This window comes from Sciurus carolinensis, chromosome 17 (genome assembly GCF_902686445.1).
Source record: "Sciurus carolinensis chromosome 17, mSciCar1.2, whole genome shotgun sequence".
NCBI lineage: Eukaryota > Metazoa > Chordata > Mammalia > Rodentia > Sciuridae > Sciurus > Sciurus carolinensis.
Window position 1 is genome coordinate 2269585 of NC_062229.1, and position 132970 is coordinate 2402554.

Here is a 132970-nt window from a genome sequence, read left to right on the forward strand (position 1 = left end):
GTGCTCGCTGCACCTGGGACCAGTGCAGTCCTTCCCTGACTCCAGTGGACCCCGAGGACCTGGTCAACGGGTGGGTTCCGGTTCAGGCTGTGCCCCTCCCGACTGCCAGCCCCGGGGTCACTTGTTCATCTGTGTAGGACACAGCTGCACTTTCTGCTTTTGGGGCAGCTGTGAGGAGCCACCAAGGGCTCAGAGAGAAGGGGAAGGGAGGGTGGCCCATTCCCCAGAGCCCTGCTGCAGGGCCAGCCTGTCCTCGGGGCCAGGCGTCCTTCCCAGACAGAGGCGGCAGGGGACCTTTCTCTGTGGAAGGGTATCACTTAGGAGCCCAAGCACTTGACACCAGGACGCTCAATCTAGGAGCTGCGGGGGACAGGGCCTGAGAGGCAGGGAAGGGGCTGCGACGGGGATTCTGAGTTCATCTTCGTGGAGGAACTCAGACCCCTGTGAGGCGGGGGCCCTGTGCGGCGGGAGAGGCGTGGTGGGCTTGCGCCAGATGCCCTCGCCCTGCAGGTCCCTGGGTCTGCCCAGCCAGCGACAGAGGCCTCCAGCACGCACCTCATTGACAATGTAGTCCAGCAGCTCGAAGATGGCCATGGCCGGCCGGCTGTCCATCCCGTGACCTACGCAGTGGGGGACAGAAACGGGTGAGTCAGGCAGAGAAAGCCCGGGGGGGTGGGGGGGGACACTGAGCGCCATCATGGCGTGCCAGCTTAGGGCAGCGCTCAGGGCCTGGCTCCCTGAAGAGACTGCTCTCTTGAGTCTCCAGCAAATTCAAGCCGAACGAAGCAGCCAGAGGAGTGGCCGGCTCAGGGAGCTGCACATCGGGCAGCGCCTTGGGCTGTGCCAAAGCCACAGCTCCTGGGCTCCAGGCTGGGCGGGGGAGGGGGCGCGCCCTGAGTAAGGACAGCAGAATGACCTTGCTTGGAGCCGCCGATGGTGACAACAACAAGTCCCAGATGCCGCTTGGAACAGGAAGCTGGCAGGGGGTGGCTGACCCCTGTCTGAGACCCAGCTGGCCAGGTCTGGGTTCGGCAGCTGGACTTTCGCCTCCTGCCTGTCCTGAAATGGGCATGTAGGCCAGGGCATGGGCTGGGGGAGGTGCTGGCAGGCAGGTGGCTGCCATCTGGAAGTGGGGCCGAGAGGGGTACAGGCCAGGCCTGAGGACAAAGACCTGTGAACTCTCCCCCGGGATGAGACTAAGACACCCATGTGGTCTGTCTGCAGCAGCAGACAGGTGGGAATGGGGCTTGGGGGTGCCATCAAAATTGTCACCCACTCACACACCCGGCCACAGTGGTGGCTAAACATAACGCAATATTCATTTAGAATGGAATGGAATATTATTGAGCCTTCAAAAGGAGCAAGGATGGACCTGAGGACCTTGTGCTCAGTGAGAACTAGATACACAACGACAGTGTGTGACCAAGTGACAGGAGTGTCCACAGACAGGATGTGCATCTGTGGGCCCAGGGGCTGGGGCGAGGACAGGGGAGCTGTTCCCTTTCAGGTGATGGAATGCTCTGGAACTAAGGAGGGTGATGGCCGCAGGACCTTGTGGGGTGCTAGGACAGAGCTGTGCACCTGCAGGAGTGAAGTGGAAGCGCTTCAACCACGGCGCAGTCCTTGAGGCTCTGACCTAACTCACTTCTAGTCACCTGACTTAAAAAGATCAAACCCCAGGACCCCAGGAGCTGCTCGGGCTCTGCTGCTGGCTGGCCTCCCCTGCACTCTCCCCCAGAGTGGGCGAAGTGTCCTGGTGACGGTTCCCACGCCTGCAGGGCCTGGCGCCTTTGGCTCCCCTCCTGACGTGCTTTCTGCATGCTGCACGTTCCGCGCCAAGTTCTCGAGTTCAGAGCTCCGGGTGGCTTGGCCCGAACAGTCCCGTGTTCATTGCTGAACTAGTGGTGGGTGCCCAGGGGAGCGTTTCTTGCCACTTGTCTGCACATTTGGTCGTTCCCATGATAAAATGCTGGAGAAGCCAGGCGATGGCCTGGCTGGGGAGCTGGGCTCACACCCCTCCAGCTGGCAGCAACAGGTGTGAGACCCGGACACGTCTGGGGCGCTTGCTGTTTCTAGCAATGTCCCCAGAAGCCCCAGCACCACGCAAGAACTGCTGACCCGCTGGCACGATCCAGGGAGACAGGTGGTACCGAGGGGGCCAGAGGGAGGCCACTGCCATCCCGGGAGCAGCAGTGCCTGCATGGTCAACCCCCACCAGAAGTTGCAGGCTCAGGCCATACCACTGATGGGGCGCCCAGGGGGTCGAGGCCGGGGTGAGATGCTGTGGGGCTCTCCTTCTGCACCATCAACCACAGGCCTGCCGAAGATGGCCTCCAACTCCTTGGCATCGGGCGGCGGGATGGGGTACCTTCCGATGGACAGCTCCACCAGGGACAGGCCCATGCTCCAGATGTCCGACTGCACCGAGTAGTGTGTGCCCTGCAACCGCTCTGGCTGCGGAGAGACAGGGCAGGAGGAGGTGTGGGGAGGGCCAGCACCTGCAGGCCAGGTCCTGCTGGGGACCAAGCCTGCTTGCCCAGCTAAGGACCAGCGCAACAAGAAGACATGGGGCCACATCCCTGCGTGCGTGCCATGCTGTGCCCGAGGCCTTGGGCACAGAGGGTGCAGAAGCGGCTCCCAGAAGCCACATCACTTGGAGGTTCTGGCAGAGGGTCACGGCCCTGGAAAGGCACCGCTCCCTCCCTGCAAGCCAAGGCTAGCTCCTCAGGATCCCCAAGCTCCTGGGCATCTCCAATCTCAGTTCAGAAACTACGAAGTGCCCAGGACTGGATGGTCACTACCTCAGGCAGGCACTTCCAGGAAGAGGCCCTGCCCAGGAAGTGAGCAGCACTTCGCTGCAGAGGAAGTCCAGGGTGTGCAGATTTCACGCAGGACGGGTCAGGCAGGGCGGCCAGGGAGCACACACTGTGCAGGGACTTACAGACATGTAGGACCGCGTCCCCACGAAGGAGTTGGCCATGGAGTCAATGAGCTGTCCGCTCACCCCGAAGTCACACAGCTTGATCTCTCCTCTGGAGTTGACCAGGATATTGGAGGGTTTCACATCTGAGGACAAGGTCAGTCAGGCATGAGGGGCCATTGGGCACTGTGGTGGCCCGCCAGGCTCTGGGGAGGGCACAGGCCTCCTTACCTCGGTGCATGATCTGATGCTTTTCTCGAAGGTACGCCAGGCCCCGGAGAACCTGCAGGGGCCACAGGACTGGGTGAGCAGGGCAGGGCCAGCAGGGTGCTTCCCTGGCCTCAGCCAGTGTCTGGCACAGGCCAAGGGAACCCTGTTCTAGGCTGCGTTCAACTTCTCAGGATTAGAGCAAGAGTAGAGGCCAGCAAAGAGGCTGGCTGCTGGTGGTGGGGTGTGTGCAAACTGCTGGTTCCCACACAACCTGTGACAGGCATGTTGGTCCCCCCTACTTGGAAGAGGAGGGGCTGGGCACACAAGAGGCAGAGGTAGCAGCCCACAGTCCCAGAGCCAGGCTCGGCCCCACCAGCCTCATGGCATCCCCCAAGTGTACTCAGGTTGCAGGCTGTGCTAGGGAGTCCCTGCAACTGAACAGGCCAAGGGAGCAGTGGGCTGTTTTGCCAGGTCGCGCCCTGGAAGGCAGGTTCCTCGAGAGGAAGCGGTCAACGATGGTGTCCACAGCAGCTCCATTTCTGGAACGCTGAGCGCCAGGCCGCCGTCCTATCACCCTCCACCTGTGTGGGCAGGTGCACCTCAGGCCATTTCATGGACACAAGATGCAGGCTCCTGGAAGCCACACGCTCTGCTGAGCTCACACAGGAGCGGCAGGACTCCAGACCCTGGGGCTCTGCCACCCGCCGGGCAGGAGCTGGAAAGCATTCTCTGTCCCCTGGCTGCCCAGAGCATTTTTGGACAGTGAGGGGAGAGCAAGGTCCCAGGTTCATGTCCACCCCTGGAACTCCCCTTCAACCAGCTCCTGACCAACACGACCTGAGTCCCCTGGCCAGTGGTGTCTGCCTGCCACAAGATGGAGGGCAGGCAGTGGCCATTCTGCCCAGAGCTGTTCAACTGAGACCTCAGCTGGACCCGAGATGGAGGGGCAGGGACAAGGACGATGACAGAAAATCTTAAGTCACCTTCACCCAGCAGATGGGTGAAAGTCCCACAGCTGGTGGAGACCGAGTTGGCAATTCTCTTCAGGGGCCCATGAGCACCGGCAATGGCTTTGGGCAGTTCCTGGACCCTGGCCACGAGGAAGGGGCTGGCGTGGGAATGAGTGCCTCCGGCCGGGGGCAGATGCACCTGGGTCTGGGGTGAGACTCACCGCAATGCTGACCTTCCCCAGGATCTCCTCAGGAATCCGCTTGGCTTCCTTCAACACCTGGTCCAGGGAGCCACCATCCTGCGTGGAGAAGCAGCGCTGAAGAGCCGGCCGGGAAGGGAGGCCAGGCCAGGGCCAAACAGGACCCTCCGGTCAAGGGCAGGGATTCCTGCTGCTGCAGTCTCCAGGGCCGCAGGGCCACGCCCGCAGCTGGAAGGGGAGGAGGAGTGTCCCAAGACACTGGTGTGTGCCCCACACCCTCGCCTCTTCCCAGAGGCCCACAGGGCCTGCTGCTGAGTTTTCACCAAAACCCCGGCTGGGGACAGAGCTGGCCCTGGGAGCACACAGGTCGTCTGCGCATCCCCGGCAGCGGCTGGGCTTGGAATCCAAGCAGCCACCACACCCACTCATGCAGGCCACAATCCAGCTCCTCTGGTCCCTATTCTGGCCCAGCACGCTGGGTGTGGTGTAATAGGGGCAGGGGCATGTGGGCCGAGGGTGACACTGGAGAGGCAGGAGAAATCAGGGGAGGCTGGCTGGCCAGGGTCCACAGCCCCACCTGGCTTTCCCTACACAAACCCAAGGGCTTCCTTGGCCAACTGACGCCCGAGAGCTCTGCCCCGCAGGAGAGGTGCTCAGGAAGGCCAGCATAGGGCAGGGACATCTAAACTCCCCCATTCGCCACTGTGCCAGGCGTCTGCTGAGGACCTGCAGATAATTCACCCTGGCTAGTCTCCCTTCAGCATTTGGGTGTAGCCTCAAACCCAACGGACAGACAAGGGAACAGACTTTATGGGTCTTTCACAGCTGCCCAGGGACTAAGGGGCTGCCCCAGGTGGCTGGGGAGGGAGAGGAGTCTGGGCCACGCCATTAGGCCAGCACTGGGCACACAGTGGTGACACTGCCAATTCCTACTGTCGGCCAGACCCCCTGACAGGAGTCTACTCCGTGCTGCACACAGAGGGAACTGAAATAGGAAGTCTGGGAGTTGGAATTTTCTCCAACCTGTTTTCTAGGACCCCAAAGATGGCTTAGTCCCCAGGACGTGTGTCCTGTCATTGGGGAACAAGAGGAGAGGTGGCAGCCTCAGGGGTGCTGGGTCCCCCCTTTGCCCCACTGTACTGTAAGATGCCACAAAACCCTATATGCTCTGAAGCTTCTGAGACCCATAAGTGACTCTATGAAGGAGCTCTGGTCACCTGGGTGGAGGGACAGGTGTGGCGCAGGCCTGAGAGCTAGGAGTCCACAGAAGTGCTGCAGAAACGCGCCTGGCCGACCAGCTGAGCGCGTGCAGAGCGCGCGGCTCTTCTTGCCTCATCTTTCCCTTTTAGGTCCTGGGCACTAAACCCAGGCCTCCACCACTGAGCTGCACCCCCAGCCCTTTTTTAAAATCTTATTTTGAGTCAGGGTCTAGCTAAGTTGCTGAGGCTGGCCTCAAACTTGTGACCCTCCTGCATCAGCCTCCGGGAGCAGCTGGGAGTACGGGTGTGGCTGCTGTGCCTTGCTCTTGTTTTTTGTTTCTATCAATAGATGTAAAAAGAACTAAAAGGGCAAAACAAAAACAAATAGTACTTAAGAGGGAAAATAAATTCCTGCTAACAGCTCTTTTCAGTTTTAAAATTCTGAGCCAGGGTCTCACAAGTGGCTGAGACTGACCATGAACTGGTCACCCTCCTGCCTCAGTTCCCAAGCAGTTGGGAGGACAGGCCTGGCAAGTGCCCGACTCTTTGCTTTAACTCTTCAGAGTTGAAACAAGTGTGAGCGGGGTGAAGAAACTGAGCATCTGCTGGAGGAGCTGGGGGTCAGTGGGTTCAGCACCAGGCCAGGAATCTCCCCAGTGTGCATGAAACCCCTCCCTCCACCAGGCAGGGTGGATGGGGGCTGCCAGCACATTCCCCAGAGGACACTGGGGCCCATCAAACTGTAGTTTGCGTCTTGGGCACTGCAGGTGCTGAGCAGCATCCTGGCCTCCACCCACTCCGTGCCAGGAGAGACCCCAGTGGTACAACCAAAATGTCCCCAGGCATGGTTCAGGGTGGGGCTGGAACACGGGGTGCACTGGGCAGGATCAAATCCAGTGAGCCGCCAGCCTGCAGCTGGGGTGTCCACAGCCTTTCAGGGTAAGTTATCTGCCTGAGCCACAGGAAAGGATGGGGTGCTGGAAACACTGCACCCAGACCTCTGTGACCCAAATCTCACTCTACGTGATTAGACACTTTTATTGATTGATTGATTGATTGATGCAGTGCTGGGGGTTGAACCCAGGGTCTTGTGGTTGTAAGGCAAGCACTCTACCAACTGAGCTATATCCCCAGCCCCAGACACTTTTATTTTGTGTGTTTCAAACGTTCCTGAAAATGTATTGCTATTCAACAGTAATACAGGATTTTTTTGTTTTGTTTTTGTGCTGCTGGGGATTAAACCCAGGGCTTGGGCACCCGAGGCAAGCACTCCACCAACTGAGCTACATCCCCAGATGAATATGCTTCACTTATAAAAACATTCAAATGTAATGCTGGCTGGGGTGCTGCATGTCTATAATCCCAGAGATTCGGGAGGCCAAGGCAAGAGGATCACAGGTTCAAGGGCAGCCTTGACAACTTAGTGAGACAGTCTCAAAATAAGATTTCTTAAAAGGGCTGGAATGTAGCTCAGTGGTAGAGCACTGCTGGATTCAATTCCAAGTGTAAAAAATTAAAGGCAGTCAGCAATTGCCCTGAGCCCGGCAGTTCCACCTTCCGCCCCTGAAGTGTGACACTCTTCTGCATCTTTACACGCAGGCACACACACGCCTATACACGATGGGAAAGACAGAGCTTAAAGCAACAGCCTGTCCTATCGCAAGCCTCCCGCTGCCTTACTGCAGCACCGCCAGCTCCCCAGTGCACCCGGGCTTCTCACCGCGACAGAACATGGGCGCGCGTCCTTCAGCAGAGTTGACCAGACCCCAAGGAATGCTGGGAGGTGCTGTGTGGTCAGCACACAGCTGCCGCCCACTCTGGACCCCTGGCCCCACTGCTCGGTGGGTTCTGTTCTGAGTTTTTCAACAGGTTCAGGTTGCAGAGGAGCAGCCAGCACTGCTGATCCCGAGTCGAGTCCCCAACGAGAGCTGGCAGGCGAGGTCTAACTTTCTGCAGCAGAGCTGTGCTGCTCACAACATGCTGTGGTTTGGACCTGGAGTGTCCCCTGAAGGCCCACGTGTCAAGGGTTTGGTCCCCAGCTTGGCACTGTTGGGAGGTGCCGGAGCCTTTAAGAGGCGAGTCTGCTGAGAGGGTTGGCTGCTGGGGTGTGGCCTGCAGGGGACAGTGAGACTGCAGTCCTTCCTCTTTTTCTCTCTTGCTTCTTGGCCATGGGTGGTCTTGCCCTGCCAGATGCTCCCACCATGGTCTGCTATCACCAGAGGCCCGAAGCAACTGATCACGGACAGGAAACTGCAAGATGGTGAGCCAATAAACCTCTGCTCTGCAGTGAGGTTACAGTGAGAGAAAGCCCACACGGTAACAGTCGACACTCCTCCGTTCACTGACGTGCACACCAACACGCCAGTCACCAGTTACATAAGACCATCATGGTCACAATGACACGACCCCATGCCCAGGGCCTCTTCTTACAAGCTGGACTCTGCCAGACCGGCAGCCTCTAGAACACCTGTCAGCTCCATCTCCCCAGCTATGACTGCGTATGTGCAGATACTGGTTGCGCTCTCGGACTTCCCAAATTTTAGAACCCTGACCCAATAAGCCTCTTTCCTGAGTAAACTACCTGTCTGTGACATTCTGTTACAGCAACTGAAAACAGGCTAAGACAGGCACCAACTAGGCAGGCTGCCATACAACTGTAAGCACTGATAATAAAGAGGACGAAGAAACACAGGACGCTGGCCACAGGGCAAGGACGTGCTGTCCTCTGCTCGACGCTCCGGCAGCACTGGGTGCTTCTGAGGATGAGCCTGTTCATGCTTGCCCAGCAGGCACCACCACCTCCCCTGACTGCCCACAGAGAGCTGCCAGCCTGTCCAGAGTCTTGCAGTGAGAGTAGAGTGCACGTCCAAGACCACTGTGCTCGGCCACAGCCTTCCTCCCAGGGACTCGAGGAGACTCACTCCCACTTCAGAATCCACACCCTAGAGCTCAGGAGGCTGAGGCGAGAAGATTGTGAATTCAAAGTCAGCCTCAGCGACTCAGAGAGCACCTCAGCGGCTCAGCGAGACCCTGTCTCAAAATAAAATACAAATAAGGGCTGGGGATGTGGCTCAGTGGTTAAGCGTCCCTGGATTTAATCCCTGGATTCAATCCCTGGTACCAGAAAAAGAAAAAACATCCCCACCCTTTGTCCTGCCTCTTTTTGGTGCCGAGGATCAAACCCAGGGGTGCTCTACCACTGAGCTACACTCAGACCTTTAAAAAAAATTTCTTTTAAGGAAGGGGTCTCCCTAAGTTGCTAACGGTCTTGCAAAATTGCTGAGAATGGCCTTGGACTTGAGATCCTCAGCCTCGAAGTCTCGGATTACAGACATGCACCACCATGCCCAGCTTTTGTTTTTAACATAAGCCCTGCCTGCAGAAGGCATGGGCTGAGGGCCACCCAAGAGTGCCCATGCACACGCTGAACACACCATCTCCCACTCCTGCACGCGTGCCATCACAGCAAAGGACAGGTCCATAGAGCAGAGGAGGGCTGGGAGCTCCCCTCTTGCAGCAGGAGCTGCTTGGTGCCTGGCTGCAGTGCTGGTTACACTGGACCACTGTGCTAAGCACCCATCGTAAAGGGGGGACAGGAGATGAAGCTCCTTCCTTCCCACAGGGTAAGCAGGGGGCCTCAGGAACCACACCCCAGTTAGGGAAGAAGCAGGGAGGAGGGCACCACACACTGGGGTGCTCTCTCATCCCTCTGCCCGCTGGCTTCCCTGTACCAGGGCTTTGCAAGGCGGGCAGGCCGGGTGTGACTCTTCTTCAAGGTGAGGAAGGGCTCCCATGTGCACGGCCTAGCTTGGACCCCACAACTGAGTGGGGCTCTTGCTCAAATCCACTTCCTGCCATTGTAACAAAACTGTCACAGGGGATGGCGTGCTTGCAAGGCACCACCAATGGACGTGAAACAGCCATGAGCCCTGGTTCTGCAAGGGGAGCCCTGCAGCAGGCAGCCTGGCACCTGAAGCCGAGAGGGGGCCGTTTCCTCCCAGGCGCCACAGCTCTGACCACTTCTGCTTTTGTCACACTTGACCCCACCCACTTCTAAGCTTCAAAACTAGAGAATCTGAACTAGGGGCCACATGGGCACCAATTGTGGTGGTTTGGAGAAAAACAGGTGCCTAAGCCCCACCAGGACTGGGAGCCAGCTCTGGGTTGGGTGGTGGCAGCTCAGGTTGCCATGCTCCCTCAGCAGAAGCAGCAAACTGCCACATGGAAATGGCCATCACTTTCTTCCACACACACCCTTGGGCCCAGCGACCACTGCGGAACTCACCCTGCGGTGCTCGCTGACACTGCCCGCCGCTTTACTCTAGATGGGGCAGTGCACAGGAGCAGCCCCGTGTGTCTGCCACAGAACCAGCAACAAGGACCACACAGGTCCACGCACACTGGGAACACCAGGCCCGGGCAGAAAGAGAGGTGGCTCTCACTAGGCTGCCAGGGAGCCACATCCCCACCCTCCAGTGGGAAGCACAACTGAGAAGGGGGTGTCACTGAGAAACAGGAAGAAACGCACGATCACACGAGCAGGCTCCAGCGACACTGAAGGTCCTCTGAAGCTGCTGAGCTGCTACCTCTGAGGACAGGGGCTCGGAGGGCCCAGAGCGGCCTGGGCACTCACCATGTGCTCCATGCAGATGCTGATCTCCCCATCGCTGTAGAAGGCACCATAGAAGCCCACGATGTACGGAGAGTTGCACTCGTGCAGGACCTGGAGCTCACGGATGATCTGGTTCCGGATGGCTGGCTTGATCTCCAGGTGGATTAGCTGCAAGGAGGAGGGCAGGTCACCAAGGGGCACTGGAACTGCAGGGCGGGGAGACTAGGGCCTTGGCCCTGGAGCTCACCAGAGCACTCAGAACCAACTCCTCCCAGGAGTCTGCCCAAGAGAAGTGATCAGCCACACAACTGGGACCAGAAATGTGCACCAGTGTTCCCAGCAGCCAGAGGGGAACTGCCACGTGTCCACTGACACAGCACGCCCCATCCATTCTCGGGAGGGTCTCTCAGCCACGAGCAGGAACGAGATGATACAGCTGCAGCGTGGATGAACCTCAAGGACCTCATGCTCAGTGAGAACCAGACACACAGGGACATAGTGTGTGACTCCACTGACAGGAAGTGTCCAGGACAGAGGAGTCCAGAGGTGAACTCATGGGTGCAGGGAGAGAGTGTGTTGGCTTAATGGTACAGGATTTCTTTGTGGGTTATGAGAATGTTCTAGAATTAAATGCAGTGAAAGCCAAACAACTCTGTGAATATGCTGTGTCTAGTCAACCGAGTACTTTAAATGGGTGAGTTGTGAGGTATGTGAACTGCTTATCAACCAAGCTGTTTTTACAACGAACATCCAGGGGAATGAGAATGGATTACCTGTAGAGACAGTTAACCCTGGGGAGGAGGGTTGACATGAGTTCGGGGCTGGTGAGGGTGACTGCTCTCAGGGACGGGTACCTTTTTAGAGTATAAAGATGTTCTCAAACTGATTGTGGTAATAAATGTGCAACGCTGAATATATTAAAAAAGAAATCACTGAATGATATGTTTAAAAAAAAAAAAAAAAAAAAAAAGGTGCCACTGTGCAGTCTGTGGACTGCCACTCAAGCTGTTACAAAAAGCCCCACAGAACAAAGACTTTCCACCTGGGGAAAACAGGGCTGTTAGGAAGAGCCCCTGCCACAGATCACCCCTGGGCCAGGGGCCAGCCTTCTGGGACTCCCACCCGGAACAAGTACACAGAGGGGGTGGTCACTGTGCCTGTCTCCTCAGAGAGGGGTGGGCACATTCCGAGTCCTCCTTCCTCCTGGCTGGGACACCACACTGAGGCCCAGGGAGCTAGCACTCCCTCCACTGCAGCTCCTATAGACAAGCGGAAACTATCATCAAATTCAAAAACATTTCCAAAGGCAGGAAGTCAGGGGATCTTCCCAAGAGATGCAGAAAAGACGTCAAAGGCCAGGAGCAACCCCAACTACCTACCCACAGGGAGCTCGAGCCCACGGCCAGTCAGTGTCCTGGCTGCTCAGAACCTCAGACCTGGTCAGCTTGGGGACGAGTCAAAGACTGAGTCCCCTCATCTGCCAGAGGCAAGACCAGATTTGCACCTCTGAAAACACTGCTATCAACTTGGCAAACATTTGCAGAGTCACTATGGATGCCAGTAGTCAAAAGAAAAGTCCCTGCTTGAGCCTTGGTCTGGAGGGGAGAGAGAAGCATAACACCAGGGCAGAAATGTCATCAGGAGACCTGGCAGGCAGTTAATGAGTGCTCAGGGAATGGTGGCAAGGTGACACTGGGCTGAGGCTCAAAGGAAATCGCGTTTAGGAGCCACCAAAATGAAGAACTGGGGACAAGTGGCTTCCTGTGGGAGGACACCAAGGCACGAGAAGCACAAGGTGCTGGGTCAAGTCTGACAGTGCCCTGAACCCAAGGAGTGTGTAGAGCATGCTCCCTGTGACCTTGAGGACCAGGGTTATGATCCAGGTTTCCCCCAAAGCTAATGCCCACCCAGCCCCTCTGCTGCTTCTTTTCCACCTGACTTCGCCTGCAGAGTGCAGTTCTGGCCCTGGGTTGCCAGGAGGCAGCTTGCAATGTGGCCACCCCAGGAGGTCAGTAGGTTGCTCCAAAATTCCAGGATGCATTGGGGAGCAGATGACCAGCGTCTGCTCACACTTACAAGGGTGATAAACAAGCATGACTACAGAAACCAAGGGAGGCTTTCCTGGGCTTCCCAGATCAGACTTTGCAGCTTTTCTGGCTGTTGCACTGGTTGGGAAACAAACAGACCAGGGGATGCTAGCTGCAGAGCAGGCTCCCCCAGGCCAGGTCTGCCCTGCGTCCACAGGTGGTCTGCTCTGGGAGGCCTGTCAAGGCGCTGACTCCGTTTCATCTGAGCATTTCAGCTGCGGTGCTGCATGGCAGACATGCAGGTCCTGGTTCACATTTACTACCTGGCATGAGGGACACACAGAAGACCCCTTGACTGGCCTGAGAGCCCTTGCTTTGACAAGCACTGTCCTCAGGGTCCCTACTGCCTTCTGAATCTCACATTAGTGCTATAGGCCAGACAGGCTCGAGATTTCCAGGGCCACTCTGATTCTGAAAAGACTGCCAGTAGACAGGGAACAGAAAAGGAAGTCCTTGGCTGTGGATTGCAAGGGTGCAGGGAGGTGCTCTGGAAGCCACAGCCAGGTGTGGTGGCGTATACCTATAATTCCAGTGACTCAAGAGGCTGAGGCAGGACATTTGCAAGTTCAAGGCCAGCCTCAATAACTTAGTGAGGCCTAAGCAACTTAGTAAGACCCCACCTCAAAATTAAAAAATAAAAAGGGCTGGAGATGTGGCTCTATGGTAAAATGCCCCTGGGTTAAAATCTCAGTACCTAAATAAATAAATGAAAATAAAAATGAGCAAGCTGCACAGCTAAATCCCCAGAGGCCTGGAAAAGCCACTGTATAGGGACCCTGAAGCCCACACCTGGGCAGTGGCAGTGACTGCAGCATGACAGGTCTCCAGAAGAGCGAGCTCTCCACGTGGGACACGTGTTGGAGGAGCAGAAGTCTGTCCACAGGGTCCCTTGTGAGGAGCTTCTATCCCCAAGTGGTCATGCCCTCCTGGGCTCAACTCCAGACACTTCCCAGGGACTCCAGAGAGGCTGCTGTAGCACCAGAGCCCAGGATGAGCGAGCAGGTGGTGCTGTCAGCATCAGGGTGTATGGAATCCCACAAGGGGGGTGACACTCAACTTTATGTGTCCCCTAGCCTGGGAACCCAGATTTTGATCAAATGCCAGTCTTGACATTGCTGGAAAGGTGGGGAGCAGTTAAATTTGTAGGTTCTTAAGTAAGTAGGTGACCCTCTGAGGTGTGGGGGGCCACATTCGATCAGCTGAAGGTCTCAAGAGGAAACGCTGAGGGGCCCCAGGAAGAGGGCAGGAGGCCTCCAGGCAGCCTTCACACTCCAGCTGGAACCTCAAGTGTGCTGCTCTGCCCTGACATTTCAGACTAAAATGCCACAATCATGTTAAACAACTCCTTAGAATATGCCCCCTCGGGCTGGGGCGTGGCTCAGCCGTGGAGTGAAGTGCTTATCTAGCGTGTGCAAGGCCCTGGGTTCCATCCCTCGGATCTCAAAAATAAATTTCTACATGTACACACGCGTGCACGCACAGGTTATCGATTCTGCTTCTCTGGAGACCTCTGACCAGTACACGGACATTCCTGAACACTCTGCTTGACATACTTCTGGACCTGGCTGTGCACAGCCCAGAGGGCTTTTAGGAAACTGTTTTCTGATTTTTCTATGTGCTGGGGATGGGACCCAGGCCCTAGCACGTGCTACACAAGTGCTCTACCACTGAGCCACACCCCAGCCCCAGGACCTGAATTACAACCTCCAGAAGGCAGAGGTCAGCTAACCCAGGAGAGGTGAGCGGCAGCACCTGCGTCCCGAATACAAGTGGGCTCCTCACACTCGGGGTCCCTGGGGAGGCAGCCGGACAGCAAAGGCCCCATCCCAGTACCTGCTCACCTTTCTGGCCATGATGAGGCCGGACGGCCTGTGCTGGACCTTGGTGACCACGCCGCCATTGCCGGCCCCCAGCTCTGAGAGCCTCTGGAAGTCGTCGTCCTTGAGCTCGCCGGCTTTGGCCTTCTGGGTGAGGAAGGCCTCCAACCGCTTCTTCTGCTGCTCGTCCAGCTCCAGCTCCTCCAGCTTTTTCTGCAGGTCCACCAGGTTCGCCCTGTGGGGTCCAACACACGATCAGCAGGGGCAAGTCCAGAGGTGGCAAGATGACGCCCCCAGCTGTAAGAGCAGCCAGGTGACAGGTCAGAGGGAACCAAAGGGACGAGGGCCTGATGCCAGATCCCAGGGGCTCACCCTCCAGCAAGGAGACACAGGGATACACCCCCATCACCAGCACATGGTGACTGGAACTGAAGGCCAGACCCTGGTTTACACATTTCAGGAAACCCTGGGGACGGGCTGCAGCTCAAGGGACCCAGAGGCCTGCAGACCACACCAGAAAATGAAGGAACTGGGAGTCAGGTGTGCAACAGCTCTGGTCAGGACGCCAGTCTCTGCCAGGGGCGGAGGAGCAAGTGTTCTGAGCGGCTTCACAGGAGGGCACCAGAGCCAAGGGGCGGCTGTTCGTTTACTGACTTATTCTGCGTGTCTGGAGCGTGAACCAGGGGCTCCACCACTGAGCTACACCCCAACCCTTTTTAGTTTTTATTTTGAGACAGAGTCTCACTCAGTTGCCCAGGCTGACCTTGAACAGGTGATCTTCAGTCTCCCGATGGATGACAGGTATGAATCACTGAACCCGCCCCATATATTCTTCTAATTTGCAAGAATTAAAGACGAGCACTTGCAGGGGAGGAGGAGGGTGCAGACACTGCCTGGGCATCCGGGCATCAGCACCTGTTCCCTTACTAGAGGCTGCGTGCATTTACATGTGGCTCCTCAACACTCCTTAACCCACCACGGCCGGGCGTGGTAGCCACACCTGCCATTCCAGTGGCTCAGGAGGCTGAGGCAGGAGTATCACTAGTTCAAAGCCAGCCTCAGCAATGGTGAGGTGCTAAGAAACTCAGTGAGAACGCCCCGTCTCTAAATAAAATATAAAATAAGATTGGGGAAGCAGCTCAGTGGCCAAGTGCCCCTGAGTTCAATCCCCCGTACCAAAAAAGAAAAAGAACGGACCATCTCTACTGTCTACTGAGCACAAGGAAGTTTCAAGGGAGAATCTGACAAGCTGTTTTTATGAATGCCTTGACTTTCAACCTGATCGTGGGACAAAAATCAGCTCCCCATAATGGGTAAATTTTAGTTCAATGACCACAAGACCCCAACTCTGTCCAACAGAGGCAGGAGGGAAGCCACGTATGCAATTTAAAATCTCCTCGGGCAGAGTGCTGGCCTAACAGGAGCATGGCTCTGGGTACTGCCCTAGCCCTCAAAACACGAGAATAAAGATTTCGAGGACATGTATTCTAAGTGGGAATCAGGTGGGCCTCCTCCTGACACCACACACAGCCCGGCAGAAGCACCAGTGTCAATGTGTACTTGACACAAGGGCATTACTGAACGTCCACTTTTTGGTATGAAGTCTGAAGTCTAGAATGTACACAACATGCTCACAGCTCTCTGAACCTGGATGCACCACTGTCGGGCTGACTGCAGCCAGGGGTGACTGCGTCAGACGGCACAGCGCCAAGTGAAGGTCTCTACAGGAGACTGGCCATGTCCAGCAGTGCGCAGCCACCAGCTTGAGAAGGTGTTAAGGTGCACAGCCCTTGAGAGGGTTCCAGCAGCAGACAAGGGGAAACTGGATGTTCTATCAGGAACCTGCCTATCCTGACAGTCCAATATTGACCTATAACTTTGTAAAAAATACTTTTGTAGTACTAGATACTGCACTAGGAGTGCTCTACCACTGAGCTACATTCCCAGCCCTTTTTTGATTTTATTTTAGGACAGGATCTTGATAAATTGCTGAGGCTGATCTCAAACTTAAAATCCTCCTGCCTCAGCCTCCTAAGGCACTAGGATTATAAACATGTACCACCGTGCCCAGTTTCTGTCTCTAAGGTATGAGCAAGAACACACAGATCAGAATGCAGGTGACCTGCCACTTGGCAATGATGCCTGAGCTGGGACTACAAAAAGCCTGAAGGAAGGCAGGGGCCAGACACTCTTCCGAGGGCTGTAGATACCGCACTTCGTTCTCATCAAAACCAGGGAGGTAGACTAGGTGCAGTGGCACACACCTATAATCCCAGGGGCTTCAGAAGCTGGGGCAAGAGGATGACCAGCTAGGCCAGCCTGGGCAACTCAAAAGACGCTGTTTTGAAATTAAATGGTAAAAGGGCTGGGGATATAGATTAGGGGTAAACCATCACCTGGTTCAAACCCCAGTACCACTAAAAACCAACAAAGAATCAGGAGGAAGGGCTCATGGAGTCCCAGTGCAGGCAGGAGGAACAGGCTCCAGTGGGTAAGTACATAAGGTCACAACACCACACAAGGAGGCCCCAGAGCCTGGACCAGGTGCCTAAGCATGAACTTACTGTGCACCTGTTAAACAATCACCCGGAAGGCGAAATGGCAAGATAATGATCATAAGCAGAGAGAGGGCAAAGAAGTGAACACCAACCGCTGAGCCTGCTTACTTGCTGTGGGACTGAAAAGGCAGGTCTGGGCCAGACTCCCGAAAGCCTGGAGCCCTGCCCTGTGACATCTGTGATGCGCCCTGGATCCAGTGAGTAGTCCACCTTAAATATAACGGAACTCAACTGGGGTATGTGCACATGTAAGTAAAAATCAAGTCTGGAGGGCCAGGGTTGCGGCTCAGTGGTAGAGCTCTTGCCTAGCATGTGAGAGGCACTGGGTTCAACTCTCAGCACCGCATACAAATAAATAAAAATAAAGGTTCATCGACAAATAAAAAAAATAAAAAATAAAAAAGTCTGGAACTTCAGGTCAGCTTCCCCCACTGGGGAATCCTTCAAAGGATGAACCCCAGAAACCACGTGAAGAGAAGGACAGGGGTGGATTTTTAAATGTCCTCATGTCTGGCTGTGATGGTGTTAACTAACATGTACATGGAATCCCCACCCTTGTCCAGGTTGAGTGGCAAGACCAGGAAACACATCATACACTCATCCCACTCTGTCCTCATGGGGACACACGAGACGTCCTGCCCCTGAGGGAAACAGGAATGAAGAGGTCATCGTGGCATGACCTTCAAAGTGTGCACCCCCAACACACCGAGTTCCATCTCATCCTCACAGGACACGGTTCCGCAGCAGAGCAGGTGGAGTACCCCCATCACCCCTGACTTCTCTGAAGCCCTGGAAACCTGTCACCCTCCAGGCCTTCTTACCGCCTCCCCTAGACTATCCCAATCTGTTTCAGAACCTACTTTCTGGGGTCCCTGCCTCTGAATGCCCCCCAATTCCTGGTTCTAGCCCCTTTACCTCCTGGGGACACCCTCACCCTCACAGCTTCAGGGGTCTCCCCCACTCCAACTAGCAAGATCTTTTATTACGTTCTTGGTCTCAGGAACCCTTCCCCAATCCCTTAGATCCCCCCATCCAGACCTCTCAGGGTTCCCCTTTTATTGCACCACTTGGGACGTCCCACTACCTTTCCCTTTCCCTCATCCATCCTGTCCTCTCAGGACCCGGTCTTGTCACTTAGGCATCCCAACCACCCTGACTGTCCTAGAGAAACCTCTGGGCCCAATTCACTGTCTGGAACCACTCACCCCATTCTGTTCTCTGAAAATGCTCTGATTTTACTATCTAGGGACCACCTATTACCCCAGTTTTGCTACTCGGGGGTCTCTCACCCTGTCTCTTCCCATAAGGGTATAATGTCAATAATTCATCAGAGATCCCCACCACAACCTCTCCTCCCAGGAACCCCCACCTCCTGCTTTCTTCATAGGAATCCCACACAGTGCTCTCCTGGGGGACCCCCTCCCTGATCCCCTCCTCCCGGGGACCCCCTCCCTGAGCTCTCCTCCTGGGAACCCCTCCCTGACCTCTCCTCCCGGGACCCCTTCCCTGACCTCTCCTCCCGGGACCCCCTCCCTGACCTCTCCTCCTGGGGACCCCCTCCCTGACCTCTCCTCCTGGGACCCCCTCCCTGACCTCTCTTCCTGGGGACCCCCTCCCTGACCTCTCCTCCCGGAGCCTCCTCCCTGACCCTTCCTCCCCAGGACCCCCTCCATGACCCCTCCTCCCGGGACCTCCTCCCTGGCCTCCCCTCCTGAGGACCCCCTCCCTGACCTCTCCTCCTGGGGACCCCCTCCCTGACCTCTCCTCCCCAGGACCCCCTCCCTGACCTCTAATCCCGGGACTCCCTCCCTGGTCTTCCCTCCCCGGACCCTCTCCATAACCCCTCCTCCCGGAACCTCCTCCCTGACCCTTCCTCCCCAGGACCCCCTCCCTGACCGCTCCTCCCGGGTACCCCCTCCCTGACCCCTCCTCCCGGGGACCCCACCCCCGCCAGTCCCCGAGTCTCCGGCCGATCCCTGCCACTCACTCGGAGGCGCCCTCGCTGGTGGGGGACGGGCCCTCGGCGATGGCGGGGTTGATGGTGAGCGCCGGCAGCACCGGCTTCCTCCGGGCCAGCATCGGGGCTCCGCGGGCCGGCGGCGGCGGCGCCTCAGCCGGGGCCCATAGGGGGCGGGCCGCGAGCGGGCGGCGCCGACGCGAGTCGGGGGCTGCGGCCGCGGCCTAGGCCGGCGCCGGGCGGCGGGGCAGGCGGAGCGGGGGACCCGGGCAGGGGGCGCCTAGGGTGACGGGGCTGAGGCGAGGGGGCCGCCGCCACCGAGGCCCCAAGCAGGCTGACGCTGCAGCGGGACCCGGGAGGCCGAAAGAGGGGAGGGGAAGGCCACGGGCTCGCGCGCCGGCCTCTCGCGAGAGCGAGCGCCGCGCGGGTCCCGCCCCCAGCCGCGGCGCGTGCGCAGCAGCTCGAGCCCGCCTCCCGCAGGGGAGAGGGGCGGAGACCGACTCCAGGCGGTTTCCGGAGCGTGCGCACTCGCTCGCCTCCTACGGCGCTGGTGCGCATGCTCCTGAGGCGTGGGGCGTGGGGCGTGGGGCGAGGGGCAAAAGGGAAGCCGAGGTGGGGAGTGATGGGCGTGCACAGCTGGGCTGGGGGAGCTGAGGCTGTCCCGGGCAGGGACCAAGTGAGCCAGCAATCCTGAGTCTAGTGGGCCACCTATCCAGATTCGGTTTCCTCTTTATACCAAGTGTGTACACACACACACCACAACATTCTTTCTCGAGATGAAAGTGACTTTAGAACATCTAAAAAGTCTTGTTTTTAGTTGACAAAATTGTACGTAATTGGGCTGGGGTTGTGGCTCAGTGGTAGAGCGCTGGTCTAGCATGTGTGAGGCACTGGGTTCGATCCTCGGTGCTGCATAAAAATAAAGGTTGTGTCCATCTACAACTAAAAAACATTTCAAAATGTATGTAATTATCGTGTGCATGTTGAAATATTTAAATTGCAAAATACACGCAACATGAAATTCTATTTTAACCTTTTTAAAGATGTACACAGTTTAGGGACGTTAAAGGGCATTTTTGGTTTGGTGCAGCAGTCCCCCCATCCATCTCCAGAATGTTCTTATTTTACCAAACTGAAGCTTTGTTCCCATTAAACACTGACCCCCCTCCCTTCCCATCCCCTGGCACCCACTGTCCTACTTCCTGTCTCTGTGGAGCTGAGGACTCTTGGGACACTTGTGAGTGGATCCTGTGGTGCCTGTCCTTTTGTGTCTGGCTTATTGCTAGTAGCCGGATGGCCTCAAGGCCATCCACATGGTAGCAAGTGTCAGGGCTTCTTTGCTTTTGTGGCCGGCACACTTACCTTGGGTGAACACTTGAATTGTTCCCAACTTTGGCTGTCCTACATCATGGCTGCCGTGAACGTGCGCACGTCTCTCTGAATCCCTGCTTGCACTTCATTTGGATGCATACCTAGAAATGGTACTGCCAGATCAGATGGTGACTCTGCGATTGTTGTGTTCTCGTTTGTTTCGTTTCGAGGTGCCGAGGATTCAACCCAGAGCCTTGCACATGCTGGGCCCATCCTCTGCCCTCTTTTGACTTTTCTAAGGAACCTTCTTACCGTTTGCCCTGGAACCTGTACCTTTGTAGGACGAAGTGAACACCAAAAGAGAAAAAGGAAAAAGGACATGACACTTAAAATACCACATTGCTTTCCCCTTTGTCACATCTCTGAGCATCCATGTGCAGGTCACAGCAGGCGCACTTCTGGGAATCGCAGGAGAAGACACAGAAGGAAGGATTCGGAGGAGGCCTTCCTCCCAGGTGCAGCTCAAGCCCCTGTGGCTCCCTGGCTCCACCCTACCCACTCTCAACCCAGGAGCCCAGTAGCTATTCTTTTATCAGTTTGCAGGGCCCTTTATGTGCCCAGGACTGAGCTGGGCAGCAGAGATACAACGTTTAAAAAAATGCACAGCAGGAGACTCTGAAGGCTGAGGCAAAAGATCTCAAGTTGGAGGCCAGCCTCAGCAACCTAGTGAGGCCCTAAGCAACTTAGTGAGATGCTATTTCAAAATGAAAAACAAAAAGGGGCTAGGGATGTAGCCCTTTTAGTAAAAGTACCCCGGGTTCAATCTCCAGTACAACACAAAACAACAACAACAACAACAACAACGAAAACCTAATACAGGTTGAGGATTAGCTTGGTGGTAGTGCACTTGCCTAGCATGCGCCAGGTCCTGGGTTCCATTCCTAGCATGGCCAGAAAAAGAAAAAAGCAAAGAAGAAAAAAATAAAAAGACACATTACACACATACAAATAAACACACAGTATGCACCTGTGCTCTGATAGAGGCAGAGACACAACCACGGTGCTTGGCCTCCAGGTGAGGCTCATCTAGCCTCCACTGAAGTCGGCCCTTCCCCGCTGTACTTCCCGTCTTCCTCCCTTCCTGCCCTCTTATTTTACCTATGGCTCTGTGTGATCCTTTTGATTGAGCTGAAACTTACATCTAGTAAGTACACCATCCTGAATGTTCTCCCCACCAAGGCTTTATGGACGTGTCCTCCCTTGAAACCATTCCTCCTGCTGCAGAAAGCGTCCTCACTGTTTGCCACTAATTCTCCCTTTCTGCCCGCAACCGGAGGCGTGTGCTGGTCAGTGAGCTTTCAAAATAAGAAAGAGAGGGCTGGCGCGTGGCTCAGGGGTAGATCACTTGCTCAGCTAGCAGGAGACCCTGGGATGTGTCCCCGTCAAGGCAAAAATAAAATAAGGGAGATGGAGAAAGAGAGAGAGGGAGAACAGCTGATTTTTTAGCATCCGTCCATTTCCGAGGTGCAAACATTCCCACTGTAGTTGACTTCCAGCAACCATGAAGTTGGGAGAATGGTGCCAGCGGGCCCTCATGAGCTGGAACCCAGTGTGCAACTGTTTGCAGGGATCCCTTCTCTCCCGTCAGCGCGGTCTTCTCCTGTTGGAGGGCGTGTCTACACTTCATACACTGTTTTGCTGTTGTTGCTCTGGCGCTGGGGATTGAACCCAGGGGCTCTACCACTGCCACAACCCCAGCACTGGTCATTTTATTTCATTTTGAGGCAGGTCTCATTGAGTTGCTGAGGCTAGCCTCGGCTTTCAGTCCTCCTGCCCAAGCCTCTGGACCACTGGGGTCACAGGTGTGGCCACAGTGTCTGGCAGTTTGTCTGCCTTTGCATTTGGCTTCTTTGACTCAGCATGGGTTCCAGGGTCCCCTGGGGAGGATGTATCCAGCTGTCACCTGTCCTCTTTCCACGTGACACATGCATTTTGGGGCTTGCCCTTGACATAAATCAGTATGTGAGTGCTTCGGGGGACAAAGAGGTGGAACCCTTCCTAATGCCAGAAGTTCCCGCTGCCCAGTGCCTTGCTGGAGGCTTGGCTCACATGCCACCTTTGTCAACAGGTCTCTCTGGAGCCCCCAGTGGTTGCCAGTCCCTGCTTCCTGGAGCTCAGGACACGCCCCGCTTGGATTGCCACATGGCTACTGTCGAATTCTGACTCATATGGCTGCACTTTTATTATGCCCTGTCCGCCGGTTATTAACTCTTTGAAGACGAGGAAGACATTGGGTTTGTCCCCCCTCAGTCCCGCCTCTGGCAGGTGCTGGAACCTCATGTGCTCCCTGGAGGAGCGAACGGAGTCCTCATCCTCACCGCCTGGCTGGGCACTTGGCCCCAGCCAGGGGTGTTTATTGCTGGGTCACAGGGAGGGCCGCACCCCGCCCTCCCCAGCTTCGCTGCTCAGCACAGTTTGCCCGGCGACCTTCCACAGCCACGTGTCTTTCTATTTGTCACTGGTTCCAATAACTTTCTTCTGAGTACATCTGTTCCCTGTTCTAGGGACTTGGGTGGCTCCTGAATTACTCCTCCCAGGAAATAAATTTCTGATAGCTTCTTGATAGATTTGATCCAAGGTAACACTTATCTTGTTTAGGCACAAAGTAGAATTAATGTCACATGAGTACCTTGTTCCTATCTGGAAACACACCTCACTTTATCTCTCACCTGGGCAATGGATTAACTGAAGGAACAGAAAACTGAACACTGCGCAGAGCAAGTTAGTCCCAGCTCCAAAGCAGTGGGACTCAGGAAGTCGGACCCAGCTGTGTGCGAACAGGAGGTGCTTGTGAAATGTCCTCAGTGCAAACGTCTGGAAACACACCGTGTTCCAGGACAGTCCCGCGCAATCGCCGATCATGCCGCAGAAACCCACACCAGGGGCTGGGAGGCAGCTCAGGGCGGAGTGTTCGCCGAGCACCAGAAAAAGAAAACTCGCAAGTGACAACAACACGAAAGAGATGTCAAAGCATGTGTCACAGAAATCTTACTGTGACACTATTTTTATAAAACGAAGATGGCTCAGCATTGTCATTAGGGAGAAGAACATTTAAATCACCCCCAGGACCAGGGCAGGTGTGGTGCCGAGCAAGGGGGAAATCTCTTGAGTCTGGGGATCCGAGGCATGCCCGCACGGAATAGGGAGGCCCTGCTCAGAATAGAAAACCACCAAAAATGTGGGGGTTCACCCCCCAATAAAATGCTGTAACAGCTAAAATAAAAAATAGTGACTTGGGAGGCTGAGGCAGGAGGATCCCAAGTTCGAAGCCAGCCTCAGCCAAAGTGAGGAGCTAAGCAACTCAGTGAGACCCTGTCTCTAAATAAAATCCAAAATAGGGCTGGGGATGTGGCTCAGTGGCCCAGTACCCCCGAGTTCAATCCCCAGTACCAAAAAAAAGTTCTTAAAAACGCCAAAGCCAACTGAGGATTTGAGCAATGTGAACTCACACAATGCTGGTGAGAATACGAAGTGCCACCGTACTTGGAAATGTGGTTTGGCAGCTGCTTATAAAATTAGACACATGCTATATACCATAGCAGCTCCGTTCCTGGCTATTGACCCAAGAAAACTGAAGTCAGCCTCACCCAAAAATTTGAACACAAGACACAAATATTCCTGGAAACTTTACTTGTACTACGATAAAAACTGGAAACTGGCCTGAATGAACTTCAGTGGGTGGATGGATACATTGTGGATTGAATAGATTTTTTAAAAAATCGAATGGATAAAAAGTGGAATACTACTTAGTGCATAAAAGGGACACATTATTGATAGGCATGACAGGTTAATGACTCGTGAAGACTGTTACTGGCTGAAGGAAGTCTCCAAATGCCATGTGTAGGACCAGGCCATTTATGGGACATTCTGTTAATAGTGACATATGTGGCTGGGGGAGAGGTCGTGAGGGTCAAGGGTCAGGGCTGGGTGAGGTATGCAGTGAGCGGTTTCCTTCATGGAGATGAGGATGTGTCCTGGTGGTTGCGGGAATCTATATATGTCACTGAATCTCAGAGCTACACAGACATCAGAAAACAATCAGGGGGCTGGGGTTGTGGCTCAGTGGTAGAGTACTTGCCTAGCATGTGTGAGGCGTTGGGTTCGATCCTCAGCACCACATAAAAATAAAATAAATGTATTGTGTTCACCTAAAACTAAAAAAAAAAAAAAGTTTAAAAAAAAAATCAGGCCAAAAAAAAAAAAGTGTGTAAAAGCTCACAGGCCAGCATGCCTGTCATATGCATCTTGGAGGCTGAGGCAGGAGGACTGAAAGTTCAAGGCCAGCCTCAGCAACTTAGCAAGACCCTGCCTTTAAAAAAAAAAAAAAGGTTCACTGTGTGAACCCTGGTTTGGATTTGCTTCGTGGTGAATGGGGTGTATCTTCGGGCGGAGCAGGAGGGCACAGGGGCTCTCTACCACTCCTGGTGCAACTTTTATGTGAGCCAAATTTGTTTCAAAATTTAAAAAATAGGGGGGCTGGGGAGATAGCTCAGACGGTAGAGTGCTTGCCTTGTAAGCACAAGGCCCTGGGTTCGATCCCCAGCACCCACAAAAAAAAAAAAAAAACAAACAAAAAACAAAATTTAAAAAATGGAAAAAGACAGTGTGGTGATTTCTCAAAGAATTAAACCCAATCTGCCTTACGATCCAATGATTCCGCTTCCGGGAGTCTGCCTGAAAGAATCAGCTCAGGACTCAAAGGGACGGTTGCACCCCTCATTCACAGCAGCGCTATCTCAACGGCCAAGAGCTGGAAGCAACCAACGGCCACCGATGGGTGGGCAGATCGGGGAAGTGTGGCCCACCCACGCAAGGGAATATTATTCAGACGTGAAAAGGAGGGTCATCCTGACACCTGCTACAGCATGGATGGACCTGAGGGCACCATGCTCTGTGAGGCGAGCTAGACACTAGAGACCCGGGCTGCAGGATCATCTGAGGGGCAGTTGGCAGAGACCTGAGGTGGCAGGTGAGCCGGGGCTGCGAGGGGCTGCGAGCTGGTGCCAATAGGACAGAGCGTTAGCCTTGGGAAATGAGAGTTCTGGGGCTGGACAGGGGAGACCCCTGCAAACTGTGTGGATTGTGTGACTCAATTGTGCACTGACCCGTACTAATTATGGGGCTGGGTGTGGCTCAGTGGCAGAGCACCTGCTTAGCCTGCCAGAGGCACTGGGTTCCACCCCAGTACCACACACGCAAAAAACAGCCGCGATGGTAAGTTTCGTGTGTGTGCGCGAGCGCACGCGCGCGGGGAATCGCACTCAGGGGCACTTAGCCACTGAGCCCCAGCCCCAGCCCTTTTTATATTTTACAGAGAGACGGGGTCTCACTGAGCTGCTCCGGGCCTTGCGAAGTTGCTGAGGCTTGGCTGTGACTTCGGGAACCTCCTGCTTCAGCCTCCCAAGCTGCAGGGATTGCAGCACAATCGGCTTATGCTGGTATTTTAATTGGGCACGATTTTAAAGATTGAAATATTTTTAAGAGGAAAACTAAACCTGATGTTCAGGGGTGTGAAACATGGTGAGAGGGCCTGTTTCCTTCAGCCTGGGCCCCTGGTACGTACTGCCTGCTCAGCTGTGGCCCTGGAGCCGCCGCCTGCCAGCGCTGAAGGGCCAGCCTGTGAGCCCAGCAGGCTGCGCTGCGGACCTCGCGGGAGGGCCGGCGGGTGAAGGCGTGGGGCAGGCACACCTGGGCCCCGCTCATCCTAAATCCCGCCCGGATTAGAGACTTATTCCGGTAGAGCTCAGCAACCTGCCTCAGCCTCTTCCAGGCCTGCCACTGACGAACTCAATGTCCTGGGACACAGTGTTCCAGAAAGCAAACCGGATGCCCCAGCACGTGAGCAGGCCCGGCCGGGGACGCTTCCTCCCGGGCGGGAGTTCATTGTTAAGCCTCAGGAATCCGAGCGCGGCCGGCGCTGCACAGGGGTCCTCCGCGGAGGTGGAACAGGTGGGGACAGGGCAGGCTCCTACCTTGCTGTGGAGTACGAAGCCATGCGGCTGCTGTGCAGAACGGTTGGGAGGCTCCCCAAAAGCTAACCCCCAGCTCCCCGTGCTCAGCCGCTCCACCCCACGCTGGGTGGGAGAGAACTGGAAGCAGGGAGGCACACCAGGGCCGGGCAGGTCTGCGGCACTCTGTTCACAGCTGCAGGGTTGGGGTGCTCAGTGGTTAGGGCGCCAGGCTCCTGCGAAGCCTGGGGTTCCATCCACAGCGCCATCCAGAGTCCTGTTGGAGGAGCTGGTGATCTCTGTGGCCTTAGGTGCAGTGGGCATTATTCTGCCACAGAAAGAAAGGAAACACAGGACATGCTGTAACGGGTGGACCTTGCTGAACGTCCTGGTTGGCGCGAGGAGCTAACCCCAAAGGCCTTTAGTCGTGATGTTCCTGTGACCTGTGCAGAGCGGGTCATCCAGAGGCGGAGGTGGACTCCTGGTTGCCGGGAGCCGGCAAGGTAGACTGGACAACTATTTAATGGGCGCTGGATCTTCTGGGGGAGGTGACAGCGTTTTGAAATCAAATCGAACTGGTAGTCAAAACCTCGTCAGGATACTAAATGAGGTTTTGTGATTCACTTTAAAGTGGTTAATCTTACGTTTTGTGAGTCTCACCTCAGTCGTTATTGTACCTGGGAGTGAAATCTGGGGGTGCTATACCACTGAGCCACATCCCCAACACTTTTTATGTATTTTGAGGCTGGGCCTTGAGCTAAGTTGTTGAGTCTGGCCTCCAACATGTGATCCTCCTGCTTCAGACTCCTGGGTCGCTGAAATGGTAGGCGTGCACCTCCACGGCTGGGCTAAGTACATAAATCTTTTACAATTATGTACGGGACACATGATAGGCTGCAATAGTGTGAGTGCAACTTCATATGCACTCGGAAGCTAAATAGCCCCTGCGATTTGCTTTATTAGCATATTCACTTCCTTGCAGAGTTCTGGAACCTGCAGCAACCTCATGGCACAGGTGGGTAAGCTGCTGGGTACCTTCTCAACTTTGGGTGCCTTGACATCAAGTTCACAACTTGAAATGGGCAAAGACAGGAGCCCTTTCACCCTGGATTGGCAGGTCCTATAAATGGGGGCTCTATTCATGTTTGTGTGTGTGTGTGTGTGTGTGTGTGTGTGTGTGTAGTTGTTTGCTTATTTAATTTTCCAGATCAAGGGTCAGCAGATTTCTCTGGTAAAGCATCAGAGTGTAACTCTGTGTACTCCGTCTACTCTGCGGGCCCTGTAACATCCTCTGCAACTGCTCAACTCAGTAGTCATACTGGGAAAGCAACCACAGAAACCACTAGCCAAATGTGCACGGCCAGGTGCCAATAAAACTTTATTTACATAAATAGAAGGTGGGCCATAGCATGCCAATCCCTGGGCTAGACTCCAGAAAGCAACGGAGGTGCTAACACTGCAGAGTCGCCTTTAAAGTGTGTCCTGTCCATAGTTGTTAGGATACGAAGAGCTCACACACACTAAGAGGAGATGTTTTTCCAGTATTACAAAACCATTATCTGATTCAGCAGGTATTGATGACCCTGGGAAGTCCCGGCATCTTTCATCTCACTTATTCACGCAGATGAAACTATCTCCAGCGTCGGCGGCAGAACTGTTGGTCATCTGCACCCAGGGTCGGGCATGGCTCAGAGAGCCTCATGGACGGCAGTCCAAGTGCCTGTGAGAATTCACAGTAAGAGTCCCCTGTGGTTTCTTCCTACTTGCATGGCCTCTGTCCGCAGCACCCGGCACCCAGCCGCACTGCTTCGCCCCCAGTGACCACACCTGGCCTTTCGCATTCGCCAGCCCCACTGCACCGCGGCCTCCACCCCACGCCCGCTGGGTGCCTGGCCTGCGCTGGGCAGAGACATGCACTGGGGTGGGGACGGGTCACTAACTTCACTCCACAGGAGTACCCTGTGCTCCTGTGTCAGCATGGACCAGAGGGCGCGGCGGGCACACCACTCGCAGGTCTGTCTCCTCCCAGGCCCGGCCTGCAGTTCCCCTGGGACTCTGGGACTGTACTGTGTCCTCAGGGGCGGGCGGGGACGATGCTATCTAGGTGAAAGCTTCGTGGACAAGATATGAACAAGGACTGAGGGGCCACGGAAAGGGGAAAGGGATTGATTGGAGGAAGGGCCGGTAGCAGAGGAAATGTCCCATTTGTCTTGCCACCATTTATTTATTTAATAGGACCCTTATTTGCGGAGGACGGAGATAGCTGGGCGTCGTCCCTTGCTTTCCCTGGACTGAGCCAAGCACACCTGACTTAAAATCCGCCCGTGAGCGTCTTCACTGGGTTGCGCGACTCTCACTCCTACCTAGTCTAGAACATTTCAGCACCAGAGAGCCGCTGGGTCCCCCTGAGCAGGCCGGCGGCCTCCGTGCCTGCCCTGCTGCTGGCCACCCCAGGCCTGCTTCCTGCAGGTGGATGCACGTGGGCTCCTGCCCCTGCCTTCTGAGTTTGCTGGTGAAATATCTCCAGATCAGAGGAAATAAAAAAGGGGTTTGGATGAGATGTTGAAATTATTCTGATCAAAGTTCCAGACTCAAGGTTTCTGGAGATAGCAATGACTTTTTTTTTTAAACAGGGCAGTATCAATTTCCCAGGCTAAGCAAGATCAACTGGGTGTGTGCAGGGCTCCTTCTGAAGGTCAGTATCCGCAGGTGACCCTCGATTTAGGAGGTTCTCATTTGTGTGATTGCTGATGTCCTGTGGGCGTGTGCTAAAAGGCTTGTTGTTTGATACTGATGATCAAACCCAGGCTGCTTTAGCACTGAGCCACATCCCTGACCCCTTTTTATTTTTTTTAATTTTGAGACAGGATCTCGATAAGTTACTGAAGCTAGCCTTGAACTTGTGATCCTCCTGCCTCAGCCTCCCAAGTTGCTGGGATTACAGGCATGCATCACCATGTCCAGCAACGTGGGGTTTTGAGAAACCCATTTCAACCCTCTGAGCTTTGGTCCCCACCACACACACACACACACACACACACACACAGGACTTGGAACCCAGGGCCACCCACATGCTCCCACTGAGCCTCACCCCAGCCCTTTTTGAGACAGCGTCTCCCTCAGTGGCTGAGGTTGGCCTTGAACGTGTCATCCTCCTGCCTCAGCCTCCTGAGTAGCTGGGGTGACAGGTGTGATCATCATACCACTTGGGCTGGTCTCTTTTGCACAATGACTTCTTCCTTTGACACTGGAGTAGAGGCAGCATTTTTTTTCTTATGAAAGGCCAACCAGATAGTAAATATAAAAATTCCTCAATATCTGTTGGGGGTTGGTCCCTGGAACCCCTTGGAGACCAAAACTTGAGGATGCTCAAGTTCCTTGTAGAAAATGGCACAGTGTGAGCCTAGACCCACGTGCATCATCTTAAATCATCTCTCGAGGACGTGTAATACTTCACACAGTGTAAATGCCCGTGAGTCGTCGTTAACATCATATCGTTTATGGAGTAAGGCAAGAAAAAAGTCTGTATGTTCACTGCAGGCACAACTTTTAAAAATTTTTGTTTTAAAATTTTAGCTGTCAATGGATTTTTTGTTTTATTTATTTATATGTGGTGCTGCCTGAGTATCGAACCCAGGGCCTCGCACATGCCAGGCAAGTGCTCCACCACTGAGCCCCAGCCCAGCCCCAGATCAACTTTTAAAGTGCTTTTGGCCCCCGGGGGTTGAACGCAGGGTGCAGAACCCGGGGGCAGGAGGGCACTGGATTTGGCTCTCCTGTGCTGGGAGCCTGGCTCTCCCACCCATTCTGCTCTAGTGGCATGAAGAAGCCACCTGCTGTCAACAGGCCGTCCAGCTGCTGGTGTGGATGCCGACATGTGAATTTCCTATGATTTCCAGTGTCACAAGATGTTCTTTAGAATTTTTTTCAACCATGTACAAAGTGTAAAATCCACTCTTCCGCGGCCGCGGGCTGTGACCGTGGGCACCAGTTGTCCCATCCTGAGGCAGGACATAGGCCGTCCTTCACCTGGAGGGGGTTTAGGGCATGAGTGACGCCCACGGTTGTTGGTTTGATTTTTACCTTTGCTTGTGTGGCGCTGGGGCTGGCGATGGGGCTGGGCGTGCTGCGCAGGCGCTCTGCTGCGGAGTCCAGCCCACCCCGGTGACCCGCGGCTCCAGGAAAGACCTTGGGAAAGTGACGGGGACCCTCTGGCTCTAGGTGGGTGCGAGGCAGTTCCTGGGAGCCTTTCGAGCGTGCATGCACCGTGGGCTGGGGTGCGGGCCCAGCAGGGCCAGGGCTTGGCGACCTCGCGCGGGTGCAGGTCTGTCCGCGCCCGGGAAGCCGACCGAGGCCGCGCTTGCTCGCGGGGTCCACGAGAGGGCGCCAGGCGCCGGGCCGAGGGCGCCGCTGGTCCCCGGTCCTGCCTGGGTGGAAGGTGGGGAACCCTCAGGTGGCTGCGCCTTTCAGCCTGGGTGCGGGGCTTCTACCTCCCAGGGTGGGAGACTTGGAGCAGAGCGGTTGACAGATGTGGGCAGGGGCTGGCAAACTCTGCCCTCCCCTCCTCTCCCTCCTCCCCCTCCCTCTTTTTTTGGCAATGGGGATTGAACCCCAGGGGGCTTTACCACCGAGTCACATTCCCACATTTTATTATTATTATTGTTATTTCTTCTTTGAGACAGGGTCTCTAGGTTGCCCAGGCTGACCTCGAACTTGCGATCCTCCTACCTCAGCCTCCGGAGTGACTGTGATAGCAGGCGTCTTAGGGTGCCTACTTGGACTGATCTAGGACACAGCTCTGCCCTCCTCCTTCCAAACAAGCCACAAACAGCACCTAAGAAAGGGGCCGTGACCCCGCAACCACGAAACGGCACTTCTGGGACTGGAGTGTGGCTCAGAGGTAGAGGGCCCCACGAGGCCCTGGGCTGGAGCCTCAGCACCGAAAAATAAAACTAGCCACATAAACAAAACGGGAGACTGAGGGTTTTTTTCCTGTAACAAAATCACAAAATAATTTTTCTATAGTTTCAAACTCTTAAAAGCCAAGACTGGGGGTGGTGGCTCAGCCGGCCTGCCCAAGATCCTGGGTGTGACCTCCAGCACTCCACCAAGAGGCCAATGAAGCCCATGTCCGGCCATTCTGAGCCTGCAGGTGTCAGTGGGGCACCTTGGGGTCTCGGAAGACTCGGCTCACTGGGGCAGGAGGCCCACCAGACACCAGACGCGACGTCTACACGCAGGGCTCAGGTGGCCTGCTTAGCAGGCAGCAGGGATCCTGCCGTGACCCTCCTCTGTGTGACCGTGGCTTTTGCCTTGCAAGGGCTAATCGTAAGGGGGGTGGCTCAGAGGTCAGCACTTGCCTGGCACCGGCCAGGTCCTGGGTTCATCCCCAGCAGGGCAAAAAAGGAAGGAAGAGAGCGGGAAAGCAGTCAGCAACGGTCGGATGTGAGTGAAAATGTTCTTCTGGCCTCGCGCCATGGCCACGCCTGTCATCCAGCGGCTCGGGAGGCCGAGGCAGGAGCACCTCGATGCAAAGCCAGCCTCAGCAACGGGGAGGCGCTGAGCAACTCAGGGAGACCCTGTCTCTAAATGGAACACAACGTAGGGCTGGGATGGGGTTCGGTGGCCGAGTGCCCTTGGGTTCAATCCCCGTACGCCCCCCCAAAAAAACCCAGCAAAAACAATGTTCTTTTCTCAAACATTGTACGCACGTCCTGTTCTCGTTGTATGTAGTCGTGAAGTTAATGATACACTGCACACAGCACAGGTGGCCACCCAGCACCGCCATGAGTTAGCGTCCAGTGAGGCCAAGAGGTCGTCAGGGACGCTGCCTCAGTGCCCTCCGTGAACTCCTGTGGGGTCTGGGGGTTTGGGCAGGGGCCGTGTGCCACGGAGCTGCATCGCCACCCCTTTCACCTTTCATTTTGAGAAGACAGGGTCTCTAAGTCTCCCAGGCTGGTCTGGAACGCGAGATCCTCCTGCCTTGGCCGCCAGGGCCGCAGAGCTGACGGGCGTGGGAGAAAACAGTCAAAAGGAGAATAATATCTCATGACATGTGAAAAACATAGGATTCAAATTTCAGTGCCCGCAAATAAAGTTTTATTGGCATAGGGCGCTGCTCAGTCATTTGCCTATTAGCTGCTGCCGGTGTGGAGGGCCAAGCACTTGCCCCAGGGCCGCAAAGCTGCACATGTCGGGCTGGGCGAGTTCAGTGGTTGTGCTTTCCTAGCACACGAGGGCCCTGGTTTCCATCCTAGCACTGCCAAAAAACCCCCAAAACCAAAAAAAATGCAAATGTTTACTCACTGGCCCCCTTACAGAAAGTTTGCTGACCCCTGATTTAGATCCATAAGAAACTTTATGGGGCACCAGCATTTGGTCACTGGATATGGTTCAGAATTGCTTGTGCACGTCGATCATAAAAGACCCATTCGGGGGAGGAGGCAGATGAGGCACAGAGAGATCAAATAACTTACCTCAAGTCACACAGCTGGCAAGAGCTGGGGCTGGAATTGAACCTGTAGCACTCTGACCATGGCGTCCACTCCGTACTGGTTGCCCTGCCTGCGTGGGCTCGGGTGTGGCTGTGGGGGCAGCTCCGGGTTAGCACCCCACTTCCAACTTCAGCATCACAGCCAAGGCCAGGAGGCAGCCCCTCTCTGAGACTCCAGCTTCCTCAGTTGCAAAGTGGGGATGCAAACAGTCCCCCCATCGCGGGGTTTAGTCCAGTGCCCAGAATGCAGTGGGTGGCCAGCAAGGGGAGCGATGGTTTCAGCGGGGCTGGCGCCTGGCCTCAGAAGCTTTGCCCAGGAAGGAAAGGCCAAGAGGGCCTGGCTTTGAGAGGATCCAACGGACAAAGCAAGTTCTCAATGAAGGTCAGCGTGTGAATTGTAAGAATTAAGCTTGATCATAATCCGAGCAACTCGGGAGGCTGCGGCAGGAGGCCAGCCTCAGATACTTGGCCAGGGCCTCAGCAACTTAGCAAGATCCCGTCGTGAAATAAAGAGCACAAAGGGCCGGATGTGGCTCCAAGTAAAGCACCCTGGGTTAAATCCCAAGCACCGCCCCCGATGAATAAATAAATGGAATCAAGTGTAACACGTTACTTCCTTCCCCTTCCTCTCTTTTTTTTCTGTTCTTTTCTCTTCGGTGCTGGATTTGAACCCAGAGCATTACACTCGCTGGGCAAACACTCTGCCACTGAGCCACAACCCCAGTTCTTTTCATTCTTATTGTTTTGGGACAGGGTCTTGCTAAGTTACTGAGGCTGGCCTCAAACTGGACATCCTCCTGCCTCAGCCTCCCGAGTGGCTGGGATGGCAGCTGAGGCCAGTGCACCTGGCTCCATGAGGCTGTCTCAGCACTCACGTCGTAAGGCTGCACCCAGCGGCCCTGTCCTCACACGGTGGGCTTCTGTGCGCCTTTGTCTCTCTGCAGTCACCCCCATTCTTGATCAGATTGCCGTGGGATTGAACATTCACCCCACGTGAGCTGGCAGAGCTTTCTTCATATGACCGTCGGGTTTGTACTCAGTGTACAGAAGAGGAAACCTTCTGGAGAAGAGAAGGGCCTTCCTGGCATCAGAGCCAGGCCGTGCTGGGGGCGTGGGGACTGAAGCCAGCAGACGTCCCGTCCTAGAAGGGTCGAGCGCTGCCTGGGCAGGTGGCGGTGGCCCGGGCCACGGATGGTGCACCCTTGGCCTTGAGCCACCTGTCCGCTGGGTGCACTTTGGGCTGTAGTTCACCCTCCAAAAACTCGTGGAGCTGTTGGGCTCCACAGAGGCTGCGCCTGCCATCCCAGCAGCTCGGGGGGCTGGGTCCCAGTCCCAGGCCTGCCTGGGCAGCTCAGCAAGACCCTGTCTCAAAATTCAGAAAGAGGGGGTGCTGGGCCGCAGCTCAGAGGGAGCCCTTGCCTAGACGGTGAGGCCTGGGTTCCAGCCCGGCGCCCCAAAAACACTAAAACCTCAGTCCGAAGCCACCGCGACGGCAGGGGACGTTCCCGGCACTGTGGGCCTAGAGCCCTGCGTCTTGGCGCAGGGCCCAGCGTGCACTGGACAGCCGTGGAACCCAGGCCCAGCGCCCGCATCGGGCCCTGACAAGCCGATGAGCTGGGCGAGGAAGCCGGGCTCCAAAGAGGGCCTGTCCGTCACCGAGGCCCCACCAGAACCAGGCTTCGCACAGAGGCCGCTGCCGCCTGACGCGTCACTTCTGCAAGGACGCCTGCCCAGCCATCGTGGACAGAAGCCACCCTCTTCATCGATCCTGCAGCCAAGGATAATTGTTTGGCAGCGACGCGTGCGACCCTCCTGAGTGGCCCTCACTGGTCCCCCTTTCCTCAGCCTCCTCGGACCTGCTCAGGTCCCTCCACTGCCCATGCACCTTGCCGCCCTCCCCAGCCCCCTGCTGGGTTGGCGGCTGGGTGACCGAAGCTGGGGTGGACGGGCAAGCTGCCTTGGCACCCCAAGTTGGGCTGAGACCGCCAGGCGTGACCATCCCCACCGTCCTCTTTTGGAGCCTGGGGTGGCAGCCAGGGCCTCCTGCCGCGACCTGGTGGGGGACCGTATCTAAAGCAGGGTCTTCCCTGAGCTGCTCAAGTCCACCTGAGGCCCTTTCAGTGGCCCTGATGCCATAGACGGTGTCCTTACAGGAAGAGGAAAGGTGGACCAGAAGGAGGGGCGGTGCGCGGCCTGTCCCCGGGACACCCTGGACTGGAACTTGTGCTTCCTGCCCTGCCGTGAAGTTCTGCTGAGGGCGCGGCTCCCTCGGTGGCTTGAGTGACAGCCCCGGAGCCGATGGACAGCTGTGCTCAGCCTGCCTGGGGACCTGGAGATGCAGCTTGCCCCCGGGGGCCGGGGGACTGCCCTGACCATGCCAGCAGCCAGCAGGGCCTCCTGGCCTCCCTCCCTGCAGAGAGGGTTTGCTGTGACCCTTGGACCCACCCGCCATAAAGCAATCACCAGGATGAGGTGGTGGCTGGACATGGAGGGGTGGGGCCAGGCCGGAGAAGTGGGCACTGGGAACAGAGGGGGCTGCCCCCAGCGCTGGCCGGGGAAGCATGCTGGCCTCCCAACCTGTCCACACAGACGCTTCCAGAGCTGGCGCTTGGGGACCACCCTGCAGGCCCAGCTTTCTCTCTCTGACGGAAGGCCCCACGCTGCCTTCCTGCCCTCACCTGGCCCTGGCTCCTTCCTCTCCAGCCCACGGCTCCTTGTCGCTGTTCCTCCAACCTCAAGGCTGTTCTCTGAGCTCCAAGCACTGTTCCCCCCCACCTTCCCCATTGCTTCTCTGGACTTTCTTTCCCTTTTCTTAAGTTTTCTTTTGAGACAGGCCCTGGCTGAGTTGCTGAGGCTGGCCTCAAACCTGCGATCCTCCTGCCTCAGCCTCCCGAGCTGCTGGGATGTTGGCAGAGCCGGCCTGCCTGGCCACCTCATTGTGCTGTGCATGGCCACTCAGTTGGACTTCTTTGTTTCCTCGCCTGTAAATGAGGCTCTAATGCCTCCTTCCCCTGCCCTGGAGCATTAGTGCCATGGGGAGGGGGCACGACACTGTCAGTTGTGATCGCTGCGTCCGTCCCCAACGCCCGGCATGCAGCAGGTGCTCCAGGAACAGGGGACAAGGGTGAATGTCCTCCTTTCTTCGAGGGTGGGGATCCTTCTGTCCCCCCTCATGGCACTGGAGGCCTGGTGGGGACGTCCCCTCTTCCCACCCCAGAGCAGAGGCCAGAGCTTCCTGGAACAGCCGCCGGTGCAGGAAGAGAGCTGGGCGGCCACGGGAGAGGCCTCAGCCGGCGTTGCCCAAGAGGGGATCAGAGTCCGGGCCACGCCCACGTCACGAGGGAGTTGCTCATCCCCTGGCAGCGCCCGAGGGTCCCGGAGGAGGAGCGGAGCGGGAGGGAGAGGCAGGGAGCCTCTGCTGTGTGAACCCCCGCCTCACAGAGGGAAGCGCGGCCAGCCGGCTGAGAGCGCTCAGGAGAGGGTGGCTCAGGGACACCTGGGGCCGCTGGGTGTGCGCCCCCTCCTGGCTGAGGTGTGACACCCCTCACCGCGACCCTGAGAGCGACAGGCGGCATCGACTGGGCGTCACGAGACTGCAGCTTGACACATTCCCGCAGACACCGATGCCAGTCGCAACAGCGGCAGCGGAATGTCGCAGGTTGTGTGTCCTTTCTTTCCGCAGTGGGGATACAACCCCTGAGCCACATCCCAGCCCTTTTTATTTGAGACCAGGTGTCACTAAGTTGCTGAGGCTGGCCTTGAACTTGCTGTCCTCCTGCCTCAGCCTCCAGAGTAGCCAGCCTGACAGGCGCGGCCCCCACTCCAGCTGTTCAACAGTGTGCCTCACCTTCATTGCTCATCTCAGTGTGGATGCTAGTTTCCATCTGTCATCCTAGATCCGTGTTTGGGGTTCATAAAATGTACTTACAAATACAGATTCCCGTGTCCGGGGTTCCGAGCTCAGGGGAGGAGCCCTAGCCTGGCATACCTGAGGTGCCTCGTGGTACTGCAAAATAAAAAGTTAGATTAAAAAGGAAAAGTGGTCCATCCATGAATGGAGTGCCTATTTTTTTGTTTGTTTATTTATTTGGTACCAGGGATTTGAACCCAGGGACACTTAACCACTGAGTCACATCCCAGCCCTTTTTACATTTTATTAGAGACAGGGTCTGGCCGAGCTGCTCAAGGCCTCACCAAATTGCTGGCCTTGAACTCATGATCCTCCTGCCTCAGTCTCCCCAGCTGCTGGGATTACAGGCGTGCGCCACTGTGCCCTGCTCATTTTGCACTTTCAATTAATTAAAATGAAGTAAAATTGAAAATCCAGTTCACAGTTCCATGTCCCTACTCCAACTGTTCAAGAGTCACCTGTAGCCTGTGACCCCATATTGAAAAGGTGGGTCCAAGCCAGGGTGGTGGCCCACACCTGTCATCCCAATGGCTCGGGAGGCTGAGGCAGTGGGATCGGGAGTTCAAAGCCAGCCTCAGCAACTGAGCGAGGCCCAAAGCCACTCAGTAAGACCCTGCCTCTAATAAAATACAAAAAGGCCTGGGGATGGGGCTCAGTGGTTAAGCGCCCCTGGGTTCAATCCCTGGTACCCCCCAAAAAGAAAAGAAAGTGGGTCTGCTCTATGAAGGCAGACGCCAGCATGACGAGTTCTGTTCTCGCAGTGCCGGATGGACCAGGCCCACAGCAAGCCGCTCGGACGCTCCACCACGGAGCCACACCCGGTCCCAGATGGTTAATCTTCGGGTTTTGCAAGCCACACGACTTCTGCCGAGATTGCTCAACTCAGCGGATGCAGCTTGAAAGCAGCTAGAAATGATGTGCACACAAAAGGGCGTGGCCATGTGCCAATAAAGCTTTATTTATAAAAGCGAATGGGGGCAGGGATTGGCCTGAGGAGGCTGGTGCGTGGAAAATGCACAGACATTCGAATGAATGAACATTCATATCCTTAATCATGTCCTTCTGCCTGAGGCAGAGTAGATGCTCAGTAAAGGCTTGTTGAGTGAATGCTTGCCACAAAGATAAAGAAAATACAGGATGGGCCCGACGATGGTGCAGGTTGCGATCCCTCTGTCCTTTTATTTTTTATTTTGAGACTCAGTCTTGCTAAGGTGCCCTGGCTGGCCTTGAACTTGTGACCGTCCTACAGCAGCCTCCTGAGTTGTTGGCATGACAGGCATGTCACCCTGCCCAGTGAGGGGTTTAAAGAAAGTAGTCAAGGAGGGATTCACAGAGGAGGTGAATTTGAGCAGAGATCTAAAGGAGCCAGACGTGGAAAGTGCTAAGGAAATGTATTCTAGGAAGAGAAGACAGTGCAAAGGCCCTGGGGCAGGACTCCCCCAAATGCGGGCAAGGGCAGCACGGAGTGAGAGAGAGAGTGGTGGGTGATGATGCCCCATGTCAGGTGTATCGTGGCTGCAGGTGCAGCTCAGTGGAGAGCTCGCCCGGCGTGAGCACGGCCCTGGGTTCATCCCCCGCGCATAAAGGCGAGATCAACTAAAACGACGTTGCCAGCTTCTTGTTACTGTAACACGTACCTGAGATGATCAGCTTTCAAAGAAGAAAGGTTCCCGTAGGCTCATGCTGAGGAGGTTCTAGTCCAGGGTCACCGGGCTGCTGCTTTGGGCCTGTAACAAGGAAGCACATCGTGGAGGTGACCCTGTGGTGGGGCGGAAGCTGCCACACGGCAGCCGGGACGCCGCAGGCAGGGAAGGGGCCCAGGTCCCACAGTCCTCAGGGGCACAACCCAGGGACCTCACCTCCCAAAGGAGGCCCCCAGGCCTACCCTGTGGGCTGTGGGTCCAGGCCGTGGCTCAGGGTCACCGTAAGGAGAGACGCCTGGGAGGAGGTGAGGGCAGAAGTGAGGGCGGGCAGCGGGGCCACCCTGGCGGGGTAGGGACAGACCCGGACATGGGCCAGGGGCGGGGGGCGAGGGAGGGCAGTGGACACACAGCTCTTCACAGGAGCAGGACTCAGTGGAGGGGCAGCCCCGGGCCCCATCAAAGGGGGTCAAAGCCAATGGGGGCAAGACAGGGAGAGGTCGGCCCCAGGCCGGGCGCTGGCGGGGTGGGGCCGCGGCGCCACTGAGACACCACACGGGAGGACTCGCCATGCCAAGCACTTACCACCCCTTGGGTTTGGGCTGTGTAGGATACGCGTGACCCAGTGCTGGCCGTCGGGAGACTGGACCTCAGGGACGCCGCCCGTCCCTGTCATCCTCCCGCCCGTCAGGCCTGGGTGCCAGTCCTCCAGAGCTCCCTGGCTGTGTGAACTTGGGTGGGTTGCTCAACCTCTCTGAGCCTTGGTTTTCTGTTCAGGAAAATCCAGGTATCTCCTTGCAAGAGTTCTGTCGATCGCACACAGAAGGTGCTCAGGGCAGAGCCTGCTTCACAGTCACACGGTTGTTATTGGCCACAGGGTGAAAACATAGGGTTAACTTTTCTTTTGAACAGATGAATGAATTCTCACCCGGTTCACAATTCCGAAGGCGTAGATGAGAAAACAGCGAGAGATCCCCCTCCCCCCCGGCCCCTGCGGCCTCCTCTCGAGGGACGGCGCTGTTCCAGAGCAGGATCTCACCCTCTCTTTCTCGCTCTCTCTCTCCCCACTTTGGTACCAGGGACTGAACCCAGGGGAGCTTAATCACTGAGCCACATCCAGCCCTTCTGTTTTTTAATACAGGGTCTCACTAAGTTGCTGAGGCTGACCTCGAATTTCCCATCCTCCTGCCACGGCCTCCAGTCACTGGGATACCAGGTGTGGCCACTGCGCCCAGTTCAAATGCTCGTTCGTTTCCTGAAGCCTCTCGCGAAGCGTTCAGAAGCCATCTAGAGTCAATAAGTATGTTTTTAAAAATGTGAAGGGCAGCTGTCTTTGGGAAGGGGACGAGGCATGGTGACCCCCTCGAGGTCTGAGGCCACGGCCTTCCTCCCAGTGGGCTCTCGCTGCGGGAGGAGGAAGGGGTCCAGCCAAGGGTGCCGTGTTCCCTGGAGTGGCACAGGGTGACAGGAGGCCGGGAAGTCCAGAAGTCAGACGTCACCTGCTCGCCGGCGCCAGGAGCCTTCACCCAATGCTGAGTACACACCTCCACCCCCGGACTCGCCAAGGCCAACCCAACAACCCTGAAAAGCCAACGCGGAGGAGAGAGGAAACGAGAAACCTGAGGCCAAGGCCGAGGTCGCCAGGTCACGGCCAGCGGCCGGAGGGGGGCTGTGGCAGGACGGCACTGTGGACGGGCGGGTCCCTCTCTGCCAGGCGTCCTGGGCACTGCGGGGTGCTGAGTGGCATCCCCGGCTCCGTCCAGGTCTGGACACCCCAGTACCCCACCGAGGGGCCCCAGGCACCCCCAGGGCCCTGGGTTGCTCATGGGATGCAAGTTATTGCCAAGAGAGGCGCACCTCAGCTAGGCTGGGCCCCTCCCTCACCTTCCTTGCCCCCCGAGTGACCACTGGCCCATCGGGGACAAAAGCCGACCTGCGCTTCTCCAGAGTAAGGGGGCTGCTGTCCACCTTGGTGCCGAGCCTTGTGCCCTGCACCCAGGAGCCTCGGTTTCTCATCCGTCTCACGTTCCCAACAGCTTCCTGCCATGTTTACTCCAAACCAAACTCCCTCCCACAGCCTGTGGCCCCTGCACGGCACACCTGTCCCCTCACCGCCTCCCTCCTCCTCTCCCCACACAGCTCGCCGTCTGCCTCCAACGTGCCAGCCTCATCCTGCCCCGGGGCCTTTGCACGGGCTGTCGCTGCAGGCTGGTGCGGCCTCATCCTCCAGGCCTCTCCTCCGGGGGGCTTTTCCGGCCCTGCATGGCTCCCCACCACGGTGGGTTTCGTGTCTTTCTCATTTAACTGACACTTGTCTGCATCTACATCTAGCTATGTCTAGCTTGTTGCTTTACTGCTAGTGACTAAAGCAGTAGCTGGCACACAGTAGTTGCTCGACAGGTAAGAACCGAGCACCTACTGTGTGCCAGGTCCTTTCCCAAAGGGGATTCAGCACTGAGCAAGAGACTATCCTGGTCCCTAAGGTGCTTACATCCTAGGGAAGGGATCAAGGGAAGACAATAAAGTAAACAAACTAAATTTAAAACAGTGGAGGGTCCAGTAAAAATGCAATATGATGGAAAGGTGGTCAGGGCTCCTCTGTTGGGGGCAGATGGCTCTCACTGGCCGAGTTGGTTCATAAACAATGCATGTGCACAAAAATGCCAAGGGCATGACGACCGGGCTGGGAGGAGGATCCAGGAGGGTTCCTGGCAGCGAGTGGTGCAAAGGCCCTGGGGCAGGAAGTTTAGCTCGATCAATGTTTGTTGACCAAATGAACGACAGATAATTCTAGAAGGACTTGGCTGCACGGATTCGGCAGTGGAGGGCAAGGAGCAGGGCAGTCCCTGCTGGTCTTGGAGGCTGGGCAGAAGGTTAGCAGCTCAGATGAGAGAAGGGAGTTCCCCAAAGAGGGATGGGTTTGTTCCAATCTGGGGACAGGACCCACCCAGGGACCCTGAGCTATCTCGACCCGACGTCCGGTGACTCTGAAGAGAAACAGTCCACGAAAGTAGGGAAGAGGTCGCGGCACAGCCCAGACACCCCAGACTTTGGCCTTTGTCCCCTGCAGGCCGGAAAGCACACAACAGAGATAACGGTCCTCCCGCCCCGCCCCCTGCCGGCGCCTCACTGGCCCTTGGCCCTGTCCGTCTGTGCTGTCCGCCAATCAGCGCCCGGGGCTGGGCGGAGCGCTCCCGGGGCCTATTTCAGCATCTTTTGGGGGTGGTGGCCGGGCACAGCCAGGAGCCAGCCGAGCCGGGGGCGCTGCGCCGGGTGGGTGGACCTCAGGCTCAGAGCAGAGGCCCGGGCGCGTCAAACCCAGCTGGCCTGGCCAGGCCCATGGATGGGGACCTAGCTGGAAAGGTGAGCCCTGGTGGGGGCTCCGTGCCAGGACTCTCCGCAGCCAGAGCCGAAGGGAACCGCGCCCATCGTGCCGATGGGAAGACCGAGGCCGGGACGGCGGGCCGCGGGCGAGGCCGGCCTCCCTTCTGGGCCACTCCCGTCCTTTCTCCAGGCCCCTCTGTCGTCTCGAGGGGCTCGGCTGGGCAGGGAGTGCAGGCAGGGCGGCCCGGGCCTCTCTCCAGTGGTTTTTAAAGAACTCGGCCCTCGCGGCTCTGGTGTCCCACCGTCCAGATTCGGGGGTGAGGCCAGAGGGCAGTAGCCGCCGGCCCAGCTTGGGGCTGAGCTGCGCCGCAGCTGGGGTGGTGCGGAGAGAGGCGTGGGCCACCCTCACGCGTCCCTTTCGCCCCAGATGGCTTCCCCCGCCGGTGCCATGGGCCCCATGGACAGCCTGGAGCTCCTGGACCTCCTGTTTGACGGGCAGGATGGCGTCCTGAGACGCGTGGAGCTGGCCGAGGGCTGGAGCCTGGCCGACCCGGTGAGGAGAGCCTGGGCCACCGCGCGGGGCGGCAGCCCATGGGGACCCTGCGCAGCGCTCGGCCCACCTCGCCCTGTTCCCACGAGGCACAGTTTTTCAGGCAGCATTTGTGCCCCGGTACAGGCGCGGGTGGGGGCTCAGAGAGGGCCAGGAACTCATCCAGGGTCACTCAGCAATTTGGAACTAGGGCCAAACTCAAACTTGCGGCTTGTGCCTCACTCTTCTCCGTGCTGGTTCTTTACTGCGCTGGAGCCCCAGTAACCCCGGGGTCCAGGGGCTTGCTACACCTTGGGGAAGGTCGCCTCTCATTCCCGCCTCCCTCTTCCTGGCAGCAGGTGCTGCCCGGCTCAGACTCCGACGACTTCCTGAACTCCATCCTGGGCCCTGGAGACTCCGTTCCCAGCTCTCCCATCTGGTCCCCTGCGGCCAGTGACAGTGGCATCTCTGAAGACCTTCCCTCTGACCCTCAGGACACCCCTCCACGCAGTGGGCTGGCCACCACCCCGCCCAGCTGCCATCCCACTGAGCCTGGCAAAGGGCCCTGTCCCTCCTACCTGCCCGGGCCTCCCTGCCCCGCCGGGCCCTCGGGACCCCAAGTGCTGGAGGCCTCCGTGGCCATAGACCTGGGTGAGCTGGGTGGTGGCCCTGCCTTGCTCCGGGGGGCGCGCTGGGGCCATTTTCTGGAGGGTTCCCGCCCGCCCGGCACTGCTCCTGGGCAGGGGCCTGGCCAGAGCACGCAGTGCCCTCTTGGTTGGAGAAAGGCCCTATCAGATGCCACCCGGCAGATCAACGATCATTTACTGGTGGGCCAGGCAGAGATGTGTGGCCACCGGGCCGTCCTTTGTCCTTTGAGTCTTGCAAGGAGCTCTGTGGGTCTGAGAGGTGAAGCCTCCACCCCAGGCCACACAGCTCCACCCGGCCCGGGTCAGAGCGGGGCTGACTTAAGTAGGCTGCCCGCTCTCGGTGGTGCCAGGAGGGATGCCGCGGGTGGACCGGCCTCCCCATCCTGCGGCGGGAACAAGGCCCCGCTGGCTGCCCAGCAGACTAATCCCGGGCAGTGAGAGCCACTGGGTCCCAAGTCCTTTCCCTCTTGGTACTGACGGATGTGCTGGATGAGGTGGGGTTCCATCTTACCTCCGAGGGGACGCTGTCCCCTCGGCCCCGGCCCTGGGACCCCCAGCTCTGTCAAGAGCCCTGAGCACGTCGAGGCTGCTCAGAGAGACTTGCTGGGGAGGCGGGTGGAGTCTGGGCACTGAGGCACCGCCTGACGCCTGCCTGTCCCTGTCCCCTCCTGCCCTGGTCAGACGTGTGGAGCGCAGGTGGCCTCTACACTGAGGAGCAGGTGGACGCACCCTCTCGCTTCAACCTCACCGTGAAAGACCTCCTCCTGTCGGGCGTCGGGGACCTGGTGAGTGGCCAGGTCGGGCAGCAGGGAAGCGGGGGGGGGGGGGGGGGCGACTGGGAAGTGTCCAGGTTCCCCACCGCTGGCTTGCAGGGCTGGGTCCATGGGGAGCCCTGAGAGGACGGAGGCCAGGAGGCTAGGAGCCACTGATGGGCACTTGGCATCTCCTGACGAGGCTGGCGGCCTTCACTATCTGAATTCTACTTTCAAGACAATAGGCGTAGGGCTGGGGAGATGGCTCAGCTGGTAGAGTGCCTGCCTCGCAAGCACAAGGCCCGGGTTCAATCCCCGGCACAAAAAAAGAAAAGAAAAGAAAAGAAAATGGGCTGGAGGTTCCTGGTTGGCCCCACGTGCCCAGTGCTGCAGGTGTCCTGCACCGGCCCTGTGGTCCTGTTCTGCTCACTGCACCCTGGTGGGGGGCCGTCCATTCTGCCGAGGGCTTTGCACACCTGCAAGACAGGCCCCCCATTTTGCAGATGAGAAAGTCAAGGCCCAGAGAGGTTAAGCCACGAATCTAAAGTCACACAGAAAGCAGGTGGCTGAGTCAGGTTGGAAATTCCCTTTATCTGCTGCCAAAGGTCATCCCGACAGTCTCCAGGAAGGGCCTCTGGTGACTGGAGACACAGTGAGCACGGGCCACGTGTGTCCTTGGTCTCTGGGCTCTCGCGGTCAGGGTGGAGAGACTCTGCTCGTGTGCTGTGTGGAGGAGGGAGAGCGAGGGTTGCTGCAGGTCCAGGATGGCTTCCTGGAGGCGGTGCCACCGCAGCAGCCCTTGAAGGGTCGGCGAGGAGGACTGTGTGGGCGGTGAGCACCCCCAGCCCAGTGTTGGGGGTGGACCCAGGGCCTGGGGGTGCCCGGCAAGGTCCGCCACTGAGCTGCACCGTGGCCCATTTTATTCCGAGGCGGGTCTTGCTAAGTTATCCAGGCTGGCCTCCAGCGCGGCATCTTCCTGCCTCAGCCTCCTGCGTAGCCGGAACAGTAGGAGTGTGTCCCTCCCCTGGTGATGGCTGGCTGTTAGGAAAGCATCACTTTTCATGTGTTGTTTCCGGGGGCCGCGGTCGGGGAGGGGGCCGCACTGCTTTTCAGATGAGAGCTGGGTGGGCAGAGCAGGGCCTGGGGTTCTAGGTGTGGAGTTTGGACTGAGCCGTGGTAGATGGCCCGGCCCGGGGTGATTCATGGGGTGGAAGCAGCAGGAAGGGGAAGGGGGGGGACAGGCAGGCAGTGTCCCCAGCCAAGTGCCCAGGCCAAGGTGACAAAGTCCAGCCTGCCAGGAGGGACTCTGCCATGTCCCCTTGGAGGGGGAAGAGCAGTGGGCAAGCGACAGGAGGGACGCCAGCTCACCTGCGGGACATGAGCCTCCCGCAGCCCCCCCAAGCCTGCTTCCCCGCAGGGTGCGGCGGCCTGGGCGGGGCGGGGCTCGGGTTCCATGGTGTGCCCTGTTAAGACTTGACACTCAGGGGACAGATTTCTTGCATGTTTTATGTTTATTTTTCATAATTGAAATCGAGGGTTTTTTGAGAACCGGGCAGGCGAGTGCGCGCACTCGGTCTAGGTTCTGAACGACCGTGGTGGAAGGGGGAATTTTCAAGCCCAGCTGCCAGACGGCTCTCACACAGGCCCTGGTCTCTTCTTCCCCTGGCTCCCTCGCCTTCCCTGTCCCTCCAGGCTCAAAGCCACACGCCACACACGATGCTGTTCTGCCCTTTATTTTGTTAACTTGGCATTTCATCCCGATTGCTGTGTCAGGGTGTGGAGGACGCCATCCTTCTTCTCCGCTGTGTAGTGCTCCATTACTCCTCTAGAGGCCACTGGTCTCCCTGCCTCCAGCTCCATTCTTGTTTTTTCTGCAGCAACAGCAGCACCTGGCATCCTCGCTGCGACCTGGGAGTGGGCAGTGTCAGGAGCTGGTGCTGACGGAGGATGAGAAGAAGCTGCTGGCCAAGGAGGGCATCTCCCTGCCCACCCAGCTGCCCCTCACCAAGGTTCGGGGGGACACGCGGCCCCATTCTCTCCCTGTCCCTCCACACCTGTGGTGGTCTCCCACTTAGACCACAGCACTAGAGTATTAGTTAGGACGGAATTCCCACCTGAGCTCAGTCAGAGCGGCTGATGCTCCACCCCGCCCCCAAAGGTGAGCTGTAGCCGAAGCAGCCGGGCTGGATGCAAAGAGCCCTCCTTTGTCCCCGCGTCCCCAACATGACTTGTCCCGGCCTCTCTGAGGTCAGAGCTTACAGACAGAGTGCCCGCAGGCCAGGTAGGTCCTGCACACAGGTTTTGCATCTTATCAATCTTAGACTCAGTTGCTAACTTTTTTCCAATCGGGAGATTTCCCAAAAGAACCTCGCGCCCGTGGCCGTGCTCCCGGGGGCTGAGCGGCTGGGGAGCACCCGCGCTGGCGCACTCCCTTCGAGGACTTTTGGTCGCTGGCTCCTTCTTTAACTTTTAAAGATGTCGACGGACGCAGTATTTTATTTGTTCATGTGGTGCTGAGGCTCGAACCCGGCGCCCCACCGCGCACTCCCAACCCCAGCGCCGCCCGCTGACCCAACCCGGCGGGCCGCAGGGCAGGTGCGGCCTCCACAGCGGCCACCAGGTGGCGCAGCCCGGGTCCGTCGTAGCTGCCGACGCGGCGCCCGCGAGCGCCGAGCTGGGCCCGCAGCACCCGGGGCCTCCCGCGCGCTGCAAGACTAGCGGGCAGGCCGGCCTCCGACCCCCAGGACCGGGTCTGGCCGGACGGCTCCGGGGCAGCAAGGGCACCGTCCCGGTGGCTCAGCCCGTCCCCATTTCACCCGCAGTACGAGGAGAGAGTGCTGAAAAAAATCCGCCGGAAAATTCGGAACAAACAGTCGGCGCAGGAGAGCAGGAAGAAGAAGAAGGAGTACATCGAGGGGCTGGAGACGCGGTAGGCCGGGCCGCGGGCTGGCTGTCTCTTCTTGAGCCAGTCACAGGTCCGTGTCCCGGGAAGTGGCCCCTCCCGGGGTCCGCACGACGTTGTCCACAGGCCCTGCTGCTTCAGGCTGGGACGCCAGTGTCCGGGGCTGCGCCTTCTACCTCCTCCGCGTGTTTCCTTGTGACTGCTTTTATTTTGGGGGTCGATCTTATCAGAAGTGTGTCCATTTTATTATTCTTATCGAATAATCGTTATAGAAATAATTCTTGTTCATAACCCTCATCTAATAAGTTTCTGCCTTTCCTTCCCGACCCGTTATACGCAATATGTATGCTTGGCACTGGGGATTGAAGCCAGGGCTGCCTGACCACTGAGCCACATCCCCAGAACTTTTTTTTATTTTGAGACAGGGTCTTGCCAAGTTGCTTAGGGGCCTCACTTAGTGGCCGAGGCTGGCTTTGAACTTGCAGTCCTCCTGCCTCTGTCGTCGCATGGCCACCATGCCTGGCTATATCCTTTTTTTTTTTTTTTTTTTTTTTTTTTGGTACAGGGATTGAACCCAAGGGTGCTTGACCACTGAGCCACATCCCCAGAACTTTTTATATTTTATTTAGAGACAGGGTCTTGCTAAGTTGCTTAGGGCCTCACTAAATTGCTGAGGCTAGCCTCAAACTCAAAATCCTTCTGCCTCAGCCTCCCAAGCTGCTGGGATTACAGGCATGTGGCAACCCCGGCCCGCTATGTCCTCTGTTTGTGGAGGGGCTTATTCTGTTGTTCTCTTACTAATGCTTAAGTGTGACTGCTTGGCGCTCGGCTGGATAAGAGCTATGCCTTTCCCTCTCAGCACTGCCTTAGCTGCATCCCACTTTTAGCGATGGACCAAGGGTCTCATGCGTGCTGGGCAAGCATTATGCCGCCGAGCTGCATCCCCAGCTCCTTAAGGTTTTATTTTGAGACAGGGTCTCACTGAGTGTCCCAAGCTGGCCTCAAACTTGTGAACCTCTTGCTTCAGCCTCCTGAGCGGGCGGATGACAGGTGTGCATCCCCAGGCCCGGTTTAAAGGAGCACTTCCCACAGGGGTTCACTCCCTCTGCAGCTTACTATGGCCCATTTCTGCAAAGGGACTCTAGATCCTTTCGCACCCTCCTGGAGAACAAAGCTCACAGCTCTATTGCTACCTATGCGGACAACAAGCCTGTGGTCCAAGAGTCTCGGCCTGGAATGAGGATTCCCCTAGGACCCCGTGCTCCCCTCCGTCCCACTGTCCGCGCCCCTCTGTCGGGCGTCCACCCAGCTCACGCTCACGCTCAGTCCCCAGGTGGAGCATTCACGTCTCACTCAAGGGTGCTGGCGGGTTGGACGGCTGCCCAGCCCGCGCCCAGGCCCAGGAGGGGGCTTGCTTCTGGCCGCCTTCCCTCCTTTGGAGGTTTCGTTTCTCTCCATGGGGCTGGGATGGAACGAGGGCGCATGCGTGCTCAGCACCTGCGCCAGCCCAGCCCAGCCCGCAGTCCTGCCTCCTCTGAGCCCCTCAGTCGCTCGGCCTCACCTCACGCTCCAACCACACGTGAGCTGACCGATGTCACTCCCGTTTCATAGCTCAGGGGACAGAGACCGATGAGGAGTGGCTCCAGGTCACGGGAGGGCAGGGCTGTGGCTTGGGTCTCCAAATCTTCCTCTGGAAACTTCACTGAGTCCTGAGGCTTGGCCTCGACTGAAGCCCACCCTAACCTGGAGATGGGATCTGGGTTCAAGTCCCGGCCCTGCACAGGTGCCAAGGCGTGTGCCTGTGGTCCCCAGTTAGCGGGGAGGCTGAGGCGGGAGGCTTGGCGCTCCCTGGGAAACTTCAGCGGGGACGGTTGGCGACAGGCATATTCTGAGGTCACTGGGCTGTCGTTCCTGCAGGATGTCAGCCTGCACTGTCCAGAACCAGGAGCTGCAGAGGAAAGTCCTGCACCTGGAGAAGCAGAACCTGTGAGTCCCTGTCCGGGGGTGTGCAGGGGCGCAGGAGGAGGGGGAGCAGGGCAGGGATGAGCCCAGCAGCAGGAGGGATTCACGGGAGGCACTCCCTGCCAGTGCAGGGAGGGCTAGGCAGGGCCAGGGGCCTGCAGGAGCAGAGCCACCATGCCCATGCCAACCCAGCACCTAGCCCATACCCGCCAGAGTTAGGGTCACTGCGACCACAACAGGGAGGAAAACAGCCCCTCCACCAGAAGAACTGAGTCTATTAGGAGACGAGCTCAAGATGGACAAACTAGGTGAGAAATCCTTCCGGCAGTGATGGCCCCCGGAGATACGGGGCAGAGTGACATGCTGGAGAGCCTGGGAGGCTGCTCCAAGGTGGTCACGTGAGGCAAGGCCTGAAAGAGAGAGCCAGCTGCCAAAGTACCTGGGGACAGTGTCCTTGGCACGGAGAGCCTTCTGTGCAAAGGCACTGGGGCAGGAGGAGCCTGTGTGACCGCAGCAGAGGGAGGTGGAGGAGGGAGGAGAGGCAGGGCGGGCTTGGGCTTTGACCTCCGCCAGGGTGGGACACCTGTGGGTGGGAGAAGCCAGCTGACATCTGCCCTCTGGCCCTGTGTGAACTGTGAAAGCAGGAGGTGGGCAGGAGGGGCAAGGGGACCACGGAGAGCCTGGGGTGACCTTCTCCAGAGGGGAGCAGCGGGACCTTGAGAGATGGAAGGAATGCAGACTCCGTGAGGCCGGGGACCTGGGACATGGACCTGTAGGGCTCAGCCCGGGCCTCCTGCTCCCCCAAGGTCTCTGCTAGAGCAGCTGAAGAAACTCCAGGCCATCGTGGTCCAGTCCACCACCAAGTCAGTGCAGACCGGCACCTGCACAGCGGTGAGTCCCGTCCCCGCCAGCGCCCTGGGCAGAGGGCCGCGGAGCAGACTGTGTCTGCGCAGGCGCAGTGCTCAGGGCTCTGGGGCCTCGGTTTCCCTGCCTGGGAGAACTTGCTCTTTGGAAGGGGGAGGGGCGGGAGGTGACGCCCCCTCTCTGGCAGGTCCTGTTGCTGTCTTTCGCCCTCATCGTCCTCCCCTCCATCAGCCCTTTCGCCTCCAACAAAGCCGAAAGCCCAGGGGACTTTGCTCCCGTGCGATGTAAGTGGCCCCGCCCCCAACCTCTTCCTGGCACACCCCCACCCCGGGACACCCCTGTGCCGCCGAGCTCCGAGGCTGGGGGCCAGGACTCGGCCCCTGACGGCATCCCTCCTGAGCCCCCAAACTCTGCTCAGTCTCCTCCAGAACACTGCACAACGATGCCTCCTCCCGTGTGGCCCCGGACACCGATCCGGGCTCCGAGGCCCCAGGCCCCTGGCCCGACGCTGGCGTGCCCCACAAAGGGTCTCCAGGCAGCCTCGGGATGGACTGGGGCTTCCTGGACATACTGGCGCTGGGCAGTTCAACAAGGGAGCTGGACAACTCGACCCTGGTCCTGGGCAACTCGACGGAGGAGCTGGGCCCGGCCACCCTGCTGGACTGGGTGGCGCCTGAGCCGGTGCTCAGCACAGGACGGGCAGGGTTGGAGGTGGCGGGGGAGGAACTGTGAGCATCCCCCGGATGTGCCTCCAAGTCCCTCTGCCAGGGCACTTTGGGGTGCTAAATGGACAGCGAGGCCCAGGCAGCAGAGGCGAGGCCAGACTCTGGTGGACACACTCATCCGCAGGGACTGACGGGCGGAAACTGGGCCAGGGTGTGGCCTCCAAGCCTGAGAAATAACAGAGACCCAGGCCCACGGCTGGCTGCCTGCGGCTGACTCCGTCCCAGAGGGCAAAAGCCCCGGCCACCCCCCGCCCCTGGCCTCCCTGGGGCACTGGGGAAGGGAGCGGCCCAGCCTGCAGGGACCCTGGACTTCTGGACTTCAGAGTGGCCACAGCTCACAACCGCCCCTTTTCTAAGACTGCTGCGACCTTTAATAAAGTATTTTGACAGAACACGGCTGGTGTGGGGGCTAAAGCAGATTTTGGGGTCCTCTGAATGGAGGTGGTGAGGGTGGGGCTCTCCAAGCGCAGCTTCAGCACCTTGGAGAACGGTGCGGAGCAGGGCACCTGTTCCCAGGAGCAGAGAAGCAGGACCTGGGGACCCAGGACGCCTCTCCAGCCTATCCGTGGAGGGGCTGCGCTTCGCACTCGGCTTATTTTAGGATGAGAAAAGCGAAGCATCGGAAGTGACCAGGCCCAGGTCACAGGCAAGGCAGGAGGATGGAACCTGCCCCAGCCCCACCCCCACCCTGCAGGCTGTGCGCAGGCGCCAGATCTGGCGGCAGAGGGCAAAATCAAAGAAGATCCTGCAAAGGAAGACTATACCCACCACCCTGGCCGCGCCCAGCCAGTGCCGGGCCTCGGAATGGGCGGGTGGGGCAGGGGGCGGGACTTATCCCTTCTCTGGGCCTCCCTACTGCTGCATGAAGGGACCGAAACAAGCTCAGGTGCAAGGAAGGAGTTCTGTTTTTATTGCATCGAAGACGTCGCGGGGCCAGGTGGGCCCTCTCCCCGCAGCCCTGCAGTCCGGGGGGAGGTCTGGCTTCCCTCGGGGAGGGTCCCTGAAGGCGGCTTTGGAGACAGATCAAGAGCGGAAGAGGAGTGGGGAGTGTGCAGCATCCCAGGGGGACCCGAGGGCCGAGGGAGCTCATCCCCATTTACGCTGGAGAAGGGAGGAGGGCGTCGAGCCACCCGCTCCCCCGAAGTCCTGAGTTGGAGGCCGGGGCAGAGGGGCAGCAGGCCCGGGGCTGGCTCTGCAGGCTGGCTCTTCCCGGGTTCATCAGAGAGGCCCAAGAGCCACCCCCACAGTGGAGGGCCCACCTGACCTGGGTCTGGAGTCCTGCTTCAGTGCCCTGAGGTCCCCAAGGGACAGATACAGGTGATAGTGAGATGTAAGAAAAGGAGTCCATGGTTTCTAGAAGCCCCGGTCTGTGGCCCTGGTCAGCTGGGAGTCGCCTCGGCCTTCACCCTCTTGGGCGGCCTGCAGGGGGCGGGGCTGCCTGGCGGCTCCCTTTTGGGGCTGGTGGGCTTGCAGCCGTTGTGCTGGGTCCAGGGTTCCATGCTAGGCTCCTGCCTGGGGTCGGCGGGGACTGGATCACTGAGTCGGCTAGGGGGCTCCTCCTTGGGTTCCAGCTTGGGAGTGGGAGGGCGCGGCAGGGGTGGCAGGGCCCTGTCCAGCACACGGGGCCCGTCCCAGGCGGGGATCTCCAGCCCCAGGTGCTTCATGAGCCGGGTCATGACCTGGTCCACATAGCCATGGATGCGCAGGTCAGCATGACGGTCCTGCAGGGCGAGAAGGGTCAGGTGGGGGCAAAGGGTGCGGTGCGGGGCCCTGGGCAGGGTTGGGCTCGGCACCTACGTGCTTGGTGGGCTGGAGGTTCACGATGACCAGCCGGCCTCCCCGGCGCTTGGTGGCCAGCGGCAGGTTCCCACTGGGCCGGATTTGCAGGGAGGTGCCCAGGGTGATGGACAAGTCGGCGGTCCTGGGGCCAGGAGCATGGGCTCAGTCCAGTGCCCGTGCCAGCCCGCTTCCTGCCAGGTGGGAGTCCAGCTTGCCCACCTCCATGCCTGCTGGGCACTCAGAGCCGACTGGAGCCCCTGTCCCGTGTGGGTTGGTGGCTTTCTGCCCCACTCCCCAGTCGCCCACCCTCACCACAGGTGCATCGGGGTCACACCTGCTGGCCTCGTCGGCAAGAGCCAGGTCCCGGTCAGGCAGGGCATCTTCCCAGTCTAGGATGGTGTCTCTCAGCTCCCCCCTGTGAGGGCAGGGGAGGGAGTCAGCCAGTTCTTCACCTGCCCCCCAGGGCCAGGCAGGGGGGAGGGTCACTCACCTGCAGGCCCGCAGCCCCCTTGCCTTGGTCATGGTGCAGAGCCGGCCGGTGGCCTTGAGGCCCATGGTGCCCACAACTGTGTCCCGGACATACTGCCTGCACCAGGGAGAAAGGAAGCAGGACAAGGGGTCTCCTGAGCCCCCTGAGCTTCCCTGGGAAGTGCTTGTGCTTTTACTGAGATGTTCTCTCAGGGAAGCGGGGACACTGCGACCAGAACCAGAGCAGGAAGGAACAGCTCACAAGCCAGGAAGGAGGGCCCTTCTGGGACGCCTGGGACAGGATGCCACAGGCACCCAGGCACGGGCAACAGGTGGGCTTTCGGCAGGTTCCTGCGAAGGAGCCCAGTGACAGCTCAGGGAGTGGAAGGTGCCACGCTGATTCACCTCCCAGAGGCGGGGCTTCCCAGTGGTCAGCGCTTGCCTAGCATGAGCAAGTGGGGCCCTGGGTCCATCCCAGCACCACAAAACCAAAACCAAACCCAAACACTGCAGCTCTGGAAGCGGCTCATGGCCCACAGACAGCTCAAGGGTCAGAGCAAAGGGCAGGAGGTTTGCAACTCCGAAGGTCAGCTGCCCAGAGTGGGGGTCACTCCCTGTTGTGGGCTGGACTGTATCACCCAAGAGGACATGCTGAAAGCTTAAGCCCAGTAATCCAGAGGGTGACCTTGTCTGAAGTGGGGTCACTGTGGCTGTAGTTAGTTGAGACAACGTCTTAGTGGAGGAGGGTGGACGATTGGTCCTTCAAGAAGGGAGAAGACACACAGAGGAGACGGCCATGTAACCTTGACCATGGGGGCAGAGGCCGGGCCACAGGGAGGAGCTGCAGAGCCCAGGATTACGGCCACACCAGAAGCTGAGAGGGCAGGAGGGCCCGGCAGTGTGCAGCGCGGCCCTGCGGGCACCGCGACTGCAGTGTGAGCACACCTATTCTTCGAAGCCACACACTGTGGCAATAGCGGCCCCAGGAAAGAGGCCCCCCAGCTCTCCCGAGGCTGTGCCCACTCGTCCCCTGCCCCTGGGTTTCTGGGAGCATCATTCTAGACTCACAGGCCCTCTACGTCTGGTCACCTTCACCATCTCTCCTAGACTGCAGCAGCCTAGCCCCGCCCCCGCCCGCACAGCCAACCTGGCCCCGCCCCCTGCACGCACAGTCAGCCTGGCCCCGCCCCCCGCCCGCACAGCCAACCTGGCCCCGCCCCCCACACGCACAGCCAACCTGGCCCCGCCCCCGTCCGCATAGACAGCATGGCCCCCGCCCCCGCACGCACAGAGAGCATGGCCCCGCCTCGCCCCGCCGACACTCACGTTTTGCACTTGACACACTCTTCTACAAACATGTTCCCGTGCAGCTCAGCCAGCTTGTCTCTGTGGAAGAGGAAGGAAGAGGCCTGCTGGTGGGGCCTTCCTGGATTCCCAGGCTTGGGGCCTGGGGCTAGGCCCTCCCCTGGGAAGCCTTCCCTGGCCCTGCATCTATAAGATCTACCTACATCCGCTAGCTTCTGGTTCCCTCATCCATGTGCTGTGTATCCCTGAGAAGGTGGCCTAACCTTCCTGTGCCTGAGGAATCATTAACCTCGTGGCTGACCCCACCTCTGCAGATGGGCAGCCATTCTCTTCATAAAATGCCTGCCCGCTTCCACAAGTGTAGGGAGCCTGCTGGGTCACGGGGTTTAAAGGACAGGATTCCGATTCCCAGGGGGCGATGAAAGAAACATGGCATGCGTGACCCTGGAGCACAGGTTTTGGGGGCAGGGATGTGAGAGCGAACCTGTTGCTATCACTTTCCAGCTCAGTGGCCATGAGCGAGCCACTTAACCTGTCTGCCTCAGTCCCTCTGTGAAATAGGACAATGACGTCCAAGTCCTGGGACATCGCAGGTCCCAAACGAGAGGCCTCCCTCTCCGCCTGGGGTGTCCCTGCTCCAGCGCCACCGCCAGAGGAGCCCTGCTCACCTCCCTTCAGGGCCACAGCTGCCCCCACCACCCCGCGTTCTCCAGAATGGCGACCTCCAGCTGACCTGATCCGCTGACCCTGCTTTCTGCCCGCTTCTGCCCCACCACGCAGAGACCCCAGGGAGGCAGGGGACAGTGCTGTCTGCCTGCCCCTGCCCACGTCCCACCCCTGGACAAGCGTGGCACGCAGTAGGTGCTCAATAAGGGAACACCTGTGTGGGGGGACTGGGTGCAGCTTGTGCCCAAGAGGCCGCCTGGTGTCTCCACCCTGGCAAAGATCCAGGGTGGGAGCTGTGGAAACGCACTGGCCACAGCACGAGGACCTTCCTCGCCCAGAGGCTCCCACAGGGCCACCAGGAGCTTCGCACAGCCACGTAGCCACAGGCAAGGACGAGGCACAGCAGGGAGGGGGCCTCCTATCACCTGGCACGGGGAGGGGGGAAGGGGTCTGGCTGCGGGGTGGCGGGGGCCTGGCTCCATCCTCAGCACCAGAGAGCACAGCACCTGAAACCCCGCAAGCTGCAGGCTCAGACCTGCCCTGCCCCCTGCCACACCTGAGAGTGCCACACCTAAGGGAGTCACATCAGAGGGAGCCACACCTGAGGGGAGTCACACTTGGGGGGAGTCAAACCTAGGGGGAGTCATATCAGAGGGAGCCACACCTGAGGGGAGTCACACTTGTAGTAGTCACACCTGAGGGGAGTCATGCCTGAGGGGAGTCACACCTGGGGGAGTCACACCTGGGGGGAGTCACACCTGGGGGAGCCACACCTGGGGGAGTCACACTTGCGATAGTCACCCCTGAGGGGAGTCACACTTGCAGTAGTCACACCTGAGGGGAGTCACGCCTGAGGGGAGTCATGCCTGAGGGGAGTCACATCAGAGGGAACTACACCTAAGGGGAGTCACACCTGAGGGGAGTCACACCTGAGGGGAGTCACACTTGCGGTAGTCACACCTGAGGGGAGTCACGCCTGAGGGGAGTCACGCCTGAGGGGAGTCACACCTGGGGGAGTCACACCTAGGGGAGCCACACCTGAGGGGAGTCACACTTGCGATAGTCACACCTGAGGGGAGTCACACTTGCGGCAGTCACACCTGAGGGGAGTCATGCCTGAGGGGAGTCACACCTGAGGGGAGTCACATCAGAGGGAACTACACCTAAGGGGAGTCACACCTGAGGGGAGTCACATTGTGGTAGTCACACCTGAGGGGAGTCACACCTGAGGGGAGCCAGACCTGGGGCAGCCACACCTGGGGGGAGTCACACCTGGGGGAGCCAGACCTGGGGCAGCCACACCTGGGGGGAGTCACACCTGGGGGAGCCAGACCTGGGGCAGCCACACCTGGGGCAGCCACACTGGGGGCAGCCACACCTGGGGCAGTCAGACCTGGGGCAGCCACACCTGGGGCAGTCAGACCTGGGGCAACCACACCTGGGGCATTCTGCCTCCACCCAGCGAGACTGCTCTGAGGGGCAGCCCCTCCCAGCGGCTGAGAAGACCTAGGGACAGGGGCCTGAGGGCAGCCGATGTGCCGGGGCCCTGGCTCGTGGCAGGCTGGTCGGAGTTACCTGGGGAAGCCGGAGCGCACGTGCAGCCCGTCCACGTTCTGACTGACCAGGAAGCGCAGGAGGCCCACGCGCTCCAGCTGCACCAGTGCCATGTGGGTCTGCGTGGGCCGCGCGCTCTCAAAGGTGGTGTCGAACTGTGGGGCCAGGCCCCGCTCCTCCATGGTCCAGACGCCGCGGGGACCCCTGAGGGTGGCAGGTGGGAGGGTTTGGAGGGAATGGGGAGGGCACAGTGAAGGAGCCGCAGTCGGAGCCGGTGACAGAAAGATTTAGAGACAGGCAGGAAAATCAGAGGACAGAGCAGATCGGACAGAAAACAGCACAGGGAAACCAGAGAGAGAGAGAGAGAGAGAGAAAACAGAGACAGGAAGGGAAGGGGGTGGTCAGGGAGCCAGGGAGGGGGCACAGGACCAGGAACTGACCCTGCAGCTCCGCCAACACCTCCTGCCTCCACGGAGCCTGTCCCCCCCACCCCCCGTGATGCTGGGGTCCCAGTGGACCGAAGCCCTGCCCCATCTTAGGGATCTTATGGGGGAGACAGGTGGATTCTGGCCCTCAAGCCCAGCAGGGTCAGTACTGGGCCACAGGGAGGGACCCGGAGCTGGGGAGCAGCAGAGCTGGCTCCGTGGGGGTGTGGGAGGGGAGGGAAGGAAGGTCACTCAGACCAGGGTGAGTGCTGGGGGGCTGGCACCTGCCTGGGTGTGGGGAAAGCCGAGGGGCCCGGGGGCTGCGGCGGGAGCAGGAAGGGAGGGCCGGGTCAGGAGGGCTCCCCTCCCGCCGTGCGGGCACTGGAACGTGGCAGCGGGAGCCGGGTGGGAATGATTCAGGCCTCAGGATCCACTGTCCTGGGAGAATCTGGGCCTGGGGCCCAGGAAGCTCAGGAAGAGAAATGAAGGCAATTTCCTGCTCCTTGGAAAAGGGTACAGGCTCGGCCACTACGGGGCCACCAGTCTGAGACTCCTGCTCTTCAGCAACAAGACTCGTGTCTAAGGTAGTTGCTGGACTCGGGGGCCAGTTTAGGTAGCACCTGGTCTCACGTCCCCAGAAGAGGAGACTGAGGCTCGCCAAGGCGAAGCTGCTTGCCTGACCCTGTCCTCGTTGCCGGGGAGTACAGAGCTGATTGTCCCTGGGCAACGGAACCCTGGTGTGACCAGGCACGCTGCCCCTCAGTGTGCGGTCTGAAGGAGACCACACTTCCCAGCACCCCTTGCAGCTGGGCAAGGTCAGGGGACCAGGTTCTGGCCGGTGGGGGACAGGAAAGTTGCTGTGGCTTCAAGGGAGCTCTCTGCACCCAGGGGTCTTTCCTCCCTGTACCCGGCACCCAGTCTGGGGGCATAGGATGGACCTGGTGGGTGGCGGGCCCTGCCCGGTGTCCCTCGGACTCAGACCTGAAGTCGGGGATGCCGGAGGCGGTGCTGATGCCAGCCCCCGTGTGGAACACCACCCTGGAGGACTGCCAGACCAGCCTGGCCAGCTGCCACACCTTCCGCTCCAGCTCCTCCGGGGGGTCGAAGACCTGTCCAGTGAGAGAAGGGCCAGGTCAAAACGAGACCCCGGAGTGGAAGGGTCAGGCCACAGGATGACCTGACCCGCCGCACCCCAGGGAGGAGAATGGACAGTAAAACGCAGCCTGTGCTCGCGGTTCTTCCTCTGCCCACAGCCCTCCATGGCTCCCATCTCCCTGGGGTCAGGTGCTCCCTGTGCCCAAAAGGCTCCCCCTTCGCCTCTGTGGGGCTCCGGCACCGGTGATGCCTCCCCGCTGGAAGGAGGGGGCCCAGTCTGTCTCGCTGCCTGCTCTGCCCCCAACACCGAGAGCACACCTGGGCACAGTGGTTGCTCAGTGCGACCTCCTGCAGCAGAGTGGACGGCAGCAGTCCCAGGAGCAGGGGTCCTGAAGACCCCACTCCACGGAACGGACCGCCTTTCCAGGACGCTGTAAGGAGAGGAGTCGCTCAGAGCCCAGGTCCCACCAGTGTGGAGAGGACACCTCCTCTGCACGCCTCCTGTGGGGCTGGACGGATCTCTCTGCCACGTGCCATCCAGGCCCCTCCCACGCTCAAAACCCTTCCCATTCCCCCCGGATCAAGTGCCAACTTCCCAGCCCGGCATTTGAGTCCTGGTCTGGCTTGGTGTGTTTATGCCGGCCTCCCGCCTTTGCCCTGCCGTTTCTTCCGCTGGAATCACATCCCCCTTCTCTCCCATCAGCCGGGCAGACCTTCCCCGACTCGGGTCCCTTTCTCTGTCCCGTTCCCGCCTCCCTGGGAAGTCCCTCCCATTGTCTAGCCGGGGTGCCTCCTGATATTCCCACAATGCCCCGCAACCGTCCGGCCCCTCCCAGCCCGCGGCCGTGGGGACGGCCTCTGGGGACCCCGCCGCTCTTACCTCGGGGAGGCCGCACTTGCCCTTATCCGCATACGGCGATAGGCCGGCCGCGTAATTCACCGACATCGTCGCCGTCCCGACGGAACAATAAAGTTTCCCTTGTTGAGGTTGTTTCCGCCGGAAATGGAGCCGCGGAGGAGGGCACCGCCTTCCGCCCCACCACTTCCCGCAGGCGCAGGGGCAGCTAGTGACGCCGCAGGCGCCATCTTTAGTGCTGGAAGAGAGCAGCTACTTGGCTATGTGGGTCCCTGGGGCCTGGCAGGGCTGCGCAGTGACCCCGGTGGGAAACCACTCACATGAGAGTGCTCCAATCACCCCCAAAATGAGGGAACGAGCGATCAAAGCCACTCCCCCCTTTTTACATACTAGGAAACTTCATGAGAACAGTGCCATAGAAAAGGGACCCAGGACCCCTGTGCAAGGGAGGGTCTCAAGATCACTGAGGTGTCTGAAGGCCACCCAGGGCAGCTTCAGCAGGGCAGGCCATCACTGCACCATGAGGAGAAACTGTTCCTGGTCGATGGGCCGGTGGCTTGAGGGCTCTGCAGTCCTTGCTGTAGCACACCGACCTTACCCTTCTCACTGGCGATGGACACAAATTATGGCCAGGCAATGGTGACACCTTGTGATTGGGTGTGATGGGGACGCAGAGGGCACAGAGCCCGGAGGGGATTCAGAGGCACACCCGGCCCAGCCTGGGGACTTCTGGGAGGGCCGCGTGGAGGAGGGTTGTTGCAGCAAAGGTCTGAAGACTGAGTAGCAAGGGGATGGCAGAGTTGGTGCATGGGGGTGACACGAGGGGCCGGTGAGTGTTCCTGGTAGCAGGGACCCAGGGATCCAGGGGAGAAGCTGGGAGGAGAGGTAGAGCAGCTCCTTCCAGAAACTGAGCCTTCCGGGGTGAGAGGGAAGAGCCTCGATTCCTCCCTCCGGGCCCTTTGGCCAACAGGCAGCCCACTGCCAGCCCGTCTCCTCCCTCAGCACATCCCCAGCCCCTTGGGGCGCCTGCCGCTCAGAGCTGATCAGGTTTCAGAGCCGAGCAAGCGCTGGAAGCTGTCGGTGCGAGCTCGTGGCCCAGCTGGAAGTGGGTAACCGGAGCCGCATTGGGCGCAGGGCCCTGGAGCTGCAGGAGGTAGGAGAGGAAGAGAGTGAGGGAGGCCCGGGGTAGAGGCTCCCGTAGGGCCAGGAGCCCTGGGGGAGAAGGGAGAGGCTCGTGGGAGTTCCAGCCTCAAGGAGCCCCGACACCTGCGTGCGCGTTCCTAGCACTGCCTTCCCGCGGGCGATACCTGGCTGGAGACGCCTGTCCTGTCGCATCCTGGCTGCCCACCACGTTCTCCTTGCTTACCATCATCTCTTCCAGGAAGCCGCTCCCTAAAATCAGAGGGCCCTGCCTGTCCCCGGCTGCTGACCCCCTCCTGCCCAGGCAAGGCGCGGGCCTCTCTCCTGCTGTCTTATCACGCCCACTTGGGTGGGATGCAGGAATGGGCGGGGGGCGGTGGTGAGTGAGCAGTGCGCTTGGTGCAGGGGTGACTAGAAGAACCGGTGGGTGGGTGAGAGTGAACAGATGGCCAGGCGGCAGGTGGGCAGCTGGGTGTGGAGATGGTGGGGAGGGAGATGGTGGCTGGACGGCGGGATGGACCTGTGGTGAAGCATGGCTGAGGGTGCTGAGGCACCATGACGAGATGCGTGAGTGGGGCTGGCGAGGGGCCAGCTCACGGTGGGAGAGTGGACGTGCACCGGCGCCCAGCAGCGGGAGGACTGGGGGAGTGGTGGGCAGGCGATTGCACCGCTCCCTGCTGGAGGGCAGACGAGGAAGCGCCTCCAAGGGGACCCATCCAGGACTCCAGGAGCCCCTTGCACACTGGCAACCCCTCCAGCTGCTCCTGCCTGGCCGCCTCAGCCACGGGTGCACGGAAGGGACCAGGCCTGTGCACGTGCAGGCACGTGGCCATTGCTCAGACCCCTGATGTGCAAGGGGCTACCATTGGCCCAGGGAACAGACTGACCTAGGGGCTGAGCTGTGAGGAGGTTCTCTCACTGCAGAGGGGCCTCAGCCCTGGGGCCAGTGCTCCAGAAGCCCCTGCTGGGGCAGGACCAGCCCAGCCCTGCCTCCCAGCCGAGCCAGGGCAGAGGCAGACGAAGAGACCCAGCTCGGGGAGGGCTGCTAATTTCGGGAGTCAGAGCCCTTCCTGGAAGTGAGAGGCAAAGTTGATTGAAGCATGGGATTTTGGAACTGGGTTGTGAAGGATGAATAGGAGTTTATCAGAGAAGTGGAAGAAAGTCAGTCTTGACAACAGTAACCACACAGGTAAAAGCTTGGAGACCAACTTGATCTGCACAGCCAAATGAAGTACTGCTGAAGTACCTTTACTGAGCCCCTACTGTTTGCCAGACTATGCTAAGGACCTCTCTGGAATTTGACCACCAGTTGGTCCAGTAGAAAATATTGCCGGGCACAGTGGTCACACCTATTATCCCAGTTGCTCAGGAGGCTGAGGTGGAAGGATCATAAGTTTGAGACCAGTCTCAGCAACTCTGTGAGGCTCTGTCCAAAATAAAAAATAAAAAGGGAGCTGGGGTGTGACTCAGTGGTAGATTGCCTCTAGGCTCAATCCCTAGTACAAAAAAAAAAAAAAAAAAAAGAATTGTCTCCCTCATTTTATAGACGAGGGAGGTGAAACTCAGAGAGGGCAAATAACCTGCCAAAGGATGCATAGCAGGTAGGAGATGGAGCAGGTCCCTTTCTTGCTCCAGGGGCCAGAAGTGCCCAGGGAGAAGTGGAGGAAGTGGTCCTCTTTCAGAGGGGAGGCAGCTAAACTGCCACCCACCAGGACTGGTGTCCCTCACCCTATTCCACCCCTGCCCTTCCCAGGTGGCCTGGGAGAAGGAGGAACACCAGACGCTGGCAATGAAGACTCTTCGGGCTCGTTTTAAGAAGACAGAGGTGAGTCTGAGGGTTCCCAGATGCTCAGCAACCCCAAACTAAGGCTCCTGCCTCCCCGGGCTTGGCTGAAGACACGGTGGGACTCTGACCGTGGTCCCCTGCTCCTCATCGGGGTTATCTTTACCCAGCTTTGGTAAGACCAGGGCCCAATGCTCAGAACTCTTGAGGGCTCCTCCCTACCCCAGGGTCAGGGTATTGCCCTCTAGCCTCTGCCCACTGTGCCTTCCTGTCCTCTCCACTGGCCCCTGCTGCCCCGACCTCCCACACTCTCCCTGTCCCCGTGGCTGCCCCTTGCACCTTCTCCCCCCTCACAGTTTGCCTCCAGTAGTGCCGCGGAGGGTCTCTGGCCTACCAGCCACGGCGACCAGGGGCTCTTCTGAGGACGCAGTTTCTCAGAGTCCTTAGCTCACCTGCCAGCGTTTCTTCAGCAGATGTCCGTATGGGATGCGAATCTAGGAATTGGCCTCGGAGAGGGCGAGGGACCCTGCCAGGCATTGCTGACAGCTGTGGGGAGACGGGTATCAGAGGAGAGAGGCCAGAGGGGTTGCGGATTTTGCGGCACAGAGACAGATATAGCGGGAAGGATTCCAGGCCCAGGAGGCAGGAGCGTAGTCAGGAAGCCCCGGAGGAAGCCACACCGGGGCAGAGATTGGGAGCAGAGGGGGTCAGGGCCTGTGGGGGTGGGCTGGCTGCCCTTGCGTCCTTGGCCTGAATCCCAGAGAGGGAGGCCCTTTGCCCATCCCCCGGCTCCTCCTGGTGACCCAGGGTGCAGCCAGCATGTGGGCTGCCCCAAGGCACAGGCAGAAGGAACCCACGGGAAGCACCTCAGCGCGCTGGGCAGCCAGCCTCCCCAAGCGCCTCTGTGCCTGGCCTTGGTCCACTTGGCTTGTCGCTGATCGGGAAGCCCAGCCTGGAGAGGCTAACTCACCTCTCCGTGTCACCAGGCAAAGTGGCTAAGAGGAGGCACAGGCTCCAGGACATGGTCTTCCCTCTGCCTGGTGTAGCCTCCCCACCAGCGGTGTGGGGACAGCACGCAGGAGTGGGCTGGGCCTGCCTGGGGGCTCTGGGAATCACCAGCACCTTCTCTGGGCAGGAGTAAGTGTGGGGAGAGTTGAGGCGGGAGAGGCTGAGCAGGAGGAAGGGGCCGGGAACCAGCGGGGCTCTGGCTTTGACTCTCTTCCTACTCACGGGGACTCTGGTTGTGTCAACACCCTCTGCGGCTTCCCTCAGTCCCAGTCTATTTTACTATTTTATTTATTTTTATTGTTGGTTTTTCCGAGTGGTGCTCATTTTGGTACTGTGGACTGGACCCGAAGGTGCTTTACCCCTGAGCCACATCCCCAGCCCCTACCTCCGTCTCCCGAGCCACTGGGATGACAGGCGTGTGTCACTGCACCTGGCTGTTCTTTTTTTTTTTTTTAACTTATTATTATTATTTTTTAATTTAAGTTAACACCACTGAGTTTATTTATTTGTTTTTTCCTGGGGGCGGTGCTTGGGATGGAACCTCGGACGGGCACATCTAGCCCAGTACTAACCAGGGAACCCCAGCCAGCCGGTTTTCATTTTTATGCATTTGAATTCAAATACTCTGAAGAGCTGCGGTGCGCTTTGCAAACGCGGCGAGGAAGGCGCTTTGACGGTGGTAGTGGGCCGGGAAGGGAGGCTCAGGGGGCGTAGGAAGTTGCTGGGGCTGGGCGCAGCTCAGCGGAGGCAGCCTTGCACAAGGCCCTGGGTTCCATCCCCAGCTCCGCAAAAGAGAGGTAAATGCAATAAAAGGAGCCAGGAAACCGCTGGGGTCACACACTGGGAGACAACTGCCTCCCGGGCTGCGGCAGAGTGAACCTGGACGATGGGGCGCCTGGGAGAGTGCAGGCAGGCGTGCATGAATGGAGACCTAGAGGGAGTGGAGGAAGGGCTCGTTCGCCACCTAAAAACGCAGCACCAGGTCGGCTTCACTCTCCGCGGAAGGATGCTCGAGTTCTTCCTCCCGTTTGGTTGAATTATTGGGTTCACACCTCTCCCCGGGAATTCCCAAGAAGTCCTCGCCAGGGGTAAACTAAACCGTACCACCGCGTAATTTCAAAAGCAGGAGTTTATGTAAATCACGTCTTGCAAAAAGTTTCTACAGCTAACAAAGAGCCACCTAATGTGGATCGGGGCTGTGTTTTGGCACGTTTGCGATGGCGCCCAAGGTGGAGCGCGGTGGGGCAGGCGGTGAGACCTCGCAACTGGCGCGGAGTCGCGAGGGGGCCGGGCAGGGAGGGGACAGTGCGCGGGAGCTGGCGGGCAGGGCCGGGCGCGGGGTGCGAGACCCTGCGGCAGATGGAGCCCTGTCCCCGTCCCCTCGGCCGGGCATTTGGCCATCCGCCCGCCCACCCTCCGCCTGCCCTTCTCCGGTGTCGCAGCAGACAGCCGGAGTCAAGTTCCGCCTTTGTTCAGCAGCCCCGAGGGAAGAAAGTCAACCCCGGTGACTGCGGACGGCCAGGCGGTCTCCCCCGGACGGCGCATCCCCGTCCCGCCGCCGCACCTGCGCCCTGCCCGCCCTTCCTCTCAAGGTCCGGCAGGGGGCGCTCCTTGCCCCGCGCTCCCGGGCTGCCTCCCCGCCTGTTTCCCCATCCGAAAGACGGGATCTGTCTGTCGCCGCCCTTCTGCCCTTTTTCAGGCTTCGTGAAAATCTCCCGAGTGGGAAGATTGGGGCTTGTAGAGAGCGGAGACGCCAACACCTCCACGCTTCCTGGGAGGCCCTGCGCTCGTTTATTCTCCAGGGGCACTTGGTGTGTCTGTGTGGGGCAGGGTCTCTCTGTTGCCCAGGCTGGGTAACCTCCTGGCTCCAGCAGTCCTCCGGACTGCTTCCTCACGGCGGCACACGCCACCCTGCTCACCTCTGTGCGTGTGGTACTGGGGCTGGAACCGGGGCGCTGGGCAGCCCGAGAAGAGCTCTCCGCAGAGACAGGAGTGGAGGGTCCGCACCGGGGCGGCGGCAAAGGGAACTACCAGGCAAAGCCAGCAGGGGGCGCCCAGCGGTTCGAGGACCTGGAAGGGAACCTCAGGGGCAGGCTGGCCTGGACCGGCAGGTGCTCAGGGAGGCGGCGGCAGAGGATGCTAGAAGCGCAGGTGGGCACACTCTCCCTATAGCGGGCCAGGCAGTGTTTCTGGCTTCCGGGCCCAGCCTCCACCCTGCGGTTGCGTCTTGAAAGCAGCCTCTGCCTATGGTAAATGGATGGGGCTGGCTCTGTCCCCAAAAAACTTAACTGATGGAGGTTAAGCTGTGAATTTATCCGTTTCACGGGTAATGACGTATTATTATTCTTTTGATTTCCCTCCCAATCACTGGAAGTGTAAAAGCATTCTCAGTCGGGCTGTTTGGGGCTGTCTAAAAACCGGGCAGGCAGGGGTGGGGTGGCTGCCAGCACTTTGTGCTGAGTGAGGTCCCAGGAGGACCTCACAGGGGAGAGACAGGCTAGGCGGGTTCAGGAAGTGGCTGCTGGCTGCAGGGGCGGGTGGGGAGGGAGGAAGGGGGTCAAGCGCAGGCGCTGCAGACCAGGAGGACGTGCAGAGCTGACCAAGGCAGTGGCCACCAAATGGCAAATTCCATGTAGTGCAGCCGGTGGGGGTGCCAGTCCTTAGATGTGGGTGACGGGCCTAGGTGATGCTGGGCCCTGGCCTGAGCCCTGGGAGACAGCAGTGCCCCTGGCACACTGCAGTGGGCTCTGAGGGGCAAGTGTGGTCTGAGCTCGAGCAGCATCTAGGAAGACAGGTGGAGGGGCTGACGGGGGTGAAGGAAATCCCAGGCCTGAGCTGGGAGAGCCACCCAGTCTCCTCCCGCACATGCCTGGGGTCATCCCCCCTCCAAGCGTGACGTCCCAGCTGCTCCTCACCAGCCGCTGCGCTCCCTCCCTCCGTCAGCACCCAGGCAGCTAAGAGTCCTCAGGCCACCCTTCTGAGCCTGAGGTCTCAATGGGGCGAGGGGGACACTCCTGCCTCTCCGTCACCAGGGACCGGTGGCAATGTCAGTGGCTGTCCTGACTGGAGAAGCCCCGGTCCTGGCACGCAGCAGGTGGAGGCAGGGACGCTGCTCAGCACTCTGCAGTGCCCAGCAGGCCCACCCCAGAGAACCATCTGGCCCAAGTCCAGTGCCCAGGGGAGACCTGGCTCTGTGGTGTCTGGTCCCATTGAGCAGTTGAGAACTTGGTGTCAAGAGAGGGGCAGTGACTGGCCCGCGGTCACATAGCTGGTGCAACATGCCCTCGTTGGCTGCTGCCCCGCCCCAGCATCGGCAGGGCCCTGCTCTGCAGGTCCCGGAAGGCCTGGCCTTCTCCTGTGGTCCAGCCTCTCCTGCTGCCTCTTCTTTGTGAATTTTCAGTTGTGTCCCCAGGTGGCTCCACCCCCCTCCTGGAAGTGTCACTCATCCTGCCACTCACTCCTGGCTCCTCCTTCCAGAGGCCTCTCCCTGGCCAGCTCCTCCTCTCCTTAAGCACTGGGGCTCCCTGCTCAGCCCTTGGCCCCCAAAGTCTTGCCCCGGGCTCCCAAAGTCCTTGCCTCGGGGTCATCTCACCAGCCCTGGCCTCTACCCCAGCCGGTCACCACTGGGCATGTTCCCTGGATGCCCACCAGGCCCCGCTGCACTGATGGGGTTTGAGTTAACTGTCCATCTCCCCTCGTGGAAGATGGTCCTTTTTCAGGACCCCAACTTGGTGATGAACATGTCCCCCAAAGACCAGATCACCCCAACCTCTGCCTCTCTGGGAGCCCCACAGCTACTGATTTCTGTCCAGCACTTTCTGCTACCCCCATGTAACCCGGGTTGCCCCCTCCCCGGAATCTGCCCTCCGCCCACCCAGCCCTCCCCGGGGCTTCTGAAATGTCAGCCTCGTGTGAAGCCACAGGCAGGAATTGGCCGACAACTGTCTGGCCTCCAGCAGGCACTTGGTAAATGCTTGCTGGCTGAAGCCTCCTCTCCCCTAAATGGTAGGCTGGTGCATATTTGTTGAGCCAGGTAGTGGGGACACAGCAGTGATCAAGCGACCAAGGCACACCCCAAGTGCTTCCCCGCTGGTGCAGCTAACATCCCTGGGGGCGGGTGAGAAGGGATGGGGACAGAGGGAGCTCAGGAGTAGTACATCTCGCAGAAAGACAGCAGGTGACGGTGAGCCGTGCTCTGGGGGTGAAGTTTGAGGCTGAAACCTAAGAGCCAGCTGTGAGTGTCTGGGGAGGGCGCTCCAGGCGGAAGGTGCAGCCCTGCAAAGGGCGTGGGGCAGGGCCCAGCCTGCTATGCTGGAGGCTCCTGGAAGAGCCTGTGCGGCTGGAGCAGAGGGAAGAGGGGAGAGAGGAATGAGGCTGGAGGGGACAGAGCAGGTGGTGCAGGCCCTGCGAGCCACAGAGGACTTGACTTTGACTCTGAAGGAGGTAAGAGCCATGGAGGGCTGTGGGCAGAGGAAGGGCCTGACTCTGGTGCTCAGAGGTGCTTTCTGGACCTTCTAGGAGGAGCCTGGGACTGGGAGGGGGTGCGGTGCACAGGAGTGCAGCCAGAGGCGACTGCACTGTGCAGGTGGGCCACAATTCTGAACATGCTCTTGTCCCAGCCTCCCGCCATTCCTTCCAGTTTCCAGGCAGATGTCCTCTCTTGCAGGAAGCCCTCCCTGATTCCCCAGACTACATAGGGCAGCCTCACCCAGCTCTCCACTCACTTGGGCTTCTGCATTTGGGCCCCAAGCACGTGGTTCATGAGTCTGTGGGTACATGCCTGTCTCTCCAGAGACCTTGTGATGGCAAGGACTTCTGTTTCAGTCACCACTGGACCTCCCAGGCACAAGGCAAGCAGAGGAGACAGACTTCCTGGCCTTGGGGCCAGAGCCAAGGGCGTGCCCTCTTCCAGTGGACTTCCCTGAGCATCTACTATGTCTCACCCTCCAGTGTCCCAGGACCTAACTGTAGAGCTACATCTTTATTTGATGAGTGAATCAAGTTCTTACCGCGTGCTTACTGTACACCAGGCACTGTGTGGTGCGGTGCTTGGCATATAGTCCCTCACGAGTGCTCTGACCACCTGCCGTGGGAACTGCTTATCACGAAGCTTGCTCCGCAGTTGAGGAAAGGGAGGGGGACAGGCGGTAAGTAGCTCGGCCCAGTCAGACAGGTGGTGCCGGCCGGCCGGGCGGGCGAGCGCCGCACTCAAACGCAGGTCTGCCTGCAGGGCCGCACGGGGCGTGCGGAGCAATGAGAGGAAGAACGCGAGGGAGAGGGAGCAGGGCGGCGGCGGCAGTGGCGGGGAGAGGCCGGCCCGGACCACCTGCTCGCAAATCACGCGAGGCCCCGGCCGCGGGGTGGGGCGGCGCTGCCGCTGCCGCGTGCTCCCGCCGGCTCAGGCGGGGCCGCCCGCGCCCCTTCCCCAGCCCGGCCCCGCTTTGGGGCGGGGCCTGGTCAGGTGGGCCGGGCGAGGGCGGGGCGGTGTTCGGGGGCGGGGCTACCAGCTCAGGCCCCGCCCCTGCCCGGCCCGGCCCCGCGGTCCCGCCGCCTCGGTGCCCGCCGCCCAGCCACCCGGCGCCGGACGCCATGAAGCAGCTGTGCTTGTGCGCAGCCACCTCCTTCGCGGTAGGGCCGGGGAGGGCGCGGGCCCCTCCTGCCGCTCCCCGCCCCGGCCGCCCGCCCCCCGCCCCCACCCGAGACCCGGGAAAGATGCGCGAGGCAGGGTCAGGGTTGGGCAGCTTTGGGGACCGATGGGCCATTCGGGACACACAAGGGCACGCCAGGAGAGACAGTTTTGAGGCTGGATGGAGACAGGAGGATGTAGAGGGCATTTGGGGGGATAGTTTTGAGACTGGATGGGAACAGGAGGATGTGAAGGCATTTGGGGGGACAGTTTTGAGGCTGGATGGGAACAGGAGGATGTAGAGGGCATTTAGGGGGACTGTTGGGAACCGGTTTGAAGATGGCTGGACCATTCGCGGACAGTGTGGAGGCTGTTCCCGGAGGGCAGTTGGGAGGAGAGGGGCATTTGGAGAGCAGTTTCAGAGACCACTGAAGGGACTGGGGGTTTTGGTGGTGGTGGTTTTTTTGGTTTATTTTTTTAGGATATTTTTGGGACAGATGGTTTGGGCGCTTGATTTTGGAGAATACTTCAGGCGTTTGGAGAGACATATAGGAATGCATATCAGGCTGTAATTCCGAATGGACAGGCCTTGGAATATTCAGGGAACAGTTGTGCCAGGTGTAGTCTTGGAAGGGCAGATGGAACAATGTGGCTTTGAGGACTTGAATAGGGGCCTCTTGGGGGCCAAATGGGGACACTGGGGGGGTCGTTTGGAAAAGACTATGGATCAGTTTGCTGGAAGTGAGATCACAGAGGTGGCCTCACACTAAGGACCAGGGGGACTTGGACAGTGGGGGCAGTGTGTTGGGAGATCTCAGCTGTCAGGGTGGTGCTGGCAGTGGGTCTGGGTGGATGGCTGGGGCAATGGGCCTGGGGAAGATGCCAGGGGGGCGCGAGCTTGGGAGACACTGTCTCAGGCCCCCCGCCCAGGACCACCTCCCCCCGCAGCTGCGGCTCAGCCCCACCGACCTCGGCTCCTGCCCGCCCTGCGGCCCCTGCCCCATCCCGAAGCCGGCAGCCAGAGGCGGGCGCCAGGCAAGTGCCCAGGGGCGGAGGGCCAGAGCCCAGAGCCCCTGCCGGGGGAGGGGGAGGGGCAGCGGCCCACCTGGCCCCACACACCTCTGGTGTGCCCACAGGGCCAGGACTGGGGCAAAAGTGACGAGCGGCTGCTGCAGGCCGTGGAGAATGAGGACGCAGCCGGCGTGGCCACGCTCCTCACCCGCAAGGGGCTGGTGCCTACAAAACTGGACCCCGAGGGCAAGTCCGCGTGAGTGCCCAGGCCCCAGGACTGGGGAGGCTGAGTGGGGCCAGGCAGTGGATGACCTCCGACCTCTGACCCCCAGGTTCCACCTGGCGGCCATGCGGGGTGCGGCCAGCTGTCTGGAGGTGATGCTGGCCCACGGGGCCAATGTCATGAGCACTGACGGAGCAGGTACTGTAGCCGGGGCCCCGGGGGGAAAGTGGAGCTGAGTCCAAGGCCCGGCCCCAGCACGGCAGGCCCTGCTTCAAGTGCTGCACATCCCCTGTGGGAAGAGGGGCCCTCCACACCCCCACGGGACAGGGCCTTGCCAACCAGCTGTGCCCAAGTACCTCTCCTTTGCTGGTGCTAAGCAAGGAGGTTGGCATCTGTGAACAGGGAGTAACTAGGGCTCCGGCAGAGGGTGAATCAGAGGAAGCACTGGAACAGGGAGCCTCTGCGGAAGCTTCTGAGAAAATGACTGGGGCTCTTCCTGAGGTAGCCAGAACCACGGGAGGGACTTGGACTTGAGGCATATCGGAGGTAAAGGTAGAGATCAAGGAAGTGACTGAAGTAGGGAAGTATCTGGAGTTTGCGGCAGAAGCTGGGCTCATGGGAACAGCTGAGCTTAAGAAGTGTCTGGGTCGTGGCAGGGACAAGGAGAGTTTAGGCAGGACCTGGGCTATGGGGCACAGTTGGGGCTTAGGAGTAGCCAGAGCTCTGGGAGTAGCTGGGGTAATGAGAGAATCTGGGTGCACAAGTTAACCGGGGACCTGAGGGAATAACTGGGAAATCATGGCCCAAGGGAGTAACTGGGACTCTTGGGGTGACTAGGCATGGGGCAGAGCCATGTTTGAAGCTCCAGGGCTACAGGCATAGCAGGCAGGGTGCATGGAGTAGCTGGACATTGGTAGAGTATCAAACAGGGATGCAGGTGGCCTGTGGAACAGCAGGAGTATGTGGATAAGCAGGAATACAGAGCAGACTGTGGGTTGTGACGGCAGAGCCGGAGCTGCGGTGTAGTGGAGCAGCTAGAGTAGCTGGGACATGGGGAGTAGCTGAAGCCATAGGTCGGGAGTACATGGGTGCAGTGTTCCTTAGATTATGAGGTGTTGGATGCCAATTGGCTAGGGTGGGAAGAGTCTTTGGCCACAAGGAACAGCACAGTTTGGAGAAGTAGCTGGGGCTTAGGGACTTAGACACAGGGCAACTCAATACAGAAGACACAGGCTTGGGGAGCAGCTGGGAACTCCTGGAGTATCCAGAGGTCTAGTAAACCTCTCCTTTCAGGTTACAACGCCCTCCATCTGGCCGCCAAGTACGGGCACCCACAGTGTTTGAAGCAGCTGCTGCAGGTCATTGACTTTCTTAATTCAGATACTCCCTGAACCTCCAGGTTCTCCCTAAATCCTAATATGCTTTGGCCTCTTTTACTTTTAAGCTCTAACTACTCCCTGGACAACCAGATACGCCCTACATCCAAGAGGCACTCATTACCAGATGCTTCCTGAGCCCGTTTCCCCCAGCACTGCGTACTTTTTCAGCCAAGGCCACCCTCAGAGCTCCCAGCTACTCCCCAAACTCCCGGCTGCTCCCAAGCTCCCGGCCACTTTCTCACCAACTCTCTTGAATGCATAGCCACTTGGGGGCCTGCAAGGTGGCTCAGCAGGCCAGGGAGTGGGGAGAGGGCAGCACAGAGCCTGAGATACAGGGAGCCCGCACGGGGAGGTGGTCCTAGAGAAGTCAGGCTCTGCTGCAAGTGACCTGCGTGTGCCCCTTCCCAGGCGTCGTGCGTGGTGGACATCGAGGACGGCAGTGGGTGGACAGCCCTGCATCACGCAGGTGGGTGTCACCCTCCCAGCGTGGCCGGAGGGTGCTGGGCTGAGTCGTTCTGCGAGGCTGTCTCCGTGAGAGCTTCCTGCTGCCTCCTTTTCCTTCCCAAGCCCCGGCTGGGTGGGGGGCATGGGGCCCCGTGCTCCTTAGCGCCTTTGAAGCTCAGGCTGTCGCTCCGTTGAACGGGTGAGGGGTGCTGGGGTTCAGAGCCTGCCCGCAGAACCTGGGGCCCGGCTCGCCTGACCCAGGGTGCCGCCTGTTGATGCCAGGTCTTCGTGGGGACAAGGGTGGTGCCGTCCAGGGTCCAGTCCCCCCAGCAGCTCCTGGAGCCCTGGCAGCCAGCGGCTTCGCCATCAAATCCATACCTTCCTGAGGGAGGGGAGGACCCCCCACCGGAGCCCGAGCCCACCAGTCAGGCTTCCACTGGTGACGCAGGAAATAACAAAATTGGGTTTGGTTCAGGGTTTTAGTCACTGTGTACAAGCCTCCTGCAGCTTGGAGTACACTGCCGCCCAGTGGTGGGGACGCCTCCCGTCACTCTGGAAGGTCACTGGTTTTTCCCCTCTGCAGATATCTGTGGGGTACCTAGCATGTGGCAGGCGTTGTTCTAAGTGCAGCAAAGAACACCCCACTCCCTCAGGGCGCAGCAGGGTTCCGGCAGAGCTGGCTGACTGACTGGGTTCTTGGGCTGAGTCAGACTAGACCTCACCAGGGCGAGACGTGAGCCCAGCGTTCCAGAGCTGTGGCACCGGCACCGCAGGGCGCACAGCCCTGCCCTGTGCACCAGAGGAGGAGAGGCTGGCAGATCAGCTGGGCCCGCCCGAGGGAGCCTCGAGGAAGCGGCAGGCCAGGGTCCTAGACATGGCTGCCTCTGCCTCTGAGCCCAGGCGGTGGCCCTGGGCCTGGCTGGGCCTGGGCTTCCTCATCTGTGTGAGGAACGCGCCTTTGTTATGGATCTCCTGGGGGAGGCGGGAACCTGTCGCGAAATGGAAGGCCAGCTTCGCACCCAGGCTGGAGGTCACAGGAAATGCCCGGGCGCTCCGACTCCCTCTGTTCTCCTTTCAAGCGGCGGGTGGCTGTCTCTCCTGCTCAGAGATGCTCTGCTCCTTCAAGGCGCATCTGAACCCGCGGGACCGGGTGAGTGGCTATTTCAGAGAGATCGGTTGGAGGCTCACTGCACAGGGTGGTGGCACCCGGGCTCCCTCTGCCAGGTGGCAGCGTCTGGGGAAGCTCAGGGCCGCCCCACGGGCCTCCCGGCCTCGGGGTCAGGTCTCACACTCCTCCTCCTACCAGTCGGGCGCCACGCCGCTCATGATAGCAGCTCAGATGAGCCACACGGACCTGTGCCGTCTGCTCCTGCAGCAGGGGGCTGCTGCAAATGACCAGGACCTGCAGGGCAGGTGGGCATCTCCCCTCCCTCCACCAGCACCTGCTGTGGGGCCTCAGCAGGTCTCGCACGCTCTCTGGCTGGGGGACCTCGTCCTCCTCCCAGCCTGGGTTTGAGGAGGGGCCCTGGGGAGGTCCCGGCCCCTCAGCAGCCGCCTCCCCTGGTAGGACAGCCCTGATGCTGGCCTGCGAGGCGGCCAGCCCTGAGACAGTGGAGGCGCTGCTGCAGGGCGGGGCCCAGCCGGGCATCACTGACGCACTGGGCCAGGACGCCGCCCACTACGGTGCCCTAGCAGGGGACAAGCTCATCCTGCGCCTTCTGCAAGAGGCTGCTCAGCGCCCCTCCCTGCCAAGTGGTAAGTGAGCGCTGTCCACTGCGATTTTAGGCCCTCCTCCCCGGCGCTCCTTGTAGGCGGTTTCTCAGGCCCCTTTTCGCTGCTGCAGATAGTTTCAAGGCACCCCATGCGTGCTGCATGATAGGAGGTTTCATGGCTCCCCAGCGTGAGGCAGTTTCAGGGAACTCAGGAACATTTACAGGGCTCCGGGGTCCACTCTGATCTTCTGTGCCATCCTTATTCTTGGAACTTCGCCTCTCCTAAGATGTGACACCCCACCCACTCTATCCTGGAAGTGCCATCGTTCTTTCTCAGAGTTTCACAGTCTCTCCAGTTAACATTCTGCCAAATGGCGGTTTCCCACCGTGAAAGCCCTGGTCCTGGGCAACTAGGAGTCTTCTCAGGTCCCCTGGGCCCACCGTTGCCCTTCTTGAAGGGAGAACGGAGTCCCTGGAACAGAGCCTGACCCTGCTTCCCTCTCTCCCCTGCCCCCTAGAGGATGACTCAGGCGAGGCATCGTCTCAGGTATGGACCCCTCAAGGGTGAGACCCCTCCCCGTGACACACTCACGTCTCCTTGGCCCCAAGTGTTGTCAGAAAGGGAGGAAGAGATGGACCCCTGCCCCAGGTTGCACCGGGGGACCTGTTTGGAAGGAGTATTACCTGCAGGGTGTGCTGCCACCAAGCAGCGGTTGCATGCACATAGTTCCCGGAACCACGGGGACACGGGGAGATGGGGCCAGTTCACGGGGCAGGGTTGGGTGACAGGGGCCCGGGGTTGGGGAGGGCTGCTCTAGTCAGGCAAGCGGCGGGCCTGGCTTCTTCTCTCCCCGCCATCAGCACCTCAGCTCCGTGGGGGAAAGAAGCTAGTGGTCGGCCCCAGCCAGGGAGAGCGCCCAGGCTCAGAGGGCAGAGCTCAGTCAAGCTCAGGACCTGCGGGGAGGCCGAATCGTCCCCGGTGCTGGGATGAGAGGACTCTGGGGCGCAGGGCAGGTGGCTGTGGGGTAACTGGGCGGGTGGGCTAACGGGGTGGCTCTCACGCACCCCCTTCGCCCTCTGCCCCCAGAACTCTGTGTCCAGTCATGAACAGCGAGGGGCTCCCAAGAAGCGGAAGGCGCCTCAGCCGCCCGCCAGCATCCCCGTGCCGGTGAGGTGACCTGGGCCTGGGGAGGGCTGGGGACCCCAGGCAGGGGCTCTGGCTCCCATTCGGGCCTCATCTAAAGGTGGTGGGCACCGGGTGGGGAGGGGAGCAGGACGATCAAGAGGCCTACGAGGAGATTGTGCGACTGCGGCAGGAGAGAGGCCACCTCCTGCAGAAGATCCGGGGCCTGGAACAGCACAAAGAACGGCAGAAGCAGGAGGTCAGGAGGCAGCAGGCCTGGGGGGCATTCCTGGGGGAAGACGGCCTTGCCTTTTCCACCTTCTCCTCCCTGTCTTCCTCTCCTCACTGCTCCAGGCACATGGGCTTCCCACTGGGCCTCCAGCCTGCCCCACTGGGGCCTGCCTCAGGGCATTTGCACTGGCTGTTCCCACTGCCCAAAATGCTGTTCCCTCAAATGGCCCCCTGGCTCCCTCCTCTCCTCCGTTGCTCAAGGCCAAACACACCTCCCGTCCCAGCTTACTTAGCTGCACCCACCTGCTGGCTTTGCAGCCTGCCTTCTTTCCATTCTTAGCTCTCACTGCCGCGGCTTGCTGTGGGTTGTATTCATGTCCACTGGGTGCAAGGCTCAAGGGCAGGCACGTTGCCAGTGTCGGGCTCCCAGTAGATGCCCAATAAACATTTACCGAATGGATGGATATTAGGGTGAATGAATCAACTAGTGACCCCCAGAGTCTGGCCCAAAATAGGCACCCGCGAGAACTTGTCCAGGGATGATCGGACAGAGTGGAGGTGGGGCAGTAGGTGAGGACCCCCGCCGGATCCGACCCTTGCCCCTTCTCCCCGGCAGCCCCAGGAGGCGGAGGCCAGCTCACTCCACAGCCTGGAAAGACAGGTAGGCAGGGGCGGGATGGGGGCGCGGTGCGGGCAGCCTAGCGGCTGCCCCTTATTTCCCGTGAGAGACACTCAGCCCGCCACCTCCTGCCCAGGTACGAGAGCTGCAGCAGCAGCTGGCAGAGAAGCAGGAGGAGAAGGAGAGCCTGGGCAGAGAGGTGGAAAGTTTGCAGAGCCGGCTGTCCCTGCTGGAGGTGGGAGCCGAGAGCAGAGCAGGCAGGGGTGGGCGGAGCAGAACCGGGATGGGGCGGGGCCAGAGCCAGAGGGGGTCAGATCCTGCAGCCGACAGGGTGGGGGCGGAGCCAGGGGCACAGTGAGGGCGGAGCTAGGCCCAGGGTGGGGCCTCGATCCTGGGCGTGGCATGACAGCCACAGCAGTGAGCATACAGCCTCATCCTTGCAAACGCACCAGAGCGGCTGCTGCCTTATTCAATATATATATATTTTAACTTGTTTTATGTGGTGCTGAGGATCAAACTCAGTGCCTCACGCGTGCCAGGCAAGCGCTGTACCACGGAGCCACAGCCCTAGCCCCCTCTCTTCAGTATTAAAGCTCAGCCCTGGTTGGGCGCCGTGGCGCATGCCTGTCATCGCAGCGACTTGAGAAGCTGAGGCAGGAGGATCGCACGTTCAAAGCCAGCCTCAGCAACTTAGCAAGACCCTAAGCAACTTAGCAAGACCCTGTCTCAAAATATAAATGGGGATGTGGCTCAGTGGTTGATGCTCCCCTGGGTTCACTCCCCAGTGCCAAAAATAAGAAAAAAAAATTTTAAATGCCAGTCCCTTTGATGCATCCTCCTGAACCCACAGTGACAGGTGCACCCTCAACTACACACTCCCCATGGCAGACACTTCTCCCAACGGGTGCACACAAGGACCCTTATGCGTCCTCTAGTAAAGCACACGTATAAACGCAGCTGATAGGCACACAAGCTCACGCGAGTGTGTCGTGGCACGCACGTCATACATGTGAACACAGCAGCAGGCCACACGTGCACAACACACCACAAATACAAAGGCATAACATTTCTACAGACGAAAGGACTTGTACACATACAAACACACAGACAAGTCAGCCACACTCCGTCAACTGAGCACAAAGCCCTCACTCGTCAGTCACAGGCACGGACAAGGGGGTGGGTCTCAGTGCACACACCCCAACACCCTCGCACACGCCACACGCCCACTGCCTGCTTGGCATGTGGAGCAATAGCATGGCCCACCCTCCCCAGACAAGCCCAGGTGCGGCTGCCTACCACCCCACCCCATCCTGGGGGCCCCTCACTCAGGAGGGCAACGTCCGCTGCACACATGCCATGAAACGGGGTGCAGACACCACGTATCTGACAAAGAGTTAATGTCTAAAATATGTAAGAAATTCATGCAACTCAATGGCTAAAAAAAGCCCTGTTTAAAAATGGACACACGGGCCGGGTGGCTGCTCTGGCAGAGCGCTTGCCTGGCACCATCAAAGAAATCAGGGCAAAGGATGCGGTTGGTACTCAGGAAACAGGAGCCCAGCAGTGCTCATGGGTGTCCGTGTGGGAACAGCCAGGCCACTGTGGACTATTTGGGGGAGTAGGGGGTGGGGAGCAGGACCCCGAGCCACTGTCCCCACCCCCAGAGCGAGCGGGAGAACACCAGCTATGACGTGGCCACCCTGCAGGATGAGGAGGGGGAGCTGCTTGATTTTCCAGGTGAGCCGGGTCCCTGTCCTCCCTCCACATGTGTGTCCCAGGATCCGGGAGAGCCTTGGCCAGCCTGTGGGAGAGAGTGACTTGGAGGGAGGCGGGAGGGGCGTCATTCCACCTGCTTCAGCCTGTTCTGGGCCCTGGTGTTCCACTGCAGACCCCCTGCTCCTGTCCCTGTGTCCTGGGACCCGGCCTGACCCTGTGCCCCCCACCAGGAGCTGAGGCCCTGCTTTCCAAGCAGCTGAGCCCGATGGCCCAGGAGCACCTGGCTTCGCTGCAGGAGCAGGTGGCTGCACTCACGAGACAGAACCAGGAGCTCATGGAGAAAGTGCAGGTGGGAGACCTGAGGCGGCGGACAGACGTGCAGAGCTGGGTTCCCGGGAGTCGGGGTGCCAGGGAAGGCCCCCAGGCTGCCCTGTGCCCTGCGGCCCCTTCAGTCCTTGCCTGGCTGCCTCCCCACCCCAGATCCTGGAGAACTTCGAGAAGGACGAGATGCAGATGGAGGTGAACGGTTCTGCAGAGGTTGTCCCCCTCGTCCTCTATGACTCTCTCCGGGCGGAGTTTGACCAGCTGAGAAAGCAGCATGCGGAGGCCTTGCGTGCGCTGGAGCAGCAGGCGGCAGGGCAGGCCCCGGAAGCACGGGAGGCCGCCCACCACCACATCCAGGACACGGATGCCGGAGTCCACGGCAGCGCCAGCGCCGCCCCAAACGGACCAACAAGCGCGGAGCTAAATGGCCCCACGGATCAGGAAACCAGAGTTAACGGGGCTGAGAACACAGGTGAGGAGGCTGTGGGAGCTGAAGCCACCGAGGCCAGGACTCTGGAAGTAGCCACCGCAGTGCCCGAGGCTACAGCAGCGGCGGCGGATGCGGAGGCCGCGGAAACGGAGGGGGCGGGAGCCCAGGCGGCCCAGGTCATCGCAGGGAAGGCTGTGGACCCGGCAAACACTGAAGCCGCGGCCACTGGAGCTGGGGCCACTGGCTCAGAGGCCACCGAGACGGAAGCAAACCATCCAGAGAAGGCCCGCAGAGTGGGTGGTGAGGAAGCGGGGCTCCCAGGCACCCGGGCTGCACACGTGGAGGCTGCGGGCTCTAAGGCTGCGGATATGGAGGCCCCCGGCCCTGGGGTCCCCGCTGGCCCTGGCCTACACCCTGGTGCTGCCGAGGCCTCGGAAAAGCTGCAGGCCGAGCTGGAGACCAGGATTCGCGGCTTGGAGGAGGCGCTGCGGCAGCGAGAGCGGGAGGCGGCTGCCGAGCTGGAGGTAGCCCGCGGCAAGTGCGAGGCTGCGGAGGCCGAGGCCGGTCGGCTGCGGGCGCGGGTGCGCGAGGCCGAGGGCTGCGGGGCTGCCGGGGGCAGCGGTGGCGACACCGGCCAGCTGCGGGCGGCCCTGGAGCAGGCCCGGGAGGACCTTCGAGACCGCGACTCCCGCCTGCGGGAGCTGCAGGCGGCCTCGGCCTTGCTGGACGAGGCCCGGGCAGGCCGGCTGCTGGCCGAGGAGGAGGCCCGGGGCCTACGGGCGGAGCTGGCCCGGCGAGAGGAGGCGCGGCTGGAGCAGAGCCGGGAACTGGAGGCGCTGCGGGAGCAGCTGGCCGTGGCCACGGCCGCCGGGGAGCGGCAGCGGGCGGCGGCCGCCGAGCTGGGCCAAGCCCGGGATGCCGCCGAGGCCCGGGCCGCAGAGCTGGCCGCGGCCTGCGAGGAGGCCCGGCGGGGCCTGGCGGAGCTGCGCGAGGCCTCCGAGGCGCTCCGCCAGGCGTCCGTGCCGGCCTGCGAGCACCGCCGGCTGCAGGAGGAGGCCCTGGAGCTGCGCGGCCGCGCGGCCGGCCTGGAGCAGGAGGTGGTGGCCAGCGGCAAGGAGGCCGCCCGGCTGCGGGCGGAGCTGGAACGTGAGCGCGCGGGCAGCGTGGCCCGCTCGGAGCACGAGCGCGAGGTGGGCGCGCTGCAGGCAGAGGTGGCCCGGCTGCAGGGCCAGCTGGAGGAGCTGGCGCGGAGGCACGAGAAGACCAGCGCCGAGGTCTTCCAGGTGAGCCCAGCCGGCCGCCCGCCCGCGGCTTGGACAGACAGCTGCGGACCCTGTGGATGCTGGCAGGTGGGCGCGGGGCCGGCCCTTCTGACCTCCTGGCGCTTCAGCTCTTCTTGCTAATCGTTTCGACCATTTTGACCTCAGTTTTGGAAAACGGGGATCTGGTTAGGAAGCCTCCCAGACTGGAGGGTGTGCCGAGGCTGCCTCCTCGAGCTCTTTTCCGTGTAGCTTTGCACGGCTCACCCGTGGGGGGTGAGGTGGGATCAATGGCCCCCTCTTCTTAGAGCAGTGACTCCCCCCATGATGCTTCTTTCTCCTAAGGTCCATTTTCTCTGGGGGTCATGTTGACCCTGTACCTTCTTCCAGCTGGCTGTTTTACCATGTCAGAAAAATGCTCTTATAATTTTCGACCTTTTGACCAAATTCTAAAAAGAGGATGTTATGAGCAGGGACTTTGAAAAAAAAATATTTTTAGTTGTAAAGAACTTTATTTATTCTTCCATGTGGTGCTGAGGATGGAACCCAGTGCCTCACATGTGCCAGGCAAGCGCTCTGCCACTGAGCCACAGCCCCAGCCCATGAGCAGGGATTATCGATCTCATTATTTTTAACCCATTGGACTTGGTTTTATTTATCTATTTTTACAGTATTGGGACTGGACCCAGGACCTCACACATGCTAGGCAAGCATTCTACCCTCCAGCTACACCCCAGCCCACTTTTTATTTTAAGGCAGGGTCTCTCAAAGTTGTTGAGGCTGGCCTTGAACTTGTGACCCTCCTGCCTCAGCCTCCCAAGCAGCTGGAATCACAGGCATGTACACACCACCCAGCTGAAGCTTTTGTTTTGTTTTGTCTTGCTTTAGTCCAGGGTTTTGTTTTGTTTTGTTTTGTTTGGGTTTTGTCCCGAGGGTGGACCTTTTGACTTGATCTCTTAAATGACAACAAAAAAGCAGCTGTTTGGACAAATATGTGATAAGAAACCACATTCATCGACTGTTATGGGGGCAAAACTTTCCTCTCTGTGCCTCTGTTGACTCATCTGTGTGATGGAAACAGCGGCAGTTCCTAGGCGCCCGCCCCTGTGGACTCTGTGGGTTTGTTTCTGTAAGCCAGCAAGGACCGGACAGGCACAGTGGTCAGTAAGCCATAGCAGGGTCACTGTTTCCCAACGCACTCTCAAACCCCTTCAATTTTTAGCTGTCTTCCCGGGGTCCCCGGGCTGACGTCATGCCCGTCTTCATGTTTATTTTCTAAATGTAGCCTTCTGCGTGGTGACTCCTTAGGACAGACACCACTGGTTTCCTTAACACGGGTAAGGTGTAGCCAGGCTCTGCTGACTGGAGCAAGTACTCATGATCCATTTTCCCCTAGGGCTTTTTATCTTTTTTTGTGTTTTGGTTCTGAGAATGGAACCGAGGGGCTGTCTACCACCGTACCACATCCCCAGTCCTTTTTATTTTATTTTGAGACAGGGTCTTGCTAAGTTGCTGAGGCTGGCCTCCAACCTGCCATCCTCCTGCCTCAGCCTCCCAAGTCTCCAGGATGACAGGTGTGTGCCACCTCTGCACCTGGCACCCTGAAACTAATTTTTAAAAGCCAGTCCCCTTCCAGGAACAAATCTTGCCAGTCGAACGTCACCCTGATCTTTATTTTAGTGGATGTAGCCATCAACTTTTCCATGTTGGTTAGCTTTTCCTCCAATTCCCTTTTACTTACCTTTTGTAAGAAATCTACAGACTTGCACCACTGTGAGAGAAAAGACGTCAGTGGTAATAGGAAAAAATAACAACTCTAACTCAAATTCAGCACCACGGACCAGGCGTGGGCCTCCGCAAACGCCACGGCTCTGCAAAGTGGCAGCTATTATTTCCCTTTATTTTCTATCAGAGGAAAACATGGCACAGAGAGGGGAAACCTCTTGTCCAGGACACACAGCTCGCTAGTGTGCGTGGAGGTCAGAATGTGCACAGGGCCAAGAGGAATTCAGGGCTTCCAGGGGTCACACCCGCGGGGTCAGCATGGGTTTGAATGTCCTGGGGCAAAGAACCCTGGGGTCCCAAGGCCCTGGAGTGACGTGGGGCTTGGGCCGCAGGTGCAGCGGGAGGCGCTGTTCATGAAGAGGGAGCGGCACGCTGCCGAGGCGCAGCTGGCCACCGCGGAGCAGCAGCTACGGGGCCTGCGCACCGAGGCCGAGAGGGCACGCGAGGCCCAGACCCGCGCCCAGGAGGCCCTGGACAAGGCCAAGGAGAAGGACAAGAAGGTGGGTGACCCCTCCCGTGCTCCCTCAGGCCCGCGCGGCAGAGGTTGGGAAGACTGAGCTGAGGGTCCTGGAACCACCCATGGTCCCGATGGGAAAGGGCGCCAGGTCGCTGGGGCTCGGCCACGCCCACCGAGTGAGCACAGAGACAGGCCGGCCCTGCGCCCTGCAAGTCATCCTCACTGCCAGATGCACGTAAGACACCAGGATAAATCATCCCCGCTTGAGCAAACAGGCACAGAGAAGTGACGCCACTTGCTGAAGGTCACACAGCCAGGCAATGGTTCAGCCAGGGGGTGAACCCAAGTTTTCAAGTTTTGATCTTAAAACAGCCGCAATAATGATACGAAGAGCAGCGCGGCCACTGGTTGACGGCCGTTTTCCTCACATGACCACTTTCACCTGTGACCCTAAAAGCCAGAGAGCACTTAGCTCCATTTTCCTGGTGAGCAAAGTGAGCCTCCAAAACCTGAAGTGGGGCTCAGTCAGGCACATGCCACTGGCCGGGGGTGGGACCCCCGCATCCTGGTGTGCTTACCTGACCCTGGCTCACTGTGTGGCCTTCGCCTCTGAGCAGAAGTCTTCTCCTCTAAACTGAGGAAACTGCCATTGGGCCAGCTGTGGTGGTCACAGCTGTGGTGGTCACAGCTGTGGTCCCAGCTGCTTGGGAGGCTGAGGCAGAGCTGCCAGTTGGAGGCCAACCTGGACAACTTAGCAAGATCCACCTCAAAAATACGAGCTGGGGTGTCGCTCAGTGGAGCCCCCAGGCCACTGTGCAGGACCTGGAATTGCAGCTGGCATTATGGCTTTTGCTCAGTGGGGTCTCCCTCTCCCAGGGGACGCTGGGGCTGGCCGGCCTCTGGGGTGATGTCCCGGCCTGCAGGGTGCTCGGCAGTGTCCCTGGCCTCTGCCGGTTCCAGGCCAGGAGCTCCGCAGTTGTGACAACCACAGATGTTCCCAGATGGGGCCCGTGTCCCCTGGGAGAGTGACTGGTCCACAGTATCTTAGGTCCAGACGGAGCCAGTGTGGCCAGCTTTCTAGGCAGTTTGGTCTTAGTCTCAGCCCAGAGTCACAGCCACGTAACAAGTGGTGACGCTCCCACTTCAAAGGTGAGGGAACGGGGCCGGGGGTGGTCACCTTCCCCCTCAAGAGGGGTCGGGCCTACCCTGCTTGATGTCACCTGTCATCTCAGCCACGCAGGAGGCTGAGGCAGGAGGCTCATGAGTTCAAGGCCAGCCTCAGCAATTTAGTGAGGCCCTGAACAATGTAGAGACCGTCTTTGAATAAAAATAAGAAGGCCTGAGGATGTAGCTCAGTGGTGCCCTGTGCCAACAAAAAAGGGGGAAACAGGGACTCGAACCAGGGCTCTGGGACCCCAGCCCAGCCAAGCTGGGTGGTCGACGCTGCTGTCCACCAACTGCCCTTCCAGGCAGACACGGAGACCCCCAGAGAGGACGGGATCTTTCTCTGTCAAGGGTCAGAAACAAGGCTGAGTTCCAGGCCACAGGCTGTGTCTGCCATGCCGACTCCTCTGTGGCCTGCGGACGCGGCCTGACGCAAGTGGCACGGCTGCCTGCCAGCGAAGCCCCTCCACGCTCCACACGGAACGCGGTGGCTCTCCGGTCACAGACGATTCTTTTGACGCTTTCCTCCCGACCATGCAAAGGCCTGGGGCCTGCTCTGCGTGGAGCGGGGCTGTGGGGAAGCAGGCAGGGCCAGGCCGCGCCCAGGCCTGGGGCTGCCCGCCGCGGGCTGCACCCGTCTCCCTCCCTGCTGGCTGACGGCAGCCCCACCTGCAGATCACAGAACTGTCCAAGGAGGTCTTCAGTCTTAAGGAGGCCCTGAAGGAGCAGCCGGCCGCCCCCGCCACGCCCGAGGTGGAGGCCCTGCGTGGCCAGGTGAAGGTTCTGCAGCGGCAGATGGAGGTGAGGACCGCGCTGGCCAGAGGGGCCGAGCACACAGGCCCGGGCCAGGCAGGGCAGGATGGCGGGCGCTCGGGCAGGATGGCGCCATTGTGGTCTTGGCTGCCGCCCTGGGCACACCGTGCAGACTCAGTGAAGGGGCGTCAGGCAGTCTTGGGGGTCCTGCCCCTCTGAGCACCCTCCCCGCGCCCACAGGAGGCTGCCCGGGCCCACTGTGCCGTGGTGGCCCTGTACCGGAGCCACCTCCTGTACGCCATTCAGGTGAGTCACCGGCTCCCGCTGCACCTGGCACCCGCCTGGCTCCGGGGGTGCCTCTGCTGCTGCTGGGTCTCCGCTTCTCTTTCTGGGGGTGTGGAGGGAACAGAGGAGGCTGGGCAGGTGCACCCAGGCCTCTCTCTGCTCCCCACTTGCATCCCAGGGCCAGATGGATGAGGACGTGCAGCGGATCCTCAGTCAGATCCTACAGATGCAAAGACTCCAGGCCCAGGGCCGCTGAGGCCAGGAGGCTGCACGGCCCCCAGGCTCAGAACCCAGGCCCCGCAGCCGCCCCTCAGACCAGCAGCTCCTGCCCCCCAGGGTGACGGGGCTTGTCAGTCACTCGGAGACCAGCCTGGGACCCTCCCTGACTGGCCCTAGTGGCTCCATCACCCAACCTCGTCGCTGCACACTGTGGTCAGTCTGGTGTCCCCTCCCTGCCCACGGGAGCATCTGTGACTCCTGTGTCCTCCCAGGTCCCATCACCAACACCAGTGCAGAAATAAAAGATTCTGTGCACAGGACAAACGCACACGTGGCCTGATTGCCAGGCGTCTGCAGCAGGGCCGGGAAGGGTGGCCAGGCTCCATAGTGCAGCCTTCAAACAAACAAGAGCTGGCCGCTGGCGCTCACGGGCCCTGGGTTCCTCCAGCCCTGGAAACGGAAACAGCAGAAGCCAGGGGCCATGGCCACGCCTGTGATCCAAGCAACTCAGAGGCCCAGGCAGGAGGATCACAGGTTCCCGGGCAGCCTCAGCAACAGTGAGACCCTGTCTCTAAGTGAAAAGTAAAAAGGGCTGGGGCTGGGGCTCCCTGGTAGGGCACCCCTGGGTTCAGTCCCCGGTTCAAAAAATAAAATAAAATAAGATCCAACAACGGGCACGGTCTCTGATGTCAGAGGCCGCACCTCTTCCTGACCGGCACCACCGGCACCTCCAGATCCAACCCGTCCGCTCTCCTGTACTGGAACTGGGCCCAGGCAAGGGCTCTGCCCCTGACTCCATCCCGGCCCTTTTTAGTCTGCGTTTTGAGACAGGGTCTCACTGAGTTGCCCAGCCTGGCCTCAAACTTGCCATCCTTCAGCCTCGGCCTCCTGAGTTGCTGGGATGACATCTGTGCCACAGTGCCTGCCAGCTTTCCTCGAGAATCTCACTTCCTACCTGGGTCTCATCCCAGGCAGGGGCTCGGGGGCTGACCCGGCCTCTCCCGATCCCTCCTGCAAATCCCCGGAAATCCCCGAGGGCTCCTGGCTCTTTTCAGCTAAGGGAGAGGAGGCAGGGTGTGGCTGGGAATTTCCTGGTGGTGTCCAGCCTGTCCCTGGGGGTTTCCTTGTGTCCAGGTCAGGCACCATGGGCAGGAGGGTCTCAGCTGACCCCAGACACCCAGGAAGCATGCAGAATATGGGGCGCTGCTTCTCCGGGGCCAGGGCTCCTGGTCGCTGTGGCCCGAGCCTAGTGTGGGCAGGGGAGGCTGTCCCCGGCCCGAGTGGGCCACAGCTCTGCCCTGCTGCTGGTCCCCGCAGCTCTGCGGTCTGTCGGCCCCTCTGCCTATCTCTTCTCTGAGTCCCTCTCTGTCACTTCTCAGGAGTCTCTATTTCCATCTCTCTCCTCTGTCCCTCAGTCCCCACCTGCATCCTCCTGTCCCTTCTCTGACTCCATCTCTCCTCTGTCCCTGGTCCCCACCTGCGTCCTCCTGTCCCTTCTCTGACTCCATCTCTCCTCTGTCCCTGGTCCCCACCTGCGTCCTCCTGTCCTTTCTCTGACTCCATCTCTCCTCTGTCCCTCGGTCCCCACCTGCGTCCTCCTGTCCCTTCTCTGACTCCATCTCTCCTCTGTCCCTGGTCCCCACCTGCGTCCTCCTGTCCCTTCTCTGACTCCATCTCTCCTCTGTCCCTGGTCCCCACCTGCGTCCTCCTGTCCCTTCTCTGACTCCATCTCTCTCCTCTCTTTATCTCTGAGACTCCTTCCTCTCCCCTGTCCCTCTGTCTGTCTGTCCCTCTGGGTGTCTTCTTCCCCCTCCCTGGGGATCCCCCACCCCCACTGTGCTGGCGGAAGGAAGGGAAGGAGCTCGGAGCCCAGCCCGCGTGCTGGGAAAGGCCACTGGGTCACTTCTCCCTTTCGGGGCCTCCTTCCCTGCCCCACCCCCAGCCCTCCGCCGCCTGCGCCCACAGCGGCCAGTGAAGCGGGCTGGGGATTCCACCGCCTTTGCTCATCTCTCCACTGGCCCCAAACCGGCCAGTGAGTCAGACCCGGGAAGGGAGGCTGGGTGGCGGGCTGGGCCTTCCCCGGCCGGTCCCCGTGCCCTGCCTCCTGCCAAGCCTCACAGCAGACCCTGCAAGCACATCACCACAGCCATGGCCCTGAGGCTCCTGCTGGCCCTGGCCGTCTGGGCAGGCTCATCCTGTGGTGGGACGGAAGGTGAGTGGGCCCCGGGGTGGACGCCTCGCCCTTGCCTGTTTGGAGTGGGGTGGGAGCACAGGCCAGCCGCATGCCCCTGTGGGACGGGCCGCCTTCACACTGGATGGACAGGAAACAGACCCGGGAGCCAAACCCATCCCAGGGTGCGGGCCAGGAAGGGGGGCCACAGCCTGCAGCTCCTGGTCAGCCGTCCCTGTCCTCACCCGCGGGTTACGACCACTGCAGGTCAAAAGGCTAGGCAGGAAGTTGCCGCTGTGCTGGACACGCAAGCGCTTCCTAAAGAGCAGGGCCAGCCCCCCACATGGCCCTGGCGGGAGATGGCCTGGCGTCTGCGGGTTGGGCTGGGGCTGGACACAGACCCCCACCACGTCCTACCAAGGGCGACCTGGGTCCTGGTCCCAGCTCCACTCCAGGGAGAAATCAGCACCTGCGCTCAGCGGGGACACGCGCACCCGCGCTCCAGAGCAGAACCGCGGAGGGAGGGGAGGTGGCTGAGCCTCTGGTCCCTTCACTCCCGCCCCTGCTCACTCCCTTATGTGGCGCCTACGGTGTGGCGGCTCTGACCCTGTCCTCTCTTCCTCTGGGGGCCCAGTGGCTCCAAGCCAGCCCCGGGTGCAATGCCGCGCCTCCAGATACCCAGTTGCTGTGGACTGCTCCTGGACCCTGCCGCCGGCTCCCAATTGCACGGGGGCCACGTCCTTCATTGCCACGTACAGGTCAGCCGGGCTGGAAGGGCTCCGGGAGGCAACGGGCTTCTGGGAGAGGCGAGAGCTCTGGCTGCAATTCCCTTGGAGACCCACATCCCGAACCCCAACCCCTGGAATTCCAGAGCAGCCTGGTCCCATAGAAATGCACTCCCTATGAGGCCACAGTGCCTGCCACAGGCCGCCCACGCACTTCAGAACCTTCTAGCAGCAGCATTAAATCCGTGTAAACAGCCAGGCAGGTCCACTCACCTGCAACCCAGTGACTGGGGAGGCTGAGGCAGGAGGATGGCAAGTTCAAGGCCAGCCTCGGTGTGGCTCAGTGGCACTGCACCCTGGGTTCTATCCCCAGTACCATGGTGAGGTGGGGAACCAGCTGGGCACGCTGCCCACACCTGTCATCCCAGCTCCTTGGGAGGCTGAGGTGGGAGGATCGCAAGTTCAAGACCAGCTGAGGCAACTCGGGGAGACCCGGTCCCAAAATAAAATATAAAGGGGTGGCATGGCTCAGTGGTCACTGCTTGCCCAGCCTGTGTGAGGTCCCGGCTGCGACCCCAGCGCCTCCCCCACAACAGCACAGAACCCGCAGCTGCTGTAGAGAGCACGGCCGGGCCTGGCCAGTCCAGCATCCACAGCCCACCATTCCGGGCTGCCCAGGTCCAAGGTGCTGACTGCCGTCCAGAGTCCCCAGTCTGTGACCCTGCTGACCTGCCCAGTTTGGGCTCCACCAGGTGGAACGTGTAGAACCCAGACCCCTGCAGTGTTACTGAAACCCTGGGTCACAGCGGGACCCCAACCAGGGCTGCGCCTGCTCCCGCCTCATTGGGGTCCCGCTGAGGCCCTCCTGGTGTCGCCTGTGCAGGTTGGGAGTGGCCGCCCAGGGGCAGAGCCGGCCCTGCCTCCAGCCGACCCCCGAGGCCACCTGCTGCACCATCCGCGACGTCCAGCTCTTCTCCCTGGCGCCCTATGTGCTCAATGTCACGGCCGTGCACCCGGGGGGCGCCAGCAGTGGCTTCGCCCCCTTCGTGGCAGAGCACGTCAGTAAGTGCGGCGGCGCACACTCCCACCACTGACCCCGGCCCTCACTCTGGCTTGTCCACCCCTTCTCGGGCCACCTCCACCTCCGCCTGCGGCCCAGTCCCGTCCTCTCACCTGGTCCCTGCTCCACCCTCGTGCCCATGGTCCGTCCTCCCCATAGCAGCCACCTGAGGGCGCCCTGAGCCCGGCCCTCCTTCTGACCCACAGCCTTCAGGGTCAAAGGTGAAGTCCCTTCAGCAGCCCTCAGGGCCCCCGCACGACCTGCCCGTCCTCTCCCTGCCTCCCTCCTCTCTTCCCTCCCCTCTGCTCCAGCCGCTTGGGCTTCTCATTGCACCTCCAGCTCATCAGGTTTGTCCTGCCTCAGGGCCTTTGCACTGCCTGTGCCCTGTGCCTGGAGCACCTTCCCCCAAATGTTCCCATGTCTCCACAACTTCTTTCACTTCCTTCAGGTCTCTGCTCAGATGTCACCTCACGTGAGGCCTCTCAAGTATGTTAGTAACTGAAGCAGTGGCACAAGCCTGCAATTCCTGCGACTAGGGAGGCTGAGGCAGGGATCGCAAATTTAAGGCCAGTCTGGGCAATATGGCAAGTCCCCATTTCAAACAAAATTTTTTTCCAACGCTCATTATTAAAAATTGGTGGAGTTTAGTAAAAACAGTCGGGCAGTTCCACAGAGGGAACGTAGGGCCACCACATTACCCCGCATTCCACTCTTGGGCGTCCAGTCAAGAGAAGTGAAAACAGCCACAAAAAGTTCTCGGTGCTCAGGGCACAGAGAAGAGGCAGGCCAGCCCAGCCGTTCCCTGCAGATGACCGAGGCACACAGTGGTCCATCTGTGCCCAGAGCATCCTCGCCATGGCAGGAGCGAGGTGGCAGCTGCAGTGTGCATGGACCCGAGGACCTTGTGGTCAGTGAGAGTCACACACACAAGGCCACCGCGTGTGACTCCAGTGGCAGGGAACGTCCAGGAGAGTCCAGGGCCTGACGTGGACCCGCAGCGCAGGGCCGGGAGGGCGGGGAGGGCTTGGTGGCTGCTGGACGCCAGCGTCCTCCTCTCCCGTGGTGAGTGCGAGGGTCCGACTCCCACTTCTGCTGCACGCAGCCTGCACCTGTCCTCTTCCTGACGTCGTGAGCTCCAGAGGACAGCAGTGGGCAGTGCAGGTCACCGCTGCGTCCTGAGTCGGGCAGTGGTGGGCGCGTGGGAAGCTCTTGGTGGGTGAATGACCCTGCCTCCTGCTGACCCCACAGTCAAACCGGATCCCCCTGAGGCCGTGCACCTGAGCCCCCTCCCTGGGCAGCGTCTGCAGGTGCGGTGGGCGCCCCCGCGGTCCTGGCCCTTCCCGGAGCTCTTCTCACTCAAGTATTGGATCCGCTACAAGCGTCAGGGAGCCTCCCGCTTCCGCCAGGTGAGGACGAGGGGAGCGCAGGAGGCTGGGGGCGCCCGGGCCCTGAACTCAGCGCGGGGTCACTAGGTGTGAGTAGAGGCACCCAGCAAGCCCAGTGCTGGCGTTGACCAGAGCCAAAGCAGGGGCGCCCACAGCGTGGGCACCGCACCTGGAGCCCTGGGCAGCGCCCAGGGAGGACGACGGTCGGGACAGGGTCCCAGCCAGGGGGCACTGCATGGCTGCCACGTCCACAGGGCCAGTGCGGTCCAGAGGGATCGCTGCGGCCCAGCACCAAGATCCCGAGGTGAGGACCCAGAGGGGCCCTGGGTGTGAAGAGGGTCTGTCACTCCAGCGAAGCACCTGAGGCCGCACTTCACAGGAAGAGAGGCCCCAGGGCGAGGCTGCAGCTGGGATGGCCCACAGGGCGGCGGACAGGGAGCCCTGTGTGTCCCTTAGTCCCCAGGGAGCCCCACGGCTCACCTCCCAAAGCCGCGCCCTCATCCCACCCCTCCCATAGGCTCACACGGGAACCCTTGGAGGACGCTGAAGCCGGGCGCCAAACACACCGGGGCCACAGGCCGTGCCGTGTGGGGCCCGCGGTCGGGACGGGCATCGGAGCGCAGGGCTGGCGGCTGCAGGGCCACTCTGTGCAGGGCCCCACCCAGCTCCTCACATGGGGCCTTCCCTCTGCTCACAGGTGGGGCCCATTGAAGCCACGTCCTTCACCCTCAGAGCCGCGAGGCCCCGCGCCCGGTACTGCGTCCAGGTGGCAGCCCAGGACCTCATGGACTACGGGGAGCCCAGCGACTGGAGTCTCCCTGCCGCTACCCCCATGACCCTGCGCTTGTAGTGGAGCCTCCCAGGGCCCCCACAGAGGGACCGGGGTCCTGGACACCACCTCTCTGTCACTGTCCATAGAGGGTGGGTGGGATCCACCTGGCCTGCATGCAGCTGCTGGCTTTGCTGCCACCCAGCAGCAGGACAATCTTGATGAGCAGCTTTGCCTGCCTGAGCCTCAGTTTCCCCAACTGTGACACAGGGACATGCTGTCTCCTTCCGTCACACTGTAGGGCTTTGTGAACTGTGAACCTGAAATACTTTTTATTAGATAATTTAACTAGAAAAGGGTCGTTGATGGAAGCAGAATCCCTCCTGTCTTAGTCCATTTTGTGCTCAAAGAACAGAACCCACAGAGGGGCCTGGGCGGGGCCAGTCCGTGCAGAATGGATGGAGGCCGGTGGCCCTTGCTTCTGGACGCTGGAAGTCTGTGGGCATGGTGGTGGCCTCCAGCGAGGGCCTCATGCTGTACCTGCCAGGGCAGAAGGTGGAAAGGCAGGGAAGCAGGAGGGTAAGAGCAGCAAGGGCCAAGCCTGCCCTTACCAGTCCACTCTCCAGACACATAACCCACCCCAGAGGTCACACATCAGTCCACTGAAGGGCAGAGCCCTCGAATCTGAATGCCCCTAACACTGCTGCACCGGCTTAGCTTTCCAACACTTGAACACTGGGGACACACCAGACCAGAGCCCCTCCATTCATTCAGGAAAGACCCAGAGAGGACTCAGCCCCAGGCCCAGCCCTTGAGATGAATCTGAGGTGAGAAAGATGCAGAAGGACACAGATGCAGGAAGCCACCACCCGGGGCCAGCCCTGGACCAGAGACCAGGCCTGGGGAAGCCAAGGCGGGTGGCCAGGGTTCTGCCTGGAATGTGTCAGCAGAATCCTTCGGTTCAGGCTTGTTCCACTCCCTCCTCTAAGGTGGCCCAGACCTAAGCATCCCTATGGAAGGCTGAAAGAAGGACAAGAGGGTTCTGGGAAGATTTCTCCCAGGACCCTAAAGGGAGCCAGGCCCTGAAGGTCTGAGAAAATGCATGGGCTTCAGGTCTCAGCTCAAGAGCCCTGGTGGAGAGCCCCCCTCACCAGCTGGCCACCGCAGGCAGAGTAAGAACTCGGAAGACACCAACGCCCTAATCTCTGGAACCTGTGAATGCGGTTCCTGCCACAACCAAAGGACCTCAAAGTATGGTTAAGATGAAACACCTTCCAAAAAATCAATGAAAACTAAGGGGAGTGAGCCTGAATTATGTGGCTGCTCCCAGTACAGTCGCAAAGGCCCTCATAAGGTAGAGGGTAGGTGAAGTGCCAACGGAAGCAGGCTGGCACAGTAGAGGCCGGGGACCTCAAAGCCACCGCCTGCCCCTCGGCGCCTCCCCCGCACAACCACAAAGGCGCCGCGCTGCTCCACCACCAGGAGCTGGGGTCACTCGCCAGGCACACCAGCCGCCCACCGCGCTCCAGGATCTCCCGCGGTCGCTCCCTCCACCGCCTGGCGGTCGGCGGGGCGCGGTCTCCGTCCCGCGGAAGGCGGTCACTTACGGCCAAACCCGGGGCCGCGGGGCAGCGCCCGCTCGCCGCGTCCGAGGCGGCGGGGGGCAGGGGCGCTGGCCCGCCGGCGCGCTCTCGGCGTCCCAGCCCCCGGGGACCGTCCCCAGGCCCTGCCGGGAGCACACTCCGGGTGGGCGCGGCAGGGCAGAGAAGGCGGAGCCACCTGGCCCCGGGCGAGCGCGCCTAACACGCTTGCCGAACTGAAGAAGCGACAGCGGTGTCGCCACGTCGCGCGGGGACAGAACCGCGCAGACGGCTCAGAGGGCGCAGCGCCTCCGCCCTCTTCTCGAATCAAGACCCAACCCAAAACCTTTCTTTCGCGCCACCGAAATTCGAACTGCGGGGGGAGGAGGGGGGACTCGAAGCTTGATAGGCTGGAGTCAGAGCCAATGAGAAAGGCGAGCTGTGTGGGCAGCAGTCAGGAATAGAAGCCGAAGGAAGTGACGTAAGCGGAAGTAAGAGACAGGTCCATAAAAAACGAATCTAACCCGTTCTCTGGGACTAGCGTGACGAGTAGGAGGTAAAGATGTCGGAGCGGAAAGTTTTAAACGTACGTATTCGACGACCAGGGCTTTCTACCTGGAGCGGGACATCGGGGAACTTCCGGGGGAGGCGGACTTCCTGTGATTTCCTTGTGGAACTTTTTTTCCTCTTCAACGGCCTTCCGAGGGGAGGGGCTTCCCAAACTCCTCCCAATCACCGTCCTCCGGGGGTGGGCCTTCGCTGAGTCTTTTCTTCCGGGCTAGGGTGTACCAACTCACCTTTGGGGGAGGAGCTTGTGATCATCCAATCCCTTCACTAGATTGGAGTTTCTGAGGGATTTATCCAATCACATTCTGCGTGGGCGGGGCCTTTTTTAACCTGGGTGAGACTGCCCTCTTGGTGGCTCTAGCCCGTCGTGGTCCTTGGAAGGGCTAGACTTTGCCACACTGACTTTGTAAGTGGGAGGCCATCCCAGGTTACTCAGTTTCCCCCCATCTGTTGAGGGGACATCAGAAGTCTGTTAGCCCATGTAACACACCAATTTTTCCCCACCGTTGTGTCACCAAATCTGATTCCGGAGTAGCTGAAGCAGGGAAGGTTCCGTTTCCTCTTCTGTAAAATAGGCACATTTTACTCTCTCCTAGAATCTTTGCAAGGATTCCTCGAGGCGAGGGAAACAGGGCACTCTGTGGTGCTTGAGGTTCACTAGGTACCTGAGATCTCCAAACACGAAGTGCCTTATTTTCTGATTCTGCACTGGAGTTGTTTTTATAACCCAAACAGGCTGTCCTACTTCTCACCTCGGCTCCTGTGCAGAGAAGAGTTACAAGAGCAGGCATGAGCTGCCCTCCTTAGAAAGGTCTGCTGTGTGCAGTGACCCATGCCTGTAATCCCAGCGACTTGGGAGGCTGAGGCAGGAGGACGACAAATTGGAGGGCAGCCTGGGCAACTTGGCAAGATCCTGTCAAAGTCAAAAGCCTAGTGGGTGGTGGGGGTTTGTGCAGCTCAGAGGTGGAGCTCTGCCTAGCATGTGTGAGGCCTCGGAGGCCTTCCCCACATTGCAGAAAAAAAGGCACTAAGACAAAAAGACTGCTTGCCATGTTTTCTCTTGGCTGGTGTCTGGGGGCTTGAATTTCAGGATGGTGTCCTGATGAGAGTGGCTCTTGGTACCTGTGCTGTTTGTGCCAACAGTGTGGTTGGTGCTGAAGCCCTGGTGCTTTTCTGGGAGTCTAGAATCTTTGCACATGCCGGGAAGAAAGGTCTCTGTGACCGTCCCCAACACAACTGCACGTCTCTGGGAGACTCCCTGGTAGACTACATTTCATATATATTGTCATGACCCATTGGTGTCACTCTGTGCATCTTGAGACCCTGCTTGCAGAAGATTCTGGAAACTTGTGTCTTCACCACCGGCTTGACCTCACCTCCAGGACCTTGGCTGATGATTCTTGGAATCCTTTGGTGTGATAAACCTCGGCAGTGGGGGCTGCATCCTGGGAGGACTCCCTGGCGTCCCCAGCCTGCGATGCTCTTGGGCCCGACGAGGCCCCCAGTCCCCTTGCTTTGCCCACAGCCTGCCTCCCATCGAAAGCAGCAGCCCTGACACTTTCTTCCTCTCTGCAGAAATACTACCCACCTGACTTTGACCCGTCAAAGATCCCCAAACTCAAGCTCCCCAAGGACCGGCAGTACGTGGTGCGGTTGATGGCCCCGTTCAACATGAGGTGAGTGTCCCTGCGTGCCCATACCATTCACAGACCCTGTGACACGTCCACAGAGCTGGCCCGCCCCAGGGTGCAGCCAGGTCCCCAGCCCTGGCTTGAACGCTGACCCGGTGAGCCAGCAGCTGCTCCATGCCTCCCTGCCCTTCCTTCAAGCCAGTCTGATCTCTTAAGCAGTAGCGAGCCCGCTTCGTCCGGCCCTCAGTGCGAGAGTGAGCACAGAGCGGGCCCTGCGCCTGCACTTGGGCTCCTCTGTCAGCCAGGCCTTTGCTGCCTTGGGGCCTCGCGGGAGCCACCATCTGTCTGAAGCTGTGGGCCGGCCTCGCCCCTCCTGTGTCCCACCAGCTCAGCCCTCCCCCATGACCTCCGTCACCCTCCCAGGGCCCTCAAACCTTGACCTTTCTCCCCCTTTCAAATCACTGTGATTGACTCTGAATCACACAACGTTTGCCATCAGCGTACCTGAGGTCCCGCGCACCTGTCAGAGACACCTCTGGGGCAGTTGTGTTGTGGGCCTGTTCCTTTCTTGTCTCCTTCATTCATTCACTTCCTCCTTCAGCAGTCAGTTATTTTTCAGGCCCTGCCAGGTGCCCGTGTGTACCACGGGTGCTGGGTCACAGCCCTGGGGCCCGCCATCTCATGGGAAGTGCAGATGATAGGTCCTCAGGTGGATGCACACAGGGCACGTGCGGACATGTCATCAGGCAAGAGAAGGAGTGACCGGCTGGGGTGTGGCAGGAGGGTCGCGTAGCTAGGGTCAGCAGAGAAATGTCAGAAGAAGCACCAGTGGAGTTGGGGGCTGAGGAAGAAGGTGTCATGGGCTGTGGGAAAGACCCTGAGGTGGGACCAAGATGGAGGTGCCTGTAGGAAGACCAGGAGGCAGGTGTGCTGGGGCCAGGGAGCATAGGGCCTGAGCAGAAGCAGGGAAGGAAGGAGGCCAGGGGGCAGGAGCTCCATCAACCTCTGCATGGCGTCCTGGATGTCCCTGAGCACCAGGCTTGTTCCAGGAGGGTCAGGTAGGCCAACCTCCCCAGGCTGAGTGCTCCTAAGGAGGCAGCATGTGGTCAGAAGCCCCAGAGATGAGACGGGGACAGGAGCGTGCCGCTGGGGCCAGGAGGAGTCAGGCTGCCACAGCAGAGTTCCTGTGCCGCCCCAGGTGCAAGACCTGCGGAGAGTACATCTACAAGGGGAAGAAGTTCAACGCCCGCAAGGAGACGGTGCAGAACGAGGTCTACCTGGGCCTGCCCATCTTCCGGTTCTACATCAAGTGCACCCGCTGCCTGGCGGAGATCACTTTCAAGGTAGGGCCAGCCGGGCCGGTCCGCCCTCCCCAGCCACCTGGGGAGGGGACCCTGGCGGTGTGGTACATGCAGCAGCAGCTGGCAGCAGCCTGGCAGGGGCTGCGAGGGGAGCCGGTGAGCTGGCGCCTGCTCGGGCGCCTTCCACGGGCTGCAGAGGCACCGTTTGCCCTGGTGCTACCTCCACATTTGGGGCGAGCCTGAGGGCTCGTGAACACTTGCTCTCCACACCTCTGCAGTGTCGAAGGCTTCGGTGGCTCTTTTGATGTTGTTGTTTGTTTGTTTGCCAGAAGCTTTGTTTTTCTGCAACTAAAAAACTTCTTTATTAAAATGAACAAGAAGTCCATTTTAAAAAATCATACATTTTAGTCTAGGCACGGTGGTCCACTCAGTGACTCGGGGACTCCTGTCCTTCCACTGCCCTGAGCAACTCAGTGGGACCTGGTCTCAAAATAAAAAATAAAAAGGGCAGGGTTGTGGCTCTGTGGTTGAGCGCCCCTGGGTTCAATCCCTGGTACTAAAAAAAAAGAAAAAGAAAAAGAAAAAATAGATTTTAACCTGAATCCAGTATGCATATGTGTTTCCAAGACCAACAGATCACTGGTCTCAACCCTTTATACCGAGGACACACTTACTGTTGGGCGCGTGGACATGGGCTAGAGCAGAATCCAGACAGCACTGCGGGAAAAGGCTCCAGCAGTTGCTCTGCGGCTGCCTGCCCAGCCAGGCCCCGTGCAGAGGGGCAGACGCTCATGACGTTTGCTTACACCCTTAAAACAATGTTTCTAGGCAAGCCAGGCACAGTGACACACTCCCACAATACCAGCCCCTCAGGAGGCTGAGGCAGGAGGATGGCAAGTTCCAGGCCAGCCTCAGCAACTTAGCAAGACCTGGTCTCAAATAAAATAAAAAGGGCTGGGATGTGGCTCAGAGATTGAGTGTCTGGCTGGATTCCCTCCCCAGGGCTGCCGAAACCTTTTTTCCTAGGCACCCACACACGTGTAGAGATGACTCTCTTCCTCTGTACTCCTAGATCTACAGGAAAGTCATAAGGTAGCCAGGCAGCTCCTGTCCACCCCACCTGCTGCCCTAGCATCAGCGTCTCCCTAGCCGGGGTACATCTGTCCCAGGAAGACACCAACAGGGACGTCACCATGCGCCACATCAGACACTGGGTGTGGATTTCAGCGTCTGCTCCAGGGTTGGTCCTGGAGGCTGCACACTGTATTCATACTTGCCGGTGGGACTCACACCCAGGACAGTGTCGCACACGCATGCAGGGAAGGGGAACACACTGGGCGGAGGTCTGGAGACGGGTCTGCACACGTGCCAAGGGCAGAGAGCAGAGGGCGGAGGTGAGGAGGAAGGTCAGGGAAGGGTCGAGCCCCAGCCGGGGAGTTGGGCCTGTGCACAGACTGGACTAGAAAGGAAGCACCACAGCCGCCAAAGCAATAAGGCAGGAAAAAGAAAAAGACGGAGAAGAGCTGAAACCTGTGAGGGGGACCAGGCTGCCCTGCTGTCTGCACCCGGAGCAGAGTGACTCTGCCGCTTGCTCCACAGACAGACCCCGAGAACACGGACTACACCATGGAGCACGGAGCCACCAGGAACTTCCAGGCCGAGAAGCTGCTGGAGGAGGAGGAGAAGCGAGTGCAGAAGGAGCGGGAGGATGAGGAGCTGAACAACCCCATGAAGGTGAGCCTGCCCCGCGGGCGGATGTCCCCGACGTCCCCTGGGGTTCCCGATTCTCACGCTCTGTAGCGCCTGGCCCGCGACAAGGAGGGTCCTCCTCCCTTGGCCCACACTGGTGCCACTGTCCTCACCCAGGGGCTGCTCTGGAGGGGCCTGGTCTGTCACCCTGCCCCTCAAATCTAGTCTAGAGTCAGGGCACTGTGGAGTGGGGGTGCCAGGCAGGGAAGGGACGGGGCCCTGGGAGCCAGGAGAGGCCCAGCGCACGGCCTCCGCCCTGGAGGACCCGAGCTCTGCCCACACCTGGAGGCGACTGAAGCGGGCCCTGCAGCCCGCGTCCAGCCAGTGAGGCCCCTCGAGATGACGTGGGGACGCCTGACCACTCAAACCAGGAGGCCGTGGGCCTGCCCTGTCGGGGCCCCGAGTCACCTCAAGTGGCCGCCAGCCCGTCGGCCCCGCTCCTCAAGCAGGGCAGAAGGAAAGCCCGGCCTCCGTGAGCTCGGGAGGCCGTGGGTCCGCTCTGGGCCTCTGTCCCTGTTAGTAAGTCGGGGTTGACGACTCTGCCCTGAGGCTGGGGGCCCAGGGAGTCCCTGCTGGAATCCTGGGGGAGCAGGACGCACAGTCAGCGCCCCGGCTGTCACTAGGGTGGTGCTGGCTCCTCAGAAGGCGCCACCTGGGGTCTGGGGGACTCAGCGGGGGAGACAGGCTCAGCAGGGGCACAGACCCCTCCCACCCAGCACTGCAAAGAGAGTGACTCACCGTCCGTTGGATGTCCGTCTGCTGTTTCCCCATCCCCCACGCCCCACCCTGGGCCCTGTCCGTTCCTAGACCCCTGCCCACATCAGCAGCCTCAGCAGCCATGGAAACGGACCCTGGCGCGGGTTTGCTGTGGGCCTGGGGCTGCCCAGGGCCATCTCTGGCCTGGAGTCACTTCTGACTGATGGCAGGGTGATCCCTGGGATCAGCCACTCATGCCACAGAATGAGCCACCTAGCTTAGCAGCTCCGGGCAGCAAGCACTTGGCCTCACCTCAGTTTCTGAGACGCCAGAGTCCCGAATCCCCGGGGGCTCAGCTGGGTGGCCCTGGCTCAGGGTCTCTCACAAGGCTGCAGTCAAGCCATTGGCCACTAGGGTGGAGGGGCCTGTGCCCTGCTGACTGTTTTGTGGCTGTGGGTGCGGGCCCTCGGCACCCCGTCCCGGGGCAGCATTCTGGCACTGCTTGGCCTTCCCCACCACCGGCCGCAGCCCCCAGAGCAAACCATCCCATCCTCTGCTCAGGAGCCACGTCACTTCCACCATGTCCTGTCAGGTGCCAGTCAGTGTTCTGCTCATGCCTCGGGGGAGAGACCCAGGAGGAATGTGTGGACAGTCTTCACCCACCTGGTGGCCAACTCCAGAGGGCAGACCTGGCCAGGCCACACAGCCAGGAAGCACCCAGGCAGCGTCCACAGCCCGGTCTACTGACCGCAAAGTCACCTCTCTGACCTGGGGCAGCTGACCTCGCCTCCCTGAGCCCCTTTTCTTTCATGCTATTTGGGAACCTTAGCCCAGTGCCACGGAGCAGGTGCTGGTTGGTCGTTTACAGCTTGTCCCAGGATGGTGCCAGGCCGGGATCAGGCTTCTCTGGAGCTGGGCCCTGTCCACCCTCTGCCGAGTGCTCAGCTCCCAGCTGCACATGGCTTCTGGCCGTCATTCCCTCCCGAGCCGAGCCGCAGGGTTCCCAGGGCGTGGGCTCAGCAGGGGCCTCCTGGGAGGAGGGAGGTGCCCAGGGTGGCAACCCCAGGGCAGGGGACACAGCCCTGAGCCGCCTCCGGTGCCCCCAGGTGTTGGAGAACCGCACCAAGGACTCCAAGCTGGAGATGGAGGTGCTGGAGAACCTGCAGGAGCTGAAGGACCTGAACCAGCGGCAGGCGCACGTGGACTTCGAGGCCATGCTGCGGCGGCACCGCCTGTCCGAGGAGGAGCGTCGGCAGCGGCAGCAGGAGGAGGACGAGCGGGAGACGGCGTGAGCCCCGGCCCCTCCCGGGACCTGCCCTGCAAGCCCACCTCACTGTCCCCGTGTCGGTCTTTGAGGTCCTCGAGACTGCGCAGGCCCAGCGGTCGCCGGGGTCCCCTTGGCCATGGGTCCTCTGGTGCTGGGCAGGTGCTGCCCCAGCAGGCCACCTGAGCAGAGCGCAGCCAGCTGCTGGAAACGGTGCCGGGGAGCTGGGGCACCAGGCTGGGCTTCCAGAATCGTCTAGGGGGTCACTCAGTTCTCCCCACAGTGCTGGGTGCAAGAGTGGAATGTCACCGCAGGCTCTGGGTCCCTCAGGTCCGGCCAGGTGTGCCAGCCTCCCAGGCCCCAGGGGAGAGCAGGTCCTGCTGCACCCATGGCTTAGGCCAGGAGCCCCCGTGGGCAGGGGAGCCCCACGCCAGGCCCCAGCCACATTCTGGGGTCACAGCTGCAGGCCTTCTTGGTCAATGCCCATCCCACTGACCACTCTGGCACTTCCTGGAGCCAACTCCTTTGCCAGCCACTCCTGTCCTACTGATCCTGTCTTCTGTCCCCTGGCCTTGGGTGGGCTCAGAGCATAGCAGTGCTTGATGGCACCTGGGGCACACTGTACTCCGCGACAGCGATCTGCCTTTCCAGCACCTGGCCACCTCCCTACTGCCCTGGCAACCGGTATGGTCCTCAGCAGGGTCCAGGGGCTGAGGTCAGGGTCCCAGACAGTCCCGAATGGTCCGTGACCAGGGTTGTAGTCCAGACCTGGCTACAGCGCCCAGGCACCCGGCCCCTGGCCCTCAGTGAAGCAGGAGGAGCGAGTTGCTTAAAACGTCATCTGTGTGCACGTCTCCTCTCGGGAAAGGAGAGTAGGGCCCGCGCCGCCCGCAGGGGTGCCAGTACTGTCCCTGTAGATGTCCCCAAGCCTGTGGCCTCCCGCAGGGCCTTGCTGGAGGAAGCTCGGAGGCGGAGGCTGCTGGAGGACTCTGACTCGGAGGACGAGGCTACGCCCACCGCGCCCCGGCCCGCGCCCCGGCCGGCGCCCACCGCCATCCTGCACGAGGTGGGTACAACGGGACGGAGACACCAGCAGCCCGACTGCCCCCGACGGCTAGGCCCTTGGCCCTGCACGTGCTCCTGCTGCCTAGATCCTATGTGGGGCGACCGCTGGCCACGCCGGGCTCGGGATCGGGCCTGCCGTGCCCACCCCGCCACGCCTGCTAGACTCGGGGCAGAGTGAACCCTGGTTCTGCTCACGTGCCCATCCCCGGGCGGTCCAGGACTGCCAGGGCGCCTGTCCCTGCTCTGTGGGCCCAGCTGCCCTCAGCACCGCCTTCCAGCCGGGGGTGACGAGCCTCCTGCGGACTCGGTGTGGCCTGCCAGGGTCCCCTCACGTTCCCCCGGCCAGAACCTGGCCTGGAGGCTGGGATTCAGCTCACACCCCAGGAGGCCCTGGGCTCGTCCTCAGCACCAGGAGAGCAAAGCGCTTTGGCCACGACGGCTGGTCCCCTCCTGCCACCCGCCCGCCCCTGCCCATCTCTGTGCCCTCCTGCCTCCCGCCACGCTGCCCCAGCACCTGCAGAAGTGCTGTCCCCGCCGAGGCCTCGGGAGGTGCTGCGCCACCTGTGCTCACGCCCGCCTGCCCTCGCCCCTCGCCCACTGCACCCCAGCCGCAGCCCCACAGGGCCCTCAGCCCCAGGGCCGCCCCTCGTTCCCCTTCCTGCCCCCGTGCTCCTCCCCATTCTCACTCAGCCTTCCAGAGCAGCAGAGCAGCATGGAGACCGGAGCCCCCACGTGGCTGGGGACACGGCCCACAGGCAGTAGCAGGGACGGTGGGCGCCGACAGGCAGTGTCCCTGCAGCCGCAGGAGGGGTGCTCGAGTCGGGCATTGAGGGACGCGCAGGAGCCCACCAGGCAGGGAGGGGCGGGGCGGGACGCGAGGGATGGCGGAGAGCGAGACACACAGCCCGGGCCACAGGGAGCCACGGGAAGCCACAGTGCAGACCAGGGTGAGCCGCAGCTGTCAGGTGACGGAGACCCCTCCAGCAGCAGGTCCAGCAGGGCTCGGCTGGGGGCAGGGGCAGAGAGGGCTGGCCTGGGGCAGACCACTCATGTCTGGTCACCCCACAGGCCCCAAAGGCCAAGAGGAAGGCAGAGACCCTGGGCAGCAGGGCCCAGCTGTCGGGCCTGGTTGTGGTGAAGAAGACCAAGACTGAGACGGACGGGCGCTCGGGGCGGGGACCCGCACCCAGCCCAGGTGAGGCCCCCGAGCCGCGCCCTGCCTCCCGTGGCCACCCTCGGGCTTCTAGAAGCTCCATGGGCCAGCCCCGGGGACGGGGGAAGGGAGGGGTGCTTTCACGCACGAGGAGGAGGCCCCTCAGGGCCGAGGCTGCTGGGCAGGAGGACCGTCCGTCCCTGCGCTCACACGCGGAGTCCAGGTCGCAGTCGCCACGAGCCCAACCCTGGGGCCGCCACCCGTCCTCCAGTGTCACGACCCGGGTTGGTGCCTGGGGTCTCCACCTGGGGACCCTGGCGGGGTCCGTGCCTGCGAGGGAGGGTGGCGGGTGAGAGCCCGTCCTGGGGCTGAGCCCCCGGCTGCCTGCTCACCTGGCCTCGTCCAGGGACGCCCACCAGCCTGGTCCTGTCCCTCAGAATTCACCTGGAGGGCTGCAGAGCGCTCAGGCCCTGGGCCGGATCCTGAGCACCACGTGTGAATACGAAGTCTACTGACAACTAGAAAATATTTTAAAGAATCGTTTTTAAAACACTCAAGTAGAAATGCTGACTGGCAGGCCCACAGGCTGGTGGGGAGCTGCTGGGCGTCCCTGCTGGCCGTCCAGGCGCCCTGAGCCACGTGGCCTGTGCCCCGCGGCCCCCTCTGCCAGATGCCAGGGGCCTTCCTGGAGCCACGCAGCCGGGCCGGTGGGGGGTCCACTGTGGACTGGAGCCCCCCCGCCGCGGGGCACTTCACGTCCAGGGCACGTGGGCCCCGGCGCAGACCCGCAGCAGGCCCCCGGCCCTCCGCACGGGCTGGGCCACTCACACCTCTGCCCCAGAGCTCCCTGTCCGGCTCTCCAGGACGGTGGGTGCTGAACCTCTCCTCTCCGCACAGGCGCCCCGGAGAGCGAGAAGACTGCAGACCCTGCAGCCCGAGCACCTGGCGCCTCCTCCCTGAGCCAGCTGGGCGCGTATGGGGACAGTGGAGACAGCGATGGCAGCGACTGAGCGCGCCACCCAGGCCGAGGGGCATCACCGCTCTGCTTCAGCCATGCCCGAGGCAGGAGGCCAGGGCCGGGCCTCCCCACGACGTGAGCCCTGAGCAGCAAGCACCAGCCTCGCCCAGGCCAAGTGCCCGCGGTGCTCCGGGGACTCGGCTTCTCTGCCGTCCGCAGCGGCTCGGCAGCACCCCAGCCCCAACTCCTTCCCACCTGACACGGGGTCCAAGGGTTGAGCCTCCTGCAGCAGGCCAGTTCCGCACGGCCTCCTGCCCACTTGCTGGACCGTCCTGGAGACGTCGGCCATGTCCTGAGCCTGTTCTTCCCTACTTGGCTCCATCCCTCCCCCACAAGACTGTCTAGAACCAATAAAAGGGCCTAGCCTCACTGGCCAGGCACCCTTAGGAGGGGATTTGGGCTGAGGCCTCAGCACCAAGCTGAGAGTTTGGGGCTTTGCAACCACAGTGCAGCATTGTTTGTGCCAGAATTCAGCCACTTAGTCTATTTTCATCTATAACACAGTGCCTGAGGTTGGGTCCTTTATAAAGAAAGAAGGTTTATGTAGCTCACAGTTCCTGGAGATTCCCAGGCATGGTGCTGGTATTGGCTGGGCTCTGGCAAGGGTGCCCTTGACTGCATCACCTGGCATGTGGCATCGCGTGTGGCGGGAATATGTGCCAGAGGGATAGGTCACACGGTGAGACAGGAAGCAGGGGTGGGGAGGGACAGGCTCACTCTTGTGACCCAGGTTTTCGAGAACTAACGGGTCCTGTGAGAAGACCTCATTCCTTCCAAGGACAGCAGCCCTGTGACCAGCCACCTCCCTCTTCCCTGCCCGGGAAGCTTCCAGCACGTGAGCCACGTCCCTCCTGGGGACATCGGGTGTCGCCGTTGTTCAGAGGCGCAGTGGTGGGCAGGCTTCCTCTTGAATCAACGTGGGCACGTGTCCTCCCGGACCTACAGAAGTGAACCTGCGGCTGGAAGGAGGCGCTTGAGGGCCGCCGGGCGCCCGGGGTGGAGTGTGGGCCAGAGGCGGGGCGGCGGCACGCGGGCGCCCCAGGTTCACCCCGGCAGCACAGAGGGAGGAGAGAGAGGCCAAGTCCTGACCCCAGGGCCTGCCGGGGTCTCCTCCTCACCAAGCCAGGGCCTGGGCTCCCGGGCGGCCTCTGCAAGTGAGTGCCTGTGTGGCGAGGGAGGGACGGTCCCTGAGAGAGGGGGCACCAGGACTGGGGTGCAAAGCAGCGCTGCCAGATTCTTCCTGGGAAACCGCCGCAGGACCAGCCGGGGCGCCCTATGAGGCCCCGCTGACGGTGGCAGCTGGTGACGGTCAGCGGGTGGGGCAGTGTCAGGCTGGCAGCTGAACGTGGCCATGGAGGGCAGGACCTGCCAGTGAGCTGAGATTCCAGTGGCTCCCGCCCCGGCCGCCTCCCTAGACCTGGCTTGGAACCAGCCTCCTGCTTGGTTCTCCTGTTGTTCTGGCTCTGAGGGGTTGTACTGGGGCGCTCCACCACCGAGCCACATCCTCAGCCCTTTTTGAAATTTTTAGTTTGAGACAGGGTCTCGCCAAGTTGCCGAGATTCTCACTAAGCTGGTGAGGCTGGCCTCAAATTTGCGATCCTCCTATCTCAGCCTCCTGAGTTGCTGGGATTGTAGATGTGCGCCTGGCTTCTCTGGTTTCTTTTGATTTATTCACTTGGACTGTTTCTTAAACTTCCATCATCCCCAGCTACCTTAACTTTTGCCAAGTTCATCTGTTACCATTATTTATCTAACAGCATTAGATTTTAGCCTGACCATATTCTAAACTACAAAATTTTAAAAAATAGAAACAACACATATAAAAATGTAGTATAATGGAATTAATATAAACATAAAAAGGATTTTGTACAATGTATTTTTATCATATTAGGTACAATAATAAAATAAATCAAATAATTGCAACAACAATCCATAGGCAAAATCTGGCCCTGGGTCTGTTGTGTTTTTGTTGCCAGGGACTGAACCCAGGGGCACTTGACCACTGAGCCACATCCCAGCCCTTTTTTTTTTTCTTTTTCTTTTTATGTTTTTTGCATTTTTTTCTCACTGAGTTGCTTAGCACCTCACTAATTTGCTGAGGCTGACTTTGAACTCCAAATCCTCCTGCCTCAGCCTCCCGAGCTGCTGGGGATTATGGGTGTGGCCCCGGTGCCAGCTCCTTAGCCTGTTTTTAGAGTACTCCTGGCACACTACGTGCCCACTCGTGTGCTCACCATTTCTGGCAGCTTTGGGCCACAGGGCTAGAGTTGAGAAATTGCAATGGAGACCCTGTGCCCCGAAAACCGGCAGATATTTTACTGTCAGGTCAGCCAGCTCCACAGTTCTCAGGGGCAGGAGTTCACAAGACACCCAGCCCTGTCCCTAGGCCCACACTCTTCCCGCAGCTCCCCAGCTGTTGCCACCTGAGGACAAGGCCCAGCCCTGCTCCTCCGCCATAAGGTGATGGCCAGGTTAAGCAGAGGATTCGTTCAGAGAGCAGTTCCAGCAGCAGAGTTCCTGCAGGACCTGCCACTTGCGAGCCCTTGGGCTAAACGGCCTATACAAACTCTCTCCCTTCTGGTTTGAGCCCTCCCACCCGCTCAAATGTGTTTTTTGAGCACCTACTGAATACCAGGTTCTGGTCTAGGCCCCCGGCCACAGCAGTGAAAACAGGCCCAGCCCCGCCGTAGAGTGACTCTCTTTTGGGAGACGGTGGTAAGAGATCAAGCTGGGCACCTGTGCACCTGTCACCCCAGCCACCGGGGAGGCCCAGGCAGGAAGACGCCAAGTCCCAGGCCACCTGGGCAACTCAGTGAGGTCCTGTCTCAAAGTATAATAGAGAACTGCGGCAGCATCCAGTGAGGACGTGTGGGGCCTCCATCCCCAGTACTGCAAGTCAAACAAATAAGGCAGAAACAATAGATATTAATGAAATGCAATATGGCGAATAACAAGTATAATAAACAATTGTTTATAAAATATGATTTATACAATGTGTTTTTATTGTACTAGGTACCATAATAAATATAAATTAAATGAATGCTTCCTGGACAAGGGTGACCGTGGTGAGAGGGGGCTGGGGTGCAGGGGTCTCCAAGCGCGCTCCCTGCCTGGCCCGCCTGCCTCTGACTCCGTCATCCAGTGCTGCGAGACACATCACCCCCAAGGTACCTGGCTTGAAGCCACAGAAATATCTGTAGGAACTCTTGCAAGTAGCAACGAAAACATTGGGACCAGGTACAGTGGCACTTGCCTGCAGTCCCAGTGACTTGGGAGGCTGAGGTAGGAGGATGGCAAGTGCAAGGCCAGCCTCAGTAACTTGGCAAGGCCGTCTCAAAACAAAAACCAGAAAGGGCTGGGATGTGGGGGAATGGCGACCTTGAGCTCCCTGTGCGCCACAGGAAGGAGGGGTCTGCGCAGGACCCAGGAAGTGAACGTCTCCCAAGTGAAGGAGCGAATGCTAACAGTCAGGCGCCCTGGGACCCCCTGTCGGCAGGCCGGACATGGCCTCTGAAGAGCTTGAAAAGCGACCTGTTCCTGCCACAGCCAAAGGGACCGAGTGCCCCCAGCTTCTCCTTTGCAAGCAAAGCAATACAATTTCTTTTTCCTTTTTCTCAAAACCCTGTCCTCCTTGTTGAATTGGCCTTGGGGACAAGGACCGAGCTTTTGGCAGCACTGGGACAAGGTTCCCTTCATGGCGGTTCCCAGGGCTGAGCGAGCCCAGGGACAGGCACAGCTGGGGGCGGGGCCTGTGCGGGGCGACCCTCCTCCCTGGGAGCCCCGTCCTGCCCCTCCCCCACTCCCGCCGACAGGGCCCCTTCCCCACCAGCTCTGTGGCTGTCATCTTGTCCTCGAGCTGTCAGGCCTCATCGGAAATCTCCTCCATCAGCTCCCCTGGGGCCGCTGGCTGCTGGTGCAGAGCAAGGGGTGGGGTGGAGGGCGCCCCGCCCGCGGAGCCCCTCTGACCATCAGAGCCCTGGCCTCAGGAGGCCGCCCCAGCCCAGCCTCTCTCCTCCGGAGCACGAGCACCGTTGCGGAGTGGGGCTCCTTGGCTGGTGGAGAGTGAGGCGTGGACCTGGGACCGACCTGGGACGGACCTGGGACGGGATCTACACCCTCCACTGCGCCTCCTGCACAGCAGAGCCTTTGGGGACGGGGTTGCACCTCCTGCATCAGCCTGGGTGCTTCGGAGGAGAGGATCCTGGCTTCTCAACCCGACGGCGGCCAAAGACAGGGTGGGCACACCTCCACTAGGTCAGTTGCTTCCGAGGGCCCGGCCTCCCCCATCAGTGGGTTCTCAGGCCCAGACCTCCAGCTGCCACATGACTGCGAGTTGAGGCAGTCAGGGCTGAGCCCGGCGTGGTGGCCATCCTATAATCCCAGCCATTCTCGAGGGAAAGGATGGCAAGTTCAAGGCCAGCCCAGGCAATTTATGGAGGCTGTCTCAAAAATTAAATAAGAAGGCTGATTTTTGCTCAGGGTTTGAACACTTACCTGCCTAGCACATGCAAAATCCTGGGTTCCATCCCAGCAGGAAGAAGAGAAAGGGAAGAAAGAAAAGAAAGAAGGGAGGGAGGGAGGATCCAGTGAGGCTGCTCCAGGAAACAAGACCAGGGTACCGGTGGCAGGCACGGGCCGGAGCCAGGAGCCCCTCTGGCGCCCTCCTGAGGTCCTCCAGCCCAAGTGCACTGGAAGCACCTACTCCACACGCAGCCTACAGGGACCTGGAGCACCTTGTGCTCAGGACACAGTGTGGGGCTCCCCTCAGGAAATGTCCAGAACAGGAAGCGGATGTGTGGCGCGGGACCTGGGGAGGGGAGGGGGCCGGCAATCGGTTATAGGGTTCTTTTTGAGGAAATGAAAATGTTTTGGAACTAGGCAGTGGAGATGGTCACAAAGCGTGGAGAACACACTGCAACCCGCTGGGTTGTGCACGGTGAATTTAGCACGGCGCTGGAGTCCAGGGCGGGGGCTAGGAAAGTGCTCCCCCACTGAGCTGCACCCAACCCCAGGGAGGGGTCTTGTAGGGTGTGTGGATTATATTTCAACACAGAGCAGCACCCCAGGCTGGCAGCAAGTGCTCACAGGGGTGACTGTTATACGCCCGTGTCCCAGGTGAGAACTGACCCTGCACCTCCCAAGGGAGGTACTGGCCTGAGCCTCAGGAAGCTGAGTGCTGGAGAACCAGGTAGGAACCCTGAGCCCCACTCACCCGGAGAGGCCTCCACGGGCGCCTCTCAACCTCCAAGGGAAAGGAGGTCCCCACCGCCCGAAACCCCAAACCCCCAGCCCACCCGCCTCCTCGCCTTTATCCACAGTGCCCACTCCCCGCATCTCCTCCCTCCCTGAATCCCTCCCCTCCAGATCGGGAGGCCGAAGCCCAAGAGGTTGTGTGCCCGTTCAAGGTCACACAACACCAGGCATCAGAGAGGTAGCGAGGTGACCGCCCCCTCCCGCCCTTCTCCAACACCCCTCCCCAGCTCCTCTCCTTGGGGTGGGGCCGCCCCAGCAGCAGTCAGTTCAAAAGCGCAGGGAAGTCAAATGCCGTTTGATTCTGCCTCGGGGCCTCTAATTGCTATTCCGACGCTGACTGTAATTAGAAGGCCCCTTTCAAATATTTATACCTTAGACGCTGCCTATTTATCTGACAGAGACGGGACTCAGATTTGATGAGATCTGTCAACAGCTCATCCCTGAGCCAGGAATTGCCTTGCGGCTGACAGAAAACAGGACAATTACCCGGCACGCTCCTTGGCGGTCTCTGGGGACGCTGCCAGTCGCAGATCAGGGAGGGTGGGGTGGGAGGGGGCGGCCAACCATGTAAGTGAGCTCCAGCAGGGAGGATGGAGCTCAACAGGTGCAGCTGGGGACAGCTGGTGCGGGAAGGGCAGATAATGGAAGTGCACAGAGCCTGCCGCTTTGGGGCCTTGGCCCCACTGGCTCTGGGCCTGTTTCCCCATCTGAAAAAGGGGCTAAGGGGGGAGGGAAGGGAGAACAGCTCATTCCCCAGGAAGACCTCGGCAGCCCAAGCCAGGTCGCAGGATAGGGTCGGGCACAAAGGAACCTGGGTAGCTCTGAGCCAGGCCACCTCCTCCCGTGCCTCAGTTTCCCCATCTGTAAAAGAGGATCCTGGGTAGTAACTCCTCCCTCTGGCAATCCTTCTGTGGTTCTCTGGGGTTTCCTACTAGAAGCCAAGGCACCGCTGAAGGCCCTGCCCTGGGCGGAGTCCTGCAGGGCACAGCTCACAGGCAGTGCAGATGGCTTCCTCCTGGCCCCTCCCCTCGGAGCTGTACTCCCGGGGGAGCCGGTCCCGGTCTTCCCGATCCCCTCACTCCAGTTATTAAGGGGAGCCCAGCAAGCCCCCCTGAGGAGAGAGCATACGGCTCCCCCTTGTGGAGGGCCCCGTTTTGTCTCGCGTTCCCCGCGCCGCTCGGTGCGCGCACCCCGACAGCTGCAGCCACCAAACAGCGTCCGGGACGGGCAGACCCCTCTCGACTCTTTCCCCGTTCCAGCCTCCCGCCCCGGAAGCCACAAAGGGACAGATGCGAGGCCACCAGACAGGCACAGATACCATCTCCCTTACCCCACCAGCTGCCCCGACCCCTCCCCCGCCCTGCAAGGGGCCCCCTGGGGAGGGAGGGAGACCAGCCCTCTGGGGGGGGGGGAGCCCAGGTCCTCCCGCTCTTACCCCAGCTTTCCCGCGGCTGCACCAGCATCAGTCTTAGCCAGTGACCTCTCCGACGGTTCCACCCCCTCCATTTCCTGGTCATCGGTTCAATTTCGACCCTCAATAGTGGTCACTCTCATCCCCTCTCCTGGTCAATCTCGCCCCTTCTGGTGGTCAAGTCCAGCCCCTCTTCCCGGTCAGTCCCCCGGCTCTGCCCTCCCCGGCAGCGTCGCGCTGGCGAGCTGGGGGCCGTGCTCACCTCCCGCGCTCCTCTCTCGCCTCGGGCCCATCTTGGGCCTCCGGGTCAGTGTCCAGCTGCTGCGGCCGCGGCCCCAACGACTCCCGCGTCCCCGGCCCCGCTTCCCTCGGCGAGCCGCGGCTCCCCTCCCTCCCGGAACAGCTGAAGGTCTCCGTCACCTCCGAGGGGAGCGCAGGGGAGGGGAAGAGCGGGGGAAGCCTTGGCGCGGCTGCCCAGGACGCGGCCCCGCGCGGGTAGGGACCAGTGCGACCGCCGGCGCGCCCCCTCCCCAAAGTCCCACCTCGCGGCGGCGCGCCGCCGGCGGCGCGTAAAGTCCCCGAAAGCTTGAACGCGGATTGCAGGAGGTTTTATTTCCCTTTGTGCGGGTGACTGGGACCGGATCGAGGCTGCCGGCCGGGGGCCGGGGATTAGGGCTCCCCCCAGCGCGGAGAGGAGCGCAACAAAGGATGCACCTTGCCAGGGTCACCGTCTCCACCACGCAACTTCGCGCGCGGCGCCCGCGCCCTGGGGGAGCCGGCCAGCTGCGCTGAGAACCCAGGTGTCCCGGCTGAGCAGGGCTGGGGGCGTCCGCGAGCGGCGCTTAGCCGGACCTCGGAGCCCAAGCGGGGATCCCGGGAATCCCGGGGATCCCGGAGCGTCCCGGAGGCGGCGCCGCACACCCGGACCGCGCTGCCCGCGCAAAGCCTGTTCTTTTCCGCTGATGCCCCTCGCCCTGGCCCGACGACCCGGCGCGCGGCGTTCAGGGACTTGCGGGGCGCCCCTTACCCTGTGGTCCTTCGAGAGCCCGGCTAAGGTGGGCTTCCTCCTCCCTCTTCCGTCTCCTCCTCTCTCTCCCTCTCTCACCTCATCTTTTACCTTACCCACGCTGAGCCCAGCCGAAGGGCACACCTGATCTCTCCCCTCCTTCTCCTTTCCTTCCTCTCACTCCTCCCCTCTGAGGACCGGACTCAGAACAGGGTATGTGGGTCGTCCTGTTACAGCAGCCAGGTTTGGGGTGACACGCGCCCAAATGGCCAAGTGGCTTCGGGACTACCTGAGCTTTGGTAGCCGGAGACCGCCTCCGCAGCCGCCCACCCCGGACTACACAGAGAGCGATATCCTGAGGGCCTACAGGGTGCAGAAGAATCTGGACTTCGAAGACCCCTATGAGGACTCGGACAGCCGCCCAGAGCCGGACCCTGTGAGCCCAGGAGACTCCAAGTTCCACTCTCCCAAGCACCGGCTCATCAAGGTGGAGGCCGCAGACATGGCCAGAGCCAAAGCCTTGCTGGACAACCCGGGAGAGGAGGTGCGTGCCTGGGCAGCTCTGGGGACGCCTGGTGCGGGAAGCTGGGTGCGGGGGCAGGCTCTGCGCCCCAGATCGGGAGAGCGTGGTTGCTGCACGATCCAGGCGTGGGCGGGGCACCAGACACTTCCCGCTTCCCACCTGCCCGCAGAGTTTGAGGCCTCTTTTAGATACAGGGTGCTGGTTGTCCCCCGGGGCGGGAGACCGTCAGCTCTGCCTGGTCTTCCTGCCCGCGGCCCAGAATCCCCTCCTTTGAGCTTTCCTCCTGGCAACGGCCTTAGCTTTGAAGACAGACCCCAGCAAGGGCTCCGGAGCCATGCCCTGCCCCTCCTACTTGATTCCCATTTTACCGAAATGGAAGTTGAGGCTGGCAGGAGAGAAGTGACTCGCCTGCCCAAGGTCAAAGGCGCTAGCATGTTAAGATTCAAACCTACAGCTGTCTCTAGGGCCCAGCCTTCTTTTCAATATAGTTTAGAGGATTGGGGAGCCAACCCACAGCCTCAGCAGACAATGACTCAACAAAGCTCTCCTGGCTGGTGGTGGAGAGCAGGGGAAGATAAAGGGAGGAGGGAACGCCGGGAAATCAGAACCCTGGGATCTAACTACCTCACACTCACCAGCAGTGTGACCCTGCCCAAGTCACTTGCCCTCTCCCTCTCTGTGCCTTGGTTTCCTCACCTGTAAAGTGGGGATTGTGTGCTTACTGAGTGTTGCTCTTGCAAATGAACACATGCAGAGCGTTTATAGAGGGCTGGCGCCTACTACACGTTGAAAGTTTTGGACGGAGGGAGGCAGGTGTTTGTGTTGGAAGGAAATCAGCATATCTAGGAGAAAGCCAGCCAGGCAAGCTGGAGTTTGTGACGTCACCCAGCTGGGCTGTGGGAGCTAGGCTGGGTCTCCCTGGCTCTCTCCTCCCTCTTTTCCAGCCGGACGTCGACACTGAGTATTCAGATCCCTTTGATGCCCAGCCCCACCCGCCGCCCCCAGATGATGGCTACATGGAGCCCTTTGACGCCCAGCGGGTTGTCAGTGGTGAGTGAGCAGGGCAGGGAGGTGTCAGGTCCCGTATGGGAGTGGGGGCTGACCCGTGTCCTTGGCCTCCCAGAACTGCCCTGTAGGGCTGTACAGCTGTATGATACCCCCTATGAAGAGCAGGACCAAGAGCCAGGGGACGGGCCGCCTTTTGGTCAGAGGCCTCGGCAGAGTCGCCTGCCCCAGGAGGATGAACGTCCAGCAGATGAGTATGACCAGCCTTGGGAGTGGAAGAAAGACCACATCTCCAGAGCATTTGCAGGTGCTTCTCTGAGCCAAGTCCTGACCTCTGAATGCCCCATCCTTCATTTGCGCATCTAGTCACTCCCCTGCTTCAATTTACAGAGTAGAGCTCAATCACCTGCCATGGAGAAGTTCATAGAATCTCACTAAAGTGTGAATGACTGGTAGTCACAAATTCTTCTCCCTAGGAAAACCTGCATATTCTTTGGAAACTGAAAGGCTTTGTGAAATGAAACTTTACTTATTCTGCTCAGCACAGCGCAGGGAGAAGAATGTGGCTTCAGTGCCACACTAGACCTGGGTTTATGTCCCTTACTTGGACAAGTCACTGAGTCTCTGTTTCTTACCTGTAAAACGAAGATCTCATAGTACCCGCTGAACAGGATTCTCGTAAACTGAATGCTGGCTAGGGCTCAGTGACACCAGAGCTGTTAGACAGGAAGGGCAGGATTGCTTAGTTGTTGTCAGCCAGGAAGACTTGGGGTCAATACCTAGCTGAATTGAGTGAATTTGACTGAACTCTGAATCTCAGTTTCCTCTTCTATAAAAAGAGTAACAATAAGATCAGATTTAAAAAATAAAGTAACTCAGGTCAGGCACAGTGACACATGCCTGTAATCCCAGCAGCTTGGAAGGCTGATCTCAAGTTCATAGCCAGCCTCAGCAGTTTAGCAAGACCCTGAGTAACTTAGACCCAGTGGTTAAGTGCCCCTGGGTTCAATCCCTGGCACCTAAATAAGTAAATAAAAATAACTCAGGCTGGGTGTGGACTCAAGAGGCAGGAGAATGGTAAGTTTGAGACCATCCTCAGCAAATTGGCAAGAACCTGTCTCAAAGTAAAAAAGAATAATAATGAAAAGGACTGGGTTCAATCCCTACTACTACTACTCGTACTACTACTAAATAAAACCACTCAGGCGGGGAAGATTCGTGCCTACATGACCTTGCCCTAAAAGTTATATGACTGGGTGACTGTTTGGGACTCACTGCTTTGATCTACCTGTATTTATATTGCGGATACCTCCAGTTTTAAGACTTGATCCGAACTGGGACAGAACCCCAAGGGAACTCAGGACCAGGTGTGGGTAGCCGGGAATTTCCAATCCATCCTCTATAATCATAGCCGCTCTGGGATTTGAGGCTCCTGCTACTGCCCCGCCCCTTCCCTGCCCCCTGCTTTATGAATGACCTCAGCCCTTTCTTCTGAAAGCTAATTGGTTGCTCCTGTGCCAATCCTTTCCTTCTTTAGTCAAGCTCCTCCTTTTCTGAGCTCTGATAGGTTGCTCCAAACTGGCACCGCCTCCCTTGTGAAATTCCATTGGCTTGACTCTGCCCCGCCCCCGTGAGGTAGACTGAACTTAACCCTTGTCTCTAACACTTCCCTTCCAGTACAGTTTGACGGTTCAGAGTGGGAAAGGACCCCAGGCTCGGCCAAGGAGCTCCGAAGACCCCCACCCAGAAGCCCCCAGCCCGCAGAGCGTGTGGATCCCGCTCTGCCCCTGGAGAAACAGCCGTGAGTGGGGGAGTTGAAGGAACCATCAGTAGGTCCCCACTTACCGGACTAAAGTTTTCCTTTTAAAATTTATTTATTATTATTCTTGGTACTGTGGATTGAACCAGTGGGGCTCTATCACTGTGCTACATCTCCGGTTTCCCCTCCTGTAGCCCTCGTCTTTTAAATGCTGAGACAGGGTCTTGCCAAGTTGTGAAGGTAGGCCTTGAACTTGAGACCTTCTTGCCTGGCTTCGGAGTTACTTGCTTTACAGGCGTGGGTCACTGCACCTGCAGGCAGAAGTTTTCTTGTTTTCCTACTTGGGACCCTGGAACTGGGAAGAACTTGGATTCATTCAATAACTTCATTAATTTCTTTTGGGGGAGCTGGGGGTACCAGGGATTGAACTCAGGGGCACTCGACCACTGAGGCACATCCCCAGCCCTATTTTGTATTTTATTTAGAGGCGGGGTCTCACTGAGTTGCTTAGCACCTCGCTGTTGCTGAGGCTGGTTTTGAACTCCAGATCCTCTTGCCTTAGCCTCCTGAGGCTCTGGGGGTGTAGCACAGGTATAGTGCCTGCCTGGAGTGCCTGAGGAGAGGGAGAAGCCCAGGTGACCATGTCGAATGACCCCAGCCCCAGCGCCGCCCATGGCAAACCTGTCAGTGAAGAACCGGAGGGAATTTCCTTGCTTGTTTTCCGGATGTCACAAGACCTGGCACCTGCTGGGATGGAGCTGCCCCCAGGGTGTGTCAGGGACAGTGGCCCTTCAGGAGACATCTGCCCCCACCTGCAGGTGGTTTCACGGACCGCTGAGCCGGGTGGATGCTGAGAACCTCCTGTCGCTCTGCAAGGAAGGCAGTTACCTCGTTCGGCTCAGTGAGACCAGCCCCCAGGACTGCTCCCTGTCCCTCAGGTGAGACCCCAGCCTCACGGAGTGTTACAGGACCACAGGCCTCACACTCTGGGGTTAATAAGGTGGAAGCAAGCTGAGTGGTCGGGTGCCAGTGGCCACGCCTGTCCCATCACAGCGGGGAGGCTGAGGCAGGAGGATCCCAAGTTCAAAGCCATCCTCAGCAATTTAGTGAAGTCCTAAGCAACTCAGGGAGACCCTGACTCTAAATAAAATACAGAAAAGAGCTGGTGATGTGGCTCAGTGGTAAAGGGACCCTGGTTTCAATCCACACTATGAAAAAAGAAAAAAGAAGAAAAAGAAAGTTGAAGTTCATCTATTTGTCCGTTTCAGACCACAGTCTCAGAGTGGGCCAGTGAGGCATTTTCTGTCCTTAAGATTCTAAATGTGTCTAACTATAAAATGCTCCCAAGATCCTACGAGGTGTCTGGGAGCAAGATCAAAGAGGACAAAATCTGTCTGGCTTTGGAGACAGATTCGAATCCTGACTGCCACTTTCCAGCTATGCAGCCTAAGCTGAATTACTCAATCCATCTGGGCCTGAGTTTCATCTATAAAACAAGAACAAGTGTCGACATCATGGTGGCACTGTGATGATAAATTTTTAAAAAGCCAGGTGCAGTGGCCACGCCTGTGACCCCAGTGGCTCTGGAGGCTGAGGCAGGAGGATCTGGAGTTCAAAGCCAGCCTAGGGAACAACAAGGCACTAAGCCACTCGGCGAGACCCTGTCTCTAAGTAAAGCACAAACCAGGGCTGGGGATGTGGCCCAGTGGTCGAGTGCCCCTGAGTTTAATCCCCGGTGCCAAAACAAACAAACAAACAAGTGTTGAGAACAGAGCCCGGGAAGCAGCAGGTGCTCAGCCACTGTTGATTCTGATAAAGCGACTCAGAGCTCCAGGGGAGCTTTGCACCCCTCAGCCTGACTGTGCCACCCAGGAGGGGGCAGGTGGAGGAATCTGAGGGTCTGCAGAGAGAATGGACTAGGTGTAGGGGTGCTAGGAGTGAGCCAAGAGGGGTCCTGGGGGCCTCCCCGCCATTAGGATTGGTCCCTTCATTGCACGACTTTAATTGAGCACCTCCTGTGTTCCTGGCCCTTTCCTAGGTGCTCAGACTCTGGCTGTGCCAGAAATAAAGACAATCTCTGAGATAAGGGCTGGGAGCCAAGTGAGACCTTAGGAAGTCAGGGGGGGACTGAGGCTCTCTGAGACGGTGACGCTAGCTGAGCCGGAGGATCCCTGAGCCACACTGTTGTGTGAATGTGTCTTGGACACCTCCTGCCATGGCACCGGGACTTCTGGCAAGTTCCACTCAGGACAGGGCTTAGAGGGGGGAGGAAAGTCAAATCCAGCAGCGTGCACCTGATCCTCCCAGCTCCTGCGGAGAGGTGAGCACCGGTCTGCAAATCAGTGCCCCCTCCAGGAGGACCTCAACCCGCCCGTGGACTTTTACAGGGATGAGCCTGCAAAGGCCGCCCTGCCTTGGGAGCAGGCTGATGCTGGGCGCTGACCGCTGCTTGCCAGAGGTGTCTGGGGCGCCCTCCAGGCCTGCCAACTGTGACAGGTGGTCCAGGGGACAACGGGAGTGTGGGTGGGGCTGGGGAACTCAGGGCCACCTTTGTCCCCTGACCCAGGAGCAGCCAGGGCTTCCTGCACCTGAAGTTCACCCGCACCCAAGAGAACCAGGTCGTGCTGGGGCAGCGCAGCGGCCCCTTTGCCAGCGTGCCCGAGCTGGTCCTGCATTACAGCGCTCGCCCGCTGCCCGTGCAGGGGGCCGAGCACCTGGCTCTGCTGTACCCGGTCACCGTGCCGAGCCCTTGATGGAGCCTCGGCTGGGGCACAGGAGGGCCCACCTCCTGGCCACTGAAGGTGGTCTTTCAGGCCCGGAGGAGGCCTGGGGACGGGGCACACAGACGCCCTCCCCGTCCACGCCGAGTCTCCTCAGAGCGGCCTCCTCGGCACCTCTGGGGTCCAGGGCGCAGGCTGTGTCTGAAAGCCCGCCCTGGCCTGGCAATAAACCAGTTTCTGTCTTTCTCCAGTGTCCTTTCTGGGCTGCAGGGAAGTGGGGATCACAGGCAGAGAGCCGGGGCGGCCCTTCCAGCCTGAAATGGCCCCATGGGTGTCCCCTGAGCTGTGGGGAATGTCCCAGGGCCAGGCAGAGGCACTGGCCCCTTGGAGGAGGGGAAGGAGAGCTCTGGGGGTGGGGCAAGAGCCTCCCCGCTCTTTGTCTTGGGGTCCAAGCTGGGGCTGGAACCTGGTCTCAGACGCAGCAGGAGACCGACCAGGGCGAGGCCAGGGGTGGGGAAGGACCTGCAGGGAGAAAGGCGGAGAGTGGCCAGGCCCCTCCTCATCCGCACAGCTAGGCGGCTCTTCCAAAGGACATCTGTCCCCATGGAAACAGCAGAGTGGGGGAGGAGAGCCAGGCCCAGCTGCTGTCACTTCAAGGTGACCTCAGGCCGGAGACCTGCGGCTGGGAAGCACCAGGAGCTCCTGACCTGGCCTCTGCCCTCCAGGCCTACCTGTGGAGGGGAAGAGACCAGGCGGGCAGAGAGGGGCCGTGCAGGGCTGGACACTGCTCGCAGGCTGAGCGTCACCTCCCTGCTCCTTGGCCGTGTCCCTACAAGCATGTGAGAGTTGTCACAGCCCTTACCACATGTCTGCAGCCATGCCCGGGGCGCTGGGACGCCCAGATGACCAGTCATCTGTTCTCAGCACCCCCGGATGCCCATGAGCTCTTGCTTTGCTTCCTTCAAAACCCTTTACTGACCATCAGGGGGCCACGGGCGGCCCCCTCCTGAGCCCCCTGAGGAAGGCTGCTGGGCGGCCCCCTCCTGTGGAAGCAGCCCTTGCTCCTGTGGTCACTGGCAGGTCCCCTTTGCGTCTCCAGGGGTCACCATTCCTCTTCTGACTGCCGGGAACCCTCTTGGCGGGGGCTTCCTAGAGGGGCCTGGGCCAGGAGACCCTGACGGCCGAGATGGGTGCTCGGGCCTGGGCTGGGGCAAGGGTGGGGGCCTGACTCAGCTGCCGGGTGGCAGGCACTGAGGTTGCGCAGAGCCGGTGACCTTCCCTGCTCCTAGCCAGGCCTCTGTCTCCTTGGGTCTCCCAGGGGGCCGACACTGTACATCGCAATAGAATGAACTTCCCAGGGGGAGGTGACACAAATCCAGGTGACAGTCACTGAGGGGAGGCTGGCCCTCATGGCCTACCTCTGGAGCCCCGTCTCTGTTTGGAGGACGCAGGTGCACGCCAACCCTCACCCTCGCACCAGCCCGCGGCCGCCCTCCCTCCCTGTGCAGGGCTGGGTGGGCGATGAGCTGCAGTCCCTGTGACCGCGCCCCTGGCCACCGGGGTCACGGCCAGACCCCTGCCACCAGCAGCCAGAGAGGAGATCCTGGGGGAGAGCGTGGAGCACTGGGGTGGGCTCGGGTGCGGGGCTCTCCAGGGAAGCAGGGGACCATCTGCAGGGAGGAAGCGCTCTCGTACCCTCCAGGTTAGAGGTCACCCCACGTGGGACTGAATTCAGGCAGGTGTCCACTGGGAACCTCAGCTTCCTCTTCTGAAAGTTCAGGCTAATCTTTCCTAACTCGTTGGGTCACCGTGGAATAACCGAATACTGGGGGACATCATGAGCTCCACCACCCTCATATGAGCCGGTCAACACATGACAGGCTTGGGTGCCCAAGTGAGCTCCACCCCCTCACCCTGCGCCCCCACCCTCACCGTCCTTCCTCACTCTCTCTTGACATCCATCACTCATGGCTCCTGTTTTTGAGTTGCTACTCTGTGCCAAACCCATTTTACAGCTGGGGAAACTGAGACTCAGAGTGCCTAAGTCACTTGTCAGGGATCCCACACCCAGGTAGCACCAGAGACCAGCTTTGAACAAAGGCCTTGCTCACTTCTGTACCCCGATTCCCTGTTTCAGAGAAAAACATGTTTACACTAATCAGAATATTTGTCTTGCTGAATAAGCATCATAATCATGATAAAAATATCTTGATTTTCAGGACTTTTTTTGCCGGGGGGTTGCTGGGGATCGAACCCAGGGCCTTGTGCTTACAAGGCAAGCACTCTACCAACTGAAAATATCTTATGTTTATTGATCACCTACTATGCCCCAGACCCTATACTAAGCACTTTAGATGCAACCACTCTATTTTCACTCAATGCAGCTAGGAATGCAAGATGAGCTGTATTTTGACAGCCGAGGGAACAGGCACAGAGATATCAAGTTACTTGTCCAAATTCACACAACATGTCAATGAAAAAAGTAGAGGTTTGAATCCAGGTCATTATAATTGACATAAATCCCAGTCAACAGCTCTGGAGGCTGTGACCAAGATAAGGTCCAGCACCCCCGGCCTGCTCATCTTGCAGGTTCTGAGGCTGGCAGGTGGTCCCTGGAGGCTGCCAAGCCTTTGTTCCCAGATGGAGAAGCCAGCTGTGTGGAGCTGGACGGGTCCCTTGCAGCTGCTAATTGCTAATCGGCCCCCTTGACAGTGGAGGGGCCCAACACACCACCCCGTGGCAGGCACGCACCCTGGCCAGCTGGAGAGGAAAGGGCTTCTCCCGGGGCCCGAGCCAGAAGCTCCCGTTCTGCCGGGTGGGAGCTGACACGTGCCGAGGCTGGTGCAGCCCCAGAGGGCAGGAGCCAGGAGGTGTGGGCTGGGCTGGGCCTGCAGGGGCTTGTCCCCAGCAGCAGTCTCATGGCAGAGTGGGGGATGCATGAGCTGGCTCAGGGCCAACTGCGCCACGTCCCTGTTTTCAAAGGTCCCTGGGCACATCTTGGCTCTCTGGGTCTCAGCCTCCTCGACTGTAAATGGGATCGGCTGGCCCTGCTGATCTGGAAAGATTCTTCCAGCTCTGAGAGTTGATGGGTTTCAATTCTAGATTCTAGAATGCTCTGTGCTGTTGCACTCCATGACTGTACACTGCTAAGAGTCTGATACTTAAGGTACTGCTGTTCTAAGGTTCTAGAATCCTCCAGTTCTTTATCTGGGGGTTCTTCGTTCTTATTTTCATTGGTAATAATGAAAGGGAGATGCTTTAGATCTTTTTGAAATCTTGACTTGTTCCCTCATGACGTTTTAATTCTCTCGGGTACCCTATAAATCTACTTGTGGATCTAAGCTTTACTTGGAAAAAGAGAACATGCAGAGCCAGGTACAACGGTGCTCGCCTGTCATCCCAGCGGCTCGGGAGGCGGAGGCCAGAGGATGGCAAGTTCAAAGCCAGCCTCAGCAACCTAGTGAGGCCCTAAGCAACTCAGTGAGATGCTGTCTCTAAATAAAATACCAAAAAGGGCTGGGGATGTGGCTCAGTGGCAGAGCACCTGCCTAGCATGCAAGAGGGCTGGGGTCCACCCCCAAAATCACAAAATTTTTTTTTAAAAATTCTTTTGTAGTTGTAGATGGACAACATGCCTTTATTTTATGTGTTTATTTCTGTGTGGTGCTGGGGATTAAGCCCGGTGCTCACACAGGCTAGGCAAGTGCTCTGCCCCTGAGCTACAGCCCCAGTCCACAAAAAAATTTTTAAAAAAGGAAAATCTGGTTTTGCTGTAAGAACCAACATTCACCTCCTTAGAGACAATACATGCTTTAAATCCAAGTGCCTAGATTTTTTTTTGTCCCTATGATTCTAGAACTGCAAGATTCTATTATGTGGTTGGAGATTCTGGAATAGGTATAGAAATGTCTACACCAAAAGACAAGCAGCTCTACTCATAATAGCCAGAAGCTAAAAGCTGCTCAAATGCCCATCAACAGGAAATTGGGTTCCATGACAACGTGGTCACTTGTGGGGAATACTCTACAGTCAAGAAAATGGAGCCACTCCTCTGTGTATCACTACAGCTGAATGCCTCAGAGGTCCCGTTGAGTGAAAAAAGCTAGACACAAGAGGACACACTCCACGGATGCGTTTAAGTGAAATACACCCCAGCAGAAGAGGTCTGCGCTGTGAGCAGTCAGGACAGTGCCGGGACTGGGGTGGCAGGTCTCAGGGCCCATGGGGGCCCGTGAGGGTCCAGAGTTTGTGATTTCCAGCTGGGTGGCTACATACCCTGGACACGCTCATTTCTCCGTAGGTGGAATATATTTTAACAACACTTTTTAAAAGGATTCTAGAATTATTTGATCAAAACTCCAGAATTGTATGTTTTCAAGTGTTTACAATCGTGATGTTCTGAACGGGAATCAGAAACTCCAAGCTGTGGGCCAAATTCAGCTTACCGGCTGCATTTTTAAAATAAAGTTTTATTGAGACCCAGTCACATCCAATCATTCATGCACTGCCTGGCATTTATGTGTTGCCTGGTGTTCGCAGCAGTTGCCACAGAGATCATGTGGCCACAAGCAGAAACAATTCACGGCGTGACCCTGGACAGGTGGTGAGCCAGGACCTGACCCAGGGGAAGTTCTTGACACTGGGCTCCCTGAGCTGGTGGTCCTCGCCTTCACAGCGCTTCCCGCCTGGCTCGGGCTGATGTTTCTGGGGGTTTGAGATCGGGGTCTCCACGTCTCTACCTGGGTCTACCAGGAGATGTGGGAGCAGCCTCTGCCTCGGCCACCAGGGGCCTCGCGGTTGCCTGCACATAGTCCTTGCTGTCCTGGAAGCTCATGTGGTCCAGCCTCAGGGTTAGGTCCCCCAGCTGAGACTGTTGCTGGTAACCAACAGCTGGCACAAGATATCCCTGTCCTCGTCCACTGCACACAGAGCCGTTCCCAGACCCTGACCTGGGTCACCTAGCCAGACAGGGCCACCTCCCTGCCTGGCTGACCTGCAGCAATTGGGCCTCCGCTGTGGCTCCCTGTAGCACCAAGGACGGAGAAGCCAGCCCTCTATCAGCGTGCAGCCCGCACACGCGCTCCATTCAACCCTAGAGAGCCTGGGAGGTTTGGAGCCTGTGAATCCTCCTGGCTATGATCCGATGTGCCCATCTGTGAAATGGGCCTGTCAGGTCAACTCCTGCAGGATGCTGGAATGGACTGTAGGACCTGTCTAGCTCTCGGCCACACCAATATGTCCAGCCCTAGGCGGGGCGTGGTAGATGCAGACAGCACGGGGATGAACACCCTGCCCTCTGGGAACTCGGAGTCGGGGGTGAAAGGCAGGAAGCCATGAACTGAGAATGGCGAGGGAGGAAGGGGACTGGGGAGGGCAGCCAAGCATGACAGGGGGTCGGCTTCTGAGGGTGTCAGGATAGGCCTCTCTGAGGTGGGGGCCTTGAGCAGCGATCTGGACAGTAAGAAGTAGCTGTTCAGGAAGGAAGAGTGGAAGGCACAGCCATGCAAAGGGCCTGGGGCAGGACCAAGCCTGGCATGTTGCAGGAGCGGTAAAGAGGCCTGGGCGGCGGGAGCAGAGTGAGGAGGGGAGGAGCGGCGGGAGACCAGAGGCCAGCAGGCTGCGGGGAAGGAGGGGAGGGGCAGTTGGGAACAGGGAAGCGGGAGTCCAGGTGAAGGGTTTTGTTTTGTTTGGGCGCTGGCCTTTGCAGTGCTGGGGTGGAGCCCCGGCCTTGCACATCCTAGGCAAGCCCCTGCCACTGAGCGGCGTCCCCTTGAGGCCCTGCCATGCCGGGCGTGCACACTGGGCCTGGTCCAATTCATGTTTCCACAAGAGCACCTGAGCCGGGCAGGTGGTGCACCCCTGTCACCCCAAGGGCTCAGTGGCTGAGGCCGGAGGACCCCAAGCTTGAGGCCAGTCTCAGCAACTCAGTGAGTCCCTATCTCAAAATAAAAAATAAAAGGGACTGGGGACGTGGCTCAGTGGGTTCAATCCCCAGTGCCAAAGAGAACGGTCCCCCGCCCGCTGTGGTGACAACGCCCTGTGGGTGGGGGCTCAGGCGCAGGCCAGACCCGGGAGACGCCACGTCTGCACCCTGTGCAGGTTGTCCCCAGACTGCACGTGGGCCAAGTGGGGACATGGAGGGAGGGAGGGCAGCGTGGCCGCAGGTTTTGCTGGAGGGACTGCATAGATGGAACCGCCAAGGCCTGCGGGAGGACACTCGGGAGCGACCTATGGAGGAGAAAGGCTGGGCTCTCGGCCACGCTGCGTCCGGGTGCCTGAGGACCCGGAAGGACAGCTGTGTCGAGCTCCTGGCGTGGCCGAGGCCAAGTGAGGCGGAGGACGGGCTCAAGACTGGTGCGGTGTGCTGGGACCAGCAGGCCAGAGCCAGGGAGAGAGGCCCTGAGAGAGGCCGGTCACCAAGGCGGGCCGTGGTCTGAGTCCTATCCTAGGGCCCCTTCAAGGCGCCTCCTGCACCCTCCAGCCCCCCTAAGGTTCTGAGTGCCGGGGTTTAGGGTTAGGGTTGGGGCTGGGGTTGGGTTTAGGGTTAGGGTTAGAGTTTAGCATTAGGATTGGGGTTAGGGTTGGGGTTGGGGTTAGGGTTAGGGTTAGGGTTAGGGTTAGGGTTAGGGATGGAGTTTAGTGTTAAGGTTAGGGTTAGGGTTTGAGTTAGGGTTGGGGTTGGGGTTGGGGTTAGGGTTAGGGTTAGGGTTAGGGTTTAGTGTTAAGGTTAGGGTTAGGGTTGCGGTTGGGGTTAGGGTTGGGGTTGGGGTTAGGGTTAGAGTTTAGTGTTAAGGTTAGGGTTAGGGTTGGGGTTAGGGTTGTGGTTAGGGTTAGGGTTGGGGTTGGGGTTGGGGTTAGGGTTAGGGTTGGGGTTAGGGTTGGGGTTGGGGTTAGGGTTAGGGTTGGGGTTAGGGTTGGGGTTGGGGTTGGGGTTAGTGTTAGGGTTTGAGTTAGGGTTGGGGTTAGGCTTGGGCTTTGGGTAGGGCTGTTTGGCAAAGCCAGGAGGAAGCTCAGATGGTGTGCTCCAGGATGTGCTGCCTGTGTAGTCCGCCAGCACTGGAGCAGGATGAGCGCCTGGAGCCCAGGTACCCCATTGCTGCCCGTCAGGCTCCGCCCTCCCCGAGGCACAGCCCCCTGCAGCTCCTGCCCCCTCCTGAGGTCTGGCCCAGTCTCCCCCTCCCTGTTTCAGAGGTGAGACACGCGGGCAGACACCGTGCGGGGAATAAGTGGTGCCCGGCTCCCTGTGGGCCACTCCCTGCTGCCCGCAGCCTCTGTTCCCAGTGCTTCAGATCTGAGAGGCAGTGTGTATGAGTGGGCCCAGCGTGTTGTGTGGCAGGGACATGGCAGTGTGACAGGTCTAGGTGGGGTCGAGGCCAAGGTCCTGGGGGCAGTTTGAACAGAGGGATCCCTGCCTTGGTGACCATCGCCCAGAACGTCTGTCTCTCTGGACGTCTGGAGGAAGGGCTTTCTTGTGCTCGCTTTCTCCCTCTCTCCTGCTGCTGGAAGGGAGCCCCCGGCCCACAGTCCACACCTAGCAGCAGGCAGGCCGCCTGCGGAGGAGTGACTTCTGCTCTTGACTTTGTGTCCTTACAGGTGTGAATTCACCTGTGCCCAGGACCTGGGCCCGATGAAGTGGGTCGCTCACTGCCCTGCTGCCCCTTGCCCTTGTCAGGAGTGCCCCCAAAGGAGGCAGCTGACCCAGAGACCTCAATGTCTCAACTTAACCACAGTGACCTTTCTCACCCAGAGCTGGGAGATCTGTGACTTTCCCTGAATCGCTCCTCTCAACCACAGGGAGGACCCTGTCCTCACCCCAGCAGACCCTCATGCGCTGGACCCACCCTTGCCCCTCCCCTCCCCTCTGTGGAGGGAGGTACTGAGGACCCCAATGGATTAAGCCCCAGGCCCTGGTAGGAGAGACAGACATGGAAACAGCCTGAATTTGGGGGCCCCTCTGAAATCGAGAACATCGTCCTCACACTGAAGAGCTGCAAGGCCCGCTGCACCTCCTCGGCGCCAAGGACGCTGGGTGCAGGTGCCCTCCCCCGCCTTCCGGCAGGCCTCTCCAAATCTGCACGTATGTATTCCGTCCTTTGTCTCATTTTGTGCCCCCGCTTCAGGTCGACCAGATCCACACTTGTGTGCCACCTGGCTTCTGTTTCTGTGGTTGTGACTGTTCCCGTGGGATGGACAGGGCTTGGCAAGGCACAGCGCTCTAACTGCCTCTCCCCGGGATCACTTTTTCGTTTCCATCTGTTGCCCATTTCTGATCCAACCCTCCTGGATCCAGTGAGGGTCCCTGCGCTAGGCGGCCGATAACCACCCCCAGCCCTGTGGATGGAGAGCTGCGGAGGGGGTTTTGCAGATGTGTCCGCGGCGCTGTGGGATGCGGAGAGGTTGCGCTGCGGACATGAAGGGGAAGAGGGCTTGGAGGCTGGACACCTGGGCTCTTCGGTAACTTACAACGCGTGTCAGCGGTCACGGCCAGATGGAGTGGGCAGGCTGGGTGCCAGTTTGAGCAACGACGGAGAAGGTGTGCGGGTGGACGAACGGGGAGACTGAGACGGCGGAGGACGAGGGTGATCGCGAGGTCACGCAGCTGGACAGGAGTCGAAGCAGGGCACTTGCACCCCCGCTCAGGGCTCTCTTCGGCTGCCATCACTCGTAGGGTTCCCCAGTGAGCTCCAGGCTCTGGAGGTCAGGCCCTCGGAGACCCCCAGCGCGGGACTACATTTCCCAGGTTGCTGCGGCGGGCGCGCCTGCGCACTGCGAGCAGTGATGGAGCGCTGACCGGGGGCGCGGCGGCGGCGGCGAGGGCTCCGCGGGCCATTGGCTCCCGGCAGCGGCAAAGGCAGCTTAGGGGCTCCAGGAGCGAGCGGGGCCCGCGGGCCGGGCCGGGGTGACCTGGGCTGCAGCCATGGAAGACCAGAGGGTAGGACCGGGTGGGGCGGGGTGGGGCCGCTGCGGGGTGGGCGCGGTGGGGACCAGGTGATGCCGCAGTGCCCTCCCCCTCCACCCCAGCTGCTCTGCGGCGGCGGCTCCAGCCCCGCTGCAACCCCACCCGGATCCAGGGCTCCCCATCTGAGACGCAGTCCCCCATCATTTTGGCCTGGGGCCAGGGGCGTCCCCTCTGCGTCCCCCACACCGCCCAGTATCCGGGTCCCAGCCCCGACCCCATCCCCCACGCCTTCCATCCCGGTCGAAGACCAGGTGTCTCAGTGCCAGCCCCGCCCCCGGAGGACAGCTCCGCAGTCCTAACCTCACGGACCTGCACCCCCAGATAAGGGTCCCGTGCAAGGCCTCGGTCGGAGTCACACACTGGAGCAGGATCTGTCTGCACGACCTCCCTCCCAGTATCCCCTTTCTTGTGACTCCTTTCCCCTTCCCACTCACCTGGCTCCCTGGCATCTCCATTGCCCAGGTGCTGCCTTGGTCCAGGTGATCAGTTTCTCCTCGCTAACCCTTTTCTCCAGGTAGTCCCTATCCTCGGGGCGTCCCTCCCTACTCACCCCTGTTTCTAGGCTAGTCTTTGTAGCAGGTTTCCATCTCGCCTAGAGGTTTTCTTTCCACAGATAGCCCTTTCCCCAGGCTAGCCCATTTTTCCTCTGGGACGTTCTTTGCTCACCTGAGCTTATGCCCAGCCTGGGTTGAAGCCCTTGTTCAGGTCTGTCCCTTCCCTGGAGACTCTCGGAGCCTGTTTCATCATCTATAAATGAGGATGCTCTGTGGAACCCACCTGCTAGGTGAGGTGCAGAGAGCCAGAGGCTCACCCGGGTCCGCTTGTGGCTGGCTCTTGGGCTCATTAGCATGGTGGCCTCCCCTCCCCTCCCTGGACCTCTGGAGGGCAGAACATGAAAGGGCCAAGTGGAGGAGCTTACCCGCTCCGTGTGCTTGTGGGGCAGGAAGCTCTACGGAAGATCATCACAACGCTGGCTGTGAAGAATGAGGAGATCCAGAGCTTCATCTACTCCCTCAAGCAAATGCTGCTCAACGTGGAGGTGAGGGGAGGGGCGGTGCCCACCGGAGCAACTGGCCTGTGGGAGGCCAGGCCTCAGTTTCCCCTTCTGATCACGGGCTCCAGCTAATCCTGGCCATTCTGACTCAGGCGAACTCGGCCAAGGTGCAGGAGGACCTTGAAGCGGAGTTCCAGTCCCTCCTTTCTGTCCTGGAGGAGCTCAAGGAGGGCATGCTCATGAAGATAAAGCAGGACCGTGCCAGTCGCACCTACGAGCTGCAGGTGTGCGGCTGGGGACCTGCCTCCGACACAGCAGTGAGCTCTCCCGGCCCTGCCCTGCCGTGGCCCCTCCGCCCACCTGGCTCCTCCCCCAGACCCCTCTCCAGCAGGTTGCCCACCTCTGATCCCCACGCCCCCGTCCTCCCCATGCTTCCACTCGGTGGGCCCTTCCTGTTGGTGCCCCAGATCCGACGGTGTCACCCCTGCTCAGACAGCTCCCGCTGCTCCCACGGGCTCTCACGCTCCAGGCTGGGGGCCTTTAAAGCTCCTGGGTAACTTCTGAACTCTCCAGATTCATGTCCCCAGGACAGGTGGAATCCAGGCACTCAGGTGTGCCTTGGGTACATGAGCTTCATGGGAAGAGATTCCCTGGGAGGCTCTGAACCAAACTGGGCTGGGCACTCCAGGACCCAACTTCCTCTCCCATTTGGAGTTTGAGAGGCCCATGGGACCCTGGGCCCTGCAGGTGAAGGGACGTTCTGGAGGTGCTGAGGCTGCCTCACAAGTAATCTCCCCTTGGTCCCTGGCACCATGCTGACCTTTGCCACACTACCCACAGAACCAGCTGGCCGCCTGCATGCGGGCCCTGGAGAGCTCAGAGGAACTTCTAGAAACTGCCAACCAGACCCTGCAGGCCACAGACAGTGAGGACTTTCCTCAGGTGGGTGCCTCTGATGCTGTGCCATAGGGTTGCCAGGTAAAGTCAAGTCCATCCAGATTAATTTGCATTCAGCTGGAAGGTGAGTGACTTTCGACATAGTGGCCCACCCATGCAATATTAGCATAACTGTATTCCAAAGATTGCACAGGATGTACTAAAGAAAAGTATTCACTGTTCATCTGAAATGTCAGTTAAGCTGGGCACCCTGTATGTACTGGGCACTGAGCAGGGTGAGGCTGGGGCCATGCCTCAGCCTCCTGTCCCCTCAAGGCACAGCCTAGAAGGAGGGCATGTCAGTTTCTGCCCCATGTTTGGTGACTTTGCCAAACTGCTGCCCTGCTGCCTCTCAGCCTTCCTGTTTGTATGATGGCTGTCTGGCTTTGTTATGACAGATCTTTGAGTTTTATTTCATCTCTCTTTTTTAGGCTGCCAAACAAATCAAAGATGGGTAAGATGTGGGATCTGGCTCCCACCTGCTCCCCTGCCCTGCCATGAAGGTGGGACACTCCGGAGAGGGTGCCTAACCCAGGACACTGGACAGGGACGCATGGGAGGGGTCCCCCCACATCATCTGCCACGGCCAGGCCTAGGGCCACCCCACCACACCCTTCCCAGCAGGCTGCTTCCCCCTCCTTCCCTGCAGCGTGACTATGGCCCCTGCCTTCCGGCTGTCACTGAAAGCCAAGGTCAGCGACAACATGAGTCACCTCATGGTGGACTTTGCACAGGAGCGGCAGATGCTACAGGCCCTCAAGTTCCTGCCTGGTGAGAGGGGAACTCTGGAGGGCCAGGATTTCAGGAAAATGACTTAGGGAGGCAAAGGAAGGAGAGGAAGTGTCTGAAACCTGGGATGGCCCCTTCCTGTTGATGGGGCCCTGAGGATACCCCTCCCCTAGGAGGGGGAATGGGGAGGAGTCCTGGCTGAGCCCTGCCCATTTGGGGGTGGAACCTGAACTGTGATCCCCATTCCATGGATGGAGCTCTGGTTGGCCCCACCCACACAGGGTGGGGCCCTAGTTGAGCCTGCCCGTGTAGGTGGGGCTCAGGATGCTCAGTGTGGGCGGAGCACTGGTGCAGCCCTGCCCATGAGGGGGTGGAGCCACAGGAAGACAGGCACAGTGGCTGGGTCTTGGGAAAACCCTGCCCCCAGGGGCAAAGATCTAGCACGCCACAACCCCCCAGGGATTTGGCACTCTGAGAGTCCCTCTGGCGGTGGAGCCCTAAAGAAAGCCACTCCCAATTGGTTGAGAATTAGGGGAAAGTCTGGCTTCTAAATGGTGGATTTTTTTTTCCCCTGGCACTGGAGATTGAACTCAGGGACCCTAACCACTTAGCGACACCCCCAGCCTTTTTACTGTATTTATTTATGTATTTTTGAGATTTTGTCTTGCCTAGTGGTCAGGCTGCTTGGAACTCAGCCTCTGGGTTGTGGGATTACAGGTGTGCCCCACCGTGTCCCGCCAACTGGTGGAATCTCAACAGGATCCAGCTCTGTGGGTTGAGCCCTGAGAAAGCACTGTCTTCCCCCAATCCCTTGAAGAGGCTGAATCCCCAGGTCCCAAAACCCTGAGGTGCTGCCCCCAGGTGTGGAAGACAGGTCATCATGTGGCAGGGGGCTCGCACAAGCCCCTTGCCTGTACCCCACGGGACCCAGCACCTGATCCCCTCTCCCTTCTGTCCTGGGCAGTGCCCAGTGCTCCTGTGATCGACCTGGCCGAGTCCCTGGTAGCAGACAACTGTGTGACCCTGGTGTGGCGCATGCCGGATGAGGACAGCAAGATCGACCACTACGTGCTGGAGTACCGAAGGACAAACTTCGAGGGCCCGCCGCGCCTCAAGGAGGACCAGCCCTGGATGGTGATCGAGGGCATCCGACACACAGAGTACACCCTGACAGGTACCAGCCGGCTCACCACCGCCAGCTGCCTGGGGCCTTTAGCCACCTCCCCAAAGCTCCCGGGCTCCAGGGCAACCTGGCCAGGTGGGCTGATCAGGAACACCAGAGGGGAACCTCGTGAGGGAGCTGTGGATGATGCGGCTGCACCATTTATGGAGGCCCATGCGTGTCAAGCGTTTCACCTGTGCACAACGGGTGTGGCTCTGGTCTCCAGTGACCCACGGAGGCTCAGAGGCACAGGAGGTATCCTGTCCCCGTCCAGCAGCCATCCATTCATGCTCTGATCCGTGGTTGGCCTGGCTGCAGCGGCAGCCTCACCTCTACTGGGACTCCTTTACTCAGCCTCCTGGGACTAGGGGGTCTCCTTGGCAGTTGTAAGAAGTCAAAAGCCTGGAATCCACCAGCTGCAGGGAAGGGGCCAAGGTGGGAAAAGGGGGCTCCCTAATGAGTTCACAAAGCTGTCCTGAGCCAGGGGCGTCCTGGGGCGGAAAGCCTTGCTGATGTCATGGGTATCCCGTTCACGTCCTCCTTCCCAGGCTTAATCAGCCTGCTAGTTATCTGTAATTAGCATATGTGGTTAATAATGAGCTTGCTAATTGCAGAGGGGAAAAATCACCAGACAGCCAGACAGCCTGAGAAGCTATTGGTTTACTCTTTGCATGGGAATCAAAACAAACACACGTGCACACGCTCACACGTGCACACGCTCACACACACATTTTCCCCCGCCTTTTCTTTCTTTTTTTGGTGGCTCCACAGTTGTCACCTCCAAGTCCTCCTGGCTTCTGCTTGTTTTGCTGTAACTTTTTATTTTGAAATAATTATAGATACGAGGGAAGTTGTGAATAGAGAAAGTGCAGCAAGGATCCTCCCCTTCCCCGGCTTCCTCCAGTGGTGGGTTCCTAACAACAGTTCATGAGCAGATCCAGGATCTGGGCTGGGGCTGGATTATGTCCTGGGAGTAAGGAGAGTCAACCAGCATGGCCAGGTGCAGTGGACACCTGTAATCCTGGAGACTCAGGAGCTGAGCCGGAGGACCGAAAGTTCAAGGCCAGCCTCAGCAATTTAGTGAGATCCTGTCTCAAAATGAGAAACTCAAGGGCTGGGGATGCTGCCCAGTGGAGCTGCCCTGGGTTCATCCCCAGTTACGTATGAAAAAGTCATACGTAACCAGGTCCAAGGCTTCTAGCAATGACTCGGTCACCTTCGTCCCTGTGGTTACAGACTCAGGGAGCTTGTTTCTCAAGAGGTTTCCTAAATGTGCCAGCAAATTTGTTTAGAAGGCACTTTCTCCTCGTTGACCAGCCCAGAGGGATAGGCCGCTGTGCTTGCTGTAGTATCAGAGTTCCAGGGCCGACTCTAATTGGTCAGCTTGAATCATGTGCCTATCTCAACCAACCACTGGGACTGTGTCATAAAGAATCATGATTGGTCACTCTGGGTTGGAGGTGGAGTCAAGTAGTCCATGGTGCATGGTGGGTGAGACCAGGACAGTTTCGCAGGGGTTAGACTTGCTTATGAGGACGCAGCTTACAAGCCTGGGGTGGGGTGGGGGATCACTGTGGCATGGGAGGGATGGCATCCCCCACTCTCACGCCTCTGAGTGCACAGCACTGACATCCCTCTTTGCATCCCAGGCCTCAAGTTTGACATGAAATACATGAACTTTCGGGTGAAAGCCTGCAATAAGGCAGTTGCAGGCGAATTCTCTGAGCCGGTGACCCTGGAGACACCAGGTGACTGGCTCTCACCCCCTCCCAGTCTCCACATCCCTCCCTCTGGAGCCCCAGGTTCCAGTGTGTCATGAAAATCCACTAACCAGGGTTCCGTGGCTCTTGTTGCCCTGGCTGCCAAGAAGCTCAAAGCTGAGTCCCTGTGGCTTTCTTGGCTTGGGTGTCTGGTGCCACCCTGCTTTTCTTTTTCTGAGCACAATCCCGTTATACATGGATAGTTTTAATACATATATCTGCTGTCCCACTCTCTCATCAAATAAGTCCTCTTACTTGGAGACAGACTATCAGTAGCAAAGATAGATTCTACAGCCTCCCACAGTGACTCCTTTGCATGCTGTACAAGGAAGTCCCTCTGCTGTCTAGCCTAACTCCTCCGTGCGTACCCCTGCCCCGTTCCTGAGATGCGTCCTGGGTGGTGGAGGCCCAGGGCAACTTTGAAAATGCTTCTCGACTTGAGAGGTCTGGGTAGCGACCCTGGACCTTCACTCCTCTGGCTTCGTGTTGGGTTTCCCATCCTGCCCCGTCTTGTCTGTTGGTGTTTCCCGCCTGTCTCTGTACCGTCTTTCTGAGCTGTCTGCCCGTGTGCCTGCCTGTCTCCTCGTCTTTCTGTTCTCCTGTCACTGTCTCTCTGTCTCTCTGGGTGCTCCCATCTCTGTGACTCCCTCGTCTGCCGGCCCCAGCCTTCATGTTCCGCCTGGATGCGTCCACATCCCACCAGAACCTGCGGGTGGATGACCTGGCCGTGGAGTGGGACGCCATGGGCGGGAAGGTGCAGGACATCAAGGCTCGGGAGAAGGACGGCAAGGGCCGGACAGCGTCTCCAGTCAACTCCCCGGCCAGGTACCCTGCCCTGCCCCAGTCGTGGCGGAGCTCAAGCTGAGGAGCCCAGGGTGCTCAGAACTGGGGAGAGAGGAGCCCGGGAAGGGTTCAGCGGGTCGAGTAGGAGCTTTCCGGGTGGGAAGGGCACAGGCGCGTTGACCTGACCATGGAAGGGCCCACCCTACAGAAAGGACCAGGTACTGTCGGGGACTGAGCAGAAGGGCAGGGACGGTCCAGGGAGGCCTCTGGGGGAGGCGAGGCCTGAATCCTGCCTGCTTCTGCCACCCACAGAGGTATTCCATCTCCCAAGAGGATGCCCTCGGGGCGTGGCGGAAGGGATCGCTTCACGGCTGAATCCTACACAGTGCTGGGTAAGGAGGGGAGGGGCGTTCTGGGCAGGGGAAGGGCAGGCAGGAGCTGGACAGCTCTCCTGGCACGTGCAGGGGCTGGGGTTGCCTGTGGACAGCTGGGGCTTAGGGTACGGGAAGGCTCCAGGAGAGTCGCTGGTATCTGAGCGGTTGGGGTGGGTGGGCTCCGAGGGGAAGGGGCTCCAGGGGAGTGATGGCGTCCTCCAAAGGAGACGCTGCAGTCCATGGGGGACCTGGAGTGTGGAGGAATGGCTGCCCTCGAGGAAGGAGGCCAGCGAGCCAGTACCACCCGGGAGGGCGGCGGGAGAGGCTGGACTTCCCAGGAGCACTGGGATCAGGAGGCTGGGTTCCAGGAAGCAGGGAAACCAGGTGTGTGCGCCCAGGGGCTGATCTGAGAGCTAAGCCAGGGGACAGAGCCCGGGCCACGTGTGGTGGGGAGGACCTGTGTGCGGCTAAGCTGGAGTGAGGAGTAGCTGAGATGGCTGGAAGCAGGGACGGGGGTGCGGAGGAGCTGGGGGTCAGCTCAGGTCTGGAGGGCTAGCTCCAGGGCTGCCTGGAGACCAGGAGCCAGGCTTGCAGGGTGTTGGGCCCCAGGAGGAGCCCCAGGCCTCAGAAGTGGCACAGGCAGGAGGAGCTGGTCCTCCCCAGGATTCAGGGGCTGGGTAGAATCTGGATTCAGAGAGCAAAAGGCAGGAGTCTCGGAGTCCTGAGGAGCCTCTGGATTCTGCCCAAGACCCGTGGGCACCAGGAGCCAGAGATGGGGATGTTCTAGTCTCTGGGCAGAATTGAGGGGGGTCTGGACACGGGGAGGAACTGAATGAAGGAAGCTTCTAAGGCCTGAAAGTGCCTGAAAGGAGTGTCCTGGGCTTGTAGAGAGCCTGAAAGGAGTAAGTGACCCCATAGCTCAGGAGGTGGAGGCAGGAGGATCACAAGTTCAAAGTTCAAAGCCTCAGTAATTAAGTGAGGAGCTAAGTAACTTAGGGAGATCTTGTCTTTAAAAAATTAAAAAGGGCTGGGGATATGGCTCAGTGGCTAAGTGACCCCAAGTTCAATCCCCAGTGATAAAAAAAAAAAAAAAAAGAAAAAAAGAGGACCGGAGTCCTGGAGAGCTTCCAGGCTTAGTGAGTATCTCTAGGGAGTTGATAAAACTCTGGGAACAGCTGGGGCCTGAGGAGTACCTGGAGGGAGTAGCTGTGGTGCAGGGAGTACCCAGGGGCCACCCCTTCGTCGAAGTGCATCTGGCCTTGGCTCTACCAGGCCCCACCGCCCACTCTGCCCCACAGGGGACACGCTGATCGATGGCGGGGAGCAGTACTGGGAAGTCCGCTATGAACCGGACAGCAAGGCCTTCGGCGTGGGCGTGGCCTACCGCAGCCTGGGCCGCTTCGAGCAGCTGGGCAAGACGGGGGCCTCCTGGTGCCTGCACGTCAACAACTGGCTGCAGGTCAGCTTCACCGCCAAGCACGCCAACAAAGTCAAGGTGCTGGACGCCCCCGTGCCCGACTGCCTGGGCGTGCACTGTGACTTCCACCAAGGTGACCCCCACCTCCAGCTGCCTCTGCCCTGACCCCGCCAGTGCCTAGGCCCGCATCCCATTGTGACACGGTGTCCCTGTCGCTCTGCCCTCTGCCCAGGCCTCCTGTCCTTCTACAACGCCCGCACCAAACAACTGCTGCACACTTTCAAGGCCAAGTTCACACAGCCGCTGCTGCCTGCGTTCACAGTGAGCTGCCCTCGCAGCCGGCGTCGGGGCGGGGTGGGGGCGGGGCGGGGGCGGGGGCGGGGGGCAGGGCTGAGCCGCCTTCCTCCCCACCTGCCCCAGGTATGGTGCGGCAGCTTCCAGGTGACGACCGGCCTCCAGGTCCCCAGCTCTGTGCGCTGCCTGCAGAAGCGGGGCAGTGCCACCAGCAGCTCCAACACCAGCCTCACCTAGGCCACCCGCCACCCAGCGAGCGGGGTGCTGGGGCCACCACCAGGCCCCAGCCCTTTCAGCTGGGCCCTTTCTCTCGGTTGCTGCTTGGAGCCTTAATTCCTGAGGGGTCCACCAACAGGGAGCGGGCACGGTGGCCCTTCCACCTCACTTCCTAATAAAGGTCCAACACTGGTCAGGGGCCGGAGGCGCTTTCTGGGGCTGGGTGGTCCCACGTGCTGCTTAGCCTTGGGGCCTCTGGGCTTCTCCTAGGTGACCAAGCAACAGGCCTTCTGGGCTGAGGGTGACTGGGGTAAGTGGTGCCGGCTGGGAGAAGATCCCACCAGCCCCTCGCCCCATCCAAAGGCAAGCCAAACACGGGGCCTTGGGCTCACTAAAGTTTTAATCCTGGGAGAGCAGATAGCATGCGGTGCCCTGGCCAAAGCCCTCGGTCCCACGGCGATCTGCTCACTGCTCCAGGGCCCGCCTCTTCTGCAGCTTTTCCGCCAGCTCTGCCGTCACATCTGGGGGGTTGGCACTGAGCTTCAGCGGGGCCTGGGATCCAGTCTGTGTCCCACCCCAGACCCACCCCAGACCCACCCCAGACCAGCTACAGATGTGCAGGCCCAGTACAAAATGAAATGTGTCCAGAGGCATTAGGAATTTGAAGCCCAGGGCACTGACTTGCAGGGCCCTGGGGTTCTGTGTGACCCTCCAGGCCACGCCCCTTGGAAGCCCACCTGGGTGCACCCCACAGACCACTTACTTGTTGCAAGGAGGACAGCCTGGGGTGAGCCACCCACTAACTTCCTGACCAGTGGCTTGTTGTTGCCCTTGGGCTCTGAAAAGAGGACAGGTGAGGGACATGGCTGCCCACCTGCTGATGAGGGAGGAAGTGGGGAGCCAGCCCTACCTGGCTTGGGCACAGTGGGTGGCTTCGGAGGCTTTGCTGGAGCCTTCACCAACTTCTTGGGCTTTGGGATGACCGGCCGGCCAGAGGAAGACACTGTGTGGACAGATGCACAGTGTCACGGGGGCCGTTGGCTTCCCCCCACCCCATCGGCACCCCGCCCCACCCACCATCCTGGTTCACGTAGTCCGCAGCCGCCGGGTCATCTCCAAT

At 59.6% G+C, this 132970-nt stretch overlaps 9 protein-coding genes and 1 long non-coding RNA gene across 42 annotated transcripts in view; 7 read left to right on the forward strand and 3 right to left on the reverse strand.

Moving 5' to 3' along the window:
- Map2k2 (mitogen-activated protein kinase kinase 2) overlaps positions 1-18938 on the reverse strand; it is a 23280-nt gene extending 4342 nt beyond the window's left edge. The window contains exons 1-8 of the mRNA XM_047532576.1: positions 18541-18938; positions 14020-14230; positions 10113-10259; positions 4302-4379; positions 3152-3203; positions 2942-3066; positions 2241-2454; positions 556-620 (exon numbers count right to left, since the gene is read on the reverse strand). Of these exons, the coding sequence (XP_047388532.1) occupies positions 556-620; positions 2241-2454; positions 2942-3066; positions 3152-3203; positions 4302-4379; positions 10113-10259; positions 14020-14230; positions 18541-18632 (984 nt within the window). The 5' untranslated portion in view covers positions 18633-18938. The remainder of the gene's footprint in view (positions 1-555; positions 621-2240; positions 2455-2941; positions 3067-3151; positions 3204-4301; positions 4380-10112; positions 10260-14019; positions 14231-18540) is intronic.
- A 6850-nt stretch (positions 18939-25788) lies between these two features.
- On the forward strand, positions 25789-30780 carry LOC124969582 (uncharacterized). 2 transcript variants are annotated; one of them, XR_007105988.1, is made up of 5 exons: positions 25789-26332; positions 26812-26844; positions 27401-27564; positions 28463-28524; positions 30512-30780. It is a non-coding gene; the product is annotated as an uncharacterized LOC124969582 (long non-coding RNA). The 2 variants fall into 2 exon arrangements; XR_007105989.1 differs by having other exon boundaries at positions 27454-27564.
- A 10323-nt stretch (positions 30781-41103) lies between these two features.
- Creb3l3 (cAMP responsive element binding protein 3 like 3) lies at positions 41104-49986 on the forward strand. Of its 2 annotated transcripts, none has more exons than XM_047532568.1 (10): positions 41104-41235; positions 41624-41749; positions 42082-42376; positions 43054-43157; positions 45002-45133; positions 45947-46053; positions 47944-48012; positions 48795-48879; positions 49040-49136; positions 49271-49986. In XM_047532568.1, exons 1-10 carry the CDS (start codon positions 41212-41214, stop codon positions 49582-49584), a joined length of 1353 nt encoding a protein of 450 aa, XP_047388524.1. In that variant the 5' UTR covers positions 41104-41211; the 3' UTR covers positions 49585-49986. The 2 variants fall into 2 exon arrangements, with proteins under 2 accessions (XP_047388524.1, XP_047388525.1); XM_047532569.1 differs by having other exon boundaries at positions 42085-42376.
- A 459-nt stretch (positions 49987-50445) lies between these two features.
- On the reverse strand, positions 50446-57892 carry Sirt6 (sirtuin 6). 13 transcript variants are annotated; one of them, XM_047532585.1, is made up of 11 exons: positions 57583-57601; positions 57188-57300; positions 56756-56883; positions 56059-56228; positions 55371-55553; positions 53151-53210; positions 52510-52584; positions 51847-51942; positions 51691-51771; positions 51375-51498; positions 50446-51298 (listed from the first exon to the last, which is right to left on the reverse strand). In XM_047532585.1, the coding sequence occupies exons 5-11, from the start codon at positions 55529-55531 to the stop codon at positions 50957-50959; spliced, it is 939 nt and encodes a 312-aa protein (XP_047388541.1). In that variant the 5' UTR covers positions 55532-55553; positions 56059-56228; positions 56756-56883; positions 57188-57300; positions 57583-57601; the 3' UTR covers positions 50446-50956. The 13 variants fall into 13 exon arrangements, with proteins under 13 accessions (XP_047388541.1, XP_047388538.1, XP_047388542.1 ...); XM_047532582.1 differs by having other exon boundaries at positions 56063-56883; positions 57583-57607; XM_047532586.1 differs by lacking the exon at positions 56059-56228 and having other exon boundaries at positions 57583-57600.
- Positions 57893-67191: 9299 nt separating this feature from the next.
- Ankrd24 (ankyrin repeat domain 24) lies at positions 67192-83942 on the forward strand. 14 transcript variants are annotated; one of them, XM_047532530.1, is made up of 21 exons: positions 67192-67284; positions 68231-68317; positions 68419-68549; positions 68626-68714; positions 69810-69874; positions 70304-70361; positions 71419-71489; positions 71646-71752; positions 71907-72094; positions 72570-72598; positions 73139-73219; positions 73326-73433; positions 74022-74066; positions 74161-74259; positions 75689-75761; positions 75971-76089; positions 76221-77777; positions 79871-80038; positions 81835-81960; positions 82153-82218; positions 82376-83938. In XM_047532530.1, the coding sequence occupies exons 1-21, from the start codon at positions 67246-67248 to the stop codon at positions 82451-82453; spliced, it is 3384 nt and encodes a 1127-aa protein (XP_047388486.1). In that variant the 5' UTR covers positions 67192-67245; the 3' UTR covers positions 82454-83938. The 14 variants fall into 14 exon arrangements, with proteins under 14 accessions (XP_047388486.1, XP_047388476.1, XP_047388483.1 ...); XM_047532520.1 differs by having other exon boundaries at positions 71419-71752; positions 73921-74066; positions 75913-76089; positions 82376-83942; XM_047532527.1 differs by lacking the exon at positions 68231-68317 and having other exon boundaries at positions 67201-67284; positions 73921-74066; positions 75913-76089; positions 82376-83940.
- A 110-nt stretch (positions 83943-84052) lies between these two features.
- On the forward strand, positions 84053-88902 carry Ebi3 (Epstein-Barr virus induced 3). Its single transcript, XM_047532606.1, has 5 exons — positions 84053-84628; positions 85221-85344; positions 86195-86373; positions 87620-87777; positions 88454-88902. Exons 1-5 carry the CDS (start codon positions 84565-84567, stop codon positions 88604-88606), a joined length of 678 nt encoding a protein of 225 aa, XP_047388562.1. The 5' UTR covers positions 84053-84564; the 3' UTR covers positions 88607-88902.
- Positions 88903-90572: 1670 nt separating this feature from the next.
- Positions 90573-103508, forward strand: Yju2 (YJU2 splicing factor homolog). Its single transcript, XM_047532597.1, has 8 exons — positions 90573-90691; positions 92248-92348; positions 93502-93646; positions 95204-95338; positions 97156-97337; positions 98259-98379; positions 99447-99573; positions 100429-103508. The coding sequence occupies exons 1-8, from the start codon at positions 90668-90670 to the stop codon at positions 100539-100541; spliced, it is 948 nt and encodes a 315-aa protein (XP_047388553.1). The 5' UTR covers positions 90573-90667; the 3' UTR covers positions 100542-103508.
- A 3559-nt stretch (positions 103509-107067) lies between these two features.
- On the forward strand, positions 107068-118659 carry Shd (Src homology 2 domain containing transforming protein D). Of its 4 annotated transcripts, none has more exons than XM_047532595.1 (7): positions 107068-108268; positions 108456-108763; positions 109687-109792; positions 109866-110054; positions 111425-111548; positions 112325-112444; positions 118207-118659. In XM_047532595.1, the coding sequence occupies exons 2-7, from the start codon at positions 108485-108487 to the stop codon at positions 118295-118297; spliced, it is 909 nt and encodes a 302-aa protein (XP_047388551.1). In that variant the 5' UTR covers positions 107068-108268; positions 108456-108484; the 3' UTR covers positions 118298-118659. The 4 variants fall into 4 exon arrangements, with proteins under 4 accessions (XP_047388551.1, XP_047388552.1, XP_047388550.1 ...); XM_047532596.1 differs by having other exon boundaries at positions 118083-118212; XM_047532594.1 differs by lacking the exon at positions 118207-118659 and adding an exon at positions 114073-114279 and having other exon boundaries at positions 107288-108268; positions 109911-110054.
- Positions 118660-122411: 3752 nt separating this feature from the next.
- On the forward strand, positions 122412-132038 carry Fsd1 (fibronectin type III and SPRY domain containing 1). 2 transcript variants are annotated; one of them, XM_047532564.1, is made up of 13 exons: positions 122412-123158; positions 124129-124224; positions 124332-124463; positions 125020-125121; positions 125547-125569; positions 125765-125886; positions 126809-127018; positions 128656-128754; positions 129432-129591; positions 129862-129941; positions 131222-131382; positions 131573-131661; positions 131761-131785. In XM_047532564.1, exons 1-13 carry the CDS (start codon positions 123144-123146, stop codon positions 131783-131785), a joined length of 1314 nt encoding a protein of 437 aa, XP_047388520.1. In that variant the 5' UTR covers positions 122412-123143. The 2 variants fall into 2 exon arrangements, with proteins under 2 accessions (XP_047388520.1, XP_047388519.1); XM_047532563.1 differs by having other exon boundaries at positions 122423-123158; positions 131222-131473; positions 131761-132038.
- A 174-nt stretch (positions 132039-132212) lies between these two features.
- The window catches only part of Stap2 (signal transducing adaptor family member 2), a 7270-nt gene continuing 6512 nt past the window's right edge, over positions 132213-132970 (reverse strand). For both annotated transcript variants that reach the window (XM_047532556.1, XM_047532557.1), the window contains exons 10-13: positions 132928-132970; positions 132761-132853; positions 132614-132688; positions 132213-132371 (exon numbers count right to left, since the gene is read on the reverse strand). The exon at positions 132928-132970 is cut by the window's right edge and continues 122 nt beyond it. In XM_047532556.1, the coding sequence (XP_047388512.1) occupies positions 132316-132371; positions 132614-132688; positions 132761-132853; positions 132928-132970 (267 nt within the window). In that variant the 3' untranslated portion in view covers positions 132213-132315. The remainder of the gene's footprint in view (positions 132372-132613; positions 132689-132760; positions 132854-132927) is intronic.

Bases quoted from the DNA above. Each gene is read 5' to 3' on its own strand.
- Creb3l3 (XM_047532568.1), top strand. From the start codon at position 41,212: ATGGATGGGGACCTAGCTGGAAAG. The intron at 41,750-42,081 runs GTGAGGAGAGCC...TCTTCCTGGCAG, and splicing joins GCTGGAGCCTGGCCGACCCG to CAGGTGCTGCCCGGCTCAGA. The intron at 45,134-45,946 runs GTTCGGGGGGAC...TTTCACCCGCAG, and splicing joins CCCAGCTGCCCCTCACCAAG to TACGAGGAGAGAGTGCTGAA.
- Sirt6 (XM_047532577.1), bottom strand. From the start codon at position 57,781: ATGCGGATAAGGGCAAGTGCGGCCTCCCCGAG. The intron at 51,499-51,690 runs GTGTGACCCCGA...TCCTGGCCCCAG, and splicing joins CTTGCCGACGAGGCCAGCAG to GACCGCCGACTTGTCCATCA. The intron at 51,299-51,374 runs GTAGGTGCCGAG...CTCGCCCTGCAG, and splicing joins ACCTCCAGCCCACCAAGCAC to GACCGTCATGCTGACCTGCG.
- Ankrd24 (XM_047532519.1), top strand. From the start codon at position 68,135: ATGGCTGGGGCAATGGGCCTGGGGAAGATGCCAGGGGGGCGCGAGCTT. The intron at 80,039-81,834 runs GTGGGTGACCCC...CCCCACCTGCAG, and splicing joins CCAAGGAGAAGGACAAGAAG to ATCACAGAACTGTCCAAGGA. The intron at 82,219-82,375 runs GTGAGTCACCGG...CTTGCATCCCAG, and splicing joins ACCTCCTGTACGCCATTCAG to GGCCAGATGGATGAGGACGT.
- Ebi3 (XM_047532606.1), top strand. From the start codon at position 84,565: ATGGCCCTGAGGCTCCTGCTGGCCCTGGCCGTCTGGGCAGGCTCATCC. The intron at 84,629-85,220 runs GTGAGTGGGCCC...CTGGGGGCCCAG, and splicing joins ATCCTGTGGTGGGACGGAAG to TGGCTCCAAGCCAGCCCCGG. The intron at 87,778-88,453 runs GTGAGGACGAGG...CTCTGCTCACAG, and splicing joins GAGCCTCCCGCTTCCGCCAG to GTGGGGCCCATTGAAGCCAC.
- Yju2 (XM_047532597.1), top strand. From the start codon at position 90,668: ATGTCGGAGCGGAAAGTTTTAAAC. The intron at 95,339-97,155 runs GTGAGCCTGCCC...CGGTGCCCCCAG, and splicing joins AGCTGAACAACCCCATGAAG to GTGTTGGAGAACCGCACCAA. The intron at 98,380-99,446 runs GTGGGTACAACG...GTCACCCCACAG, and splicing joins CCACCGCCATCCTGCACGAG to GCCCCAAAGGCCAAGAGGAA.
- Shd (XM_047532593.1), top strand. From the start codon at position 108,485: ATGGCCAAGTGGCTTCGGGACTACCTGAGCTTTGGTAGCCGGAGACCG. The intron at 108,764-109,686 runs GTGCGTGCCTGG...CCTCTTTTCCAG, and splicing joins TGGACAACCCGGGAGAGGAG to CCGGACGTCGACACTGAGTA. The intron at 110,055-111,424 runs GTGCTTCTCTGA...CTTCCCTTCCAG, and splicing joins CATCTCCAGAGCATTTGCAG to TACAGTTTGACGGTTCAGAG.
- Fsd1 (XM_047532563.1), top strand. The intron at 125,570-125,764 runs GTAAGATGTGGG...CCTTCCCTGCAG, and splicing joins GCCAAACAAATCAAAGATGG to CGTGACTATGGCCCCTGCCT. The intron at 127,019-128,655 runs GTACCAGCCGGC...TTTGCATCCCAG, and splicing joins CACAGAGTACACCCTGACAG to GCCTCAAGTTTGACATGAAA.